At 43.2% G+C, this 108,919-nt stretch overlaps 1 protein-coding gene across 1 annotated transcript; it reads left to right on the top strand.

Moving 5' to 3' along the window:
* The first annotated feature begins 32,015 nt into the window (after positions 1 to 32,015).
* SIAH3 (siah E3 ubiquitin protein ligase family member 3) lies at positions 32,016 to 108,687 on the top strand. Its single transcript, XM_030551182.1, has 2 exons — positions 32,016 to 32,242; positions 107,972 to 108,687. The coding sequence occupies exons 1-2, from the start codon at positions 32,108 to 32,110 to the stop codon at positions 108,563 to 108,565; spliced, it is 729 nt and encodes a 242-aa protein (XP_030407042.1). The 5' UTR covers positions 32,016 to 32,107; the 3' UTR covers positions 108,566 to 108,687.
* Positions 108,688 to 108,919: the final 232 nt, after the last annotated feature.

Consider the following 108,919-nt stretch of genomic DNA (forward strand, 5'->3'; position numbering starts at 1 on the left):
ATAGGTTTGCTGTGGCTTTTCCAAATTACCACAATTAATAAACATCCATTATTACTTTTCCGTAATTTTCCATGTCTTCCTCACAACTCAGCTGCAATTATTTGAAGATCATCCCATGATTCAGGTAGGGTCATATATTCTGTATATAATTTAAATCATTTGATCACTTTTTAAATACGTTTAGGTTTACATATAGGTTGTCAATTTCAAATTTAATTTTAAATTGATTTTTTTGGTAAATAAACCTGTTTTTAATTTAAATTTAAAAACTTACATTTTTTAAAAATCAGTGGGTTTTTTAAAATCAATTTATATCCACCCTACTAATGAGCATGGACCAGGAATTAACACTCCCTGAAGGAAATTAAGAGGCCAATTTTTCAAGAAGGGGTCAAAATGCATTTTGCCACCAGCAGATCGTTCAATGCAAAGGTATCTCTGCTTCCAGCCTCTCTCATTTCCAGCTGTTAGGCATGAGCCTGAAGAGCTGACCACATTTCCAATCCCAGGTCCAGCTCCTTTTCAAAACATGTAGTCCCTGAATGATTTTCCTAGGGAGTCAGTAAAATCAATCCCTGGAGTTTCTAAAATCTTGAGCTGAGATAGCACATGATGCTTCTGAGCATGACAGTCTTCTCCCCCCCTTCAGATAGACAGTTCTGGATACAGGTTTTAGCTTCTCCACAGTCAGAATCTAAACATTACAACAGCTTCAGGGGATTTAAAATGCCAGAGGGCAAAAAGGCTGTCATTAGGGATCTCTCTGCTCCCAATCATCAAACACCGATTCCTGTGTATACACTAAATTACAGTTCTGTGACAGCTAGATTCAGCATAAAGATGTTGGAAACCTTACAGTTTAGCAAATAATAGGGAGAGACTAAGAAATCAACATGTCAGACAAATGTCTACTCGCAGCGTCACTGTTTTAACAGGCTCTGTTGTTTTTTCTTGTTGAGTTAGCTTCACCCTTAAAAATGGCTTGTCTGTCAGGCTGCAGCCACTTCCAAATTAATAGCAACAAACAAACCACCTTGGTTCCCAAACTCTTCTCAAATCCTTCACTGCCATGATTTGTTTAACATGGTCACAGCTGTATCCGAAGAGTCCAGGCTTGTGATAAGGATTGTTTTTTTTTTGCTTTTCCCTTTTTAAACAAGCTACCCAAGAAAATGTAATTTACACACCGCGAACTTGATTGCACTACGTATTTAAGTCCATCGAGTTCCCAGTGACACTTTCTGTCTGCAAGTTTCAGATAAAGACAGGGTGCTAAAGTAGCTTAATGGATTAAGCAATTGCCTTTGCCATCTAGACACCTAGGTTAGAATCGGATTTAGGATCACAAGTGAAATTGTTAATTTTCTTTGCCGGGGGGAGGGGAAATAAAATGAGTTGTGTGGATTACCCCTGCTGCCTTAGCCAACCTGGACTACAGCCTTCCTGGCTGAAGGATGAGGTGCAGTTGCATCTGTGTCTCTTGGCGAGGGTTGTAGGTAATGAATATGACCTCTGTCGAATCACAGCTTCTCACCCACTAGGCATGTGGGCTGCTGATGAAAGGGGTCACTATCCTTCACATTTCTAGCCATAAATCTTTCACCTGTCAGGAGCTAAATTCAATCCTTCCCTTTAACAGGGTTAAGAAAGTTACAGTGAAAGAAAGCCAGGTTTTTTATATATAATATGAGCTTCATATCATGTGGACTATATTCTGACCTGCTTTACACTGTGTACAGTCCTATTGATGTTTATACTGTAGATCACACACTTATATGCTTGTTAACTCATCTATATAGCTGGGAGTTAAAATACATTTCCAGCAACGATTTGTAGGTTTAGTGATAAGGAACAAAAATCAGGGGAACTGCCCTCCCTACATTCATATCTCAGTGGTGTGCAGGGCTCCTCTCACAGCCACATACTAGGACTCAGTAGTATTTGTCATGCGGCCTGGAGTGGTTCAAGACTGTGAGTGCCAACTTCAGGACAGACTGTCAAAAAGCAGAGCAGATGCCCCAAACTAGTGGCATGTTCAATAATTAGAGTTCTCCAACCCAATAACAAGTGTGAACTCCTGAAGTACTGTAACAATCTTACCATGGCATCACAAACAGTCCACTTGGGCTCTCCAGTCTATCATGCCACCCCGGCTAGGGTGACCAGATGTCCCAAGTTTATCGGGACTGTCCCGATATTTACTTGTTTGTCCCGTGTCCTGACCAAACATTGGTCGGAATGCAAATTGTCCCAATATTTTGCACTCCAGCGCACTGGCGAAGGGGGCTCATGCCCACAACTCAGCCCTGGCCCCGCCCTGACTGCGCCCCCTCCCTGCCCCATTGGATCCATCCCCAAATCTCCACCTTGGCCCCGCCTCTTCCCCAAGCATGCCGCATTCCTCTTCCTCCCCCCCTCCCTCCTAGGCTTGCATGAATCAGCTGTATGGTGGCACAAGTGCTGGGAGGGAGTGGGGAGAAGCAGGACACGGCAGCCAGCTCAGGAGAGGCGGAGGTGAGTTGGTGCGGTCAGGGGTGGGGAGCTGTCGGTGACAGCTCAGTTCCCACCAATTTTTCCTATGCTCTGGCAGCTCCTCTGCCAGCGACCCCCCTTCACCCCCCTGATATTTCATGTCTCTCATCTGGTCATCCTAACCCCGGCAAGCTGGACATCATGATCAATGGTCACTTCCACCAAAAAAAATCACAAAATATTCAGATTGTTCCCAGTCCCAAGAGACCAGTCACTTACCCCAGATCAATTGGTACCTTAGATCGCATACCAAAGATAACGCTGGTAGCCAATCTTATAGACTCATAGACTCTAGGACTGGAAGGGACCTCAAAAGGTCATCGAGTCCATTCGCCTGCCCTCATGGCAGGACCAAATACTGTCTAGACCATCCTTAATAGACATTTATCTAACCTACTCTTAAATATCTCCAGAGATGGAGATTCCACAACTTCCCTAGGCAATCTATTCCAGTGTTTAACTACCCTGACAGTTAGGAACTTTTTCCTAATGTCCAACCTAAATCTCCCTTGCTGCAGTTTAAGCCCATTGCTTCTTGTTCTATCATTGGAGGCTAAGGAGAACAAGTTTTCTCCCTCTTCCTGATGACACCCTTTTAGATACCTGAAAACTGCTATCATGTCCCCTCTCTTCTCTTTTCCAAACTAACAACCTCGTCCTCAGTCTTCTCTTTTCCAAACTAAACAAACCCAATTCCTTCAGCTTCCTTCATAGTCATGTTCTCAAGACCTTTATCATTCTTGTTGCTCTTCTCTGGACCCTCTCCAATTTCTCCACATCTTCTTGAAATGCGGTGCCCAGAACTGGACACAACAATACTCCAGTGAGGCCTAAACCAGCGCAGAGTAAAGTGGAAGAATGACTTCTCCTGCTTGTTTACAACACACCTGTTAATGAATCCAGGAATCACATTTGCTTTTTTTGCAACACTATCACACTGTTGACTCATATAAGCTTGTGGTCACTATGACCTCTAAATCGCTTTCTGCCATACTCCTTCCTAGACAGTCTCTCCCATTCTGTATGTGTGAAACTGATGTTCCTTCCTAAGTGGAGCCTTGCATTTGCTTTATTGAACTTCATCCTGTTACTCAGACCATTCTCCAATTGTCCAGATCATTTTGATTTTTGACCCTGTCCTCCAAAGCAGTTGCAATCCCTCCCAGTTGTTATTGTCACAAACTTAATAAGCGTATTCTATTGCCAACATCTAATCGTTGATGAAGATATTGAACAGAGACGGTCCCAAAAAGACCCCTGCGGAACCCCACTTGTATACCTTTCCAGCGGATTGGGAACCATTAATAACTATCTCTGGTATCCAGCCAGTTATGCAAACCACCTTATAGTAGCCCATCTAAATGTACTTCCTAGTTTTCTATAAGAATATAATGCGAGACCGTATCAAATGCCTTACTAAAGTCTAGGTATATCACATCCACCGTTCTCCCTTATCCACAAGGCTCGTTATCCTATCAAAGAATGCTATCAGATTAGTTTGACATGATTTGTTCTTTACAAAATCCATGCTGGCTATTCCCTGTCACCTTACCACCTTCCAGTGTTTCCAGATGATTTCTTTAATTACTTGCTCCATTATGTTCCCTGGCACAGAAGTTAACTAACTGGTCTGTAGTTTCCTGGTTTTGTTTTATTTCCTTTTTATAGATGGGCATATATTGCCCTTTCCAGTCTTCTGGAATCTCCCCCGTCTCCCATGATTCCCAAAGATAATAGCTAGAGGCTCAGATACCTCCTCTATTAACTCCTGAGTATTCTAGGATGCATTTCGTCAGGCCCTGGTGACTTGCCGTCATCAACTTTGCTAAGTGATTTTTAACTTGGCTCTTTTTGTATTATCTTCTAAATGATCCTGTAAGCATTCACTATATTGGACATTCCTTCAGACTTCTCAGTGAAGACTTATAGTAACCTAACTAAGGATTTATTAATTAAGAAAAAAAATGAGAGAGTTCTCTGCAGATTAAAGCACAAATGATATTCACATATTATTTATTATTTGTGCTATGGTATCATCTAGGATCCAAGTCAGCAGGGCAACCCTGTTGTGCGAGGTGCTGTACGACAGTGGCCAAGGACCTCCCTTCCTTAGAGAGGAGCTTACAGGCTAGCTGTCAGTCAGGAGGCGACAGGTCCAAACCAGACCTACAGGTGGGAGGAAATTCTCCATACATATGCAGACCTCCATTTATGTCACAGGGAGGGAGAGCAAAATATCAGAGTCGAGTCCTACCATAGAGATTGGAGATAATTTTGTCTTATTACTGGCTTCCTAGCCAGACCCTCTCTGTGTCTTTCTGCCTCACCTTTGCTGAGAAGCTATGATGTTTCAAGCCTGGATACTATTCGTTTTCTGATGTGGGTAGCTTGGCTTCTGCCTTACCTTTTTCAATAAAGGTAGAAAGAGCTTTTATCTTTTAAGAGTTGTGTGTGATAGTTCGTGTCTGTGTGCGCACATGTGAAATTATTTTATGGAACGATCTGGTACCCTCATACCCTTTGTGGAGTCTCGGGTAATAAATGAGATTCTATGGGTGTAAACGGCCATATTTTGGTCCACAATAATCTCAAAATACTTTACAAACTATCCGTGCACCCCCAGGCACTTCATCCACAGCTAAAAGGCAGGTCCTTTCAGACTGTAACACAGCAACTTTTAGCGTAACTACATATCACCAGTGGAGACAGAGTGATGAATACAGAATCCTGTGCACTGCCAGCGGATTGCAAGAGTGAGTGAATCAGAGTTAATGCAATGGGATTGTAGCTTTTCTAGAAATCAGGTTGAATGCAACTCAACCAATAGTTGTCACCATCTGACTGTAGTCTTGTAGCCTCTGTGAATGAAAGAGTTGAAGTCAGTTCAAGTCCACAGGACGGTGTTCACTAGGATCCTCCTTTGCAGTCAGAAGGTGGTAATGCATTGATGTGCAGGGCCAGCTGAAAATATCCTCCTCGCCCTAGAAGAAAGCCATCTTGCTCGGGTTGAAACAACTTGGTGGGGAAATTTGCACTGCTACCAAATGCGTAACTGTTCTGCAAAATTCGCGTTCGCTTTGAGAAAGAGGACAATTAAAAAAAGACACGAAACAGTTAAGATTCCATCATGTTACAAAACCTCTTTGATTGTGAAGCACCAATAATTACTTTCTATCAGATGCTGAAGCTTTTCAGCTGTTCAAGGCTGACAGTAACAGTTTCTAAACAACGACCCTTCATGTGTAAAATATTATAGGCAATGGAAAGATTAGGGGAAAAAAAAAAAAGTCCAGCCATCATCAAGCTATATAGACACCCGATGCCACAGTCACTGAATCTGGATGCATGTTACTAGGAACATTCCGTAAAGCTCAGGAGAACTCCCAGGAATTGTTGATGTTGTTTTTACAATTTTTATCTGTCAGCTTTCACAACGAGGGGGAGAGGGAAATAATTACAGAGGAAGATGGTGGCAAGTGTGACAATGATTTAGTGTTCCATAAAGCCTGGGATAGCAAAGATGAAACCTTAAAGGGAACCCCCAGCTTTCCACTTACTGGCTTAGAACTTCCAGCTCTGTCACCTGCTTTTTGGTCCATCCTGGAGCTGTATTATAATTTTAAAAAATGACCTTATTACGTGTGTCTAATGAATGGTCTTGCACGTGTTTGAGAATCAATGCCTTTCACTAGCATGACCCTTACCCCTGCAGGAGTCTAAAGTGCCGGGTAGAATGTATCTCCAGGGACCACTGACCAACTACTGAAATGCAGCCACTCCCCGGGTGGAGTGCTGCAATCTTTCTGTGGCAGCAACAGTATACAGCAGTTTTTTGAGGGGATATGAAGGATAACTTCTCTGTCTAGGCTGGCAAAATTATCCCTGCTGGGATTTGGCCAAGATAGCACAATTAAGACTCTGCTTTTGCAAACGGATTATTTTTAATGTGAGAGTCAAAAGTGCAAGATTGAAGATAGTAGCAAGGATGTATCCATCCTTTTTTAACCTCTGTAGACAGAGGCGGATTCCATATTCCCAGCTGGAACGGGCATGAAACTTATCCATTCAAGGCCAATGCTTTAAACTAATGATGCATTCAGTATACCTGCATTACAGTGGAAATCATAGAGAAATACTTGTCACAATCACAGTTAATACCAGATTAGTTAAATATGATTTAATAATGAATTTCAATGGCATATAGCCAGGATCATCTCAGGGCTTTAAAATGCTGGATGCTAAAATATTCAGTCTATCATCATAACCAAGATGACCATTACACTCTTTTGACATGTTCTTCCTATTGCCATTTCCTGCAGTTCCCTGATTTGTCCTCCTTTTCACCCAGGTCTTTCCTGCACAAAAGCTGCTTAAAATGTGATTGTAGTCAATAAATGAGAGTAAAACTGTCATTGCAGGGGCTCCATCTTTATTCTCTTGCAGTGATTTCCATAGCAAATCTATCCAGAGCTACAAACTGCCCTGACATCTGAAAATCAAGCTGTGGTTCTTTCTGCCTCGTACTCAGCAGAATAAAGATTCTCCAGTTAGAAGCGTAATCATTCTCCTGATGATGCAATGAGGCTAGGGCTGCCAACCCTCCAGGGTTGGCCTGGAGTCTCCCGGAATCGGCATTGATCTCCCGGTGACTATTGAAAACAATCTGGGATATTTTAATAGGATATTTTAAGAAAATGACATTACATCATGTTGGCGGGGGTGGGGGTGGGGAAGGGGAAATCTGGAATGGCTTCAGTGAGAGTTGGCAATCCTAAATAAGGCAGACTGCTCCGTGATAGCTACAAAGGTTCTGCAGTGGCAAACAGGACTGAAAACATTTTTTTTTCTCAGTGAAGCAAGCAGATATGATTTGAAATCATTCATTGGCCAATGTGTAGAGTAAAAGGAGGCTATTTTACGATAGTAACTAGAACTACCCAGGATAAGATTCCCCCCTTTCCCTGCAGAAATGTTGACAAAAATGGAAATTTTTTGTTTTCATTGAACTTCTTCTGGTTTTCATTGAGAAATTCAAATTTTAGGATTTTGAGAACTGAAAAATCTTTGAGAACAGTATTTCTTTTTTTGAAGATGTCCACTTACTCAAAAAGCCATTTTTCACTGAAAAAAATGCTGATGACCAGTTTTTGACCAGTTCTACTAGTAATTTTTAATAGAGCAGAAGTTCTCTTTTCAAAATGAACACCTTTTTCTTTTAGAGTTATTTAATTTCTTTTGACTGACAGTGCCCCATCCCTTATTCACAATACAGCTCAGTTTATCAGTCACACATTAGACCCAGTGTTATGAAAACAAGGGCTGGGCCTAGTTCCACCATTCAAAATCTACAGCTCTTTAGAAGAAAAGCCAAGATCTCATGCTACCCTCACCCAGCCAGCATTCAGTTGCCCTGGGAAAGTCCTGGGGGAACAGAGGTCAACAAATCCAGGCTCCATTGAACTGATGGGGCAAATAATAAGTCCTCACTGAGAATGCCCTGTCACAAGCCCCCTCATGATTAAAACAAAGGGACAGGAGCTGAGGAGCATCAGCTGGTCTCGGCTCCTGTGGGATCACAGAGGAGCAGCACCTCATGACTGTTGTGAAAGGCTGGGTAATAGACCTAAAAATATCAGCCATGGAGACATGGCAAAGCAGATCCTCAATAAATGCTGCTAGCACTAGTTCTATAATACCCTAATCTGTAGCTTGATTTAGAAGGCAAAGGATATCGGGAAAGATCTGTTGCTCCTGGATTTGAGTCACTAACAACTTCATGATAAGCTTGCCAAAAAAGGAAAGGTTGGAGTCAGGGTATTAGCTGGAATAGTTGGTCGGACTGAGTGATGATTTCCCAAGCACAGGCTGGATTATTGTGTATTTCATGTTTGCTGGTAGCTCTTGTCTCTGAAGTTCTTGGACAGTGGCAGATCCAGCCTTCAGCTAATAGGGACATGGATCCCCCTCCATGTATGGTGATGCTGGCTTCTCTCAGTGCTCTCAGGACATTTGGTTGTGAGACTGGACAGAAATCATGTTCACTAACCTCTGCATGCAGTCCTTCACTGCAGTGCTGGAGAGATTGTCTTAGATAGGGTGAACTTATCCATAAGGTCTTTGCAATAGGAGGTACTCGGGTCTGACACTGATTGAAAGCATTCTGAGCTGGTGATTAGTCAGACCATTTACTGTCTGGACAAATACCACTGGTCAAAGATTGGTGGACAGTATGGTACAGGAGGAGGAGGAGTCCTTGGGCTCTCTCCCCATAACCAACTGGCATCTGGGAGGAACTGCCCAATCAGCATGTTCACACAGGCTTACTACAAAGGATAGTCACTAAGAATGGCTGATGAAATTAGGTGGAAAGAACAGAGCAGGGAAAGCATGCTGGGTCAGCTAATTTTGTAGCTCTGACACAGCAAATCAGTAAATGGAATGACGTGCTGTAATCTACTTAGCATATGAAAGTGCAAGCCCTGGGTGGAGGGTAATTCCATGTTTAGAGGCAGGAGTAGTTTTGGGTGGATAGAATTTCCCTGGCTTCCCATTCATCTTCCAAACACAAACAGCTGTCAGAAATGAAAGACAGCGTAGTCTAGTGAGCAAGGGATGGCTTGGGAAGTCAGGAGATGCGGCTCCTATTCCTATCTCTGCCACAGGCTGGCTGTGTAAGCTTGGATTAGACACTTCATCTCTCTGCCCATTTATAAAATGGGGATAACAATGTTTACCTACCTTCTGGGAGGTGGAAGACTTGGCATGAAATCCTGCCCTATAGAAGTTATTTAGAGTTTTCCATTGACTTCAGTAGAGCGAGTTGTGATGCTAAGCATCCCTGTATTCACACCCTGCACACTACTGTAATAATCTTTGTATGAAATACACCTTGTGTGGTATCATTTGAAAATAAATAACTCATTGATCATTAATAATCTTCCATGATGTATGTACATGGTGAATATTAAGAGTTATGGACATATGCTGGACTGAAAACGAAAATGCGTTCTAGAGAGGTGCATCGGGGGAGTTGATCAACAGGTTGCTTTAGACAAAGGTATGCATATTTGATTCTCTGACCAGTCCGATCTTCTAGCAATGACAACAGAGGTCCATATTTGCATGAAAGCGGAAACAGGACCATCAAGACAGCAAGGAGAGGAAGTGGCAAGAAACAGAATAATTTGCATTTCAGCAAACACAAGTGGGGGAAGAAAAGGCACGAGCTTCCTTCACCACCAGACTCCATGTTGCCTTCCTAATAGCTTAAATAAACTTTACTTTGAGGGGTAACCCTCAGAAGAACCCATTTCAAAGATTTATTGGTCTATAAAGACAGAGGTGGTGGTAGTTCTGAACATCCAAGTGAAAAGAAATTAAATAGACTGATTTTATACAATATTAGAGTATTATAAGAGTGCATAAAGTGGGGCCATGCGGGTGTCATCAAATTTGAAATAGTTGTGTGTGAGGATAAAGGCACAGCTCAGCAGCCAGTTATGCTGTGGCATCATCAGGGATACTGTTCCTGACAGCTTGTATTCCATCTGCTGTGGGATGTTCGTATAGAGAGCCTCTTCATCTGTGGTGGCTAGGATGGTGTTTCTGGAAGGTCTCTCTACTCAGACCCTATGCCACCAGCACTCCCAGCTATCTCCGTGGCTAGAATGGTGTTTTCTGGAAGGTCTCTCTACTCAGACCCTATGCCACCAGCACTCCCAGCTATCTCCGTGACACCACTGATTTCCTGAGGAAACTACCATGCATTGGTGACCTTCCAGAAAACACCATCCTAGCCACCATAGATGTAGAGGCTCTCTACACGAACATCCCACACACAGATGGAATACAAGCTGTCAGGAACAGTATCCCTGATGATGCCACAGCACAACTGGCTGCTGAGCTCTGTGTCTTTATCCTCACACAACTATTTCAAATTTGATGACAATATATATCTCCAGATCAGTAGCACCGCTATGGGCACCCGCATGGCCCCACAATATGCCAATATTTTTATGGCCGACCTGGAACAACACTTCCTCAGCTCTCGTCCACTCACGCCCCTTCTCTACCTACGCTACATTGATGACATCTTCATCATCTGGACCCATGGAGACTCTGGAAAATTCCACCACGATTTCAACAGCTTCCACCCCACCATCAACCTCAGCCTGGACCAATCTACATGGGAGGTCCACTTCCTAGACACCACAGTGCAAATAAGTGATGGTCACATTACCACCACCCTATACCGAAAACCTACCGACCGCTATGCCTACCTTCATGCCTCCAGCTTCCATCCCGGGCACATCACACGATCCATTGTCTACAGCCAAGCACTGAGGTACAACCGCATCCGCTCTAACCCCTCAGACAGAGACCAACACCTACAAAATCTCCACCAAGCATTCTCAAAACTACAATACCCGCACGAGGAAATAAGGAAACAGATCAACAGAGCCAGACGTGTACCCAGAAGCCTCCTACTGCAAGACAAACCCAAGAAAGAAACCAACAGGACTCCAGTGGCCATCACATACAGTCCCCAGCTCAGGAACCAATCCATGCAACAAACCTCGATGCCAACTCTGCCCACATATCTACACCAGCGACACCATCACAAGACCTAACCAGATCAGCCACACCATCACCGGTTCATTCACCTGCACATCCACCAATGTAATACACGCCATCATATGTCAGCAATGCCCTTATGCTATGTACATCGGCCAAACTGGACAGTCGCTACGGAAAAGAATAAACTGACACAAATCATATATTAGGAATGGCAATATACAAAAACTTGTAGGAGAAGTTCAGCCTCCCTGGCCACACTATAGCAGACCTTAAGGTGGCCATCCTGCAGCAAAAAAACTTCAGGACCAGACTTCAAAGAGAAACTGCTTAGCTTCAGTTCATCTGCAAATTTGACACCATCAGCTCAGGATTAAACAAAGACTGTGAATGCTTGCCAATTACAAAACCAGTTTCTCCTCCCTTGGTTTTCACACCTCAACTGCTAGAACAGAGCCTCATCCTCCCTGATTGAACTACCTCATTATCTCTAGCTTGCTTGCATATATATACCTGCCCCTGGAAATTTCCACTACATGCATCTGACGAAGTGGGTATTCACCCACGAAAGCTCATGCTCCAAAACGTCTGTTAGTCTATAAGGTGCCACAGGATTCTTTGCTGCTTTTACAGCTATCTACCTGTCTCCTATGTAAATTAAGCATGGTGGAATCAGAAACAATGGAAGCTCTGTTCACATAGAAATCATACAGAGGAGGGGAAGCCCACAGGAAGGGAAGAACAGCATGAGGTCATCTGTCTCTTGAAACAAGTTCATAGAACTTTGGAAGATATAAGCAAGGACAGAAGCCATCTTTGGCATCCATCATTAGACAGAGGCAAGAAGCCAGAGCTCGTGCAAGCTGAGAAAGATGGGTCCTTCAACCAAGTGGGGGTTGAAGGCTCTGGACCTGAATATAGGTGAAAAACCTGCTTAGGCAAAGATCTTTCACCTCGGAAGACAAAGAACGCCAGCACCCTTGTGCTTTTATGAAAGGTACTGACAGGGAAAGTCAGACATACCAGAAAGAAAATGATTGGTGAGAGAAAACATCTTGAACAAAGCTTGTATCTTGCTAGACTGGGTTTTAGACTTTTAGAAGCATGCCCTGTTTTGTTTTACCTTCTACTTGATCTCACATAATCCTATGTCTATTTTGTTCATACATTTATTTCATTTTTACCATAAAGCAACTCAGTGCTGTGTTTAAGGGAAGGGTGTCTTTACCCACCAGTTAAGTTTACACAATGTGTTTTTGTGTCTTTAAAGGAACAAATGAACCACATTATTTCTGTGAACTGTCCAGGGAAAGGCTGGACATGCAGATCACATGGTTTGAGGAAAATCTGGAACTGGGAGTGAGTTGGGGTCACCCTGCAAGTAATAACTAAGGCTGGTGGAAGCCAGAGTGGGGCTATAGAAGTGGCTGGGCTGGGGTATAATCTGTATAGCACACAGAAACTCAGGGTGTGACTGCATGCTGGCAGGCTGGCAGTGAGCATTCCAGGTTGGGAGCTATAACAGCAAAGCGTTGTGAGGCACCCAAGGTTACAGGACAGGTGGTGACACAACACCTCACTGGTCTGGATTGCACTTCCACACCCCAACAAGGTGTCACACAAGGATTTTGCCCTTAATCCCTTTTCCTCCTTGTAGAGGGGGGAAACCTCTCCAGCCTGGAAGGGATTGGAAAAGGCTGCAGAGGGCAAGGTAAAACCCTGGCTGATTGGGGGAAGTGGCTGCAGCTGGGTCCATGCCCCAAACTGAGCAACAGGGTCTTATAAGTAGGCCAGAGAAGCCAGGAGCAAACAGTCTTCCTCTGCCTGCAGAGGGAGATGGGCCTGGCTGCAGGGAGCTAGAGACAAAGTACCTGAGTGGAGCAGGGCTGGGGACCTCCAGTATGGACAGCCCCAGGCTGCAGCCTAGGATTGGGCTAAAAGGTACTGGGGGTTGCAGAGGGCAGCCCAGGGGTAGGCCGAGGCAGCAGGTCCAAACCCCTTTGCCTATGATGAGTGACTGATACTGAAGTCGGCCCCCGGGAATGGGAGCTAGATGGAGATTTGGCAGTAGCCAAAACTGAGGAAAAGTGGGGATAGTGGGTTGGGGGTTCCTGAGGGAGGGAAGGCCCTAAGACTGAGAGGTTGCTGCCAGGGGGCAGCACCCCAGCTAAAAGGGCACCGGGGTCCAGGGAGGGACATGGGGGGCCAAGAAGATAAGGTGATCACTGGCCTGCAGAGGGTGCTCCAGAGCTGGAACGAGCTAATTTCCAGGAGTAACCAGTAGGAGGCACCGCAGGGGTGAGTTCACACATCTACACTCCTCCTAACTGCTCTCTAAGTGTGTGTAAAGTTCATTGAGATCCTTGGACAAAAGCTGCTATGTAAATATCCCATTAGTATTATTAGATTGCAAATAAATGACACTTACCCCAGTTTCATTAGTTAGGATGTCACTTTCCAGGTGGAAACAGACTATAACCATGAATCATGTCGTTATTTAGCTAACAAAATGGAAAATGCTGGCAATTAATGGGTTACGAGAATAAGGGTGACTAAGTATTTATAAATTGATGTGGTACCCTGAGGGCACCACTATTTGTAATAAAGTGTGTTTCATAAACAGATCTGGCTCTGTGCTGTAGTCCTGCGAAGCAAAGTGGAGTTGATCTCTCACAAATTAACTGTAAATGAGACTGACGCCCTCTAACACAAATGGAGATACCCTCAGGGCTGCACTTACATTAATGACAGAGCACTGGGAAATGATGTGGAAATGCAAGAATAAAGGATGCTTTCTTATCCATGGTGTAAATTTAAAGAGGAACCTGCAGACTGAGGGAAACTTTCACGTACAGAAGATGAAAACCATAAAAGTCTTGTTTGCTAATTAGTAATCAATTTGTGTGGAAAGAAGGTTTGCTCCATCCCAGCTCTCCTTCATTACTGCAGCAAATTCAAATTCCTGATTTTCCTGACCTGCATAGCTTCCAGAGGGTACCATCTTGAAGCACACTATTACACCATCATGGCAGGACCCAGAAAAAAGGTTTTTTATCAAAACACATAGCGCCTGTGTTGGATCTAGTGTCTTCCACAGGAGAGCAGGTGCTCGGATCCTTTTGAGAGACCGCATGTTGGTGTTCTGGTGTTTTGGGGATAGTGGGAACCCACCAAAGGAAGGAGGAGGATGGTGGAGAGGCAGCAGGAGAAGAGAGGAGATAGTCTTTGGAAGCATACAGTCACATGATGGAAATGGTGACAGAGGCCTGGTCTACAGTAGGGATGGGGGTGGGTCGATCTAATTACTCAACTTCAGCAGCTACGTAATAAGTCGACGTACTTAGATTTACTTACCGTAGTGTCTTCACTGCGTAATTCAAATGCTGACACTCCCCTGTTGACTCCACCTGTGCCTCTTGCTCCAGTGGAGTACCAGAGTTGACAGGAGAGCCCTCGGTGCTCGATTTATCTCGTCTTCACTAGACACGATAAATCGACCCCTGCTGGATTGATCGCTCCAGAGGTAAGTGTAGACATGCTCAGTGACACCATCAGCAGCAGGTCCCAGGCCGCCAATGGAACTACTCATGAACTCCAGCCTCATAATAAGTGCAATAACACTTCTTCAACCTTCCACACTTGATGTCTCCTACCCATCCTGGAATCTCAGAACTGCTTCCCACCAGTACAGTGTGTAAAGAGATGAGAACTGTCACCGCCCCGTGACCCACCAGGTTCAAGCAAGCAGCAGAGCTGACATTTAAATGCCATTTGTGTTCCGGTTTGCACAGCCCCAAAAGTGTTTTGCATGATTGTTTTCCTAATAAAGATCCTGTTCTGTGATTACATGTGCCTGCATAAAAAGCCCGGGAACAGAGTTCAATACATGCTACATTTTATTACATACAGCCATGAATGCCAGACATCAATTTAATCAGATTAGAATAAGGCCAAATAATGAAGAACATTTAACAGAAGCATCACACTATGTGGATTTCACTTCCTCTTCCTCTTACTGACTTCAAGGATACGTATGAATGAAATACTGCACTTACCTTGTTCACTACAACAGCAGGACCATCACTAGTAGCCTCGGGACTCACAATGAGTTGAAAATGCACAGCCTCAGCATCCCACGTGTTTTCGCAGCTTTCCCAAACAAGAGGGAGCACAACACAAGAGCCATGACTGTAGGGATATACTCCAGTTCTGTGCCATTTCGCTTCAGTAGGAATTGCCATTTCCCCTTCAGTCTCCCAAACTGTCTGTGTCACATCACCAAAGTGGTACTAAAATTACCCTTTGTTGACATCCTCCTGATGTGGCTATGGCTGCATTATCCAGAGTAGGCTGGGCAGCCAAGAATCACTGCTGGCGCAGATACACCACATATTTCTCAGCTGTGTTGGGGGAACAGAATCCCTGGTTGTCTCTTCCTTCCCAGGATGGAATTCTTTAATGTCCTAGCATTATTAACCTTGCCAGGTCAGCTAACATTTGCATCTGTAGAACATCATCTGCGATCCACCAGAGCAGAGTAAGAATTTTAGTTGTAGACTCCATGCCTGATCGTGAGGGCAAAGAATTGGGAAGGGTATTCTGTTAATAGCCCCTGCACAATTTGGGAAACCCCAGCATTGTTCAGAACCCTCCATTGTTTCAGGAACATGACTCACATGGCTCAGCAGCACTTGCTTCATGTTATGCCCACACCCAATACATCTTTGGATGCTTCTACAATCTCCTGTCTGTCCTTAGGCATCACCATCCAGAAAATGGAAGATGCAGCCACCTGAAGGGCCAGTAAAGTCTCAGTGATGCAAAATGGCCACTATGGCCCTTGATCATTATTATTATTTATTTGACATTCATATTGTGGTAACACCTAGAGATCTCATCCAGGGGTGGGGTGGGGTGGGGTGGGAGGGGTTGTACACAGTAAATGACAGATTTTGGAGTAAGAAGATTATAAATTTTGCCCAAGAACTCCCACTTGAGGAGGGAGCTGCAAAAATACCCATAGTCTTGTGTAACACCGACAGACCCCCATTGTCAGCAGATGGGATCGAACCTGGGATTTCTGGAGCTAAACGCATGAGCCTCTACTGTATGAGCTAAAAGTCACATGGCCCTTAGCTTAGACTGTAGCAGACTCATTAATCTCTCTCTAAGTGGTCTCACTGACACTAGGGAGAACAGAGCACTACACCCAGGAGGTATGTAGGTTTCACTTGCATTGGCAGCTGCTGCTGGGCCACTATGGGATATCTGCCCAGAATGTATTCTTAAAAATGTGAACAGCCAAAGAGCCAGGTGTGGCTGTGAAAGCACATTTATGATGGCATAGAAGCTGGTGTGTTGACACAAATGGAACCCTGTAACTCAGGGGTCGGCAACCTCTGGCACGCAGCTTGCCAGGGTAAGACCCTGGCAGGCCAGTCAGTTTGTTTACTTGCTGCATCAGCAAGTTTGGCCGATCGCAGCTCCCGCTGGCCACGGTTCGCCGTCCCAGGCCAATGGGAGTGGCAGGTAGCCATGGCCAGCATATCCCTAGCCCGCTCCGCTTCCTGCCACCCCCATTGGCCTGGGATGGTGAACCGCGGCCAGTGGGAGCCTCAGTCCGCCAAACCTGCCAACGTGGCAGGTAAACAAACTGGCCCTGCCTCCAGGGTGCTTACCCTGGTGAGCCATGTGCCACAGGTTGCCAACCCCTGCTGTAACTTGTGGCTGTAAAACTGGTCACATTTCTAACTGGTTATAAAAACTTGGCTCTCAATGTTGTGTGATTGGGATTTATGCCCATATTATAATCACACAAAATCAAAAGGCCTGGCTATGTTTAAAAACTCAAGAACAGCATTACCCGTACTGGCCACTGCACCCTCAGGGGTACGTCTAGAGACTATTTTCATTTAATTTTGTTTTTGTTCCATGCAGTGGTGTGTCTTTTTAAGGCTGGCTCTTAAACTGCAGACCCAAGCACTGCTGGCAGGATCAATCAGTAGGGCTTTTACAGAGTATGAAGCAGGCTGCTGGGGCTCTGCTAATAAAACATTCTTTCACTTGTGCTTTTGTGTAGGTGTTGTGTGTGGATTTGCTTCCCACAAGACTATACATTATGTAACTAATCAGCAAAGAAATGCCAGCTGGATGTTTTAATTTACACACAGTACTAACCATGTTGCCAAATAGTATCACCATGTGACCATGACTCTAATAATTCTGAGTGCTTTACTTATTCACGCTCTGTACCAATATTAACTAATCTTCATCTCACCTCAGCTGGGTACTAAACTATTCCTATCTGTATTTTTCATTTGGCTAAACTAAAGCACAGAGAGGGGTGGCATAACAAGTCACTGGCAAAACTAGGATTAGAACTGAAAAACTCCTAACTCCAGACCCTGTGCTTTTTCCTCTACAGCCTGCTGTCTTACATTTCAGATATGCACATGTTGTTTAAATTTGTTCTGCTCTTTAAATCAAAGAGGGCCTTTATTTTTATGCTTTACTAACTAGCCCATTAAGTTTTTTATTGTTCCTATAATCTACTTCGTATTTTTTTGTTACCAACAGTAATGCAATGAATATATTACATGAAAAACAGAATCTATTTATTGGTTTGTTTTTAGTTAAAAACGAACGGGCCTAGGTGTACAGTGTGAAGTATGTACACTACGTTTATAAAAGCAATGAAAGGAATAATTAAACTAAATACATCACAGCCATTTTTCAAACCACTTGAACTGGGATGTTATGAATATAAAATACTGATAGTCCTTTTGGCAAACTTTTAATACAATCATTTGGGTTGCACTCTAAATGCCTGGCATATTTCAACCCTGGAGGTAAATTAATCTCAGTGGGATTGCTGAGTAATTAAGAAGAAAGTGTCTCTAATGGTCTTGCTTCATGGAGAGAGTGAAATAACACCAGGTTATTCGGCTGATAATCCAACATCCTTGCATTTAAAAAAAAAATTGCAATCCCTGCAAGGCATGTCATTGTTATTCTACATGGTATGCACTGGATTTCAAATAACTCAGTATTTCAGTGTTACCTGTATCATGATTTTATAAATTTCCATTTAAAATATAAAATAGTATAAATTCTCAGATTGACTTTCCTGTTGTCCACAGAGCCCAAGTGTGACGGCCTACAGAATGCAGGTCAAACCTCATCTGTTTGATCTGGTTTTTGTGAATTGAGGTCAATAGGTGGATGAGGATATCTCAATGGCAGTGGGTAACAGTGGTGAGCTGTTTGTTCTGTAGCCGGTTGTTGCCAATAGATACTGATGGGTTTAATTTTTTAAGATGGGCCCAGATATTATCACAATGGGCTTGATATAAATTATTAAAGAATTTTATAAAACTGTCTATAAATTATAATTTACTAGCTACAGGGAGCTCAAATACTCAAATAAAAACTTAGATAGATAACCAGGAAAAAACAAACAATTCTATATGAATTACTGAATGACTACTTGATGTGGTAATGTTAGTATCTATGCAGTGTTAAACCTAGAGCTATCTCTTACAAAGTACATTGTAGACTGTGACTAAGGGCATGTGTACACTACAATTAGAGGGTGTGACAGCAGTTCAAGCTGACATACTCAAGCTAGTTTTAATCTAGCTAGCTCGTTGTCCCAGAACAGTGAAGCCATGGCAGTGTGAGCTTCAATGCAGGTCCACCTGGAACCCTGGGTAGCTACTCGCAGGATGATCCTGTATTGAAACATGAACTGCCATGGCTTCACTGCTCTGGGACCCAAACTAGTGAGATTAAAGCTAGCTTGGGTTTGTCATCTGAAGATGCAGTCACTCTCTGTGTGTGCAGTATAGACATACACCCCTTTTAGAAGTGACGATTAGGGGATTTGTACACCAAGATAGTTATCTCAAGTTAACTATCATGATTGAAAATCTGAGTGAAGACAAGGTAGTTTTTACCTCATTGTAGCTAGTGGAGATAAACCATAGCTACAACCACCATAGCATTGACCTCGACTGGCTACATCAAGGCAAAAACTACGGTACCTTATCTCCGTTAGGATTTCAACTCAAGATAGCTATCTTGATGTAAAAACACCTCTTTTAGCAGTGAAGACATTGCCTGTAGCAGTGTAATGCCAGAGCATTAAATAAAGGTCTGAATATTCCAGGACCAACATGATCATATCACAGAGACAAAATAGGTCACATTTTCAAGAGTAATCAGTCAGTTTCTGGGACACAGATCTTTGATTAAGAGATTCACAGCAAATTAGAACTAGCTTCCCTTTGAATGACTATTTTAAACTACTCCAACTGTTGTTGGATAAGGGATGATTGCAGAGTGGTTCATTTTTGTATTTAAAAAATTGTCGAGAGCTAGAGACAGAAGCTCTTCTTATGGTGGTGTATATCAGAATAAATGAGTTGTATTTCAAAAGAGAGAAAGAAAAGCAATAGGGTCTTTCCAACAGCCCTGCTCCAAATAAAGGCCGCATCATATCATCCACATTAAACTGACCTCCTCATTGAAATCCAGGCCATAATATGGCTTTCAGTGATTATTATTATGAGATCACCTGGAACACACTATATTTTAATGCATTAGGGCTAGCTTGAGCAAGCCTTACGTTGATGAGCAGATACCTGGCTGAATAGTTCTGCTGAGGTATGTGCTCAACAAGATGAGTAAAGATTGTACAGTCTAGCCGTTAGGAAGTGATGTGTGAGTGAAAATGCAAACCCAGGTTTGCAACTCAAGCTTGCAACATCAAATATATTTGTTGCTACCAATCAAAGAACGGAACGTACACCTCTACCCCGATATAATGCGACCCGATATAACACAAATTCAGATATAATGCGGTAAAGCAGCACTCTGGGGGGCAGGGCTGTGCACTGTGGTGGATCAAAGCAAGTTCAATATAACGCGGTTTCACCTATAACGTGATAAGATTATTTGGCTCCTGAGGACAGCGTTATATTGAAGTAGAGTGTATTTGCAGACAGGGCAGGATGAGATCTGTTGTATTAATACAGATGGAATAAATGGGTTGAAGGTGCTAACCTAACCCAGTCACTGTCCAACATTAAACAGTTAAACAAGATCTGGGGTTGGTATACAGAGACCTCAGCCTGCTTACCATTGCAAATACACTGTTAAAAATCCTTTAAACCTTTTATTAAAGATTCAGAAAAGAAAACAAACAAAACTGGGCTAATGCATTTGAAATGTGAAGTATTAAGTAAAACTTTTGTTTCAACACATCCCTTGTTCCCTTTCCCTGTAGCTGGAAAGAGTTTAGAAGGAAAAACCCTCTTGTTGACAGTCTCTTAGATGGCATCAGTGATGGCGATAACCGTCCTTTTGGGGAAAGGTGGAGTTGTTGTTGTTGCTGCTGTTAAAGGTCCAATCCCATTTCATCTCAGGTGGTGTCTGGGATTCAGCTGAAGCTGGTAGCGGTGGAGTCATCATCTGGGTCCCTCTTTCAGGACATCTGCCAGTATTAGGACAAGCCTATTGTCCTAGGAGATGGTGGGATGGCAGCCATGACTGTGAAGGTCACTTCAGTAGCCTCCATCTGCTTTTCCCCCCAAAGTTTCTTTCTTTAAGGACCCCAAAGGGAATGATGGGTAGCATAGCCCATCCCCTCTTGATTTTGTTCACCAATTAGGCCAAACATCCAACTTATCAATTTTGGTTCATTAATTTCCAGTTCCACAACTTCCTGTTTTACCAACCATGATTTTAACATTGTCCTGAGTTATGTCAGGAAGCTTTTTTGTTCAGACTCATTCAGTTTTTCTGTCTCCCTTTCCTATCTTTTCCCATCAATAATTTGTTATTATAGGTTATTGTGACATTTTACGAACTTTTATACATATTTTACAGTTGAGTTCACAGCGAGGGTAAATTTGTAGGCTCAGCTATTACAACAGAACTTATGGATGCTGCAGAGAGCTGATGAAATGACCTTTGAGGAAATCTTTGATTTCTCTCTCTCTGTTACCTCATACATCCACACCATATCCTCATGCGTTCTCCTGTATAGCATATCTGAAAGCCAACCTTATCCTTCTGCCCACACAGTTAACACTCTCAGTCAGCCGCTCCTTGTCTCCTGTGTTGATTGCTACATCCTCCTTCTCCTCTCTGGTGTCCCTAATACTACATCATTCTCACCATTCAAGTCCATACAACACTCAGCTGCTAAGATCAGCTGCTGCTTTGACCCTATTCGAAACATTATTTTTCCACTTAAAATGCAAAGACATCATAAACAGATTGGAGCAGCGATATGACTAAGATAACCTTCTGTAGATTGTCCGACCTTGGCATTTGTGCAGTAAGCTGGTAGCCGCAAAATATCTAAAAGTGCATTGTAGACATCATGACCTATTTGTAGGACATGAGGAACCTGCTGTCGAGAGACTAGTTTTTACATGTAGTTAAGAAAGCAGAGTAGCTGCAGGGCATAACCCTAGATAAGCTAGATATCCTTCACTAAAATTGGCTGGCCTATGAGCACAGTATCAATCAGTTTCCTCCACTAACATCAACATAATTGAAAAGGTAGATTAGACTAAAACATAGCCCATGAATTGATTTCATACCGTACTAGTCATCTCTCTTCTCCTTTCAAGACCCTGAACATGTGAAATAAGTGCATTGGCGTCAAACTCTGGCTTCAGAAACCCATGTTCAAATCCCACCGACTTAAAGGTGCACGGCACATGTGTGTCTGAGAGCACTTAGATCAATGGGGCCTATTCCATTTTCTGTGTGGAAAAAGGGGCCATGCCACATGGGTAAAGCAGAAATGCAGCTAACATCATTACAAATGAGAAGAGATGAGGAAAAAGTAATTGAGAAATTTAGAGTAAATAATAATATGCTTAATTAGCCCCAGTCTGATTTAATCTACACCATGTTTATGCCAATTGACTTCAGTGGACTTAGTTCTGATTCACACTGTATAACTGAGATCAGAATCAGTCTCTGTGTGTTCAAAGTGCCGTGGGAACAGAAGCTGAGTCAGAGGAGCGTGAATTTCTTGGAGGAGAAAGAGGAATTAGATAGTAAAGTGTAGTTTGATTACAAGTGGTCTTTCCTTCCGGACAAGACCCCTTTTGTGTTGTCTCCAGCAAAGCTGTGTTTAACTTGAACTTGCTGGAGGATTTATTATCTGAAAAATACCATTGGCAGCCAAGCTGCATTTGGTGCATGTGGATGGGAAGGAGCACAATGCTAGCAAGCAGTCACCTGGATTGAGACACAGCAAGGATAAATGATTTACTCAAGGTCAGTGGCAGAGATTAGAAACTTGGAGTCCTGATTGTAATATAACCTGAAGAGCTCTTCATGTGCAGAATAAATGCAGAGGGGTGCAATTTTCACCCTCCAGCACTAGTGGGGCAGCTGAAGCTACATCAGGGATTCACCACCAGGACAGGTCAGGTAGTGTTTGCATCAGTGCCCTTTCCTGGGGATTCAGCCAGGGAGAATAGTTCCCAAGGAGCCTTTCTGGCAGAGGTTCCCTGGGGTATGTGCTGAATCAGTGCAAGGACCACTCTAGCTATCCATGGCCACAGCGGCCCATTCAGCAGCTGTGCTAGCTGGTTGTGGGGTCATTGGCAGAACAGGGGTTGCAGGCACTTCGCAGTGCTGGAATCCCCCAACTACCTGGAATTTCTGCCATCCATTGGGATTCACCCAAAGAAGCAGGTGTAACTCAGGATTTAGGGTGGTTCAGGGTTTCACCCAAATAAGGTAAGAACAAGGAGGAACGCAGCCGCAGAACAGTGCAGTCTTTGCTCAGCAATGTCATTGTGTGCACCCTATACAGCATAATACTCCTGGGAGATATTCATATCCAATGGGTACGCCCTTCCTACAGCGATGGGGGACATTTAATGGCCTTGCTAAATACTGTCCTCATGTTCACTTTAGTTTTTCTCAAAGAGGTTCGGTCCCTCATGCGCTAGGGAACTTATAGTTTGCACCAGTGGGGTTGACACGGACCAAGTAATGTATAGCACCTCAGTATGCTTTTGAAGTCACACCCCTGGAAAGTGCATTACAACTCTCTGTAGACAAGCCCTAACTGGGCATCTTGTCCTTGGAGAGAGGAATGACATGACTGGGAATAGTCTGTGCTTTATTTGTAATGAAAGAGGTGTTGGGGCAATTTTTTTACATTCATAAATGATGCAGCAAGCCCACAGGTGCCGGGGCAATGAACTGCCAAGCCCAGAGGGGCCCGGGCTATGAACTGCCAAGCCCAGAGATGCTGGGACTGTGAACTGCCAAGTCCGGAGGTGCTGGGGCTATGAAATGCCAAGCCCGAAGGTGCCGGGGCTATGAATTGCCAAGCCCAGAGGTGCCAGGTCTATGAACTGCCAAGCCCGGAGGGGCCGGGGCATGGCCTTGGCACAAATTAAGCCCTGGGAATAGTGCTGATTGCTTGTGCTTCTGAAGCTGCTATTATTTGCTATCATAGCAGAACATTTTCTCTTTCTAGGACTCTCTTGCTTCTGAACATCATGCACTGACCCTCAAGGGGTTATGGTTCCCATGCCCCCTGCGTAAACTTGGTGACAAAAAGCCTACAGTCAATTTGAGATGCTCTTAATTCTTGCTCAGTGAGAGAACCAAAATTCTGACTGCAAGTCAGCTCTGGGGACAAGAGCACAGTAACAAAATTATATGGTGACACCAGTGCTGTCTCCAATCTGCGATGCTGGCTGCTATTTACTCAGGTTAAGTATAGCACTCAGTACCAAATGCCAGAGCATGAACAAAAGGAGAGGCAGCCTTTCAAAATGAGGCATGCTGTCAACTGAAATAACTCGGCCCCCAAAGCCTGTTAAAATTAGAGGGACGCCTCATTGCGCGAGCTACAGCTCATGCAGAAACAACCTGTTTCTGGGCACTTTCTTTTCCTCTGACATAAGGTGATATGTGCTATTAGGTTACATTAGCTTTCTGAGCTGATGTAGCCCAATGCAGCATGACTCGCATGTGGGCACTATATTACACTGACAATTTAACCAGGCAGTTACCACAAAGAGGAAATCATGGCAGTTACTTTACCTAATAACAGCATGAAAGTGTGATGTGTCTTTATCAAGCTGTCGTGTTGCTCCTGTGCATTAAAGGAGACTCGCTCTCTCTGGTGTAACATTCACAGATAGAAGTGGCATGAGATATTGCCATAAACTGTCCTGTTAATAAACCAGCAGAGAGTCATAAAAAATGTAGCCGTTTGATGGGAACAAATTAAGAAGATGGAGGCAACTTCTTTCCCTTCACACCAGACATCCCTCAAGGAGAAATGCAGAATTCCCCTCTTGACCCAGTGGCTAGAATGCTCCTTACTAATAATAATCACCTTGGAAAGGTGTCTTTTTTAATCCCTTATAGCATTAATGTCCTTCTGTGCCGGAGGGAGATGTAAGTTTCTGCTGAATGAAGGTTAACAAGAAAAGTCCTGCTCAGCAGGTCTGTACTGAGTAAGTTGTGCAGGCAACCCCTTTGACTTTCACCATGTGCCTGAGGACAGAGCCGCGGGCCAAGTTAATGGATGGTACGTAAAGAGGGGTTAGTTACAAGTTGATAAGAGGGCCCTTATCCCTGAAGCGTTTAGAGGACGGTGTTGAAAGCCTGCAGTGGCACAAACTGCCTACAATAAACTAAACAGACTTACATAGCCAAACAGGGGACGAGGCATTCTTTATTATTTGTATGACCATAGTACCTACGAACCTAGGCATGGACCAGGACCCCATTGTGCTAAATGCTGTCCAAATACAGACCAAAGCCATCACCCTCACCCCAAAGAGCTCACAATCTAAGTGCAAGACAAGACACAATGGATACAGATAGACCGACTAAGGAGTACAAGGAAACAACTGTATAGTATGGTCAGCATGGGAGGCTGTGGTCTTAGTACACTGGCATCCTATCCGTTGTCAATATTGTGTAGGTGTCACAGCAAAGGAAAGTTCTAAGGAGGGTTTTGAAGGAGTAGGTGGTTGGTAGGGGGGATGGTTGGTAGGGGAGCATTGCCTAGTGATCAGGGGCTTTGACTCTGTAAATGGCAGGTAGATTGTTGGTAGGGGAGCCTGAGCCCTCTCACTCTATGGGGCTCCAACTCAGGGCCCGTTGAGGGCTATCAGTGAGCTGACAACCTGGGTGCTTAAGGCCTGCCACCTCTCTGCAATTGTCCCAAAGTTACTATCTGGGTTAAGGCAGCGTGAAGGGTGTCCACTCACCACAAGGCATCTCTTGGTGGCTGCATGTAGTGTGGTAGCTTCCTTTCTCTCTGGGCAGCAACTGCCTCCTGCTGTGGCATGGCCCTGTCCCCATACCAGGTCAGTGCTAACCACAGGAGCCAACTTTCTTCTTTTCGGGTGAGTGCTTCACCCCCTCTCTGCCCGTAGGCTATGTCCTCACTCCACATCTTTCTCCGAGGCCCCACCTTCGCTCCACCTCTTCCCAACCCCACTCCACTCCCTCCCCGGAGCTCCTCCAGCAAGCTGCTAAAAAGCTGATTGGCAGGGCTCAGCGAGCAACTGATTGGCAGGTGACTGGTGGGGGCTGACCACCCACTATTTTTTCCATGGGTGCTCCAGCCCTGGAGGACCTATGGAGTCAGTGCCTGTGGTGTTAAGACTTTCCCCTGCTGGGGTAGTCAAAACAAAACAAAGAGGATTTAACAAAACTTGAAGTTTATATAAGCGCAGGAGAAGAATGCTTCCCCTCTCCCTCAGGCTATCTCTGTGGCAGGTCCTCCCTTCCCTCAGGGAGGGATCTTTGTGCAGTTGTTTTAGGGAAAGATTCTAACTTTCCTTCAGCTCTTCTTGGCTGCAGCTGCAGGATGCAGGTCTGCTCTCTTCCCTGGTCTGCCAGCAAGTGAGCAACTCCCCTGACTTTTAACTCCTCCTCCAGTTGGTGCATTTCCTACAGGTGGTGGCGAGGCAGGGCTGGCTGAGCCCAGAGCTGTTCCTTAACCCCTGGTTGCCCAGTGTGGGGTTTCTACCCCACCAGCACAGAGGAGAATGAGCTAGTTTTTCAGAGAGCTTTCTACAGACACGAGAGGCAGCATGGGAGAAAGCATTCAACTGAAACGATCGTTCATTAAAAATATCTCTATGCAATACTTTTTTCTTTGTTTTCTTCTCATAGTAGTAATTGCCACACCTCAGGACATTTTCTTTAGACAGATGACCAAACTGCCTCAGACTAAAAACTCCTCCCAGAGGGCCAGTCCTCATGAACTGATTCCTGCATTTGTTATTGCTCAAGTAAAAATGGTCTTTTCTTGTATTCTTTATCTTTGGAGGCTGTCTGATCAATGGCCAAAGCCAGTAATACTGCTATCCTAGCTGTTGTAAAGAATATGTTAGTGTTCTTTGCTAAATATTCTCTCCCTCCCCCCAAAAATAGTCTTTCAAGACAAGAGTTTCTAAAAATATATGCTCTAATTCGGTGGTTCTCAACCAGTAGTATGTGTACTCCTAGAGGTACACAGAGGTCTTTCAGGGAGTACATCAATTTAGCTAAGTATTGTCTAGTTTTACAATAGGCTACATAAAAAGCACTAGCAAAGTCAGTATAAACTACATTTCATAAGACAATGACTTGTTTATAGTGCTATATACACTAGACACTGAAATGTAAGTACACTATTCATATTCCAATTGATGTATTTTATAATTATGTGGTAAAAATGAAAAAGTCAGCAATTTTCAGTAATAGTGTGCTGTGACACTTTTGTATTTTTATATCTGATTTTATAAGCAAGTAGTTTTTAAGTGAGGTGAAACTTGGGGGTACACAAGAGGAATCAGACTCCTGCAAGGGGTACAGCCATCTGGAAAGGTGCACTGCTCTAATTCAGCCATAAATTATTGGGATTGATGCAGTAATTTCTGAGTGCTAATAAATTACTATGTTATACAGGAGATCAGAATATATGGCCATAAGAGTCCATCTGGATTTTATATCTATGGGCCTGATTCTCTTCTCCCTTATGCTACTTTTACACTTGGTTGACTTCAGTGGCATTACTTCTGATTTACTGTTGAGAGTGAGCGGAAAGATCAGTCATCGTGGATGCTTTTCCCCAACATAAGTGAGAACAGAATCAGGTTCCAAGTGTACAGTCTGGTGCACCATAAATGAGGAGAGTGAGATTTTTAACTAAGGTTATAGGTACAAACCCACCTACTCATAAAAACTTCCAGGAAATTTTTAAACCCCAAGTACAGCAGACAGGATTACAATTTTTCAGTTTGCATTCCAAAGGCACAGGAATGAAATCCATCCTTGGAAAGAGCTAGGGCTGAGTAAAACCTGCCAGGTTTAGGCATTTGAAACTTGCCATCTACTTCCTTTCTAGTTTATTGCTACTTTTTGCAGGCTGTACTGCTTGAAAGGTGACCATTCCTGTAGCAGGTATCTTCCAAATGACCTAGTGAATGGACACATGAAGTTTCTTGGCAGGCAGAAAATCGATGCGCAGCTTGACTCAGGTAGTGAAGTTGCAATGCATTAGAACTAGTATCATGTTCGAGAACAAATTAGTAGCTATAAAGGTCAGTATAGACTATGTACAAGGGGTTATTCCCCAAAGCAAAAGGTAGTATACTCTAATCCAGGCTGTACCTGCAAGAGGGCAGCATCATAGCTGCTTGACCTGTGTGTTCCAAGGTACTATAAATCTATAGTACCTGGGCCATATGCATACGGGGATGTCCTAAGTCAAGCAGCCTTGCCTGAAGACTTACAGGGAGTCAGTAATAGGGTCGTGCAAACAGGCTAATAACCTCCCTGAGTAGATACTCATAAAGCACTGCATCCTGCAGGCAGTGTTTGCCTCATCCTTCCTCAGGATCCAGGCTCTCACAAATGCTGTCTGAAAAACATTTAATTTCCTTCCACTGGAGCATAATGGAACAGATTCCAATATCAGTTATACAGGAATAAATCTAGAGTAGTTGATTTGATTTCAATGGAGTTAATGCAGATTTACACAGGTGTAAGTGAGAACAGAATTTGGACCAATATACTGAGAGCCTGTCACTTGTGAGAAGTGACCCAGAGAGAGCAAGGATGTTGAAAGGAGGAAGAGAAGGCAGAATTTTAAAAGGTCAGCCCAAAAGGTGTCTAGTAAAAAAAAAAATCAAACTGAAATCTTTCAATTTAGAATTTTGCAATCTTTTTTCCTCATGCCTGGATACCTGCAGTTCCTAACTAGAGTCTCAATTTCACCACAGCAACTCCCGCTAAAAACAAAGTAGGCAAAATGGATATCTAGCCTCAGGAGCTTAGCCACCACAGTAATGAGAGTGTTAGTAGTAACTAGATAGCTCCAGGGTCCTAGCCTCCTTGCAGCCTCACCTCATGGCTGGCAAAAGCTCTGACTTCTCATGCACTTTGTTCTTTGCTTTGGTTATGCATAATTTATATGGACACTTTGCCTCTGCAAAAATGTGGTACCTGGGGGAGAGTTTAAAAATATTAACACTGCAATAGTCTCTTTAGGAACTTAGGTCTCATGCTGACGCATGCTAGTCTAGGAAATCATATGACTGTGGTTCCTGGCTGAAAGGTCCAACATTTAGAGTGTGACCTCACAAATATCCTGAAACTTCTAACCATACAAATTGGGGATGGTGTGGAATTCCTTGGGGAAACAAGTCTTCGGTTTGACTCACTTCTGCCTTGCACCTTGCACAGTTAAACGTGCACAGTGATAGCATTTGGCACCACCTGCATTCACTGTGCATAAGTGTAAGTGACTACACAGTGGACTGCAGCAGTGGAGAAACAGGTCTCCTAACTCCCCAGGAGGCTCAAACTCTCCACAGAGGTCTCGGTCAGCATGTACCCTACACTACTCAACACTGTAACACGAGCAGCAAAACCTCACAATAGCATTTCCGTCTGTCTCTGATGACATCAGACTTCCAGACTTGGGGGACTCATGCAGCTGCAGCGTCTGAACCATCCCTGTCAAGTTCTACAATGTAGCCACTTCTTTTCTTCTTCAGACAATGAGTAGGGAATGTTGACAAATTAACAAGTGTTTTCAGCTTGCATGTGAATTTTAGAAGGCGCAAATCATGGTGGGAGTGGGAAATAAAGGTCCAATGAACACACCAGAAACATTTTAACCGTTACATTACAGATCTGCTGTGCTCTTTTTGTACAGTTGACCCTATAATCACATTAGGACCATGCAGTAACAGCATCATGTGAAGTATTATGCAATGATAAACACACCCTTACTGCACTGATATCACTGGAGCTGTGTTCATTTACCAGATCCAGATTCTACTGAGAATCTAGCCCATGGTCAGATAATGTGGAATTAAATTACCTTTGGATTTAGTAGTAGTGAGCTATAGAAACGAGGGATTCGTAATTAAATTAAATTACTTGTATTGATCAAGTAAATCCAGTGTCTGGGCTGGATTCTCCTCTCATTCACACTGGTGTGTAACTCCCTTGCATTCAATTCATCACAGTAAAACTCATGTCAGTGAAAGGAGAATTAGACCCTATATACTTAAAAGAGAAATAAAGGGTATGGAAATTATAAAGTACTTATGCCTTATAATTTATAGCTAGGTCCAATTCTGCAAAAGACTATTGATGAACATGAACATAAATAATAACCACAAGATACATTCAGTTGTATTCACACTCTTGTAAGTCATATTCTGCAAACAGATCAGAGCAGTGAATAGTTATTTGGAAGATTATTTGTGGAATGTGAAAGACTCATGAAAATGTCAGTATATTGCCCTCTTGAAATACAGTATCTTTGATAGTCCATTTAGAGCCAGAGTTAGTCACCAGGGCACTTTTGAAAATCACACTATGCACCTATCTGCAATTTTAGGCACCTAAATACATTTAAAAATCTGGTCCTTACTGTTTATAAACATTTCAGCCATTCAATCACGGAAACAGAAGTAATTCCACGTTACTTAAGTGATAAATCACACACCACAAGTCATGTACAACATTCATTAGTACAAAACATTATATGCAAAATATGTGCTTTGACAACTCCTAGGTTGAAATACGTTCATATAAAGTATGTGAACAATTTCAAATAACAAATAAATTTAAAAAAATGGATAGTCTGTAGATAATTCATGAAGAGAAAAAGGCTAAATTTAATCAAATTCATTATAAGGTTTGCTCAGTTCTTCTTCAAGCTTACTTGAAAAATATTCTCCATACATATTCTCAGAACTGCAAGGAATATCTTTTGTTCTAATTCTCAAGCAAACTTTTTGTTCCCTATTTTTTCTCTTTCCATAACCTACTGTACCAGAATTTCACGATATCCCACACATTTATCTAATCAAGGTTTTTGCAACGACCCTCTGCACAGTCTGGCAGAGACGGTATTGATTTAGGAACTAGCAGTTGTGACAATTCAGTCACAGATTGGAGCTGGCTCGGTATGTGGGCTTGTCTGTCATGAGCAGAATTCTGATCCAAGCTGGTCTCATGTTTAAAAAAACAACAACAAAGAGCTACTTTTATCTGTTATGCTCTGAAGGGAAAAGGATTACAAAGGCTAAATAAGCCATCTGAGTACTTAGCCAGCAATCCTAAATAGCACCCTGATAGGAAGTACAGGCAGAGAGCTAATTAAATTAGCCTTCTTTGATTTATCGACAAGCAGAGCAACAGATCACACAGAATTGTCCCACAAAATGAATAAGCATTTTGAGCCACACATTTACTATGGAACTTCCACCCCTGCAAAGCCCTGTCATGGGACTCAAGTTTAACAAGTCCTGATGGTTTAGGTCAATGTCCCTTACTCACTGAAGCAGAGCCATATTGGTAATAATACAGCAAAGCATATTATTTTGCATGCATGATCTTAATCCCATTTTTAATGTCTAGGACAATCTAGTGGTTAATTAGCAATTTGCTGCCCACTACTATGCAAATGAATGACAAGTAAAAGCCTTCTGCATCTGTAATTATTCCATTGATTTACAAGCCACTTTTCCTTCAGTGTTCATTTCTCTGTGTGGGTGCATTCATACATCATGTGTGCCATTATTTTTAGAAGCATGCTCTGTGCCTTTTTGTGCTCTCCTAGTTCCAGCATCCAGTAATTACTACTTTTTGGATACCATGGACCTGATCCTCGGCTAGTGTAAATCGGAATAGCTCCACTGACTTTAATGGAACTATGCCAATTTATGCCAGCTGAGGAGCTGGTCTTATATTTTTAAGAAAGATGTTTTAGGACACTTGGGATTTCTTTGCTGAAAAGTAGTTGAGAATAAGATTCAGAAAAAGTCAGAGTACCATAAATCCTAATTGCAGCTTGCAAACACACACACATGTACATTTATTTATATGTACAGATCTGCTTCTGCTTAATCCCTAGAAGAAATTGTAATACTCTCCTAACATTTGATTTTTCTCCTGAACTGCTTTTATAAGTAAAACACAGAGTATACTTAATCCATTTGGCTACTTTCTCACAGTTTTTACTGGTGGGTTTTTTTAATGTTTTACATTTAGCCTTGGTATTAGAGAGCTCTTGTGTTAAATTAAGTCAATTAATAAATGGAGACATTAAACAATCAATTTTGTCTGCATATCTCCACAGCATTATGTATGGCTGGCTGTAATCACAAGATAAATGCAATGTGCTGATGTATGGTAATGTTCAATAATGCATTCTCCACCAGGCTCAATTCATCAGGGAGTTTTTGTAGGCGGGGGGGGGGAGCATTTGTTATTGGCTGTCTCTGGACCTCAAGGATAACATTCCGGTCCTTTTGATTGGCTGACCCACTGCTGCAAGATTCTAACCATCTTATTTTGATGATGAATATGAAGGCATGCTAAGCTGTGCAGGAGTGTAGTTCTCACAGGCTGCGCTCCTTCCCCAGTCTCAAAGGCTGACAGTCTCCTTCGTTGCTTTCCTCATCAAACAACAACAACAAAAGTTGTGATGCTTTTCTTCACCCAGTGCTTTGGGGCTGTATTAGATCTTATTCACCTTAGGTTTCAACATTACAAGGCTAAGAGGGTTTTTTCAGCTGCTGGGCAACTTGTCTGTGTTGTAAACCCAACACACAGCCTAAAGGTGAGTTAAAAATATGTTTCTATTCCAGTGTTTTATGCTACTCATTTGTTTCTCCATAGGGAGTGAAATGATGTTTTAGCACAATAGGACAGATTGTTGTGAACACATTACTTGCAAAGAGACTGTTTCATATGGTCTTTCTGTTTGGTTTACTTTAGAGCTAAAGGCAAGCAATCAGTGGCTACAGGGAATGCTGTGAAGTTGTTGCTTCTCCCTCTAGTAGCCCCCTCCCAACCCCTTCATCTGTGTATCAAATATTCAAGAGGCAAAGGTTTGGAAAATATTATTGGAAAAGTTAGTTTAATGAAAATCTGTTTCCTTTTGTGAAACAGTGCAAACACAGATCCTGGAAATCTTTCCTAACTGTCTGATACCAAAGGGTAACGTGCTGCTGACTAGCAAGCTGAAGAGGGAGAGAGGGAGGTTTTCTTTGAGAGTTTGTCTATTTCTTCTATAGGGAATCTGAATAATTTCATCTGGCATATAAAGTGATCCATGTCATTTGCAAGGTGAACATATTTTAGTCATGAGTTTAAATTAGCCTTAATAAAGCAAAACCATTTATAGTCACCATAAAAATAACCCTCTTGTTATATTCTCTTAGTAAGTTTCTAGATTTCCATTGACAACGTGGCAGTAGCTGAGCCTATGCCAAACCCCAATGATTGTGATCTCATCTAGAGAGGAGCTAAGCAACTAGTGAGGCAAACAGACTATTGGGAGTCTTTAATTGGTTTATTATGATAACAAATTAGCAGTTTTATCAATGCTCATCTTGGCTGCTGGAGGTCCTCACTGACCTCTCTTGAACAGAATGTCCTGTCCTGCCATCTAAAACCACAGATGGATTCTTTAGGCAGACTCTTGTTGGCCGTTCCAAAGTCCTTGTCAGGAACTCAAAGGGAACCTCTTCCCAGCATAGGGCATTAGGGGATCCTTTGAGAGAACTGGTCTCGCCTCAGAACTCAGGGTCAAAGGGAGGTAGGCACCTAAATGCCTTTAAAATGCCTTTGGTTATTACCACCACAATCTTGTTTTTCATTATTCCAGAAAGTAGCCCTCACAAAATGCAGACTGCTAGGAATGCTATTTACAATGTCGGACAACACTATCTTGGAGAGTCCCACTGATGAGAAGAGGTTATTTCTAGAAGTACAGCCACTCCTGGAGGGTATGTTTCTAAGCATGCTGAGAGCATGTTGGGAACCCCCAGCAGTATGGATGAGTTAGGGCAGGGCTGCAAAGGGAACTTTTTAGCGACTAGCTCACTTCTCATCTCATCTCTTGCAAAGTGATTCTCCCCCTCCCTCACCAATACAACCTATTTAAAAAACCAATTATCTTAAGGTTTGGTGTGACTGTTCAGAATAGGTAGGAACTATGTAGAAAGAAATATGCAGACTCTGTAAGTGGATGGAAGATATTTTAACAAAATGGAGAATTCTACCCTAACCCCTTTGATGTATCACAATAGCAGGAGACCATCAAATCATTCTGCTTAAAACAACAACAAGAAGCAGCAAATTAGTGTCCTAGGTTATTGCCAGTTGAGGTACGGTGGAGCCTAGACAGGTGCCAATCCAGTAGGATGTAGAGTGCCCATGGAAGGCAGTGGAAGTTTAGGGTGCTCAGCCTCTCAGCAGATTGGGCTTGCAGTTAATCAGAGCAATTTCTCTCAGGTTGGAGCTGCAGTCTGTACATTGCAATGCTTTGAAATAATTTGGTGTTTCTCTGCTTTATCCCCAGAAATAAATAATGTCTCACTTTCTGAGCTCATAGTGGCTGAGCCCTTCAGGGCCCTGATTCAGAGCCCACTGCGGTCAAAAGTCTTTCCATTGATCTCACTGGGCTTTGCATCAGGCATTACATGCAGAAGCCTCACTGAAGCAAATGGGAGTTTCAGATTTGGTGGAACAGCAGGATTGAACCCATAACAAAAACTCCCCTTTCCTTCAATGGGAGTGGCTCATATGGCAGGTTTGCAGGATCAGGCCCAGTGAGCCTGTTTCACTGCATACTTTATAACGCTAGGGGGATATGAGTGTGATCAAGAAACCATTTCAATATGAAAAAAACCAATGACTTGTACAGTGAAGTGTGCTGCAAACTTATTAATATATAAGTGCTCTAACTATTACTTGGAACTTGACACAGAACATGATAGTGGTGAAATATTTTCAAAGATAACTGTCACAGGGCTAGCATCTAAAGACTAGAAGGAGATTGGGCCTCATAGTGCTGGGCACTGTACAAATATATAATAAATTACATAAATTATGAACTTTAGAAATAAAGTGTCCCAATATATTAAAATACAAGTGATGTATTACAGTACTTTAAAATAAAAAGCCAAATATACTCCTTAGGTGACTTACAGTATTATGACAAACTTTGATGTCCCATATTTGATGATCCATGTTTTGGTCATTTTAACCATAATTTTTTTTGGACAATCCTAAAATATAAAACAGGATGTAACAATGAGAGTACAAATCTGACTGAGAACAAGGGCCATGAACACAGGCACTTTCCTCACCCAAAATGATGAACATTTGTGCTCACTCTAAAACTGTGATCTCTTTGGGCAGGGGTTGCTCTTACAGTAGCAATCAGATCTGTGCAGCGCCTAGCACAATGGAGCACTGATGTGATTGCTACTTGACAGATCCTCCATTGGTGTACACTGGCATAGCTCCACTGAAGTCAGTTTGCGCCAGAGCCCTGGTCCTGCACCATTAAAGTCAATGGGGGCTTTCAGTGCATGTAAGATCAAGCCCAATCTGAGGCTCTGTGGTTACACATCATGTACATTTGACATGATTCAGTGATCCTGTATTTATCAAGATGTTTACTTGCCAATGCAGTGCCAGGAAATGCTAATATTCTGCAGAAAGAGATATGTGAAGTTCCAGTCTTCCTAACATGATGGTAAATCCAGGGGAATTTCAGTGAAGTCAATGGAATTACTCCAGATTCATTCCAGTGTACTGTAACTGAGATCAGAATTCAGCCCTAAGACTGTAAAGAATGTGTTACTTTACCAATTCCTTTAGTGCTGGTCTCTATGTTGGCAGTAAAATAGACACTTACAAACATATATTCATCCTCAGGCAGAAAAGACTTAACTAGGGAGGCTTATGCTCCATTTAGTGTATTTTTTAAAAAATCCTAAAATATCAATGCAGATAGCTGTATTGATCCGCTGTTATTTTCTCTTCATATAACAGACTAACACAGGCAGCTGTAAACAAGGACAGACAAGATTACAACCATCGCCCTCAATTTTCTTTATTTGATGTGGGTATAAATAGGTTTTTTGAAGCCTATTTCTCTTTCTTGCAGTTTTTTGTACTTTCTCCTTTCGTGAGCTTTCACAAGAATGCCACAAGCATCTTAAAACCAGAGGCATGTGCTGAGCTGTAATCAAAATTCACTTGCTGAGCAGAGAAAATCATGTATTTACCATGCTTCTATAGGTCACCTTCATTCCCAATCATATTATATCCATTACTTAGCAACCCGAGATTCCTTCAAGCATACAGACAATGTGATGCCTCCCTTTTGAAATAAAAGGCAAAAGCATTATTATGTAGCTAGCCACTAGCTAAATGATTACATTCTTTAAGACCATGATAATTAAAGGGGGTTGCTTAAAGAAGCAATGCTTCTATTAGGGATGCTCTAGACAGTATTTGGTCCTGCCATAAGGGCAGGGGACTGGACTCGATGACCTCTCGAGGTCCCTTCCAGTCCTAGAGCCTATGAGTCTATGAGTCTCATTGTGCCTGGATAAAGGCCATTTAGCTTACTGTGAAAGTTTTAAGTACTTTCTCTACGTGGAGAGAACAGGAATGTATCCTGATTCATGTGCAAAGAAGGGTCAATGTGTTTTCTTTCTTTTCTTTCCTTTCATTTTCTTTTCTTCCATTAATGATAACTCCACTGTACAGGTTCCTCAGCCCCTCTGACACCTTCCTTCCATCAGCCCTTTCATGTCTTATATTTCAATTCCCAAACAGAACATAAGAATGCAGGAAATTACAGGGATGGCAGAAGACCAGTGAACTCAAAAGTCTCTGCTTCTTTCCTTTTGCTGCAGCAGTTCAGCCTTACTGTGGAGTATTTCCTCCTTAATTATTAATTATTATTATTATTATTATTAATGATGATGATAACAGTCACAGTAACAATAATATAATATTTTTATTACGGTTGTGCCTATAGACCCTAATCAAGATAAAGGCTGTATTGTGCTAGACACTGTACACACACATAATAAAAAGACAGCCCCTAAAACTTACAATTTATGCCCTGGTGACTTTATGTAACTCTAACTTGTTGTGATTAACACCACCTTCCTTTGTCTATTTCATATTCTTGGTGTAAATAAGTGTGTTGTTCTTATGAGACCATCTTTTCTCCCTTCTACAGGACTTTTAGGCTCTCATGACATTAAATATGGTTCCTTATGATAAAGAGGTGCCTAAACACAGTTTAATCTTGTAGCCATTCAGAGTATTGCATGGCTCACAAGGCTAAACTGTTATAACCAGATCTTAAAAAAACCCAAACAAATCTGCTTTAACTGAAGGAGAGAAGGGTTTTTAATCCTGTTATAATACTTTGTCTCCATGCACATTGGTCAGCCAGACAGCATTGTAATCCACTTTATCCCCAACAGACTTTGAACCAGGATTAAGTGCCGTGGTATATTGTACACATGTGGGATTTAATTATTTATTTAGTGTAAGGAAAGAGAGAGAGGCAGCTTGAAACGTGCTGCTAACAACCCACTCTGCTATATTGTCCCACTCTCCCCACCCAGAAGCCCTTCCTTTCTGGTTCAGGATTCTGACTAGTTTAGTTCATCGGGCAATTTCCCATATTAAGTAGTACTACAGTAACAATCACCACTAGAGGGCATTCAGAATACAATGTGTACACACATACTACACCTGATCTTAGCTCCCAGAGATAAACATGGTTAGTCTGATAGTGCAAATGAGTCCTTATTAGCTTTAGGTTATTTCTCAATTAGTATTTGACACAGTGTAATTTGAAGAAGAGGTAAAAGCTTTAGCTAAAGCCTTAAATATGAGCATACTGTCCCCAGAGAAGGCGCCAACCATAGCTGACTCGCTGCATCTCTTAACCACTGCCTCAGCTGAACAGGCTTCAAAATGTAAACCTGGAAATCAGCTTAATGACAAATAGCCAAGAAACCTCCACAGTTTGCTACATCTCTGTGCAAACGCAACCATCGTGATTCACGCACAACCCTTTTCCTGCATCAAAGGCATGTGGGAGCATGCTTCACTGACTCTCCCTTGGGGGAGACCATCTATTAATGCCACTATCTATCTAATCCCTGGAGTTCTTCTCTGTTGTAACCCATTAACCCTGAGTTTATACACACACCCCACAGAGGCTTAGGACGGGGCAACAAGGGCTTCATTTTCAATGTCTAACACGGACATTACAGTGTAAAATTAGGACAGCTCAGAGTTTAAATGTAATCAGATAGAACAGCAATTGTGATCTCTCCTAAGAGAAAATAAAGCAAAAGAAATGGCGGGGAAAATAGTTTCTGACTTAATAGTCTTAAACTGGCCCCCTTCTTGTGGGAGATTAACTATTGCTGTTGTCTGTTGTGATACAGCACTGGGGGCAGGGGGAGGATAGGTAAATATGATATTTGGTGTTGAGAGGAATGTGATTTTAAAGAAGTTTTTATTAAAAAGAAAAAGTTCCTCACAAGAAGTTTCAAGTCAGGCATTTTCAACAGAAGACAGTGCAGTTATTATAATATTAGAGAAATACCCATCTTCTCAGCAGGGGATTTGACAGCAGGTGTTTATAACTAGCTATCTAATACGGTCCCACATGCTGATCCATCAGCACCACCCACAACACACTATAGCCATCATCTTTCAATGTAATTCTTAATTCTATTGCACATAATGGGCCAATACATCTCTGGAGAAATGTAGACCCATAGGGTGACTATTGCTAACACAATGGGTGCAAATGAAAGAGATGCATGAATGAAAGGCCTGACAATGTGAAATGAGTTGATAGGTCTCGATCCAGTTCCCAGTGGACATGTGTTGAACAAAAAATAATCACAGCTGGCACTAATTGACATGCTTTGTAGGTTACTCAACAGAGAAGCCACAGATTAAATGCAATATTGTGAGCCCCATGCATTCAAAAATCATAGGTTTAGGCACTCCCAAATTATGAGTTTGGCTCAAAAATAATGAGATTTAAATAAGAATAAATGTTGGGCTTTTTTTGTCTTTTGGTGTTGGAGACTTTATGGTCTGTTTTCAAGTTTTTCTCTGCACCCATGAGGGCTAAAAACGTGCTTTTCTTCCTTAAATGAAAGCTGAGCTGCTCAGGTTCCAGCATGTGGGGTGGGGGCTCATAGCAGACCTTCAAAATTGCTAGACTTGCAATAAAATTGTCCAACTTGGCAACACTGCTATGTTCATGGAGACTGAATTACCTTCTCACCGTCCTTATAAGTCAGGGTAAGACATCTTCCCAGTACAGGGTGGGGAAGCTTTATTCTGACCCAGTTCTGGGAATAAACAGAAGCTATAATAAATGTCTGACACACAGGCATACTGATAAGAGACTGGACATTATTTCCTGGTTCTACTCATCTGACCTGGGTCAGGGTGACAAAGGTTCATACTCCTGCCATATGAGAGGGATCAATAACCTGGGGAGTCAGTTTACACAGAGGATTCCAGAGCTGTCAATCTGGCACCTCTCCAGTGCACATTTACACACACAAAAGAAAATAAAAGGCCCCTTCATTTGCCTTCAGAGATGTTGCCCCTAGGCCTGTGCCTGGGAGGTGGGAAGGGAAAGAATGCAGTTTCAGTTTGATAGGATGAAGCTTTCTTTAGAAAATCAAAAGTGATCTAGGAAATATTTTGCTCCCATTATGCTCAATTTTTATAATAGTTGCAGTAATGCAAGTAGAGATGAGCTGCCAAATTCAGTTGATCAGGATCTAGATCCAAACTTTGCCAGTTTGTGTGTGTTCGGAGCTGAGGTTTTTGTCTGGACACAGCTGTAAATGTGAGGAATTTCCTAGCATGCCTTTTTGTCCTGATAGGGGTTATATTTGGAAATTGAAAATCTGACTGTCACGGCATTCAACACCTTATTGGATTGCTTCATTTTTATTTCTTTTCATAGCCTGCCTCTTTCTGTAAAGCACCTTCCTCTCCTTTCTGTTGTTCCTCACACTGCCACTTGTCTGCTGTTAGAAAACCTGAAGCAAAAGATTTTCCTGCTTGCTTTTTAGTAACCTGATTTTGGCCTGCTCCTGTCCCCACTGAAGTAAAACTCCAGAGACTTCAGAGCAGGAGTGGGTTCCTGATTTGCAATTTAACTAATTGAAACAAAAGTACAATCATTTTTCCATGCAATCAATTCAGCTATTGATAGACTATGCCAGCAAAACAATCACCAGTCAGAAGATATTCAGGAACTGTAAAAGCAGAGAGATTTAGCCCCTTTCACTTCATTGATGTAAATGGAAACATGTGGCTAAATCCGAATGCATCATGTACCTTCAGACATTTGTCAATATCTCTGTTTATTGGAATTAGTTTCTAGGGATAGATGGGTTCAGTGGCAGGAATGAGTATAGCTGCACGAGGGATAAAATTTCAGTGGTTCATGGAGATTTTCTAGTAACCTCAGTGTGAGCGTCATCTTCTTCTTTAACACTTAGCCAGACAGTCAGCCATAGCGATCGTTCGCCATTTGACCTGTTCCTACACAACTGCAAAGGCTTGATGGCCTGAGAGTCTGACACCACATACAAGATTTCTGCTTGATGCATGAAACATATTCTACTCAAGTGTTCTATATTAAGAGGAGGGGAGGGAGAAATATCCTGGCATTTCAGATGAGCTGCCTTACATATACTCAGTGTACCACCTGAATCAAAAAACAGTTAATGTATTTAGAGGCATTTCTGAATGTCTGGCAAACATTAATGGATTTATCCTCACATCATCCCTGTGCAGAAGGAATGTGTTGTTATCCTTATTTTACTGATGGTGAAATTGAGAAGAGCAAGAATAATTAAAGGTCTTGAGAACATGACCTATGAAGGAAGGCTGAAGGAATTGGGTTTGTTTAGTTTGGAAAAGAGAAGACTGAAAGGGGACATGATAGCAGTTTTCAGGTATCTAAAAGGGTGTCATCAGGAGGAGGGAGAAAACTTGTTCACCTTAGCCTCCAATGATAGAACAAGAAGCAACGGGTTTAAACTGCAGCAAGGGAGATTTAGGTTGGACATTAGGAAAAAGTTCCTAACTGTCAGGGTAGTTAAACACTGGAATAGATTGCCTAGGGAAGTTGTGGAATCTCCATCTCTGGAGATATTTAAGAGTAGGTTAGATAAATGTCTATTAGGGATGGTCTAGACAGTATTTGGTCCTGCCATGAGGGCAGGGGACTGGACTCGATGACCTCTTGAGGTCCCTTCCAGTCCTAGAGTCTATGAGTCTATGAGCTCCAGAGAAGTTAGGTGACTTGCCAAAATCCCACAGGAAATCTGTGGCACAGATTGGAATAGAATCCAAATCCCCTGACTCCCAGGCCTGGAGCTTACCAACACTATCCTTTCTCTGGCACTATCTGTCCATTCAAATGAAAGGCAAAGCACAGAAAAATGGAGCACAAATGAGACAGAAAAAAATTGGATCAAATCAGTAACCTCTCATTGTGTAGAAAACAAATAGAGGCTACAGATAAACAATAAGGTAGGCTTCAACAGAGCAGAGAAGAGCATCACCCCATCAGAAAATGAAAACATGCTTACAATGTTAGAGACTGCCATGTGGAAAATAAGCAACGTAATAAGTATGAAAACCTAGTAAAGAAACACAAAGGGGGTTCTGTGTACTGGCTGGGGTAGGCAGAAGGTTACGGTCACCTTCAGGCTTTGCTAAATGAGAGTTTGAGACGGTAACTGCAGGATGATGCTATTGATAGTGTCAGAATATTTAGCACTGCAGACCCACATCCTGTAAACATATTTGTACTGGACTTTAAGCACAGGAGTAGTACCATGAACTTAAAGGGATTGCTTAGAATGCTTAGAATTTAGCGAGTGTGTAGGGCTGGGGCCTTAGTCATCTGTCTTCAAGTTAGAGGTATCCAAATTTCATTCAGCTGGAGCCTGTAGTAGGAACTTGCCAGGAACCTGAGAGCCACACTTAATATGTATAAAACAGAATAGAATTCAACCACCTTCTCCTTTTAATAGGGAGGTACATGCTAGAAAAATTACTAGTCTCAGTGCTGCAATGCATCATCCGCTCCAATCAAGATTCAGGGTTGCATATTGGGACCTGTAGTCTCTACTGTCTGCATCCCTCTGATAATAAGGACAACTGTAAACTACATTTTAGAGCAGGGGTAGGCAACCTATGGCACAGATGCCGAAGGCAGCACTCGAGCTGATTTTCAGTGGCACTCACACTGTCCAGGTCCTGGCCACTGGTCCGGGGGGCTCTGCATTTTAATTTTAATTTAAATGAAGCTTCTAAAACATTTTAAAAACCTTATTTACTTTACATACAACAATTGTTTAGTTATATATTATAGACATAGAGAGAGACCTTCTAAAAACCTTAAAATGTATTACTGGCATGTGAAACCTTAAATCAGAGTGAATAAATGAAGACTTGGCACACCACTTCTGACTGGTTGCTGACCCCAGTTTTAGAGTTATGTGAGCCAGATTTGGCTTGTGGGCTGCATGTAAGTTTCTTCTTCTGAGAGGTACTAAGAGCTCGAGAGAAGATGTCTCTGATTATACATAGCTATCACCTAACAAGTAGTATATCCAGCCAGGCCACTTCCAGGTCTGAGACCATAGCTAACAAAAAATGGTTCCTTTGGTTTGACGAAAAGAAAATCTAGCCAAGATTGCCAGACCTCTTTAAGATAAACACAGGTGATATGGATATGATCACAGCATCCAAACATGATATGCAATATGATTTTACAAGAGTGTGCAAGTTGCCTCAAGGTACAGAGAAGGCACCATGCTTCCTGTCCCAAAAGGCATACAGTCTAATTTCAGATAACATCAAAAAGAGGGTAGCCACAAAACAATAGTGTGAGGGCAGAGGAGAAAAGTATGGACTGCATCACTAAGATTGTGTGGTTACTCAGTGAAGATGTGGAAGATACTTAGCAATGTGAAACAGCCATTTAATTTTAAAAAAGGGTCTATACACAAATAAATACATGTCCTTGACTCCTTTCTTGTAGGAGTCATGGAAGATGGAGCTCTTCAGGAGAAGTGGAGAATGGCTTTTCACACTAGCTCAGGAAATATGTAGGGAGGGCAGTTGAAGCTGATAAACAGGGCATTGATGCAGTCACCACTGGATTAGGAAAGGGACAGTGTGGGTGGCTAGGCTGGATAAGCAGGCAAGGGCAGAGCTGTGCAGGCCCTGGAGTCCAAGTACAGGAAGTTTAAACCTACAGTGGAGAAGGGGAGCCAGTGGAGTATTTTTAAGGCAGTCGGGTTGATGTGGGCAGATCACCAGGCTAGGAATATCATTTTAGCAACTAGTGACAAAGAGTCCTGTGGCACCTTATAGACTAACGGACGTATTGGAGCATAAGCTTTTGTGGGTGAATATCCACTTGCGTCTGACAAAGTGGGTATTCACCCACGAAAGCTCATGCTCCAATACGCCTGTTAGTCTATAAGGTGCCACAAGATTCTGTCACTGTTTACAGATCCAGACTAACACAGCTACCCCTCTGATTTTAGCAACTATGTTTAATAGTTATTGTAAAGGAGGGTGTTGTGGGTGTAGGGGAGACCAGAGATGAGAAGAATTACTCCAAAATATGCTTAGGGGTATGTCAGTCACTCACTGATATGTACAGGCAATGTGAAATACATTACTAAATGGAGAAGACAGAGTGCTCCATATCCAGTTGCCTACAGCAAGCCATGTTTTAAGTAGGGCTGAGAGAATAATTTGCTCAATCAATTTAGCTTCTTTCTCCTTGTGGAATGTCTGCAACTGGATCAAGGTTTCCTTGCTTAAATAAATGTTATGATTATTTTTTTAACTCTATGACTTGCTCACAAGCAGTTCTCTAGCAATCACGTTAAGGGCATTTTAGAAAATATCTTTCCCTCCTCTGGGCCACACAGACTTGTCTGAGGTGTCATTCCTAAAAATAATTAAGCTGTTTATAATACTTATTGGCTGGGATGCAGAGTTTAAATTTAATTTTCTGTCCTCTCATTCCCACAAAGTAATTCTGTCTAGTTGGTGGGTCATGGTCCTACTTGCAAATAGGGGGGCAGGAGTCAGATCCATGTTTGACTTTAATTTTCTCTGTGCCAGGGCTCTAGTGAGGGGCTTGAGGAACTACTGTCAGGGTCCCATCCCCTGTAAAATACCCCACTTGTGCATGAATGCTTGACAGTGAACTCTTGACAATGAACTCTCCTCACACACTTTTCAGTGTTTGTAGACTGTGAACACAAAAAAGGCAGCCAGGTGGCTGAATCAAATTCATTTTAAACTGGAATGAATACTTGCAGGCAGTTTTTTATATAGTTTCAACTAGCTCAGGATTTAAGATATCTTGTGAAAACAGATATAAGCACTTGTGGTAGTTCTAAATCATTTCACCCAATTCCCCCTTGCAGCCTTACTGGAATCTTCCTTCCAATTGTAACTTTTGCCTGGAATCTCAGAAGAGTGTAAATCAGCCAGGAAATAATATAGCTTTAAAATAAATGAAACTTTTACTGGATTTCTTAGTGTAACAGAAAATATTTCAGAAGGAGACTCAAAGCTAAGCTTATGAGAGGTGGTATAAACACAGCCACAGGCTTGTAAATAACAAAGTCCTGATTACCAAGCCTGAATTTTTCTTTCAGGCTGTTGGTGCAAGATGAAGACACTATCAGAAAACAGATCTGAAACTAGCTGAATCTCTCCAGCGGCCTGGCGGGGCAATTGTGGATAATTTTACATTTCAGTTAAACTGGAAACGTTAGCTTAACTTGCAAGGTATCTCTCAATAATTTTTCCATCCTTTAATGTATTTTTAATAGTGAGCCAATGATTAGAAAGAATCTTCCTTGATTCACAGATAAATCCAGCAGCAATAGTATGTTACCCTTGGCGGTGTCAAGGCACTAAGCCTGATTATTGTTTAAGCTAAAGTCACTTTGATTTGCCAGAAGCCAACCAACCTCCTTTAGCAAGAGAACTGAGGCCTGGTCTACACTGTGCGTTTAAACCGATTTTAGCAGCGTTAAACCAATTTAACACTGCACCTGTCCACACAACGAGGCCCTTTATATCTATATAAAGGGCTCTTTAAACCAGTTTCTGTACTCCTCCCTGACGAGAGGAGTAGTGCTGAAATCGGTATTACCATATCAGATTAGGATTAGTGTGGCTGCAAATCAACGGTATTGGCCTCTGGGTGGTATCCCACAGTGCACCATTGTGACCGCTCTGGACAGCAATCTGAACTCGGATGCAGTGGCCAGGTAGACAGGAAAAGCCTCGCGAACTTTTGAATTTCATTTCCTGTTTGCCCAGTGTGGAGCTCTGATCAGCACAGGTGGCGATGCAGTCCCAAATCCAAAAAGAGCTCCAGCGTGGACCGTGCGGGAGATACTGTATCTGACTGCTGTATGGGGAGACAAATCTGTTCTATCAGAGCTCCATTACAGAAGACGAAATGCCAAAGCATTTGAAAAAAATCTCCAGGCTATGATACAGAGTCCACAGCACAGTGCTGCGTGACAAGCGTAACGGAAAGCCAAAGAATCAAATGGACGCTCATGGAGGGAGGGAGGAGGGACTGAGGACTCCAGTTATCCCACAGTCCCCAGCAGTCTCTGAAAAGTATTTGCATTCTTGGCTGAGCTCCCAATGCCTGTAGGGTAAAACACATTGTCCGGGGTGGTTCAGGGTATAGCTCGTTAATTTATCGCCCTCCCCCCCATGAAAGAAAAGGGGAAAAAATCGTTTCTTGACTCTTTTCAATATCACCCTATGTCTACTGCATGCTGCTGGTAGACGCGATGCTGCAGCAGTGAACAGCAGTATCCTCTCCCCTCCCCGGTGGCAGACGGTATAGTGCAGTAGGACTAGTAGCCATCCTCGTCATCATCCTGTGAGTGTTCCTGGCTGGCCTCAGGTGAGATCGGCCAGGGGCGCCTGGGTAAATTTAGGAATGACTCCCGGTCATTCCCAGTAGATGGTACAGAATGGCTGGTAACCGTCTTCATCATAGCAACTGGGGGCTGAGTTCCATCAGCCCCCTCCCTTTCATGTGTAAAGAAAAGATTCTCTACTGCCTGGACTATCATAGCAGCTGGAGGCTGCCTCCCCCTCATTTTATCTCACTAACAAGTCAGTGTTTCTTATTCCTGCATTCTTTATTACTTCATAGACTCATAGACTCTAGGACTGGAAGGGACCTCGAGAGGTCATCGAGTCCAGTCCCCTGCCCTCATGGCAGGACCAAATACTGTCTAGACCATCCCTAATAGACATTTATCTAACCTACTCTTAAATATCTCCAGAGATGGAGATTCCACAACTTCCCTAGGAAATCTATTCCAGTGTTTAACTACCCTGACAGTTAGGAACTTTTTCCTAATGTCCAACCTAAATCTCCCTTGCTGCAGTTTAAGCCCATTGCTTCTTGTTCTATCATTGGAGGCTAAGGAGAACAAGTTTTCTCCCTCCTCCTGATGACACCCTTTTAGATACCTGAAAACTGCTATCATGTCCCCTCTCAGTCTTCTCTTTTCCAAACTAAACAAATCCAATTCCTTCAGCCTTCCTTCATAGGTCATGTTCTCAAGACCTTTAATCATTCTCGTTGCTCTTCTCTGGACCCTCTCCAGTTTCTCCACATCTTTCTTGAAATGCGGTGCCCAGAACTGGACACAATACTCCAGTTGAGGTCTAACCAGCGCAGAGTAAAGCGGAAGAATGACTTCTCATGTCTTGTTTATAACACATCTGTTAATGCATCCCAGCATCACGTTTGCTTTTTTTGCAACAGTATCACACTGTTGACTCATATTAAGCTTGTGGTCCACTATGACCCCTAGATCTCTTTCTGCCATACTCCTTCCTAGACAGTCTCTTCCCATTCTGTATGTGTGAAACTGATTGTTCCTTCCTAAGTGGAGCACTTTGCATTTATCTTTATTGAACTTCATCCTGTTTACTTCAGACCATTTCTCCAATTTGTCCAGATCATTTTGAATTTTGACCCTGTCCTCCAAAGCAGTTGCAATCCCTCCCAGTTTGATATCGTCCGCAAACTTAATAAGCGTACTTTCTATGCCAACATCTAAATCGTTGATGAAGATATTGAACAGAGCCGGTCCCAAAACAGAACCCTGCGGAACCCCACTTGCTATACCTTTCCAGCAGGATTGGGAGCCATTAATAACTACTCTCTGAGTACGGTTATCCAGCCAGTTATGCACCCACCTTATAGTAGCCCCATCTAAATTGTACTTTCCTAGTTTATCTATAAGAATATCATGCGAGACCGTATCAAATGCCTTACTAAAGTCTAGGTATATCACATCCACCGCTTCTCCCTTATCCACAAGGCTCATTATCCTATCAAAGAATGTTATCAGATTAGTTTGACATGATTTGTTCTTTACAAATCCATGCTGGCTATTCCCTATCACCTTACCACCTTCCAAGTATTTGCAGATGATTTCTTTAATTACTTGCTCCATTATGTTCCCTGGCACAGAAGTTAAACTAACTGGTCTGTAGTTTCCTGGGTTGTTTTTATTTCCCTTTTATAGATGGGCACTATATTTGCCCCCTACCAGTCTTCTGGAATCTCCCCCGTCTCCCATGATTTCCCAAAGATAATAGCTAGAGACTCAAATACCTCCTCTATTAACTCCTTGAGTATTCTAGGATGCATTTCATCAGGCCCTGGTGACTTGCAGGCATCTAACTTTTCTAAGTGATTTTTTACTTGCTCTTTTTTTTATTTTATCTTCTAAACCTACCCTCTTCCCGTAAGCATTCACTATACTAGACATTCCTTCAGACTTCTCAGTGAAGACCGAAACAAAGAAGTCATTAAGCATCTCTGCCATTTCCAAGTCTCCCGTTACTGTTTCCCCCTCCTCACTGAGCAGTGGGCCTACTGTCCTTGGTCTTCCTCTTGCTTCTAATGTATTGATAAAAAGTCTTCTTGTTTCCCTTTATTCCCATAGCTAGTTTGAGCTCATTTTGTGCCTTTGCCTTTCTAATCTTGCCTCTGCATTCCTGTGTTATTTGCCTATATTCGTCCTTTGTGATCTGACCTAGTTTCCATTTTTTATATGACACCTTTTTATTTTGTAGGTCACGCAAGATCTCGTAGTTAAGCCAAGGTGGTCTTTTGCCACATTTTCTATCTTTCCTAACCATCGGAATAGCTTGCTTTTGGGCCCTTAATAGCGTCCCTTTGAAAAACTGCCAACTCTCCTCAGTTGTTTTTCCCCTCAGTCTTGATTTCCATGGGACCTTACCTATCAGCTCTCTGAGCTTACCAAAATCCACCTTCCTGAAATCCATTGTCTCTATTTTGCTGTACTCTTTTCTACCCTTCCTTAGAATTGCAAACTCTATGATTTCATGATCACTTTCACCCAAGCTTCCTTCTACTTTCAAATTCTCAACAAGTTCCTCCTTATTTGTTAAAATCAAGTCTAGAACAACTTCTCCCCTAGTAGCTTTTTCAACTTTCTGAAATAAAAAGTTGTCTGCAATGCAGTCCAGGAATTTATTGGATAGTCTGTGCCCCGTGGTGTTATTTTCCCAACATATATCTGGATAGTTGAAGTCCCTCATCACCACCAAATCTTGGGCTTTGGATAATTTTGTTAGTTGTTTGAAAAAAGCCTCATCCACCTCTTCCACCTGATTAGATGGCCCGTAGTAGACTCCCAGCACGACATCACTCGTGTTTTTTACCCCTTTTAGCCTAACCCAGAGACTCTCAACACTTCCATCTCCTATGTCCATCTCCACCTCAGTCCAAGTGTGTACATTTTTAATATATAAGGCAACACCTCCTCCTTTTTTCCCCTGTCTATCCTTCCTGAGCAAACTATACCCATCCACACCAACATTCCAGTCGTGTGTATTATCCCACCAAGTTTCAGTAATGCCAACAATGTCATAGTTGTATTTATTTATTAGCATTTCCAGTTCTTCCTGCTTATTACCCATACTTCTTGCATTTGTATATAGGCATCTAAGATACTGGTTTGATCTTGCCTCCCAGCTTTGCCCTGACCCTCCTTTCTCTCTGCTATTATAGCCCGTGCTCCCTCCTGTTTCCAACCCATCTCCCAGGTCTTGTTCCCCACTTACCTGTGGGGTTTGCTCACCTGTCCCTGTCGAACCTAGTTTAAAGCCCTCCTTACTAGGTTAGCCAGTCTGTGCGCAAATAAGGCCTTTCCCCTTCTCGAAATGTGAACGCCATCTGTGCCTAGCAGTCCTTCCTCGAATAGCATCCCATGGTCGAGGGTTTGCAGCAGGAGTGGAGCACTGCCCGCTGCCAGAAGTAACCAGCTGACAGTGTCCACCCTGAGCCATCTCCTCCTCCACTGGTGTGTCAGTAGTCCTGTGAACTGGGACAGCTAAGTCAGCTGTCTCCACATGGATATTGTCCAGGAATTGCTCATGGATACGGATGTTCCTCAGCCTAGCCAGCTCCTCCTGTAGCTCTCCTACCTGCTGCCTGAGAGATTCCACCAGTAAGCACTTTTCACATTGGATGCCCCCAGCCTGGATATCAGTAAGTGGAAATTGCAAGTTACAGTCTTTGCAAGCCCACACCAGAATCTGGGTAAAAGCATCCATGCTTTGGTGCTCTGTCTGGCTACAGGCGCAGGTGGAGGAGACAGAAGCAGTGCTGCCACAGGTGTTGCGGGTCCTCCTCACCATCGTAAGCCTCCCTCTGTCAAACTCTCAAATTCCCGTCTGCAGCTCCCTGTCCACTCTGCTCTGCTTTAAACAGAAAGGGTTTGGATGTGGCTTGGTTTATAGGTTCAGGGGACCAATGGGTCACAGATAAGACCGACAAGGGACCCCCACTCCCTTCCTACTCCCCTTCCAAACTCCCTTGCGAAAACAAACAAACCACCACAACAACCAAACAGACTGACAAACACAAGCTCAGCACACAGCAAGTAACCCCCAAACACAAACACACACACTGCAGACAGTCACTTACCCCACAGATGCTGTATGTGCTCCTCCTTCACCTGGAGAACTCCCTTGCGAAACTCCCTGTTAGCAGCTCCTGTTCACTAAGCTCCCTGGTCGCACAAATGGGGGGGACACTGCAACTGTAGCCCAGGAGGGTTGGGAGAGCAGGGAAGCAATGGGTGGGGTTGTTGCGGGGGCATCCCCTAGAATGGCATGTAGCTCATCGTTTCTGCAGGATCTGACACGGAGCGGCTATGCTCTCTGGTTCTCTAGTACACTTGCCCCATATTCTAGGCAGGACTGACTCTATTTTTAGATACCATAAAGGAGGGATTGACTCGGGGAGTCATTCCCATTTTTGTCTTTGCACCCCCGGCTGATCTCAGCCAGGGGTACCCATGACAGCAGCAGACAGTACAGAACGACTGATAACCATCATCTCATTGCCAATTTACAATGGCGTGGCAGACAGTACAGAACAACTGATAACCGTCTCTGCTTTCTTGCAAAGGCAAATGAATGCTGCTGTGTAGTGCTGCAGTACTGCGTCTGTTAGCAACATCCAGTAGACGTACGGTGACAGTAAAAAAAAGCTGAACGGGCTCCATGGTTGCCATGCTATGGCGTCTCCCAGGGCAATCCAGGGAAAAAGGGCGCGAAATGATTGTCTGCCATTGCTTTCACGGAGGAAGGAATGAGTGACAACATTTACCCAGAATCCCCCGTGACACTTTTTTGCACCATCATGCATTGAGGTCTCAACCCAGAATTCCAATGGGTGGAGGAGACTGTGGGAACTATAGGATAGCTACGGGATAGCTACCCACAGTGCAACGCTCCAGAAATCGATGCTAGGCTCGGACCATGGACGCACACCATCGAATTAATGTGCTTAGTGTGGCCGCGTGCACTCGACTTTATACAATCTGTTTTACAAAACCGTTTGTGTAAAATCGGAATAATCCCGTAGTGTAGACATACCCTCAGACTAAAGACGCAGATGTTGAGTAGGGAAGGAAAGACCTTTTCTTGACTCACTAGCAGGGAAAAATAATTGATCCTGAAACCAGCCTCTCAGCTCTTTCTAAAAATAACCCTTTTTGTTCTTGCCTTTTACAATTTACATGAAAGTTGCAGATGAAATAACATAATGCATGTAGTTCTTTTCATTCAGAAAGATACCAATGCACTTTGTATACTGTGGGCCAAATTCTGCTCTCAGCTACAGCTCACGTAAAGCCTAACTGATGTACTTGTTTATAATTCATGCATCACTATATAATTTCTGAGCACTTTGGTGCTTGCCTATAACTGAAATCAGAAAATAGAAGAAGCAACATGATATAATGGATTGAGGCTTATGCTGGGAGCCAGTTTTGCTAGTACCTCACTGTCTGGTCTTGGGAAGTCCCTTAACCTCTCTGGGTCTTGCTTGCTCTCTGTAAAATTGGGTTAATAATATTTTCTGACCTCACGTGGATGTTTTGACACTTGAGTCAAAATTTTTAGATGTGGGTACCTAAAGTTAAGCTCCTAAATCTGTATGAAGGACCTGTAGATAAGGTCCATATGACTTTTCAGAAGTGCTGAGAAACCTGCTGATCCCACTGGCATCAATGAGATTTGTGGGTACTCAGCTCAGCTCACAATCTGGCTACATGTACTTAGGAGCTGAAATATGAAATTTGGAAGTTAATTGTAGGTACCCGCATTTCATATTTGTGGCCCTAATTACTTCATGATGATTAATCTGTACTTTGAAAATATAAAACATTTTAAAAAGTGTTAAATAATGCATGTAGGGATCATTCCTCCACTGTTCATACGCAGCCACGAATGGAAAAGAACGAAGCACTCATTCTGCACCAGCATTACACAGCACAGTTTATCTGTTTGTTTTTAGGAGGGAAAGTGGAGAAAGCTTTCCCCACCTGAAACTATATGGAGTTGGGTGGCTGTTTAGGTAACAGAAAATTATGATATGAGGTAGAAGTTAGCTGGCTGGCCAGGATAAGGGTACAAACAACCTTCCTCTTCTGAAAAGTGCCCGTGTCTCTTTGGGAGTATTCACACTCAGTATAGCTCACCTTGGATTACACCTTTACTTTTTCCCCAGAAAAGACACAATTTAACACCTTCTACCTCAGTGTAGACTTCCACCTGGGGTAGACTTCAATATGCTACATTGAGGTAGAAGGTGCTAACTTGGGTCTTCACTAGAAAAAAGGTTGAGGGATCATGAAAGTTGCTAACCTCAATATATTTTTCCAAGTGAAGACAAATCCTTTAATGATTAGTCATGTCCCATCTATAAGAAAGACCCACCACAGCAAAGCATGCTGGGGCATTTGTCAGCATTGTACTAACTTAAGTGGGCAGAGTGGAGCCTACTGAATCAGAACTCTGCTGTACCAACCTTAGTTTTCCTTGGAGATCTCTCATCCACATACTGACCAGGCCCTGCTGAGTTTGAGACATGACAAGCTCACAGCCTAAGATGCTTTAGTTGCAGGCAGAATTCTGAATAAAGTGAGATATTCTCAACGCAATTTAGCCTCTGACCTTTAAGTCTGGGACACATAAATCTCATTTACACCCACCTAATATCCTAATGTTACATAGTAAACTCAAAATCAATTCAATGCCCTTAAGGGGGTCTTGACGGGCAGATAACACAAGAGGATAACCCCAAACCCTTGCGGGTTAGGGTAGAACAGGAACAGAAGTGCATGTCAGAAGAACCAGGAGTCACCCAATGAAATGACTAGGCAGCAGGTTTGAAATACAACTTTCACGCAGTCAGCCTGGGGAACTCATTGCCAGGAGATGCTGTTAAGGCCAACACTATGACAAGGTTCAAATAAGAATGAGATAAATTCATGGAGGAAGATAGGTCCATCAATGGCTATTAGCCAAGATGATTGGGGTGCAACTCCATACTCTGGATGTCCCCAGCCTCAGACTGCCAGAAGCTGGGAGGGGACAACAGAGGATGAATTACTCAATGATTTCCTGTTCTGATCATTCCTTCTGAAGCACCTGGCATTGGCCACTGTCAGAAGACATGATACTGGGCTGGATGGACCATTGGTCTGGCCATTCTTGATGCTTATGTCAGGGAATGGTCTCTATACAGGTGCAATGTGGTTCAAGGAGACCTTTTACTTTATCCTGTCAATGTGTCTTGTTTTCAGTTTTATCAGCAAACATCTTACATGGTGGTTGAAATTATGAATGAAATTTGTATTGTTTGTATTCATATTATATCACCACAATCAACTGTTTTCTCATTGTGGCTTTTTTAAAAAAAAAATAAAATAAAAGGGGGGAGATTTTGAAAAAAGGTAAAGGTCTCAATTACTCAAAGAGACACACATCTCCATTAGTGAGAGAGGTACAAGTCATGCAGCAAATTCCATCCAAATGAAACCACTGTCTTGCTTTTCTGTAAAACAAAAACATTACTGGGAGCAGAAATTCAAGTGGAAATTGAGCCTTTCCACTGTCTTGTGAGAATTCTAGAAATGTAAAGCTGGAAGGGACCTCTGGAGGTCTTCTAGTCCTTCTACCCTGAGGCACTATTAAGTAAACATAGGTCTTCCCTGACAGATGTTTGTTCAATCTGTTCTTAAAACCTCCAGTGACAGGGATTCCACAACCTCTCTAGGTATCCTATTCCAGTATTTAACTACCCTTGTTGTTAGGAAGTTTTCCCTAATATTTAACCTAAAGCTCTCTTGCTACAGTCTAAGCCAATTACCTCCTGTCCTACTATGATGCTATCTTGGGGTGTCCAGAACTGTAAGACACCTTGTTACCCTCTGCCTCAGTGAAAGTGAGATTTGCTGTTGCTAAACTGTACCTCAGCTCCCTGACACTCTGGCTTGTTAGCTAGCCTAGCAAACTCCTCAGGACTCTGCCAGTACTTTCCTTTCCTGGCAGGGAACTATGGTTGCCAGTTCCTCTGCAACATCCAGCCCCTATCACTGGACACTCACAAAAATTACCTGGTGCACTGTCTCAGTAGAGGATGCACGCTTCACTTAATATAGCAGCATTGAGATGGATCTATAATAAAACAGCAAGTTTTATTAACAAAGAACAGAGATTTAAGTGATACTAAGCAGAGATAATAGAGACAGAAAATGGTAACAAAAGTATGATCATACTTTCCAGTGACTAAAACTTAGTGGAGTGCATTCCTTGGCTCAGATATGTTTCTTACCTAAAGCAACTTTCCAGCATCACCCCCACATGTGGCAGGAGATCCACAATTCATACAAGTGCTTCCTCTTTGTTTCCTAAGTAATGGATAACTAGAGGTTTACTCCCCTTCTATTTATAGTCCAGTCAACCGTTGAAATGTGTAATTTTGAAGTGTATCCTCAGATAAAGTTTTTCTCCCCTACTGTTGGTGCTTTCGGAAGCTTACAGCATGTTATTTCCTCATGCTCCTGATAACCTGCTCTTCTGTTGACTTAGAATGCAAATGAAGCATCCTTTGTGCTGGTTTCAAAATACTTGATTCACAATAGATTCCAAGGTTGACAGGTAAATCCATATTCCTTTGTTTAGGACAAACTTGTTTAACCAAGATGTATTTTAGGAACATATTTCCAGCACACATGCATAATTCTTTACACACCATCTGTACATACATCACACAATGATAATAGTGACTGCTGTGTCACCAGCTTTCATTTGACTCTTCATACAATACTCTTTGTAGATAAATAATGTCGTGAGTTTGTCAAGTGTAATATGGGTAGTTGTTACATGGCAATGAACCCTTTGTCAGTGGGTATTAAGGGGCTCTTAGGGTCACCTCTATCCTCAGTGGATAAAAAGAACAATCGATCACCATCCTTTTTATAATAACCTCCTAGATATTGGAAGACAGTTTTCATGTTGTCTCCTCAGCCTTATCTTCTCTAGACTAAACAAGACCAAATCTTTCAACATTTCCTCATTGGTCACGTTTGCTAGACCTCTTTTTTTTTTCACTCCTTCAGACTCTCTCCAGTTTGTCTACATCTTTCTTAAAATGCAGTACCCAGCAAAGGACACAATACTCTAGCTGAGATGGCACTAGTGCCAAGTAGAGCAGAACAGTTACCTCCCATATCCTATGTATGACATTCCTGTTAATATAGCCCAGGAAAGAGACATATTTCTTAAACTCAAAATTGCTAAGAAAAAGAAATGTGTGTGCATAATGGGATAAATCCTTCCCCACGCAGTGGCCTGAACCACTGGGCTGTGGGTTGGAGCATTCCATATGGGTGAGACAGAAGGAAATCTCCTCTGGTTGCTAAGCCACAGAAGAGGATCTCCTGCTCCACTGACAGCAATGGCTGGCAGATTCATTTAGCAGCAAATCTCTTGTCCTTGCCCTGTCTCTCCTCCAGTCATATCTCATACTGCCTGATGACAGCAGGCAGGGAGTTCCTACATAGCAATCAGGGGTGTGTATCCCTTGCATAGGGTCATCAAAGTCTTCCCTGTACATTGGAACTATTCCACTGCATCTGGACTCCTCAACACTGCTAGGTCAGTCTGTCCTCCAAACACTGAAAAAAAAGTCAGACATTATGGGCCTAACCCTATGGAAGCATATTTTGCATTGTATAACACACATGACCACTGTGACGCCTGTGAGGGATGCTCCAGCTCTTTATCCCAGTATTTAGTAATAACTTTGAGATGCAAAGAGTACTTTTTCATCATATATGGATGGCATGAACCTGAAGAGTTTGTGAGAATCTTTATTACACCCTGTTGTGATGCTGGCGGAACTGTGTGCCAGCTCATGTCAAGGCCCCAGGCCTCCCGCAATGCCATCTAAGGCATAGCTGGAAACCAATCTGGCTCACCTGTGTGTTAGCATTGTTAAAATAGGCATTAGAGGTATATGAATGTGTTTACTCTTTAGGACATGCTTACAGGATGCTGGATGTATTAATCTTACTTATAAAGTCTGTATTCCATGTTATAAGGTAATAGTTAAGTGTTTGCTCTGAAACTGGAAACTCCCACAGCCAGGAGAGAAGCATTACCAGCTGTGAAATACCAGATCATCACAAGAGGTGTTATCTCCTCTCCAACAAAAGAGAGGCTATAGACACCAGACAAGCCATTATTGAACATCAGAGGATATAAGACTTTGTTCATTGCTTCTCCCACACCCATGAAGAGGGGACATGCACAAAAGCTCTTCCCATGAGCTTGAGCTCTTGGGCAAGAGAATAAAAATCCCTGTCAAGAAGAAATAGATATTACTGTGCTGCTTGGGGAGGGGAATATTTCTCAGCTTAAACAGGGGATCCTCAAGCTGCTTGGATTGGGATAGGCCTAAAGGACATATGGGGCTTGCCTATTACAGCAACTTCTTTTTGGAACGTAAAACTGTCACGTGTGTGTTTGTGTGTGTGTGTTTACCTGCTTTAACCTTGTAAATAACTCTTGTTTCCTTTTCTTGGTTAATAAATCTTTAGTTAATTTATTATTGGACTGACTAGAAGTGCTGTCCTTGGTGTGTGATCTGAGGTGCACTTGGCCTGGAGTAAGTGACTGGCCCTCTAAGGGAATAATTTGAATGTTTTTGTAACTTGTGGTGTAAAGGACCATCCATCACAAAGGCAGACTTGCCTAGATGGCAAGATGGACAGGAGTGCCCACGGGGACTGTCTATGATGCCATGTTAAGGCTGTTATAGTGCTAGAGGAGTTCACACTTGATACTTGATTGGTGAAGCTAATTATAGAAAACATAACCAATTGGGGGGTTGTGCCTTGGTTTGTAACAGTCTGCCTGAGGGTGGCACCTAATGTTCATGAGCAAGGCTAAGATTATGTCATGGAGGTCATGGAATTCGTGACTTCCAGAGACTTCCATGACATTTTCCACTTCAGCCACTGCAGCTCCTAGCTGATAGGGTGGGGGGCAAGGGCCCTGCAGCTCCCAGCTGCCGCGGGTGGAGGAGGGACCCTGCAGCTCCCAGTCACTGTGGGCAATGGGGGGGAATCTGGAGCCGCAGCATCGGTGATTGCTGGACCCTCTCCATCTCGCCATTTTGTCACAGTTATTTTTAGTAAAAGTCAGGGCAGGTCACGGCTTCTGTGAATATTTGTTTATTGCCTGTGACCTCTCTCTAACTTTTACTAAAAATAACCATCACAAAATATTAGCCTTATTCACTGGTACTTCACAGGTATTGGCCAGTCCTCTGGCTCCTGGACCAGAGAGATAAGTCAAAAAAAGTTCCTGCTGTATATACTGCTATATCACTGCGGTAGTGAGGTTATACTGATGTTGTTGGAGTTTCAAAGGGATTTTCTTCTCACCGTCAACCAAGTAAGTCTCACTGTATGTTTGGTTGGCTGCCAATCTGTAAGTCAGAATTAGCCCAGACAGTGACTTCTGTATGGTCTTGGGGTGACCTACTTGCCCAAATGGCACTTGCTTTCCTGGTGGCCACTGTGGAGGGTACCCTGTATTCTCAGTAAAGTACAATGAGGAATCAAAGACTCCTAATAGGGGATTGGTTTCATTAGTTCTGTTTCAATCCTCACCTATATGCAGTTGTTGTTACTCATGGGTTGGAACCAATGAGAGGCCTGAGGCATGACACAGGCAACGTAATAGTTCTGAAGATCTGTGAGCCTGAAACCACTCTTATCAATGTGGAATGGAAACTTCCTCTAAGATAGCCCAGGGCGTTGTGTTGGACTCCATATAAAAGGTCTTAACAATCTTTTAAAATAAGATGGAGACATGATGACAGGTAGCTTACTCAAAATGTACAAAAAATCTAGGTAAGATATACAGTTTAACTGTGTTAATTTAATCCCCTCCTCCCCTCCCCCGAGAGACAGTGCCTCCCACCAACTGGTATCCTCCACTAGCTGTAGAAGGGTGGGTTCTAAATTCATTTTTACAAGATTTTCTAGATCCCTTGGTGTATTTATCCCCAAGTATTTAGGTACCTCTGCTTATGAAATGGCCACTGGGAGAAAAGACTGCTAGAAGGCAGCTGAGTAATCTCAAGCAGTTCTGACTTTTCCCAATTAATTCTATAGCCCCAGAAGTTAGCCAAAATCCTGGATTAATGCTAGAAAGGAAGGGGATTGCGAATTCAGGATTAGTTATAAATAGAAAGTTATCGTTGACATATAGCAGGGATTGGCAACCTTTGGCCAGCGGCCCACCAGGGTAAGCACCCTGGCAGGCTGGGCCAGTTTGTTTACCTGCCATGTTCAGATTCAGCTGATCGCGGCTCCCACTGACTGCGGTTCACTGCTTCAGGCCATTGGGGGAAGCAGCAGCCAGCACATCCCTCAGCCCATGCCGCTTCCCAGAGCCTCCATTGGCCTGGAGTGGCAAACCGCAGCCAGTGGGAGCTGCGATCGGCCGAACCTGCGGATGCGACAGGTAAACAAACCAGCCCGGCCCACCAGGGTGATTACCCTGGCGAGCTGCATGCCAAAGGTTGCTGGTCTCTGATCTAAGCCATGCCGGTCTTTAATAAATCCCACCTGGTTTCAATATATGATGCTGGGCACAAATCCCTCCAGACTGGCTGTCAAAATTTTGGCCAATATATTCACATCACCATTAATGAAGGAAATTGGTCTATAGTCTGAGCATAACATGAGCTCCTGCCCTACCTTGGGAACAACTGAAATCAAGGCTTCTGGCCAGATTGGAGGGGATCGGGGGAAACTACCTTCTTACAGAGATGTGTTGAACAAGATAGTCAGTTTACCTGCAAAGGATCTGGAAAAAATGTTTACAAAAAACAGGCAAGCTGTCTGGGCCAGGAGCCTTACCCAATTTCATGGATTTCAGGGCTTTGATAAGCATGCATGTTGATAGTTCTGCTACTGGCCCACAATGAGTGGGAGTATTGGTATTTTACCAAGGAAAATTTCCAGGATCTTGTGTGAAGGGGGAGAAGTTTTGTCTTACCAGAAAATGTACAAACTCAGCTTGAACTGCATACAGCTTATTGAGTTTGTACCTATTTTTGGCAGAGTGCCTAGCTATCCTGGAGAAGGATGTTTAGTGTATTTTCAGTCCAGCTCTGACTTTCCTTTCAAGGAGCACTATGCTTTCCTTTTTCTTCCCCCTGTTTTTCTGTTAGCTGCAGCAAAGCTAATAATTCTGCCTCTAAGGTAGGCCTTTAACGTTTCTCAAAGAAGCTTGTCAGAGGGAGTTGATGGCTCACAGGTACCCAGGAATAGGTCAATTTCTTTCTTTATAAGCATTTCAAAATCGGAGCCAAAAACCAGTGAGGTATTAAACCTCTGCCTATTTTTGTTTCTTGCCACCTGTGTCAGGAGTAAATTGTAGGATTGTCAAGGTTCCTTCCCCACTCTGAACTTTAGGGTACAGATGTGGGGAACCTGCATGAGAAGCTCTAAGCTTAACTACCAGCTTAGATCTGGTCTTGCTGCCACCATCCAGATTTCTCAGTGTCTGGAACACTCTCTTTCCCCCCAAAACCTTCCCCTCCCTGGGTAGCCTTGAGAGACTTCACCAATTTCCTGGTGAACACAGATCCAAACCCCTTGGATCTTAAAACAAGGAGAAATTAACCATTCCCCCTCCTTTCTCCCACCAACTCCTGGTGGATCCAGATCCAACTCCCTTGGATCTAAAAACAAGGAAAAAATCAATCAGGTATTAAGAAAAAGGATTTAATTAAAGAAAAGAAAGGTAAAAGAAAACCCTCTGGGAGAGATTAGCATACCAGCTACTCTCACAGGCAACAGATACAAAAACACAGAGGATGTTCTCCTGGGCAAAACTTAGTTACACAAAATTACCCAAATACCCAATTTGATTCTTCCTCTAATTGCACAAGACAGGTTACAAAGAAATAAACATAAACCTATTTATTCCTTTCTAAAACTTACTACTCTGATAAGAGGCTCGTTCCTTGATCTTTTTCACTCTGGCTGAAACTGAAACTGACTAAACAAAGGAAACTTCCCTCCTTCCCCTTGAAACATCTTGTTCCCCCATTGGTTCCTCTGGTCAGGTGTCAGCTAGGCTAGGTGAACTTCTTAACCCATTACAGGTAAAAGAGGCATTAACCCTTAACTATCTGTTTATGACAAGGATAATGGGGCAAAGTCAGAGATCACCATTGTACCAATTGAGGAATTGGATATGGCTGGGGCTAGCTGCCTTGAAATTAAGAAAAAATTCATTCATGAATATGTATAATGGACGGGGGAGAAAAATATGTAATCTCTTTCCATTGGGTGCATGATCCTATACATAATATTCAGGGCTGGCTCTAGATTTTTTGGTGCCCCAAGCAAAAAAAATGTTCATCATCCCCCCTCCACCCCTTTTTTTTGGCTTTTACACATGTTTAAACTTTGCAATGTTTTTGTTTTGGCTCACCCAGTTTGGGGTCTGGAGCGATTCCACTCACCCCCCAACCCAAGCAAACAGGAGCCCCTCTTGTTCTCTTTCTGTCTGCCTTCAAGCTTTGCTCTGGGCTGGGAGGCAGGGGGTGGGCATACCCTGGAAGTGAGGGGAGAAGTGATTTGCCTCAGTTTGCCTGGGATTCTGGACCGGGCTGTGCCTGGGGCGGAGGGCAGGACCCTGGCCCGGGACAGCCTGGTCCCCCGCGGGCCAGGCTGGCAGAGCAGCAGTCAGATATGGGTCCCTGGACGTGCCACAGGGGGCAGTGATGGGAGTCCCCTTTATAGACAGTGGGCGGTGGTGATGGCAGGGCACAGTGCAGGGCCATGGAGGATGCAACCACAGACCCTCTGGGTGGTGAGTCCTACTATTACTATGGGGAGGTGAACGAGAGCAGGCCAGGCATGCACTGTGAGTGGCCAGTGGACTGGGAGGTGTCCTTCTCACTGCTGCCCGTGCTCCACATGCTGGTCTTCATGCTGGGGCTGTTGGGCAATGGGTTGGTGATCTTCACCACGTGGCTGGGCCCACGAGCCAACCGCTGCTCTGCCGACACCTACATTGGCAACCTGGCTCTGGCCGACCTGGCCTTCTTGGTGACCCTGCCACTGTGGCCCCACTACACGGCACTACACTTCCACTGGCTTTTCGGTTCAGCGCTGTGCAAGCTCAGCAGCTACCTGGTTCTGCTCACCTCTGTCTTCTGCCTGGGCTGCCTCAGCTTCAAGCACTACCTGGCCATCATGCGCTTGCTGCCACACTCCTGGCCCGTGCACCCTCTTGCCTCTGCGCTGCTCTTGCTGGCCATGTTCTGGCTGCTGGCCAGCCTACTGGCCCTGCCCACCCTGCTGCTGCACGACGCGCAACCTAGCCCTGCTGACAACTGGGATCTGCCCCTGGAAATGTGCTGCCCCAAGCACGTGCTTGCTTTGCTGGTGCCTAAAGCCAGTCCTGATAATCTTACATCTTTAATCATGGATTTTGGTGCTCATCTGGACCAGGCTGGCTTGCAATTAGTTGGGGAGGATCTATCTATTATCAGTTATGATGAGGATGTGTGTATCTTTGTGCATTCAACTAGGGAATGCCCCAGGGCCCATTGACTGGTCCATAAACTCCTTCCTCTCTCCCCTCCTTCTTTTTCCTTGCCATCATACTTTCCTCCCCTACCTTGTCAGCTTCATCCCCCTATTGGTTGTAAAGTACTGATTGAGTTGATTTTAGAGTTTAATGAAATGGGTTTTGCATAGGAATCGTAGCACTTTGCAATATATTACCAATGAATAAAAAAACACTATAAATTTATAATTATCTTTTTGTATTGTGATGTTTGCACTGAAAAGCAAAAAATAAAAATGCTTTAATTAAAAAACCCATTATTGGCCTGATCCTGTTCTTAATAACATGGTACATTTCCTATTTATGCCAGTGAAAAGTGAAATGCACAATTTTATTTTTGCATTTGCAAAACACAGCTATGATTAAAAATAATTGTTATTCAACATGAGATTTATGGTGTAATCAGTCTCTGCCCTTTCAAGATTGCAAGTAAGAATAGAAATTTGAAGAGACACCTCTCTCCAGTGAAAAGAAAACCCTACAAAACAGTAGGAAAGACTTTGCTTCCACCTTTCCCTTGCCTGCTATTTCTCAATACTGTCAACCCTGAGGAGTCTTAATAACTGTATGAGCTTGAGCCAGCCAAGAAGCAAGGTCTTTAGAGCCAATAAATTCCATCCTGAGAAGTGAGGCTCCTGATCTTCCAAGGTTTGAGTCTAAATATAATCAATTGATGTTATTTAATTACCATAAAGCAACTGCCCTGTTGTATCTAGAAATAGATCTATTTGCCATTATTTTACAGTGTGGTAATTAAATACCAGTTGCTTATTTAAAAATATTTACAGAGGAAAAGTCACAGAGATGGATCTCTTCTTTGTGCTCAGTAAATATGTCTACAAAAACTGGCATTTAATCAGCTTGCGTATGGGTTTGCTGCTGAAAAAAAGCTGTTCAGAAGAACTGGCTAAAGTCTGACACTGAAGTAGTTCCTCAAATAAAGACAAATCAGCTGCAGATCAGCAACAATCTCTTGCTTTATTACTGCCTATCTTTACAGTTAGCACAGGCTACTGCCTTCATATACTTTAAGTTAGACTATTAACCATATGAATATATAATAGAAGAAGGTGCACTAATTTAATCCTAAATCAATCTTTAGATACAGTAAGCATCCAAAGAGTTCTATAATGTTACTAGCCTATAACCATCAAGGAAGAACAAACTGCTGTCTCTCACAAACCTTGGTGATGCCTAATATGATTTAGTAAGGTATATATGCTAATTAGGGTCTGCCAAAGTCTAATAATAATAATAATGCAAAAAATAAATAATCAGTCCCTCAAAGATTCCACCTGTTGTGACTTCAGCAGCCAGGAATTCCAAGAATGAAATGATTTCTTCATTTCTACAGTATGCTCAAGACTCAACCCGACTGGAAAATTAGAAAGAACTGCTCCTTCAGAAGAGTGTCTGATGTGCCAATTGTCATGCTGCTGAAAATGGGAGATATGTATCTGTTACCTAGTTGTTACATTTACGAAGGATTAACAACTATTTGATACTTCATGGCTGTGCAATAACTGTCTTCTTAAGCCTAAATCAAATGCACATTTCAGAGACTTAGGGGTGATGGGACACACACTGCATTGTTTTCCATTAAGTTTGTCCAGTCAATTCATCATGTGCATTGCTGAAAATATACATCTTAAAGAATGAACAAAGCTGCTGGTGGTGGTACGAGGTGGGCAGCGGGTCCTGCTTCCTTGCTCAGCACAGACTAGAATCTTTGAAGAGGTAACAGCAGTGTGGAGCCTGGGCAGGAATGTGGGATGATTTACTTGCCTCCCTGAGTATGGTTTAAACCATCCCAGCCATGAATGCAAAAATGGCTACATAGATTTTAAGGCCAGAAGGGAACTTTTTGATCATCTTGTCTGACCTCCTGCATCACACACGTCAGAGATTCTCACCTAGTAACTCCTGCACCATAGCTTCTGCTTCAGTTATAGCATCTCTTTTAAAAAGACAGATGATCTTGATTTAAAGACCTCAAATGACAGCAAATCCATCACAGCCTTTGGTATTTTTTCAACGATTTATTATCCCCATGGTTAAAACTGGAAATAAAGGCACAGATGTTTAATTTAATATCTAGTTTCAATGTCCAATGACTGGATCTGCTATGCTTTATTCTGCTAGATTACAGCGTCTTGTATGATCAGTTTAGATACCTAATGTCCTTTGAAATCATTGGGAGTTAAGAACATAAATACCTTTGAAGATCTGGGCCTAAAAGACTGTGATCAAGTAATCTCTTACCTTTCTTCTCCGATGATCTTACTCTTCCCTTTGATATTGTATCCATGATTCAGAAGAATTGCTCTGAAGAACTTAAATTTTTACCTTTGCCAAATAGCCAGGTTTTTAGAAGAATGTTCCTAGAAAGGAAATCCCCCAAGCTACTTGCAAATACTCCTTTCTCCACTTTAGAGATCAAGAAGCTGAGCCCAGAGAAATCAAATGGCTTGTTGAAGTTCATACAGTAAAGCCTTGTCTACACTGGCACTTTATAGCACCGCAACTTTCTCGCTCAGGGGTATGAAAAAACACCCCCTGAGTGCTGCAAGTTTCAGCGCTGTAAAGTGCCAGTGTAGACAGTGTTCTGATTGCTAATGAACACACCACAAGCTGCCTGGCAGAGCTCATTTAGTAAAAAAATCAGAAAGGAAACCTGTTGTAGTATCCCCAGGCAAAGTGAGAAATTGGCACTTGAGTTGGGTGTGTAAGGAGTGGAGGTTACTTATTTTTTCTCTTCAGGAAATCAGTCATTGTGCAAGAAAGAGATATTTGTATAACTGTGATACAGCTTAAAACAGACATGGACCAGAAAGGAAACTTCAGGCTCAAACATTCCTGGATGTTGGAAAACATCTACTTCTGGATCTAAACTTTGCATTTGGGGACCACCTCTACTTAAAACCCAAGGTGGGCAAATTGGTTTGGAAAATAGAAATCTTCTCTTCCTTCCCAATCCCACTTGCCCACTATTCAAGGCCGGTGCAACCATTTAGGCAAACTAGGCGGCTTCCTAGGGCGCCTAGTGGTTGGGAGTACCTAAAAGTTCCCTCAGGCGAGGAGGTGGAGTGGAGGTGAGCTGGGTGTGGGGGGGTGCGGGGATGGTTGCCTGCAGTAATGGGGGGCGGGGCGCACAGGGTAACAGCTTCCCGCCCCAGTTTACCTCCACTCTGCCTCCTCTGCTGAGCACGCAGCCCAGCTCTAAGTCTCCTCCAATCAGTGCCGCAAGCCTGGGCGGGAAGGAGAATTAGAGCAGCGCCGGCATGCTCAGTGGAGGAGGCAGAGCCGAGGTGAGCTGGAGTGGGCTACCCAGGCAGGGTTAGCTGCCGTGGTGGAGGGGGAGAGGGGGGAAGTCTCCCTGAGCAGGGTTAAGTGCCGTGGTGGGGTGGGGGGAGAGGGGGGAAGTCTCCCCAGGCGGTGTTAGCTGCCCTGAGGGGACGGGGGGGAGAGGCGTTAGCTATTGCAGTGGGATGGGGTAGCTGCTGCAGGGGGGCTCCCCGGGTCGAGGGCTGAGTTAGCCGCCGGGGGAGGGGGTGAGCTGGGTAGGGGGTGCAAGTTGGAAGTTTTGCCTAGGGCGCGAAACTTTCTTGCATCGGCCCTGCCGCTATTCCTCCAGACCTATTGCCCATTACTGCAGCTGACCAAACCTTTGTGAAGATTCTGAAATGTTCAGTTCAACTCCTCCCCCTCCAATGTCCATAATTTTTTCACCTCTGCCTGCCACAGCACTTGTGAAATCCAGCCAGAAGCAAAAGTGCCAAAAACCAAGAGAAAGGCCATTCTTGTGGCATTTTCTGCATTAAAAGAATAAAGAAGAGCTTGTGGTGAAGCCACTGCAAGGGGATTTGGGAGATATGAAATCAGTTCCTGGCTTAGCCACAGAATTTGAGAGAGATCTAGTGCATATCTAACAGGGGATAATATTTCCCTACCTCACAGGGGTGCTGTGAGGATACATCCATCAATGCTGAGGTGCTCAGACACTGTGCTTTTTGGGGCCATGTTAGATTCACTGTATGACTGGAAGCAACTAATGCAGGAAATTTCTTGAAGGAGCCTGTTGGAAATGCAAAATTTCTAGCTCAGCTTTACAGACTCGGGTGTTTCATTCTTCTTCATTTCTTCTTTGTTCTCAGTTGAGAAGCGAAGGAAAATAAAAATACTGTTTGGGTCCAAACCTAAATGAAGTGTTTGGAACACAGAGTAAAAATAGGTTGTTGAAGAAAATCTTGATTTTGATATGGGCAGAGTTCAGGAGATTTCATTTGAGGAAAACTATCATGGTCATGGACCTTGCTATTGTTACTCCTTTAGTCCCAAATGGTTAGCCAATATTTGGGGTCTTGCCAGGTTCTTTCCATTAGGAGAAATTAATTTTATGAGCCTCATATTTCTTTGTTGCAATCCTGTTTATTTACAAAAAATTTACACAAAGTCCTGTTTCCCTGAACACAGTATGACTCAAACAGCAAGAGACCATTTCTTTGCTCTCAGTTCTAAGCATCTTTCCAGTCAACACTCTGCCCCAAAGCGCGCTCAGTTTTTAGCTAGCCAGAAAAACAATTGTAGCATGTTCCTATCTCTGGTACTTCCCTGCTGCTTTCTCTGTCTGCTTCCTTAATGTTTCTGCTGCTGCTTCTTCTTCTCTCACTTACACACACACACACACACACACAGAGCTGGTCTACACTAGCAAATTAGATCACCCCAGCTATGTCACTCAGGGATGTGAAAAATCCACACCCCCAAGCAGCATAGTTAAGCCAACCTAAGTCTTCATGTAGACAATGAGAAGTCAGTGGAAGACTTTTCCCATCAGTCTAGCTACTGCTTCAGGGAGAGGTGGATTAACTGTGTCAACAGGAGAACCCCTCCTGTCAGTGTAGTTAGCATCTACACTTAGGGTGACCAGATAGAAAGTGTGAAAAATTGAGACAGGGGTAGGGACTAATAGGCGTCTGTATAAGAAAAAGTCCCAAATATAAGGACTGTCCCTATAAAATAGGGACACCTGGTTACCCTATGTAAACTTGAAGTGCTAACAGCAGCGCAGCTGAAGTTGTACCACTGTAGTGTTTCAAGTGTAGACAAGCCACCCATGAGAGCACGTGCGTGCACGTGTTCACACACACACACACACAGAGTTCTCTCAACCAATATCTCCCTTCATGTATTTGCATTCAGCCCCCAGTCAAATCCTTCCACCTACATAGCTCAGATTTCTGACCAGCCTTATATGTGACCTGTGTTTTGGGTGATGGCTTCAATTGATTCAGCTATCTATTCCACATTTGACTTGGTTTTTAGATTTCTCCTGAATGAAGGGTCGCTGCTATGCCCACCAGTTTCAGTGAGTTTTTGCCCAATTCCCAGCATAATGCTATGTATAAGCCTCTTTTGCAATAGCCTGAATATACTCCTGTGTTCCACTGGCTTCATTTCAGCTTTAATACAGTGTTCGCACTTCTCTCTGAGTACAATGACCATATCAGTTCAGTTATTGCCTGGCATAGTAAGGGGATCAGACACGCTCCCTGGCTCCTGTATACAACCTTTTAGCTGTCGTGTTGTAATATATTAGAATAAACTCTTACAACAATTAAGATTCAGAGGTTGGAATTAAAAAACACTGGCATTACACACACAATGTGAAATTACAGATATGTCTACCTGAGTAACTATATGTACGTGTGTTACCTAGTTTATGGAGTCCAGGAAAAGATACAAGGGATAGAAAATCATTTCATGACCAAAAAATAAAAATAAAAAAAATCCTGGAGTAATTCTTTGCCTCTGTGTAACCCCTGATGGCTTTCCCTCAGCTTTGGGTCAACTTTCCTTTATTTATTTTGTTACTTAAAGCTGTAATGAGATCAGGAGAAACCCTGCTCTCTCCTTTGCAGTCTAGCTTCCCTTGTATCATGCAGATGTTTGTGGAGAAGGGATAATGATTTAAAAGCTCTAATTTTGTTATGGCCTGAAGCCTCTCTGTGATCTAAGCTGATTGTAATGTGATTTGGGAAAGATTTTCTTACTTAGACAGGGTCAATTTATCTTGGGGAAAGGGAGTGGTAGGAAGCATTGGCCTCATTGTTTAGCACTTACAGTAGAGACCTGTTAATGCAGTGCTCCTCACTATGTCATAAATCTGTGGTACAACTACTTATCTTATTCATTCCTGCCTTCTTTATATTTATCATGAACTGGACTGGCAAAATCCTTTACAATGTGCCGCATATAAAAGGACACTCCCATGTCTGGAGATTGAAATTGAGATTGCACCAGACTGGATAGGATTATGGGGAAGATATGGCCCTGATTTATCAAGCACCCTAACATTGATGCTGTGGGGAGCAGCACTAAACCAAGAACATTTAGCAGTTACATGGTAACATGGTGCACTTCTCTGTCAGGGGATAGCAGAACCACACAACACCATGTCCCTATACAACTAAGTGATGAGATGCTTATGTTGTTTCATAGATTCCAGGCCAGAAGGACCATTGAGATCTAGTCTGACATCCTGTGCTACACAAGCCATAGCACTTCTACTCCTGGGGGAATTTGACACCAAAAGTTAAAAATCCTATGCACAATATTTTAAAACTCTGTATATGTTATTTTGTCAACAGAACACTATATAATCATGCCCAGTTTCAAATTTTGGTAATTTCAAAATACCTGTCAGCAACTGTGTCTGTAACAATACAGACAAAAAGATTCCCCCAGGAATGGAGAGTTACAGAAACCTCTATGACATCCCAGTTCCTGTTTCTCTGCCCCCTCTCCCTTGGAGCCCAGCTGCAGCATGTCACTCCTCCCGCCCTGCACAGCTCAGACAGCCACAGCTCCTCCCCCTCCCCCCGCCAGAGATCCAGAGGGAGAAAGCCTGATGTGGGTCCTGGGCTTGCATGGAGTTTTCCGCATGCTGACTCCTTCCTTCATGTCATTCTAGGAACTATAGCTGCCTGGAACCCTTCAGCTCCCTTTCCCTCCCTCCTGCAGTGTCTATTTGCAAGCTAGGAAACTTGGCTGTGCTGGGTCCAGTGGCCCCTAGTGGAGGCCAGCAGCTCTGCAGCCCATTTCTGCTAGGCGAGAAAAGAAATTCTGCACAGAACATTAATTGTGCACAAATTCTGCATTGTGCTGTGGGGTAGAAATCTCACAGGAGTAAACTTCCACAAAATACTTCCTAGAAAATATCTTTTAGAAAACATCCAGTCTTGATTTTAAAATTGCCTTCAAAGGAGAATCTACCCTGAATTGTTCCAATGGTCAATTACTTCATTATTAAAAAAATTACACATTTCCAGTTGGAATATATTTTGCTTCAACTTCCAGCCATTGGATTCTATTTCCTTTCCTCTGCTAAATTGAAGATCCCATTATTAAATATTTGTTCCCCAAGTAATCACCCTTTAACCTGGTCTGTTAAGTTATAGATGGAGCTTCGCAAGTCTATCACTGCAAGGCATGTTTACTGATTCTTTAATCATTCTTGTGGCTTTTCTCTGGACCCTTTTCAATTTGTCAACATCCTTCTTGAATTGTTTATTCCAGAAGTGATTGCACCATGCCAAAAACAAAGGTAAAATAACCTCTGTTCCTACTTGACATTCCACTTTATGCATCGTAGGATTGCATTAGCCCTTTTGGCCACAGTGCACTTGGCCCTGGTCTACACTGCTAGTTTAGGTCAAATTTAGCAGCATTAGATCAATTTAACCCTGCACCTGTCCACACGATGAACAATTTTTGTCGACTTAAAGGGCTCTTCAATCTATTTCTGTGCTCCTTCTCAATGAGGGGATTAACACTGAAATCGACCCTGCCAGGTCGAATTTGGGGTAGTATGGATGCAATTCAATGGTATTGGCCTCCGGGAGCTATCCCAGAGAGCTCCATTGTGACCGTTCTGGACAGCACTCTCAACTCAGATGCACTGGCCAGGTAGACAGGGAAAGCCCCATGAACTTCTGAATGAGCTCCAGCATGGACCAAATGGGAGGCTCTGCATCTGATCGCTGTATGGGGAGACAAATCCGTGCTAGCTGAACTCCATTCCAAAAGATGAAATGCCAGAATATTTGAAAAAATCTCCAAGGGCATGAAGGACAGATGTTATAACAGAGACCCGCAGCAGTGCCGTGTGAAACTTAAGGAGCTCAGGCAAGCCTACCAAAGAACCAGAGAGACAAACGGCCATTCTGGGTCAGAGCCCCAGACATGCCGGTTCTATGATGAGCTGCATGCCATTCTAGGGGGTGCCCCTTCAACTACCCCACCCCTGTGCCTCCCTCCTCCCCCACCCCTCACGGGCTACCTTGGCAGATATCCCATTTGTGTGACGAATTAATAAAGAATGTATGAATTTGAAACAACAACAACTTTATTGCCTCTGCAAGTGGAGATCAAAGAGGGGACAGGAGGGCAATTGGCTTATAGGGAAGTAGAGTGAACCAAGGGGGCGGGATTTCATCAAGGAGAAGCAAGCAGAACTTTCCCATCATAACCTGGCCAGTCATGAAACTGGTCTTCAAAGCTTCTCTGATGCACAGTGCACCCTGCTGTGCTCTTCTAACCACCCTGGTGTCTGGCTATGTGTAATCAGCAGCCAGGCAATTTACCTCAACCTCCTCCCCACCATAAATGTCTTTCTCTTACTCTCACAGATATTGTGGAGCACACAGCAAGCAGTAATAATGATGGGAATATTGTTTTTTTCTGAGGTCTAACCGAGTCAGTAAACTGCACGAGTGAGCTTTTAAACCTCCAAAGGCACATTCTACCATCATTATGCACTTGCTCAGCCTATAGTTGAACTGCTCCTTACTACTGTCCAGGCTTCATGAGCCATGGGAGCAAGGGGTAGCCTGGGGTAGGTACAATCACGCAGTGCAGCCGAGTGAGAGAGCAGCCTGAGGCAGAAGCCTCCAGCTGGTGTGATATTCCAGGCAGGCCTGGATCTCCATTAGACGAAACTTAAAGAAGAGAATTACCTGCAGTCATTCCCATTTTTGTCCAAGCACCCCTGACTGACCTCACCAAGGCTGGTGAGGAGCACCCATGTCTGCCCAGGCGCCCCCAACCAACCTAACTGAAGTTGGCCAGGAGCATCCACAGGATGATGATAATGGTTAGTAGTCATATTGCATTGTCTGCCTTCCACAAGGCAAGGCAAGGCAAGGGAATGCTGCTGTATAGCACTGCAGTACTGTGTTTGCCAGTAGCACTCAGGAGACATCAGTGAGCTGAGCGGGCTCCATGCTTGCTGTGGTATGTCATCTGCACGGGTAACCCAGGAAACAATTTTTTGCCATTCCTTTCACGGAGGGAGGTGGACCTGAGGACATGTACCCAGAATCACCCATGACAATTTTTTTGCCCCATCAGGGATTGAGAGCTCAACCTAGAATTCCAATGAGCAGCAGAGACTGCAGGATAGCTACCACACGCAATGCTCTGAAAGTCGAAGCTAGCCTCGGTACTGTGGACCCACACCATCAACTTATTGCACTTTGTGTGCTTACACACAATTGACTGTATCAAATCAATTTCTAAAAAATCAACTTCTATTAAATCGACCTAATTTTGTAGTGTAGACATGTTCAGCTAATTATCCACCATAACCCCCAAATCTTTTTCAGAGCCACAAATTCCCAGGACAGAGTCCCCTATCCTGTATATATGGGCTGCATTCTTTGTTCCTCCATGTATATATTTAGCTATATTAAAATGCGTATTGTTTGCTAGTGCCCATCGTAGCAAGTGATCCAGATTGCTCTGTATTGTGATCAATCCTCTTCATTATTTACCACTCCCCCAATTTTTGGGTCATCTGTAAACTTTCAGTCTTGATTTTGATCAATAACCTGGAAGAAAACAATGTTGACTAGCATAGGGCAGCAAACAAATCCCTGCAGGACACTCCTAAAAACATACCTGTTCAATCATGATTTCCCCATTTACAGTCATATTTGGAATTTTATCAGTTAGGCAACTTTTAGTCTATTTAAAGTGTACCATGTTAGCTTTACCGCATTCTAATTTTTGTTTAATCAAAATTTTGTGCGGTACCAAGTCAAGTGACTTTCAGAATTCTAAGTATTTCATCAACACTATTACCTTTTTCAAACTTGTAATCTCAAAAAAATATCAAGTTAGACAGGATCTATTTTCCATAAACCTAAGCTGATTGTATTATTTATTACCCTCCTGTAATTCTCTATCAAGTCCGGTATCAGCCGTTCCATTATCTTACCTGGGATTCATGTCAGATTGACTGGCCTATAATTACCAGGGTCATCCTGTTTGCTCTTTTTAAAATACTGATATAAGATAAGCTTTCTTCCAGTCTTCTAGAGCTGCCCTAGTGTTTCAAGGCATTGGAGGAAAATAAAATCAATATTAATGGTCCAGCAAGCTCCTCAGCCAGCTCTCAAAACTCTTGGATTAAAGTTATCTGGACCTGCTGATTTAGAAAATGTCTATCTTTAGTTGCCCATGTTTAACATCCTCCTGAGATACTAATAGAATGGAAAGAGTGTTGCCATTAATCATGTGATAGGATCACATAATTTCTCCTAAAAACAGAACAGAAATATTACTGATAATTCTAATATTTTCATCTAGTAATAGACCTATAGCATTACTGGGATTTTATTCTTAATATACTTGAACGCTTTATGGTCCCTCCCTCTGATGGCCATAGGTTTCTGTTTGTGTTCCTTTGATTCTTATTAATTTTCTATACATCCTAGCTTTGATTAATATTCATTACTAGCAACTTCCTCTTTCTTACATTTCTTTATAGCTGCTTATACTTCCCCTGTAAACCAGGTCAGTTTAACCAGTACAACCCTCTCGAGTGTGGCTTTTTGGGCATCTAGTTCACATTTTTTTCCCTGCTGATTTGGCTTGTAACTATTTACAGGTTTGTGAATTTTGGTCCTTTTAAGGTAGTGTAGATGTATATATTAAAACATGATCACAAGTGCCTAATCTGCCATTGATTTTTAGTTCTCTGAGGTATTAATTTAGATAGAGTAAATGGGCTAAAGGTGTGAACATAACCCAGTCACTGTCCAACATTCAACACTGCTAAACAAGATTTAGTGTTTGATATACAGAGACCCCAGTTTTCTTAGTACCATAGCAAACACACTGTTAAAAATCCTTTTAATCTTTTATTAAAGATAAAGAAATGAAAAAACAAAGCATTTGAAATATAAAGTACTAAATAAGGCTTCAATTCATCAGCCCTTGCTCCCTGCTGCTGAAGAGAGGTTTTAGAAGGACCCCTTGCTTGACAGTCTAACATGGCAAAAAAAGATGTTTGGGGAAAGAGAAAAAGTTGAAATAATCTGGAGCTGTTAAAATCTGATCCTGTTTCATTCTAGGTGGTGTTTGGGGTTCAGGTGAAGGCAGTACAGGTGGGGATGCTATTTGGGTCCTTCTCCCTGGCCCACTCAGGACATCTCAATCACGAAGGCCCAGGGTCCCAGTAGATGTTGGGGGTGGCAGCCATTATTATGAAGATCACTCCACGTAGCCAGTTTTTCTCCCCAAGTCTTTCTTTAAGGACCTGAAAAAGGAGTGATGGGCAGATGTGACATTACCCAAGGTACAATCTGGACTGTTGACCACTGTGCCCCTCAGTTCTCTAACCTGGGGTGTCTTTTACACTGCTTCACTGTGAGAGCTGCTGCTCCTGGCCTGCTCACACACAGCCTCTAGCATATAAATTGTTCTGCTATATAATTCAGATAAGAGTAACACCAACAAATTCTGTAGCCTGATCTATAGATTATGAATAAGAATTTCCACTGATCACTTTAAGGGTAGACAGGTTCTTATCCCAAGATCAGGTCCAGTATTATTAAAATTACACAGTTGGGAACCCCAATGTGCACAGGTGCAAAACTCACAATAGGAACTCTTATTTACAAATAATGGATTAATACATTGTGCAGTCACACACACTAACTCAGTAAGGTAGAAAGAGATAATATAGAAAGTACATCTGAACATCCATACTCACACCATCACTTGCAAAACAACCTGAAAATGTTAGCCAACCACTTCTTCATCTTCACCAGTGGCCATCGTTCCAGCCCTCCCTAGGACTACATTTCTCTACCCTACTGCCGTAGGATACCACTTTTATAAAGTGTTACTCTTATGTTACCATGTCTAATGTATACTCAGTAGGGGTTTCTCCCTCTTCCTTATTTGTATTTCCTTCCCTTACCAATATTAAGGTGTCTTTCTATAGGTTAGTATATTTATGATTTCACCCCATTATCGCATATGTCAATTCGTTGCCATGGCCCTCTTGCAGTTAGATGTTCCATTCAAAATCTTCCAGAAGCTGGTGTTAGTTCATGTTTCTATGGTTAGGTGATGTCATTATGGACAAAATTCCCCCTTACATTCAACTTCCAGTTTCTCAAAACTTATGGGTTACCTATGTTTATATGACAAAGTTCGTAGGCCTCAAGCCTCATGCTAACTTCTGAAGCCAATGTTTTAAAGGATACAAACCTATAGGTTCCTTGCCTTACTGCTGAATATAATAAAGCAGAATATAATGCAAAACAGAGAATACACTAGAGGTAAGCTAGCCCACTGGGCTACAATTCCCAGTCCCAGACTTGTGCAGCAGATGCACATTTATGAAGATAATACAAGCTCATAGAAAGTCTGTCATTTCACTCATTGAAAATGATATGTACAAACCCTGTTATCTCAAATGGAGTTTCCCAAACACTTGAATCCAAACACACTGTACTGCCCAGCTTAAGCAATAAAACAAGTTTATTAACTACAGAAAGATTGTAAGAAATTACAAGTAATGAGGCATAAATTCAGAATTTGTTACAAAGAAATAAAAGATAAAATGCAAATTCTTAACTTAACAAGTGTAGTGAACTCAAAACAAAAGGATCGCTCTCACCTCAAATTATAGCCACGATCCCTCCCCAGTCCAGCAATGCTTCCTTTGTCTTTCAAGTGTTGTTGATGACATGAATAGAGATGAAGGGAGAGATAATCTGGGGAGTTTGCTCAGTTTCTTATAGCAATTCTCTTTGAGAATCCTCTCCACCTGGGGATCAGGCTTGAAAATCTATGGGATGGGAACTTCCAGCTGTTTTTGCCAACATGTACATCTCTCACGCCCTTTTTCCTGCCAAAGAATGGGAGCTCAACTAGATGCTAGTCCATTTGATTTTTGTTGACACTTGGCTGAGGCATCAGTTTGCCTTTTGTCTGAGGAACTGGTTTGTGCCTGCTTTTTAAAATTTGGAATATATCTCAGCAATGTAAAAGTCTACTACCTGCACTGTTGCCACACATTTTACCAGGACAATAATGATCAGCACATTATGAGTTTTTAAATGATCCCTCACAAAGCATGGATTTTGTACAAAATCAGTTATAGTTTTGTAAAAAGGGTGAACATAGGGATACAGACTCTCACAGTAGAATAGCCCATCCCTCATCATTTTGTTCACCAACTAGGCCTGGTTTCCAACACACCAATTTTGGTTCACCGATTTTTGTTCCATGCTTACCAAGCATGATTTTAACAGTCCTGGAGTTATAGCAAGAGGAATTTTTGTTTGGACTAATTCAATCTGTCTTCCTTTTTTACCTTTTCTCATCAATGTTTGTAGTTTTAGGTTACTGTAAGGCCCTAATTGTAAATTCATAATCTAGATTTGTAGGCACAGTTTTGACAATAGTGATCAATTCCTTTTTACCTGTTAAGATGGGTTCTAATATAGAATTCCCCCAGGTTGGAAGCAACACACTGACTTAGGAAATTGTCATCTATAATAGGAAATTCTGATGCTTTAGTACTGGCTGCATGAGATCTCCAGCATGTCACTCAAATTGAAGTGCCCCATGATCACAGCTCCTTTCCCCCCACCACACAGACACACTATAGCTAAGTGCTTAAGGTGATTAATAAAGAGCCTGACACTTCAGTTTCACAGTCTTAAAACTAACAAGCTCTAAGACTTTGCAGAGTTCCAGGGAGCTGCTGTAAAATAATAATTTAGACAAAAAAGAATGCTTGAAGAAGGTTTAGCTAAAGGGCTGTGATTTAATTACTGACACCACCAACAGGGAACTGCAACTGTGGTGAGTGGCAGATTGAACTGATCACAGTATGCCATGCATGGAAAGATGTTCTTCTAAGCCATCTCTTACTGAAGGAGGAGGAAAAATCATGAGGGAGAAACATGAAGCTGCCTTGTGTTCTAGAGCCAGAGGAGAGATGACATTGGCAGAATGCTTGTGTAATTAAACATACATTTGGTGTGGTCATGCCTGAGGTGGATTTAAGGTGGCTGGAACCCACTCTGGATAAGGGCATGGTGAGACAAATGTAAAAAATGAGTGGTAGGAGAGGAAGAGAGAGTGGAGGGAGGAAAAAGGAATAATGCTTAAGGGCTAGATTCTGCCACCCTACACCAAGTAATACCTTACTCCAGAAGTATTGTTGGTTTCAAGGCACTTCTTACGTGGTTAGGGCACTACTCAGCATGAGTAAGGGCAGCAAAAGCTGAGCCCACTTAATGGTTGTAAAGAGCTTTGAGATCCTTAGCTAAAGGGTGTTCTCTAAGTGTAAAGAATATAAATCAGCTCACCTGAATCTGAACTCTCAGCAAGCTTGCTCTGATGGAAACCTATTGGCCTGTGTCTGTTGTGGGCATTTGCACCTGTGAAAAATTGGTATAAAACACAGCTGTTTTGGTCTGGCTGCTTGTTGCACTTGCTATGCAGCCACTTACCCCTGTGCAAAATGGATGCAAAAGTCTGATGAATTGGACCCCACTGACTAATGCCCTCTCTGTACTTTTGCACTTGCATGACTGAGATTAGACTCTGGGCTAAGATACTTGGAGTTTGGTAAAGTACACGCTAGAGGCATTTCCCCCTCAACACTTAATTGGGTTATTAACTTTGTTTCCCAACCAGAACAGCTGGAACGCTACAGAAAATTCCAAGGATCACTTGGAGTTTTACTTCAAATACACGTTTTAGAAGTGAGCTATTACAGCAATATTTGAGTAACAACCTAACAGTGGGCCAGATTCCACAACTCACATGGAATAGTACCTTTCTCAGTCAGTAATCCTAGTGAACTCAGTTGATTTCAGTGGCACTATCATGGAATAAGGCGCTGCACAGCCTGAGTAAGGGTAGCAGAAACTAGCTCTGTATTGGTAGAATGAAGTGTTACCAGTTCAGTCTGGTGTTCCCAAAGCCATATTTGTCTTATTTTTTGTTTCGTGGCAAATGATCTGTGGCCATGCATGGCCAAAACATAGTGGAAGTGTCTCATCTTCACTGCATGGGACAGACAGGCAATGGACACCTGGAACAAGGGGACTGCACACTTGTGGGCTATGCTGGCCTTCCATAATGCAGGGAGCAGGGGGAGTGGGTATGATGCCTTAAACTAAAAGACAGGAGAAGAAAGAGGCCATGTCTAATTCTCCACTCCCACACTGCTCATGATCTGTAAGAACAGCCATAGCCTGGCTGCACACTAATTACAGCAGGCTGTGGATTCCATCCCACCTTTTGAATCAATGTTTCTAGTCTCTTTACTTGACCTGTGCATGATTTCCCATTTGTCCGGCCAAGAGTTAATCATTTCACACTTCAGTTCAGTGTCAGAGGACAGTACCTGTTCTATGATTTATAGAGGGAAAGGATTGTATAAGAATGTTCTGGTCTCAGACTTTGTAGGAGACAGATAGCTGCATCCCAAAATGTGGCAGATGGTGCTGTGCTCAGTTTATGGGGTGATAGTGTGAACTCCTTTACATTTCTAGGTATCTGACCTAGCGGGGAGCGAGGGACAGATTGTTAAAGGTATGTGGGCACCTGAGGATGCCAATAGGTGCCTAGTGGTATTTTCAAAAGTGACTGGGTACCTAGCTTCTATTGATGTCAATGTCAATCAGGCACTTAGATGCCTAAATGAGATTGTCAAAAGCATCTATCTGCATCTTCAGATGCCTGAGGTCCTTTTAAAATCGGGTCCAGAGTGTCTATCAAATCCACAGTTTCCATTTGCCCTAGTGTGGAAGAGGACATCCAAAATCAGATACTTCAGAAATGAAGCTTTTGTTATTACTCTAAAGTCAGTACATCCCTTAAAACTAGACCAGAAGGGTTAGGTAAGCTCAGAAGGAACATTCACTAAGGCATTGCTTAGTGGAGAATGCAGCAGAAAGCAAACCTGGCTTTCTATCTGTTTATCTTATTACAACACTATCCATTCTCATGGTGTCTGACACTTGCCAAGGGCACCCAGCATTATGGGGCACCACTGCACCTGCCTGAGCATGGGGAAATCTTGTGTGCATCTGCTGTGGATCAGTTCCCTGAAACCACCAGCCTGTGTAAACACAATCACTGTTGTCTAAGCCTCTGTAGGACTCACTCTCTCTCAGTGAACATCATCAATAGGCACACGCCAATCCCCCAATTCCTGAGTGTTCCCTGTAGTGTCTAGCCCCTTATCCACTGAACACTGAATTACCAGGAACAGTATACCACAGCTTACTACTCCTTTAGAAAACATCTCTGCCGAAAACTCAGCACTTCAATGTAGTTATAGAGAAAACAAAAAAATAAAATTAACAAAGAACAGATTCAAATGATAATGAATAAAATATTGGAAATAAGTGGTTATATATAGACCATAGCAGGCTTTTTAGAGATGGAGCTAAAATAACCGGTCTGACACAGGCTTTTATTAGAGACTTTGTATGCATATATCAGACCCCGAGGATTCCTGTAACCCTTCTGAACCCTTTATGCCCTGTGCCAATTGCTATCAAAAGATTGCTGAGTTAGTGCCCTTGTGGTACCAGATGATATAAAACAGCGTCTCTCAACCTTTCCAGATTACTGCACCCCTTTCAGGAGTCTGATTTGTCTTGCATACCCTCAAGTTTCACCTCACTTGGAAAGTTCTTGCTTACAAATCAGACAAAAACACAAAGAAGTGTCACAGCAGACTATTACTGACAAATTACTTACCTTTCATTTTTACCATATAATTATAAAATAAATCAACTGGAATATAAATATTGTGCTTACATTTCAGTGTATAGTATATAGAGCAGTGTAACCAAGTTGAATGAAATTTTAGTTCGTACTCATTTTGCTAGCATTTTTTACGTAGCCTGCTGTAAAACTAGGTAAGTATCTAGATGAGTTGATGTACCCCCTGAAAGACCTCTGCATCCCCTGGCTGACATCCACTGATATAAAGGACACCAGACAAGAAACTTCGGTCTTATGAGCTGAATTCAGATAGTTCCAATACCTTGTGGTTTGAGTTGAACTGATTCAGTGAGCCCCACAAATGCTAATTGGAAACAGGAATGGTAAACCAGCCTATAGGAAAGGGTGGGAAGACTAACACCCCACATCTTGCTGGATAAACAGATACTAGTCTTGGGTTATGTGCAAATACAGTGTAATAGACAGATATAGGGGACATCCACCCCTCATATGGAGGTGAACAAAGGACTCAGATTGCAGCACTTCACAGTATGTGGCTGTGGTCCACTAAGTGACATTTTAATCTATTGTTTAATGATTTTTCTATTGTTTTCCCTAATGAGTTTGCTTTTATTTAAGAGGCCCCAAATTTGGAGTTATTGACTGTTGTGTTTGTGGCTTTTCACTCTTGGGCACTGTAGAAGAGGCTGGGAGGTAAAAATCTTAAACGTCACAGGTATGGCACCTCCTCCAGGTCATTCTGAGGGAACAGCTCACATGGTCAACATCCCTTCCTATAATAGCACACTGTCTCTCCACCTCTCTCAGTAGGTTTGCAGCGCCTCTCTGGCAACACAAGCTGCTACTGCCACCACTTCCTTGTGACTTGGACCTCCAGCCAGGTCATGCTACATGTTTTCCCCTTCTAGGGGACCCAAATTTTCCTTCAGCAGTCTTCCCATTCACTGCCTTGCAGTGCCACTCCTTCAGTGGCTGGCAAGGGAACCCAGGACCATCCTCTACTCCAGATACTGGTTCACGGACCCTCTAACCAGCAGTCAAGGTCTGTTCCCTTCTAGACCTTGCTACCTTTCTCTGAGCCCTGCCCTACCTTCCCCACCTCTGAGTTTGCCACTCAGAGCACACCACCCTTCTTTCAAGGAGTGACTACAGACTTTCCCTAAAGCCCCTTCTGTTGCCAATTTCCTGCCTTTATAGTCCCTACCCAGCTCCTTCTGCCACAGATTAGGGGATTGCTTTGCTTAGCCACCTGGTTCCTCTCAGCTGTGGCTTGTTGGTTTAATTAGCCCCCTTCTTAGTCTTCATTAACCCTTTTAGGGCAAGTATCGGGTGAACGCCCTATTGCACCATGTCAAAAGTGAGACGCAAAAGAATCTCTTCCATAAGAAATGCTGTGACCGTGCTGACTGTGGTCAGGCTGAGAACTTTGAAGGTGGTAGGATTCATATGAAAAAAAAAGGTTACAGGCTAGAGCCTTACCTGCTGTAAACTGGTTGTGTTCACTTCAGTGGAGTTACGCTGACTTTCATCAGCTGGGACTCTGGCTCTGCATTCGTTCATCATTCATATTCTGTCCATTTTTCAAACTATGTCTATAATTGGATTTTTTTTTCACAGTGACATGGTCACAGAGGGAATATACAGCTCCAGCAAATAATTGTGGTTCTGGCCTTTTAGCTTCAGATCTTTTTCATAGAAACAGGTTGGGGGGTTTTTTTTTTGTTTGTTTTTGTATAAGAAATTGGAGATAAGACTCTAGTAAAATATTATGTCACATAAGCCCAGCTGGGTGTATTTACTTCCGCTGAATCTGAACCTTCATGTATCTGTATTTGTGTTGCTCAGATTTGGACATATAACTAGAAGGCACATTTACTAGAGATACCCCTGCTCAAGAGTGCCACTTGGTACCAGCGGACAAATGACATAAAAGAAAAGTAATTCAGTCCAACACCAGATTAATTCCCTGTAACTAAACCTGATTGTTCACATAAATCTCACCCTGCTTTTAAACTAGGACATAACCTCAGCGTAATTGATATTTCGTGCTTGAAGACAAAGAAAGCAATTTGGCACATATAAGGATCCTCTAGGTTTTTCATAATGAAATTTTTTTGTTTTAGTAAATGAGCTTTTTTTTTTTTTTAAACTTTGGACCTAGCCAATCATATCTCTGCCCTTTTTTTTTCCCCCCTTAAGTTTTGGTGCCAGTAGCTGTAATATATCAGGAATTCTCTCTTGCAGACAGGTGCCAGGCTAAGCTGAGTTTCATTTCTTTATCTCCCCAAATGCAGGAAATTGCATCACTATTTCAAAGTATGCAGAGGTAGGACTCCCCCCAGTTTCTGTGACACATTAGTGTAGATTCTCCTTGCCAATTTCAAATGGAGGCATGTACAGAAAGAGGCTTGAGAGCAGCACGAAGGTGCCCGTATGTGGGAGCCAACATCATATCGTTCTGTGAGGTGGGCTGTGAGCCTGCTTTTGAACACGAACTCTGCCACTGGATCTCAGCTGGAAGTACATCAGCATTAAACCATACAATGTAGTGCAGCACTAGGCCCTGGTTTGGATTTCAGTCCCTATAGGATTGTCAACGTAGAGCTCTCATAAATACTACAATTATTAAAAATCCTGAACTATCTATGAGAGAGGGAGAGGTTCATGCTGAGGTTTGAAATGTGGTTGCACTGCAGGTTTAGCATCTACTTAACATGCTTTATGATACACATTGACTCTTCTTTCTACAATTTATGTGCATAGTATTTCTAATAGGAGAATCACATTGGTTTCAAGGGTGCTTTGCACAGTATTATAACTATTCCATTGATAGTGAAGTCAAAGCCCCAATGGTCTTTTATGTCAACAAAAGGGCTACAATACAATTTGTGAATTGAAATGGTTCCAGAAAAGCTGCCAACACAATGCACAATAGACAGAAGAAAGCGTTTTTTTTAAATAAAGAAGACAAATATAACAATATATCTGAACGTAACTCACCAGAAGAAAAGACTTGCATAGGTAAGGCTTATTAGTTTTTCCTCCCACATTAAGTTAATGTTTAGGAAAAGTGCCAGAATGGCAGCCCTAGAGTCTGAAGGGATTTATTTACCCGCTGAACATGTACGATATGGACAGTGGAAGTCAAGCTACACTGCTCCACCTATGTGTCTCAGTCCTGACCTGCATGGAACCCCACAAAGCATGAGAAAGTAGTGTAGTGTCCATGCAGACTTGGTCCTCTCAGGACTATCAGCAAGAGTGTGAATTGGGGTGGTTGTTTTTGTCATGTGAACTCCCATGCACTGGCAATGAATGTGGGACTACCAGATTCATAACACATAGGCCAGTCAGATGCGAACAACCTGTGGCCACTACTGGCCCAGGGTGGATTTGCACTGGTATCCTAGAGGTGAAAGGCTGCATGTCTGCTGTTACCAACCCCTGAGACCTCCAGGTCTCCCGCACAATGCTTATTTGTATTTCACCCCCTGGTGTTTCAGTACCCTAATGTGTGTAATATGTAACAACTATCTGCTGTTGAGAGACACAACAATAATGCCAGAAGCATGAGAATGACAAAAAAGATTTATGAAGGAAGTTGCTCTGGCTTTATCTTTAGCTCTAGATCTTTTAAGTTGCCCCGGATGTTGTTCTACCGTAATATTCTGATGTACAGCCCTCTACCCAATACTCCGTCTTATATAGTACTGTAACATTGTTTCTTGAAAGTCCCATCATACCTTTGGGGCTTTGATTTCTCAACCTGAAGCATTCACTCTCCCTTAGTATTCTGCCAATGCCCTTTCAGGATTCAGGAATGGGAGGATTCTAAAACAGTGATTTCTCCCTCCTCCCCCTACCTCTTTACTGGCCTTTCTATTTTATCATCCTAGTTACATTATTAATTATTATTATTATTATTATTATTATTATTATTTTGCCCAGCACCCAGCTATGACAGTAATGGGTGTTTATATTAGAGATAGAAACATATTTCTCCTGCTTGGTGTTTGACATTGCATACTGTGAGTATAGAAGAAAGCAATACATGGAGAAAGATGCAGTGTGCTATGACCTGTATCTTCAAAATGCAGAGACCCCAAATTTCACTGATGCCTGTTACTCCTGAGTTGCCCCAGTGTAACTGAAATCGTTGTCACACCCATAAGTATTTAACATAACACCAGAGCTCCACTGCAAGCTTTTACTTTGAATTATCTCTGGCCACTTTAAACCATGGCTGATTCAGCTCCTGCACATTTTTTTCTGCTGCTGAAGAATGTTGTTATGATACATGGCCCTGGAGTGAAAGGAAGGGGGAGATGTGGGCCTAGTTTTTCCAATTACTTAATGTATCCTCAGTATCGATGCCTATGTAATATCTGTTATTGTTGATCAATACCAGGAAAATCTCAGCCAATTGGAGTAAGACTGAAGGCTGTAGCATGACTCCCCTTTGCAGGCCTCCATGTCACTAGGAACCTGAAACAAATGACAAGTAGGCTCACAAAAGATGCAAAATGGAAATACAAGTCTTTTGTGACCTGCACGTCCAGCTTTGCAAAGCTGCTTTCACAGCCTCAGGTCAGGAGAGGTCAAATCCCATAAAAGAAGCAAAAAAAGAGAGGAAACCTTTAAAGAACTGAAAGACAGCCTGTGTGGTGAAGGGATAAGATGGGAAATGGGGGGAGGGGAGAGGTGTCATCTCCGCAACTGCTTTAACAACAACAGCTAAAAAAGCAGCAGGACCTGACTGTGTCCTTCCCTTCCCTCTGTGTAGTCTTTACACCCTTGCAAAGGGGGTGCAAAGCAGGTATAAAACTCTCCTGGGCCAGATGCTAAACTCGAGTAAATTAGTGTCAATAGAGATTCACCAATTTACACTGGCTAAGGATCTGGCCCTACCATTCTGATTTGGTACCATTTTATACTCATGTTGCCCTTCCTTTGCATAGGTGTAAAAGGCCAAACAAGGAGCAAGGCAGATGTAGGTCCCTGTGTTCATAGATACCTCTTGGCCTGAAGGCTCTAAATCCAAAGCAGATTACATACTGGTGCCCACACTGTAGCTAGCCTTGTATGGATGTAAATTCCCACCTTGCATAACCCTACTTGGGAAGCGGGAATCATGCTGGTCTTTGGGCTTCTCCAAGCACAAAGGAGAGGTAATACTGCTAGTGGTGGAACACATTGCAGAACAGACAGCCATGGCTCTGCCATCCTTCCACACCATAAGGGTAGTGGAGGGGGATACAATACAGCTCCAAGAAGGTGGTGGAGAAGCCAACTGAGTGTAGCCAGGGCATTCATCCCACATGTGTGTTACACAGGCAGGTTGTATGTCTCCAGGAACTGCTGGTGGGCTTCTGGACCCATCCCTACCACTTGAAAGAAAGAAACTAACTTTTAACAGTCAATCCTGTCTTAAAATATAAGGGCCAGATTCTGCCACCCTAAGATCTGTGTTGTACCTTAGTTTGTGAGTGGTCCCAAAGCTGCTGGCAGAGTAAAGTACAACTCAAGCTAAGTAGAGGGCAGCAGAATCTAGCCTTTAGTGATTTGTGGTTCAGGGATGGATTAGCCATGGAGTTCTTCAATCATTTTAAAGTTGTAAGGAATGTTTCTTTTTCAGCACCAAGGATGCTTTTTAAAGTGCAATTTTGTCACTTGGCAGCAGAGACCTGGTTTGCAATCAGATTCAGGCAATGCGCACAGGAGTCCAACTAGACTGCCGTTGTTGGAAATGAATTGGCCTATCAGTTTAACTTCTTTTGATTAAAAAACACCTCAGTGTGCAATTTAGCTGCGTGCAGTGATGTAGGCGAAGGGTGAAGCAAAAGACAAGAGCACTTATCTGTATATATGAAGACTAATTTTACTCCTGAACTGCATCACTGCTATATTACACTTCCAGGTAGTAATGCAAGGACATCAGAGTGAGAGGTAAGTCCTGCCAGGTTCATGTGACTAAGGCCTAAGGTTCAAGGTCTTGTTCTTAGTTTTCCTGTGTGTTGTGCTAGAATAAGTCTTTCAGAAAGACCAGGTTCTCTCATTATCAATTCAAGTCTTGTGACAGCCATGCTAGTGCCCTTAATGTCTTGTGTTAAACCAACAAATGAGATGACCCAAGTGTAATCTCTAATAGGTATCATGGGTCAGTAATCATTCATTTGTTCTAGTGCTTTTCACATGAAGGTCTGAGATGAAAATTTGTCCTGATAATGACAACAGCGGCAAATTACTTTTATTCCACAATTAAATCTGGAGGCTTTAGAATTGGTATGACCGGCCCAATGCCTCAGCTGGTTACACAGTGTCCTACCCCAGTGCCAGCTCATGGAATTTTGTGCTGTAGGCAAATTGGCAATAGCTGCCCTTTCCAATCCCTAGTCTCACACAAAACAGTTAAGGGCTAGATTCTGCTCCATATAGTTATACTGAGTTGTGCCTTATTCCACAAGCAGCTCCACTGTATTCAGTGGGTCTGTTCAAGGAGTAAGGTACTTCTCAGCCTCAGTAGGGGCATCAAAACTCTTCCTGTAATGTACCTAATTGTTTGTTGGCCAGTTCTTCTCCTCTTTTAGTAGAGCTGTTGCTTGGACATCAGGACTCCTGTGGCTGAAGCTCGGTGTGTCTGGATGAGGCCATGTTCCATTCCTGTGACTTTAGAAGCTGCGGGCTAAGACAATCTTGCACATGAGAAACAGGAGATCCTTGGCAGGCTTTTATAAGAGACAGAATCTGCTTAATAGGAAACAGGAAGAGTTCTCACTTTTTCCACAAATGCTAATCCCCAGCAAAATGTGGTCACCCACCCATTAGAGACAGAGATGGATAACATGTGTCAGATTTTCCAAAATAGCTCAGTGGGCTGAGTGCCTAACTCCCAGTGAAAGGCAGTGGGAGTTAGGAGCCCAATTCCCTTAGGCTCTTTGGAAAAATCTCACCCTTCAAATATAAATGCTCCTTTATAGACCTTTCCTCTGCATCTCCCAGAGCATCCTATGTTGTCCATCTGTTTAGATGGTAAACTCCTCTGGATAGAAACTGTGCTTCCTTTGTAAAAGCAGCAAAGAATCCTGTGGCATCTTATAGACTAACAGACATTTTGGAGCATGAGCTTTAGTGGGTGAATACCCACTTCGTCAGATGCATGCTTCCTTTGTGTGTCTGACATACTGTCGGCTCTTCACAAAAAATTAAGCACAGTAGTAGGAAAAATTCATTTAAACAGAGAGGTTCCAAAACTCCATTATTCTCATAAGACTGAAGCAGCGGATTCTGTACTTTGGTTACTTGCACTTTGCTTTCAGGAAGATAAGTTTATATATCCGAATATAAAAAAAAACTAACACCATAGAAACCTAGTGATGTGAAAGGCTCTCAGGATCGGGGTGGGATATGGACGGAGTCTTTCACCTTCGGGTTCCCAGCTAAGATCCAGCCAGGGCTGGCAATGATCAAACATTACCATCATTTGAGGACCTATTTATTTTTCCTTTGATACATGAAAGATTGCCCACTGCCAGATGTAAGTCACTAGAAATGGGAGATCAGTAAACTGAACCATGAGGACACACCTCATGTTCCAACATGAAATGCCAATTTCCAGTTCCTGGTGGAAAGTCCTCATCACAAAAATGCCCTTGTCAGTTGGCACATTTGTTGACAAGGTGGCCCAGGTTCCCCCAGTTTAGGCTTGAGGCAACTTGGCTGGGCAGTGTGGAAAAAACAATCATGGCTGTCTGTGCTGTACTTCTGCAGACAGAGCTCCTCAGTCTCCAGAGCCGTCAATCTGGTACCTTTCACAATTGTATTGCTTAACGTTAAAAAAAATTTTTTTAAACACATAAAACCTCTTAAACCTTCCCTCTATTAATAACCATAATTTGCTTGGTGTAGGCGGAACATTGTCTTCTCTGACTAAATTCAGCCTCCTTTATTCCCCTCTACTTGTACTCCTCTACCTGGGAACAAGTTGACTTCTGGAAGCTTTATACACAGAATTCAAAGGAGAGGTGGGAAGAAGAGTAGATTAATATTCTGAATCTAACAAAAATATTTGTGGCTTAAATCACTCCTGTTCCCATGGAAATTCCCTCTTCTCCACTACAAAGGTTTTACTAATGATGCAGCAACATAATTTACATGGTGTGAATGAAATTTCCATGAACTCTGGTTTTTTGTTTCTAGAACCTAAAGATATTTATAGGGAGGAGTGTTTTTTCCTCTTAAAACCCTGAATACTTAAACTCAAGTCACGCTTACAGAAGCCAATGAATTAATGATTATAGTACAAGATTGATCATAATTTAAGACTGACTATGGTCAATTTTGTACTATAGACTCAAAACTGACCCCTTGCTAAAAAATGTAAATATCACAAAGGAAAAAAACACCCCAACACTGCTGAATCGGAGGCGATTTCATTATTATTTGTGCTTCTACAGCTCTCAACTGAACATGAGGCCATATTGTGCAAGGTGTTGTGTACATACACCGAGCTAGGGACAGTCTGGCCCCTGAAAAACATCTAAATAGAGAACCTAGACAAAGGATGAAGGGAAGAAATATTATCCCTCAATTTACAGATGGGGAATTGAGAAAGACTAACTCACAGAAGGTCCCTGGCAAATGTAGGAATTGACTTCAGCTCTCCTGAGTCCCGGATGATGGGTTTAACCATAAGACCAGCTTTTCTTTCACAATTGATATTTATTTTTACAGTGCTCAAAATCATGTTAGCATACTAGGCACTTAGGCCCAGATCTTGAATGGGAGTTGGGTGCTTAAATACCTTTGAGGATCTGGGGCTTAGGGCTTACCCCAGTTCCCATGGACATCATGAAAGTTTTTCTACTGTCACCAGTGGGATTTTGATCAGGCTCTTCTAGAAAATGTTCTCCCCCTAAGAGCTGACATTTTACACTTCAAGCAGGAGGCAACGAGTGAGGGCAGCAAAGAGGGAGGGCACTGGGTCAAGCAAAGAAAGGCTTCCAGCAATAAGATATCTCACACATACTACTCGGTTTAGTTATCTTGATAACTCAGTTAAGATTTTTTTTTTTTAAAGATAAACTATGTTTGATTCACTTGTTATGGACATTCTGAAAAAGGTGAGTCTTAACATGGGATTTGAATGAAGAGACCAGAATTGGGGTGTTCTTTCCATGTACAAGAGGTTGGACAGGGGAAAAAAAAGTGCTTCTTGTTGGACCTGTGAACAAACAGGAAGTTCAGGCTGGCATCGCTGGTGGGGTATAGGCAGTTCAGGGAGTCGACATGTAAGATTATGTGCAATTATTTAGGACCCTGACGGTTTTTCCTCTGTTCTCTTTTTAACAATCTTTAACGCCATGGTTTCTGCCCTTGTGGGACAGTTGGACCAGATTAGCAGACTAATACCTCAGCTTTACCAACTGGTTGTGTGCACTCTAACCTATATTTCTCCAAACCATGGGCCAGATTCACAGTTGTGCTAGAGCTTTGCTTGCTGCAGTTGAGAAGATAGTGAGCAGAGATGGTTTTAATCCACTCTTCACTCTCAGATCCCTAGGCTACAGCCCCTGGCATAGACAGAGCAACCTCAAAGCTGGTTACACTGTCCAGGGATCACCAGAGAGCAGTGTGCTCCAACTAGAGGACACTGACAGCTAGCCAAGTTCCCTTCACCATGGATGACTAGGTAGGGAGCTAGTGGCACCACCTCTGCTCCCTCAGGGATTCCCTCTTGATGGAGGCATCCTTAACGGCCCCCTTTGCACTGGTAGAACAGAACAAAGGGGCTGGAGCAGGGACCAGGTTTTGGCCTTATGACTTCAAATTGTGACTGGAGATGGACCTGAACCCTATTTTGAAAAAACCCCAAACACATACCCTCCTCCCTAAATGCTGGAGAAGTGCAGTTTTCAATATGAAATTCACAGCTCAGGCCCCTCATTATAATGGACTGAAACAATACTAACACTGAATCTAGACTGCTCCAGACATTAGCGAATTAGGAATTAAATCCCATTTCAGCTGTGCACTTCATGGCGTGGGCCCAGCTACTTATGACTGCAAGACAGTTGCAAAACTGGAATTTGGAGCAGCGCATGCTGTGCTGTGGCACATTCAAATCCAGCATGTTTAGGTGATTCAGAAGGGGAACCTAGGACACTAGTTAGAGAAGCCTGACCTTCGATAAAATCTCTATCAATGAGGGGGTTTGGAAACCCTGGTTTGGGATTTCTTTTATCCTAGTAAAAAATGAAAGTTTTATGTCACTGCCCTGCACTTTCAGGACATGTTATTGAAAGAGTTTTATATTACATTTAGATTACCTTATTGGGAAAGCTGGAAATTGTCTGATTTAAGGAAAGAATTTCTATTGTCTGAGTGGATTTGGTCTAATTATCTCAGCTGACACCAATAAATCTGCTCTCCTCTCAGACATGCTGTTACTGTAGTAACTTGTAAATGAATATTGGATGATGAGTTATTAGAGCCAGTCTGAACTGGTAAGTTTAAAAGCACAGCAGGAAACAAGTTCCTCCTTTCCTTTTCCTTTCCATATTAATGTCTTTCCTGTGTGACTAAACCAGAAAACCATCAGGTCAGATCCAGGGCCCCCCTGAACCCTTCATGTCCCTTTCAAACTGAGCATATACAGCCCATAACTACTTTATCTCTTTGCTTTCAATTAAAGCCCTAATAACTTTGCACTTTGTAACAAGGTCTGTATGAAATACAGACCAAATAAAGAGTGAAACAAATTGTCTGCTACATCCTAATTTTTGTACTTGGCATTCTTTGCAGTGCAGCCCAAGTCAGAGGCAGCATGTGGCTGCACCACCAAGAAGCAGAGCAGAGGCAATATTGTGACTCTGGAGTTATCAGCTGCTAGTTAAGGACACCAGTAGATTATTTCCCTGCACAATTCTTTCCTTGCACTGCTGCTGGGACAAACTGGCTATACATCACCCCTTACCCGGGACAAGATATAAAATCTCAGTCGAGTCCAAAGGGAAGAAGATAAATAAAGAATATCTTAATGCATAAATAGCAGCATGACAGCATAAATTAACCTATACTAAAGGTTATATTCACACCACTGTCCTATGCCCAATCCATCATCAGTATGAAAACGTGCACAGAATACTCCTAATTTGTGCAGTACATTGGCTGCAGATTGCACTAACTGTTTCAGGTGAAACCACTGTCCAGCTGTGCCTAGGCTGATGTCAACCAGGCTGCCTTGGCACTCCATCGAACATTTCTCCTTTGCTTTCATGCATGTTATGCAGTCAGTGATGTCTGTTGCCTTCACTTCTTGCTTTCAAGCTCCTGAATGCACATTCCATCCCCATCCTGCACCTACTGAGTGCATAGCTGAACCTGCATCTCTACAATATTTATCTAGTCAGTTATGAAAAGGTGTCATTGGCTGAGGGAAAGGAAGGTATGCATAGTCCCCCAGAATTACAGTGGGGATGGAAACAACATTGACGCCCCCTCCAGCCTAGAAGGAAAAGAAGGGGAACCCTCTGCAACTCCACTCCTTCATTTTGGGCCTGGGAGGGGGATGGGTGAAGAGTCCCAGGAGCTGCAAGAGGGGCAGAGGTGGGGCTGGAAGAGGTGATGTGAGGACAGAATGGATGGAGAGCTGGGGGACAAGACTGATTTAAGGTTTGGGGAGCAGAATTAATTATTGTGAAGGGGATGGGCAGATGTGAGGGTAAGAACACCTGCAGTGGGGGCCAAAAAAAGTCACATTAATAAATTTGGGAAAATTGGCCACACATGATGGGCAAGGGGAAGGGAGAATTCAAAAATCAAAAAAGACTGGCCCAAACCCCCACAATATAATAGATTCATGGAAATAAAGCAGCATATATGGTCTGTAGATTCATAGACTCAAAGACTATAAGGCCAGAAGGGATCATTGTGGAACCCAGCTTTGGATAGTTTCTGCAACTTTGACTTAAATGTAATTCCAAGCCTCTCCACTTTCAGATCCTTGAATTCTTCACTCCAGTCAATTTCCCTAACAAATTTCCCAGCCTCCCTTTAAAAAATTAAGTTTGCCCTTTTGAAATCAAGGATCCTAGTTGCAAACCTATTTTTATTTATCCTTGCATTTAGTTTAAACTGATTTAACTGATGATCACTCAAATGAAGGTTGTCCTGTACACCTAGGTCTTCTATGAGGTCCTCACTACTTACAATAGAAATTAAAATGCCATCACCTCTTGTTGGTTCAGTGGCTATTTGGTGAAGAAATCTATCAGCTATCACATTGAAGACGATTTGGGCTGTATCATTACTAGTAGCCTTTGTCCTCTAATCTATATATGAGAATTAAAATCTCCCATAATCACACAATTTTCAGTAGTATTTATTTCATTAGAAATATTGATGAAGATTCTATTCACATCCAAATTGGATCTTGGGGGTCTGTAGCAGACCCCAAGCACTATGCCAGTGTAGCCTCTGTTACCATTCTTCCCCAAAGAAGAAATGAAAAAAGATGGAACAGATAAAGCAGATTCTGCTTTGGTTTATCTGTTCCATCTCTTTTCATTTCTTTACAGTCTAGTCATTAAGATACAATGCTACTCCATCACCTTTACTTTGTCTTGCCTGACCAGCACATATCCTTCAATTCCAACCATGATTACTATTCCACCATGTTTCCATTATCCCTATATCATCTGGTTTCATTTCCAGGATCAGTAGTTCTAGTTCCTCCATTTTGTTACACAGGCTCCTTGCACTGGTGTACAGACATCTTAGTTGTTTCCAATTGGCCTCTAGGGATAGTCATTTTCTACCAGTATCGTCTCGCTGACTGTTACTGTTATTGGTCTTGGCACTATCTTTCCTTTTGTTGTCTGTTCTCCTACCTTGTGTTGTTCCTGTCTCCATTGCTGTATCCTCTTTCACTGGATTTTCCTCTGGCTCAATATTGGAAACAGGCGTGGAGATTACATCAGAATCTCCTAACAGTCTCCCCCCAATTCCTAGTTTAAAGCTCTTTTAATCTTTGTGCCAACTTGTATCCCAGAAATCTCTTTCCCTCCCCTCTCAGATGGAGTGTGCCTCATGAGAACAGTGCTCTAGCCACTGGGAGGCATTTATGGGAAACATCCCAAAGACCTCCCTATAGCACCATTGCCTGAGCCCTCTGTTGATCATCATCTTTTATATAAAAAAACCCACTCATGAATTTTTGGAGTTGGCAATACTGCAGCCCTATGTGCATACCCATGAACCTTCCACAGTGATCTGTGTGATTTGTGCATTGGCCTGCTAAACCCAGGGTTGTGAGTTTAATCCTTGAGGGGGGGCATTTAGGGAACTAGGGTAAAAATCTGTCTGCAGATTGGTCTTGCTTTGAGCAGGGAGTTGGACTAGATGACCTCCTGAGGTCCCTTCCAACCCTGTGATACTGTGAAGGCATGCCTGATCACTGAATGGTGCCCTTTTCTGTTAGTGTGAGTGCATGGGTTCCATCAGTGCCTCCTTCAGGTCAGGAAGCTCAGCTATTTACATCCCTTTGATATCTGACACAATGGCCACCTTGATCACATGTCCCTGCAAAACAAAATGCAATTTTTCCACAGTGGGTACTGTTTTGGCCACAGCCACAAATTGGTACCCAGATGATCGATTGCTATCTAGGGCAACCACGCTCTACAGGGGTGTTCATCTCTCTTAATTTTCATTAGTTGTCTACATTTAGGGGAGCTCCTCCTCATGGTCTGGCACTGCAGTATCAGAGCTAGCTCACCACAGAGGCACAGAATAGTCTCTTTCCATATCCTGATGTCAGACAGTCAATGCAGCTCATCCGAGGTCTTAAGAATGACTCAGTCACACCTGCCTGTGGTTGTAGTGCACACCCAAAAGCCACACTTTGCCCACTGAAGATCAACTGCCAGTACAGCACAGAGCTGTCTACTCAGGCAGTGGTAGGCGCATGAACATTGCTCCATCATGAATCAGACGGGTGCTGACAGAAAATCCTTCATCTGCATTCCCGCTGCCTCACAAATGCTTTTCAAAAGCTCCAGCAGACATCTTTCTTGCTGAGGAGGGACAGAGCAGAACATTCACTCTGGCATCCATTTTGAGAAAAGGATGATGAAATCGTAAAAGTAATCAGGGGACTTAAACTCCCATTGTTCCTCAGTGAAAATCATATAAGTCTTCCACCACAGCTCCCCAAAGCTCCCAGAAAACATGCTGAAATTTCCCAGAAGTCCTCACTTCAGCAAAATGGGACAAGAACTGAGGGATAGATACCCAGAAGGGAATATGGTACAGTGTTAGCATGGACACAGAACAAAACTGCTGTCAACCTGCATAAAAACAGCATGAGTAGTTTGGGCACCCAGTACTGTTGGGGCATACCTCTTGTGTGATCCTACTGGTTCAGTTACTAATGGTGCAAAACTCTAGCACCAACAAGGCTTAAAACAGCGATTTCTCTTCATATACAGTGGTGCCTCATTAGAAACCTTAACACATTCCAGCAGCACAGTATCACCGTCTCATGCCTGATTATATTGCAAACTGAGATGAGCAAAATGAGCTTGAAATTGTCCTCTCAGCACCATTTGATAGTGGAGAAAATAACTCCTTCCACTACCAACCCCCTGACTAATATACAGTACTTAAGATAGTCTGCTGATGCATTCATAAATTAATAGGATTTCATGTAATTAAAATTTTAAATAAATTTCTAACATTGGCTCTGGTTTTGGATTTCTTAATTTCAGCTATGGAAATTTGGCTTTTGACATCGTGGGTTTTTCCTCTCTCTTTTCTTTCATCCGTCAGATTTATAAAATCTCATTAGCATGCTAAAAAGAACAGAAAAGAAATTAAATGAAGCCCAGAATTAAAAGGATCACTAGTTTCTTCATGTTAACTTTAGAGCTTTATTCCCTACCTGGTAGGTGTAAATAACATATGGGTGTGAAACAGTGGGTGGCAAAGCTTTTATGAGTCAAATGGGAGCTGAGAATTAGTGGAGATAGTTTCTATGGGCTTGTCTACATCAGAAAGTTGCAGCGCTGGTGAGGGAGTTACAGCGCTGCAACTTAGGAGGTGTACACATCTGCAGGGCACCACCAGCGCTGCAACTCCCTGTTTGCAGCGCTGGCCGTACTCCCGTTTTGTCTCGGGTGTAGAGGATCCAGCGCTGGTGATCCAGCGCTGGTAATCAAGTATAGACGCTTACCAGCGCTTTTCTTGACCTCCGTGGAATAAGCAGGTATCCCAGCATACCTGAGGAAGCCTCTGGTAATCAAGCTGGTCTCCTTCCCCGGCTTGCTCTCGCGTTCCCCGAACCCCCGAGCAAGCAGGTCTCCTTCCCTGCGGTTTGCAGGGTGGTTCGGGGAACGCGAAAGCAAACCGCGGCGAAGCTGGTCTCCTTTCCCGGTTTGCTCTCGCGTTCCCCGAACCCCCCTTGAAGCCGCCCAACAGCGCTGCAGTGTGGCCACATCTAACACCACTTGCAGCGCTGGTTGCTGTAAGTGTGGCCACTCTGCAGCGCTGGCCCTATACAGCTGTACTAATACAGCTGTAACAACCAGCGCTGCAAAATTTTAGATGTAGACATGGCCTATGTAGCAGGGGAGATAGGGTGGGGCCCATATAAGCAGAAAAAAGGAGGATGTCAGGAAGAACATAGTCTGTGAAATGTGCTACTTATCCTATGGCACCAGTTAATAGATCAGGTATATTAGATAATAGATAAGGAACATTTATACAATTTTTGATAGAAAAATCACAACCTCTCTATAGAAGATGTGGAGCTCTGTCCCTTAAGCAGCCTGCATCAGCTAAGGAAAGAAGGTTCATTTGGGGCCTTCTAGCCCCCTCCCCACCCCTACACACTCCACACCAGGGGCCTCCTGGGCACCAGGCTTTGTTCCTTCGCTTAGGGCTGTCAACTTTCTGATTGCAGAAAACCAAACATCCCTGCCCCACCCTCTGCCATGCCCTTTATGGAGGCCCCGCCTCCATCCATCCCTTCCCCAAGGCCCCACCCCTGCTCACTCCATCCCCCCTCCCTCCCTTGCTCACTCTCCCCCACCCTCGCTCATTTTTACCCAGTTGAGCAAGGGGTTGGGTGTGGGAGGGGGTGAGGGCTCTGGAGTGGGGCAAGAAATGAGGGATTCAGAGTGTGAGAGGGGGCTCTTGGCTGGGGCAGGGTGATAGGGTGTGGGAGGCAGTGTGGGCTGTGGGTGAAGGCTCTGGGGTAGGGCCAGAAATGACAGGTTCAGGGTACAGATGGGCTTCAGGTTGCAGCAGGGGTTGAGGTGTAGGAGGAGGTGAGGACTCTGTCTGGGGGTGTGGGCTCTGGTGTGGGGCTGGGGATGAGGGGGCTAGGGTGTAGGAGGGGGTTCAGGGCTGGAGCCAGGGGTTGGGGTGCAGGGTCTGGGAAGTTTAGGTGTGAGAGGGGGCTTGGGGCTGAAGTGCAGGCTCCAGGCAGCACTTACCTCAGGCGGCTCATGAAAGGGCCACACATTGAACAACAACAAGAAAAAAGAATTAAGTAAGCACCATCCAATCTGTGCAGTGAATGAAGTGGGGATCCTCTGGAAAAATGTGAATATGTAACTGAAGACTGTTATCTCATATTGCATACACACATGGAGTTCAAATAAAGGTTGCATGGGGAATGATCGGCTGAGGAACTCCTCCCTGAACCACAGTGTGGCTTCAGGCCGTACTGAGGCACAATTGAAATTATCTTCATGGCACGACAGAGTCAGGAGAAGTTCAGAGAGCAACACCAGGAACTGTTCATGGCATTCATTGATCTAACCAAGGCCTTTGGCTGTATCAATCGTGATGCCCTATGGAAAGTGCTGTGTAGGTTTGGCTGTCCCCAGAAATTCATTTCTATCATCAGACTATTCCATGATGGGATGACTGCCACCATTTTGTGCAACAGCTCAGAGACCGAACCATTCATCATTCACACTGGTGCCAAGAAGGGCTGTGTCATTGTGCCAGCCCTCTCCATTTACCTTGCTGTGATCCTGATTCTCATCTGTGACTACTTTCCTTATGGACTCAGGAGTGAGTATCATATGGATGGTCAACTCCTCAATCGCCGACATCTCCAAACAAAATCTAAGATCACAAGAATTGGTATCACTGATTCAGTATGCGGATGACTGCATCATTCTTGCACACACAGAGGCCAACCTGCTAAGTACACTAAACCTTTTTGCAGATGCCTATCACAGCCTGGGTCTGTCTCTCTCAACATCATGAAAACCAAGGTACTCTAGCAGCCCTCACCTGCACAAACTATTCTTTGTACTCCACAAATCAGCATCAGTGGGGAACCTCTGCAAAATGTGGACCATTTTCCATACCTTGATAGCCACCTCTCCCAAACAGCCAGCATTGACACAGAAATTGAAGACAGGATCCTCTGTGCCAGCACATCCTTTGGAAAACTAACGAAACGAGTCTTCAGTGATAGGGATTTGCAAACAGGCACCAAAATTTTGGTTTACAATTCAGTTGTCATCCCCTCTCTGTGCGAGACCTGAGTAAACTATAGATGACATCTCAAGTGGCTGGAGTGGTTCCAGTGCTGCCTCGGGAGGATTCTTAGGATCAGCTGAAAAGACAGACACCATAACATTAGTGTTCTCTCTGCAGTCCACATCAGCAGTATAGAAGGGCAGGTCATGAAACACCAACGCCCCTGGGCTGGCCACTGTGTACATAGGCCTGACACTCTTCTCTCAGTTAAGTCAGGGAAGAATGATGGCATACTGTGGGGCCATGTGAGTACCTATAGCAGTGCCGCTGACTTGAAGGTATAAATCATCCCCAAATATGAAATAGTTCATATTTGGGGATGATTTATACCTTCAAGTCAACGGCACTACTATGGGTACTCGCATGGCCCCACAGTATGCCAACATTTTTATGGCTGACTTAGAACAATGCTTCCTCAACTCTCGTCCCCTAACACCCCTCCTCTACTTGTGCTAGATTGATGATGACATCATCTGGACCCCTGGGAAGGAGCCCCTTGAGGAATTCTACCAGGATTTCAACAATTTCCACCCCACCATCAACCTCAGCCTGGACCAGTCCACATAAGAGATCCACTTCCTGGACACTACAGTGCAAATAAGCTATGATCACATGAACACCACCTTATACTGGAAACCTACGATATACTTACCTACATGCCTCCAGCTTTCATCCAGACCACATCACATGATCCATTGTCTGCAGCCAAGCCCTAAAACACAACCAAATTTGTTCCAGTTCCTCAGATAGAGATATATCCCTACAGGATCTCTATCAAGTTTTCTTAAAACTACAATACCCACCTGGGGAAGTGAAGAAAGGTACCAGAAGGGTACCCAGAAGTCACCAACTACAGGACAGACCCAACAAAGAAAGTAACAGAATGCCACTAGCCATCACCTTCAGCCCCCAACTAAAACCTCTCCAGCGTATCATCAAGGATCTACAACCTATCCTGGAGGATGATCCCTCACTCTCAAAGACCTTGGGAGACAGGTCAGTCCTCACTTACAGACAGCCCCTGAACCTGAAACAAATACTCACCAGCAACTACACACCACACAACAGAAATACTAACCCAGGAACCAATTCCTGCAACAAACCCCGTTGCCAACTCTGTCCACATATCTATTCAAGGGACACCATCATATGACCTAACCACATCAGTCATCAGAGGCTCGTTCCAGTGGTGTAGCCAGGTTCTAACATCAGGGGGAGCAAACACACACAAAAAAAAAAAAAAAGACACCACCCGACATATCAAATTACACCTCTACCTTGATATAACACAATCCAATATAACATGAATTCAGATATAATGGGACAAAGCAGGGCTGCGGGGGGCTGCGCACGCTCCCAGTGGGACAACTCCTCTCATCTCTCCTAAGGGGGCTGCTGTGCAATCTGTGGCCCCTGGAAGCAGGCAACAGAAAGGACTGCGGGGGGGGGAGCACAGTCCCCTGCATAAGAGAAACAATCCGACAGAGGTGGGCAGGGTCTGTTGGGGATTCGCATGGAGGAGAGGGAGTGTAGGGCTGCACTGGGAGACTCTTCAGTGCCGCACCTAGCCACGCTGGCTCTGTGCATCATGAGGCACTCAGGAAAAGGAGGCAGCAAGAAAGAGAGGCCAAGGAGGAGTGCCCTTCCCCTCCCAGCTGAGTCTATGAGTCCCTGATCTCATAGAGTCTCAGCACTGCAGGCACCCAGCCCCCAGGTACTGGGCTGCAGTGCAAGCTGGAAAGGCTGATATAGAGAAGTCAGGACCCATCAGAGCACTTCCCATGTCATCATGAAAATTCACTCCTGGAAAGCTGGTGAGTAGTATATATCAAGGTGGGTTAATTAATTAGAATATACCAATCTCCTAGAACTGGAAGGGACCTTGAAAGGTCATTGAGTCCAGCCCCCTGCCTTCACTAGCAGGACTAAGTACTGATTTTTGCCACAGATCCCTAAGTGGCCCCCTCAAGGATTGAGCTCGCAACTCTGGGTTTAGCAGGCCAATGCTCAAAACACTGAGCTATCCCTCCTCCCAGGTAATAGATTTTATTGGCCCAGCTTCTGTTGGTGAGAGAGACAAGCTTTTGAGCTATCACAGAACTCTTCTCTAGGAAGAAGAAAGAACTCCATGAAAGCTCCAAAGCTTGTCTCTCTCTCTCTCTCTCTCCCTCCAACAAAAGTTGCTCCAGTAAAAGATATTACCTCACCCACTTTGTGGCTCTAATTTCCTGGGAACAACAGGGCTACACCAACCCAGCATACAAAAATGCAAGATTCACATGAACAGCAGAGTGACCACCAGGGCCTGCTCAGGCCCCAGCGCGCCAAGTGCGTGCTTGGGACGGCATGCTGCGGGGGGCGCTCAGCCAGTTGCGGGGAGGGCAGCAGGTGGCTCCGGTGGACCTCCTGCAGGCGTGGCTGTGGAGGGTCCACTGGTCCCGGGGCTCCAGTGGAACATCAGCAGGCACGCCTGCAGGAGGTCCACCGGAGCCACGGGACCAGCGTCAGAGTGCCCCCCGCGGCGTGTCGCTGTGCTTGGGGTGGCAAAATGGCTAGAGCCGGCCCTGGTGACCACCATCACACCAGGACACTATTTTCATGATTCATCTTAGCATAATGTCATCATCACACCAAGGAAGCTGCACTTTTAGCACAATGAGATAAATACAGCCACATGTGCATGCCAAAAATTCACAGTACAAGCGCACTGGGATCCACACAGCAGGATAGTAATGTCAGTTTAGATCTCAGTCTCTGAGTCCATCCCCACTAAACTAAGTCCAAAGTTTCAGCTAAACACAAGGGCACCTGCAAATAGTTGTGCTAACAGCAGGATCTATACTGGCACAATAGGAGGAGTTGCATGTCAGGGCACTAATTCCCAAGCTCAGTGCAAGGCAAAAATGGATCCAGGCACCAGGTCCTTAGAACCAGAATTTGTACTCACAGGAGAGTGGGATGAAATTAGAGAAGTTACAGAAGGCAACTCCCAAGAAACAAGGCATTGACCAGTTGGCTGGGTGGATGTTAAACAACCATCACCTGCCATTGGGTGCAGCAAGTGAATGACAATTAATAACTTAATGACCACCATCACCAGAGAATTACTCAACCCTGGGACTCAGCAATGCCTCCCCCTCCTCCCAACATGATCACAAGCCCTTCCCTTAGGAGACAATTCAGGTTTCCCCTGATAGGAGGGGGAAAATCAGGCTACCTCTCTCTGCACCCCAACGTGGTGCCTGTACTTGTAGTATGTGTTTAGTTTAGTCCATGTGCTCTGGAAAACACAACAGCAGACAGTTCGTTTCAGCCTTCCCTTGGGAGACAATTCCATCCACACCCACAAGGCAGAGATTGTACTGCTATGAAGATTTCTCCTGATAGGAAAGGAAAATTGAGACTATCCCCCACCCCTATCTCTTCCCCACTGCCTCTTCCCTTCCACCCCTCATCCCCTAAGAGGCAGTCACCCAGATGCCACGGATGGGGAACCAAGCACACTACATGGCCACTGCCTCTGAGAGGCAGGCATCTCTGCCTGGGCAGGGAGGGCAAGCAGAGACACCAGACCCCACAGAAGACCAGGAGATGCACCTCCCTCCCACTAATGCCTGTCCTGGTCCAGCTGCCCAGGTGCAAGGGATGTTTTTGGAGATGCCTCTGGCTGAGCTCCCTGCCCCCCACCATGCAGACAGCCATCCCACCAGCAGCCAGGTGCTGCCTCTCACAGACAGCTGGGGGGTTTCCAGGTCCCCCCAAGCCACCCTCACCATAAGAAAACACCCCTTTTAAATACACTTACCAGCTGCTTCTACTGGCTGCTTTTAGTTGGGTGAGAGGTTAGGAGCTGCTGCTGCAGAGCCAGAGAAAGCACACCTGCCACAGTGCCATAAGAAGCAGGTAGGTGAAGGAGGTGGGGTCTCTCAGCTGCTCAGCCCCTTGCTCCAGGACCAGTTCCCCTCACTGATTGGCTGGTGGCCAAAAACCAGCTAAACAGAAAGCACTCGCACTCCCCTAGCTAGCTACCCAGTGCCCCCACCCTGGCCGAGCAGCTGATGGCTCGTGGGCCCCCACAGGCCCCATAAACAGTTGGTATGCCCCAACCAACCCCCTTCTTCCCCAAGGCCCCAGCCTCTCCTCCTCCCCAGGAGCCCAGCTTGCTAGAGCTCATTCTTTCGCCCTCCCCTCACTGATTAGCTGTCTCCCTCCTGCTGGGAGGCAGCTAATCGGCAAGGCAGGGAGGGGGCGGGTTTATGCAGCACATTTGGGGAAGCCAGAAAACCTGCCTGCAGGAGCCCAGCTTGCTGGAACTCAGTTCTTCCCCTCCCCTCCCTGCCAAGGGATCAGCTGTTTCCCTCCTGCTGGGAGACAGCTGATCAGCGAGGGCCGGGTATGCAGTACGCTGGGGGTAGCCTGGCAGGCCAAGCTTCAGAGCGGAGTGTGGGCCCCACCCCTGGTGCCATGATAACCCCGCCTAAAGTGTGGCTTTTTTGAAAATGTGCCGAGGGGAAGCAGCTACTTCCCCTGCACCCCACTAGCTATGCTACTGGCTCGTTCACTTGCACATCTACCAATGTGATATATGCCATCATGTGCCAGCAATGCCCTTCTGCCATGTACATTGGCCAAACCGGACAGTCTCTATGCAAAAGAATAAATGGACACAAATCAGACATCAAGAATTGTAACATTCAAAAACCAGTAGTAGAGCACTTCAGTCTCCCTGGACACTCAATAACAGACTTAAAAGTGGCCATTCTTCAATAAAAAACTTAAAAAACAGACTTCAATGAGAAACTGCAGTGCTGGAATTAATTAGCAAACTGGACACCATGAAATTAGGTCTGAATAAAAGACACGGAGTGGCTGGGTCACTAAAACAGTAATTTTCCCTCTGTTGATATTCACATCTTCTTGTCAACTGTTGGGAATGGGCTACATCCACCCTAATTGAATTGGCCTCATTAACACTAACCTCCCACTTAGTAAGGCAATTCCCATCTTTTCATGTGCTGTATATTTATATGTGCCTACTGTATTTTTCACTCCATGCATCTGATGAAGTGAGTTATAGCCCATGAAAGCTTATGCCCAAATAAATTTGTTAGTGTCTAAGGTGCCACAAGGACTTCTCGCTGTTTTTGCTGATACAGGCTAACACAGCTACCCCTCTGAACCCTTAAAAAGGGAGTCATCAACCCAACAAACTGGGAGGATTCAATGCAGAAAACACTGGTGCCGCACCATACACCAAGCCACAGCTCACTCTGTTTCCTTCCCCTCTTGTCCCATACCCCTATGCCAGGGATCCCCAGTTTTCTAAGGTTCCACTCCCAGCATTTCCTCTTAGCATTAGGGGTTGGGGAGTCTTGAATAGGCTCTTAGGCTCTTGTAAGGTCTGACCTGCCACCTACGTGACCCCCTTTGGTTGCTAGAACTAGAAGTTGAACTCTGTCCGAGGACTCTGGGATCCGATTGGCTCCCTGCTTGTATTTAAACTGAGCGGAGGAACAGGAATTTGTCCATGCAACTGGATTTTTCCTGTTTAGGACTGCTTTCTTTACACTACCTGCTCCTGCTGCTTAACTCTGATCTCCTGGTAACCTGACCCTGCATGCCTCGTGACACCGACTCCTCATAGGCCCTCTGGCCTCTTTCAGACTCTGACCTTCTGGTATTGGACTCAGCCTGGCACTCAACACTCACTCTGACCACTAAGTCAGATTGTACTCATCCCAGTCATACCTGTTCAGTCCCAGTTCCCCCAGATTCCAATCTCAATCCTCTCCCATGGCTCCTTCTTCCATTCTATATGCCCCACCTCCCCCCTTAAGTCGATCTTGTCCACTCTGCACTCATATCAGACAACTTGCTCCTCAAACTGACCGGTCTCATCTGGAGGTGAGGGGAATGGGAGCATATGAGGGACAGGATCCCTGTTTTTAGTACTGGTGCCCAGTCCCAATCCAGCCCACAGCAGCACAGAGAAAGTTCTACTACGCCTTAGGCTGGTGCATGCTCAGTGTGATGGAATCTTGGGGGAATTTATCTGTTCAAGTCTCTTCTGAGGATATGCAAATTTGATTTTTCAGATGCTTATAACTTAGCAAAACTTGAGTGGAATGTCACAGGAACAGCAGAAGGCACATCTCTGACACAAAGGCTGCCCCCCTGCCAAATTTCAAGTCCTTGCTCCAAAGCAAGAAGGGGGGTGAACATTATGTTGTTCTGGGGGGCTCCTCCCACCATCTCGAGATTTGAATAGGCTTATCTCTTTTACCAGAGCTACATTAACTTAAAACACATTTGTGGAAAGTGTATTTATTGTGGAAGTTTAATAACTTGGTGATAAATATTTGTTGAAGTTTAAGAACTGTTAGAGATCTGTCATTTTTATATTGTAACTACTGAACCTCAATAAATATGGTTTTAATAATTAAATGGCATTTAATTAAACACTTTTTAACTCCTTGACTGCTGCTCCTTGACTGCTGCTGAATGTCCCAAGTTCCATATTTGATGCAGAATGCACATTCTGAGCTCTGCTGGGATGTACCAAGAACAACCTGATCTTTCATTGATTTTAAATGGTACATCAATAGGATTCTGCAGCACAGCTAACAGAGTGGAGGACAAGCAGCAAATTGGTTACATTTAATCAATTCCTTATTTGAGATATTTCATTTATAGTGTGGCTCCCAGATTATATGAATGAACATCAAAACTGCATGAGGGAGAAAATTCAGACATTGTGGACTTTAGAACTAGAAATCTTCATAAACTGGGAAGAAATATATAAGTAACATGTGAGGTGTGTCATAAGTGAGGTGTGCAGGGGCTGGGGAGGGCATGGGAGTCTAATTCAAAGAGAACTTTATCTGCCTTAACTGACATGTAAAAATATGGGAGCGAGGATCTACCAAGCCCGTTGTAATTCAACATAAAAGTTCAAGCATCCAAGGAAACAAGTCATTTGTGTCCATAAAAGGAACAGTGTCTGCTTCTCACCTGAACAATTTGTAAAATTCCAGCTTATCAAGGTGCATTTGGCTGTCACTCAACCTATATTTTCACAAAAAATCAGAAATGTAGGGCTGCCAGTGACTTCAAGAGGTCATCAAGTCCAGCTTCCTCCACTGGGGTTGGAGCAAATAAACCTGCGTTTCCCTGGCAGGTGTTTGTCTATCCTGTTTTTAAAAGCCTCTAGTGACAGGGATTCCACAACCTTCCTTGGTAATCTATTCCAGTACTTAACTATCCTTGTAGTTAGAAAGATTTTCCTAATATCTAACCTAAATTTGCCTTGCTGCAGATTAAGCCTATTATTTCTTGTGCTACCATTAGTGACATGGAGAACAATTGGTCACCATCCTCTTTATAACAGCCCTGCACATATTTAAAGATATAAGGTCCTCCCTCAGTCTTCTTTTCTCAAAACTAAACATGCTCAGTTTTTTTTAACAATTCCTCATAGGTCAGGTTTTCTAAATGACTTATCATTTTTCTTGTTGCCCTCTAGACACTCTCCAATTTGTCCACATCTGTCTTAAAGTGCAGTGCCCCAAACTGGACGCATTACTTCAGCTGAGGCCTCACCAATGCTCAGGAGAGTGGGACAATTACTTCTCGTGTTTTACATACTTCACTCCTGTTAATGTGCCCCAGATTGATGTTAGCCTTTTTGGCAACTGCATCACATTTTGGCTCATGTTCAGTTTCTGATCAGCTATGACTCCAGATCCTTTTCCGTAGTACTTCCTCCTGGCCAGTTATTTCCCATTTTGTATTTGTCTATTTGATATTTCTTTCCTAAGTGTAGTATATTGCACTTGTCTTTATTGAATTTCATCTTGTTGGTTTCAGACCAATTCTCCAATTTGTCAAAGTCATTTTGAATTCTAGTCCTGTCCTCCCAAGTGCTTGCAATCTCTCCCAGCTTGGTGTCATTTGCATATTTTTTCCACTTCATTATACAAGTCATTAATGAAAATGTTGAATAGTACCAGAGCTAGGAGAGACCCTTTTGGGACCCCACTAGATACATCCTCCCAGTCTGGCAGTGAACCATTGATAACTACGCTACAGTTTTTCAATCAGTTGAGCACCTACCTTATAGTAATTTCATCTAGCCCACATTTCTCTAGTTTGCGTATGAGAATGTCATATGGGACTGTGTCAAAAGCATTACCAAATATTAAGAAAAATCACATCTACTGCCAAAATGGCAGTATAGAGAGAGTGAAGTCTTCTGGGAAGAGCAAGGTGTTGGGACTCTTGAGTTTTATCTTCTGCTCTGCCACTGATTTGCTGGGTGACCCTGTGCAAAGACTCCCATTGACTTTGACTTTAGATCAGGCCCATGACCTGTCTGAGCAAATAAGCCAGGATTTTGTGAGAATTAATTAATGTTTCTAAAGCATGCTGTGATCGCTGGGTAAAACCCAGTTGTACAAGTATCCAGAAAGAGCTGACTACTAACAGCAGTTGCTCTTCTGTCAGCAATCCTTATTGGCCAGGTACAGAGAGAGTCATCCCTGCTCACTAAGCGTGATGTTCTCATTTTCCTGTCAGCTAACAGAAACGAATAACCCTACAGTTCTCAGTCATTACTAAAGCAGAGGCCAAATTCTTCTCTCACATACATTAGTGTAAATCTAAAATATTCAGAATATTTGTATTCCAGCAGTGCTAACAGGTCCTAATGAAGATCGGGGCCCCATTGTGCTAGGTGCTGTATATGCGCTTGTGGTGACACTGTCTGCTTCAAAGAATTGACAGTCTATATAGTCCAGACAGACAAATGGTGGAAGACAGGAAAGATCATTATCCCTGTTTTGCAGCTGGAGAATGGAGCCATGGAGAGATTAAGTGATGTGCCCAAGTTCAAACAAAAAATGTGTGGAAGAGACAAAAAATGAACCTGGATCGTCTTCATCCTAACAACAAGCCCAAACGTCCTCTCTCTTATTTTGCAATTCAGCTGAGTTTGCCATGTATTTATAAGTATGCCTTTTGGCAAAAGCATCAGTTAAGATTGCACTTGATTATTTGTTTTTAAAGAGAACCACAGTCCAATAAGCCCACGAAAACTTATGCTGAAATAAATTTGTTAGTCTCTAAGGTGCCACAAGTACTCCTGTTCTTTTTGCAGATACAGACTAACATGTTTGCTACTCTGAAACCAGTCCAATAAGTCTTACCTTAAAAAAAACATGACAGAAGGAAACTATTTGTATGGGTCAAAGATGGGGAAAAGTTCATAAGTATTCATCTGAACACTTAAACTAATTCACTATTGTTATATTAATGCCTCTTTGTGTGTGTGTGGGTGGGTGCAACTCATGCCAGTGCGGAGAACCAGCAAAAGGCCTATATACCACTTAAATCTCAAGGGTTTTAGGCGATATTCTAGCAAATGAGTTTTCTGCCAAGAATGTTCATTGAGACTATGGATTTTAAATAAATCTTGCAAAATATTTGCAGAAGTGAATTTTGAATTCATTCGTGTAAGTATTCATACCAGAAACTCAATGCCAAGGATTGTTGTTATCCAGTCAGACAACAGAAGCTCACCATGTGACCTTCATGTAATCAACGTATCTTGAAGTTCCAGTATTTCATGCTAATCTGACCTGAAAGAAGATACCAACCTGGCATTCTTCACTGAAATGATATAACAAATCCTTTCCAATACTGAATACATTTGAGAAATTCACAGTTTGTTTGTGGAAAATTCACAAAGCTAGGAAGAGGTCAAATTCAGCAAATTAAATTATTCACTACAAATTATTTACCCAGCCCCTGAGCCACTAAAGAATGATTGTCATAGCGTGATATTTGCAGAGATATGTCTTCTTTTTACATTGACTATGATTCAGATGGATGAGCTACCATTATACACCATGCTAGTGTAACTTATCAAATTAGGAGAATACATTTTTAAATTCAATTACACCCTCAATGGAAATGGTTTCTCTGACTCTGGTAATCTTTGGAGAGAAATTATACACAGTTAATAAAGCTTTACATTTAAAAACTCAATTTTAAATGTTATTCCAGAGGTTAATTTAAGATCCATCTTCCAAAATGGAAGTTAAATAAAACTGATAGACGGTTGGAATTTGTTGAGTGGTTGAGAGGTTTATCCGCATGTGAGTAAGAGTTCATTAGTTTTAATTAGTATAATCACTAATGTTGCATTAACAATTTGCTGAGTGAAAGTAATTACTCACACACATTGTATTAGATGGGAAGATTAGAATTCATTTTATGAAGCAATTAGCATTTCAGCGATTTTAAAAAGGGCCTTTTATGAGCTGCTGTCGCAACAACCTCCTTCGCCAAAAGATGGTTTAAATTAACTATAACTTTCATCCAAATAAGAAGAAGGAAGAAATGCAGGTTAAAGTGTGAACTTGTCATCCCTCTATGATAAGCAGGCAACTCAAGGGAGACACCTTAATTAGTTTATAATGATCTACTTTATTTTCCAGGCAATGCTGGTTATTTATCAGTCTTTGGTTCAGCATCTTGTTGGAAATTTTAAATTCTTGGATTTTAACACAACAAAATACATACATAATAATTTGGAGTAATAATTCTCCAAAGCAAGTACTAGACGGTTCAGTACATGTTTAAATGATCCATTACTCTTTGTATCAAATATCGAAGAAAGTAGATGTACAGGGTCTCAGTGAGTACCACCTATTACACAGCAGCATATTTAACATTGTTCTCCGCTCATTGTAGCTTTAGAGGTTACATAACAAAATTCAACTGCCTGAAAAGCCTGGACTATACAATCATGCCTTTCAAGTGAATATTGATCATTTACATAGTGGGGCAATTTATGAGTGGATATCCCCCAGGATGTCTGGTGACAAAGTCCAAGTAAAGTGGAAATAATAATGGAAGGAGACTTCAGTCCAGAATGTGGGATAGGGTGGGATAGTTAGGCCTCAGCAACTTGACATTCACAAGCGAACGCCAAATGGCCTGATAAATTCCCAGTTCTACTAGAGACGTAATCAGGAGCGGGGTGGGTGATAGCTGTTCTGATACACACTGTTGTTTCCTATCTCAGGTGAAATGTGTTAAAATGAGCAGTATTGCTGGACAAAGTGTCAAAATATTATATCAACGCATTCATTTCAGCACATGGTTTGTTCCGTAGCAGCATGCTCATTGTCTCTCATTGCTTTTGCTGGTGCATGAACACCTCCCATGTCTGAAAATGGGTAAAGAGGCTTGGGTTTCAAGTAGTAAACTGCTACGAGTGTTGAGCGAACTTTGAAGGGTTGAATACTCACTGCATTCTTTTTCCTCTGTCATTCACAAAATCCTATGCTGAGGAGGTGTTGGCAGGTCCCCTCAGAGCAGTGGATCTTGGAGTTAGCTCCCCATTGAGATGTATGAGACTGTTCCTATCACTCAGAGCTATTGTTTCAGGATGCCCGCAGACTGAGGTAGACGTCACTTCATCAATTAAACTCAAAAACATAAATTGAGTGTTTCTTCACAACCATGAGGATAGAAACTTGTATTTTTTTATAATGAAAGCTGAAATGTTGACACAATCATCAGGATTCCAAGAGCTGGTGTCTCTGTACATGGGCTGTTGTACCACTGCCTCAATCTGCCGTGTGTCCACCTTTAGATATATATAGATAAAAAAAGCAAGATTTAGGCACAAAGTATTTTTTTCATAAAGAAAAATACTGAGGCCATCATACACAATGAAAATTGATTTTGGTTCACAAATTATGTGTTATATAACATGCTATTTCAGATTTTAAAAAAAGTCCAAGTTTGCCAGAGTGTCTCATTAAAGGGTAATAAAGCTATAAATATTGCATTTCCCTGTTAGAAGCTCTAAGAGCCATAACTGCATAAAATGCCCCATACTCTCCTTGTTTTTTACAAAATACAGATTTGTTTCCCTTGAACTAATGCAATTGCTTTTTAAAACACATACTTCACTTTCATTTAAGATGATTTATTGCAGTCCTGCTGGTTTATCTTTTCCCCTGCAGAACGAGACAGCTGCTGGCACCTTTTGCTGTCTATACAAGTCCACATCTTGCTCACAGTGGGTATGCCTGATCTTAAAGGTGCTGAGTTCCTTCTGCTTCCATTGAAGTCAATAGGATTTGCAGGTGCTCAGCACCTCTCAGGACCAGGCCCTGTAAGTATGTTCCAAGTCAGTGCCTGGAATGGTATCCCCAGCTTTCATCATGTTTTTTTTCTCTTCTTCTTGCAGTATGTATCAAACAGGCATGCAGTCGGTCAGACCTCCACAGAGCAAGGCAGCCTTCATTCCTACCATCCCCCTGAGACAGTGCACGACCCGCAACTGATTCCTTGCATGTGCCCTCTGTTTTCTTGTCAATGGGAAGGCCATGTAGAAGTGGTGGTATCACACCTGAGACAGACACATCGAATCAACATCCTTCATGGGGCAGAGATTGTTTTCCTGGCCACAGACATGCACCTCCCTGCACCAACAGATTGGATAATAATGCATTCTTGCCTGGGCCACCATTTTTTGCTTGTGCTCAGGAAGCAGGAGAAATATGAAGGCCACCCCCAGTTCTTTGCCACCATGATGTTGATTGGCACCCCCACACAAGCCGATAACTTCACCTACAGGCTCGAGCTCAACAGGAATCAGAGGCGCCTGAAGTGGGAAGCTACCCCGAGATCGGTATTGGAATGCATTGACTCTGTCATATCAGACGGCGATTGCCTTGTCCTTAACACCTCACTGGCCCAGCTCTTCTCTGATAATGGAAGCCTGGCTATAGGCATTGCAATAACTGCGAGCAAAGTTCACACTGCTGAAGCAGAAATGTAAAGAAGAAAACTCTGTTCTTCAGCAGCTTGAGAAAACCAGAACTAATGGACTTTTTCGGGGTCTCAGGTCTTTTGTGCTCTTTCGTACCTGGCCACAGTGGGCATTATGTAAACATCCAGTGATTAAGGCCTTTGTGTAATGTATTCGCTGTTTTGTTAATACAATTTTACGACACATTTTAATGGGTGATAATCAAGTTGTTGTCTCCATCAAAATAAGCTACTGAATCTCTTGAGCAGATACTGCCAGCATGGAAAGAACCAGCAGGGTGACTTATAGGATTCTTGGTTTGGATACACTATGCAAATATGTTTCCTTTATTGTCTGCCTAATAACCAAATACTAATGTTGCTC

The sequence above is a fragment of the Gopherus evgoodei genome, chromosome 1, assembly GCF_007399415.2.
Source record: "Gopherus evgoodei ecotype Sinaloan lineage chromosome 1, rGopEvg1_v1.p, whole genome shotgun sequence".
NCBI classification, from domain to species: domain Eukaryota; kingdom Metazoa; phylum Chordata; order Testudines; family Testudinidae; genus Gopherus; species Gopherus evgoodei.

What these genes read in the sequence shown, in the direction of transcription:
- SIAH3 (XM_030551182.1), top strand. Translation starts at nt 32,108, where the DNA reads ATGCTTTTCTTCACCCAGTGCTTTGGGGCTGTATTAGATCTTATTCAC. An exon ending in ACCCAACACACAGCCTAAAG is followed by an intron (nt 32,243 to 107,971) that starts GTGAGTTAAAAA and finishes TTCTTCTTGCAG; the next exon opens with TATGTATCAAACAGGCATGC.